The 116,355-nt window shown below is 40.7% G+C and overlaps 1 protein-coding gene across 6 annotated transcripts; it reads left to right on the top strand.

Annotated features, from left to right (window-relative positions):
- The first annotated feature begins 22,851 nt into the window (after positions 1 to 22,851).
- Positions 22,852 to 97,745, top strand: LOC134285493 (serine proteinase stubble). 6 transcript variants are annotated; one of them, XM_062846320.1, is made up of 5 exons: positions 22,852 to 23,065; positions 59,277 to 60,143; positions 96,708 to 96,870; positions 96,935 to 97,304; positions 97,392 to 97,745. In XM_062846320.1, exons 2-5 carry the CDS (start codon positions 59,912 to 59,914, stop codon positions 97,602 to 97,604), a joined length of 978 nt encoding a protein of 325 aa, XP_062702304.1. In that variant the 5' UTR covers positions 22,852 to 23,065; positions 59,277 to 59,911; the 3' UTR covers positions 97,605 to 97,745. The 6 variants fall into 6 exon arrangements, with proteins under 6 accessions (XP_062702304.1, XP_062702302.1, XP_062702299.1 ...); XM_062846318.1 differs by having other exon boundaries at positions 22,852 to 23,229; XM_062846315.1 differs by having other exon boundaries at positions 22,852 to 23,599.
- Positions 97,746 to 116,355: the final 18,610 nt, after the last annotated feature.

Raw genomic sequence — 116,355 nt, 5'->3', positions numbered from 1 at the left:
TATCTATCCTCCGAATCAACCTATGGGTCCAACTTTCTTTGGTGGAACTGCTCCACGCGTGCCGCCATTTGACCATAGAGGCCATCCTGGCAGTCCTGCGTATGCCTCTTGTGCCGCGCATTTCGTAGCACTCTATGTCCTTCCTGATAGAAATGCCGATAGGCACCATTCCAGTGATGATGCAGATCTGATCATAGAACACGGTACGGTTTGCGCTCGCAATTCTCAGGCACATCAGCCTTTAAGTAATTTCCAGCTACTGGTTTTTGTACTTAGCGCCGTGCCCCACGTCGGGCCGCCATACCTTAGCATGTACGTAGGGACACTAGCCAGAAGTTTGCGCTTACTGACATACACCGCAGAGCTATTAGACATCATCCAGGACAGTATCACTATAGCTGTGGAGGCTCTTTTGCAGGGGTAAGCAACATGGCAACCGAAGGTAAATAATGCCGTTTTTCATTATTATCCAGTTCCAACCTGGGTTGGAACTGGATCAGATCACAGTTTCAACCCCAACCCGACTTCGGTTTCGCTTGTACTAAACTTTGTTTGACGTTGTTTGTTTACACATTTTCCGCCAATCCAGTTCCAACCCAGGTTAAAAAAGAAAAACGGCATAAGTGTTTGACGGAGCGTTTAGAATCGCCTACACTTATCACCGCTTGCTACTCCGACTTCCGGTTGTTCACAACTATCACTTCAGTTTTGTGGTGAGCCAAATCCAGTTTCCAGGGCCTCATCAACGCCTCCACAATCTTGATCGAGTTGGTAGTAGTCAGCTCCACTTCTACGATCGACTCACCGTAGACTTCGAGCGTAATGTCGTCAGCAAAACCGACAATCTCCACCGGGAATTCTAACCTCAACACCTCGTTGGACATGACGTTCTATAATATCGGACCCAGGATGGAAGCTTGCGGTACTCCGGAGGTTATGAGAGGGCTTCCACTTCCGACCAACCTCTGTGTCGTAAAGTAGTGCTCGATCCTGGAACTTCCGAGAATCTTGTACAGGTACCCGGGAAAAATGGCCAGACGCGCATCGGCAATAGCTGGCCAACTGACGCTATTGAACGCGTTCCTGTCATACAGAGTGACTACTGCACAGTAACGAATCCCCCTTATCTTACGTTGGAGGGCCAACCGACACGATAGCGTCTACGGTCGACGTCCTCTTATGGCCGTACTGGCTACTCGAGAGACCATTTCACCCTCGATGTGCCTCAACATTCTATTGAGCATGATCTTTTCGAGCATCTTCCCCGCCGTGTCAATCGTCGCGACGGGTCTCTGGGTGGTTTGCCCGACTTTGGCAATAGAACCAGGCTCTGCCTCTCCTCATCGCCAGCCTCAGTTCGCCATGACGCGGAAGAAGCTCCTCGATGATCCCCTCCAACATCTCTGGAGATTACTCTGTAGGTCCCATTACACCTCTCGTCTTAGCCATCAAGTTCCTTTAGGCATCACCCCGAAGTGGAAGAGCTCGTCACGGCACTGCGCCAACAGTGCGATGTGCAGGTGGCCGCCGCAGCCGTCAAGCTACGGAAAGGGCCAGCAGGTACACAGATAGCTTTGGTTCTCGCTACCTGTGGCGGACGTCAAAAAGTCCGTTAAAGTAGGAAGAGTTATCCCTCTATGGTTGGCTTTTCGGTCCGGATAAATTATAAACGGGGTGATACTATTTCATCCGACGTTTCGACCCTTGGTTTGGGTCTTCTTCAGGGAGGTTATAGGGATACCGCTACGTTTGTATCGCCGGTTGCTTGGCGTAGGGCTGTCGGGTTTGGTAAAAGTAGGGAGCATGATGGTGGGTTGGTGTGTATGTCACCTGACATTCCACGAGCCACCAGAGGTTTGCTTTAGGTTTCTGGAACCAGGACACAAGTCGTGGGACTGCAAAGGCCCCGACAGGCGCAAACTGTGCAGGCGATGCGGCGCTGAAGGTCATAAGGTAGAAAGCTGCACGAGTCCGCCCATCTGCATGATCTGTACCGGGAAATCCTCGAACAACAGACATCCGATGGGTGATCCAAGGTGCCCGGCCTTCAAGAAAGCCGCAGTGAACAACAAATCACAGTGCAGGTAACGCAGCTGAACCTGAACCACTGTGATGCGGCTCAGCAGGCGGTTTCTGAGGGGGAGACGGGGACCCCTCCAACTAACACACTTGTCACGGAAGAGTCACGGCGGCGCAGGTTTTTTGCGCAGATGTCACTGTGACTTACTTCGAACAAAAAAATACTTACTTGCTAAAAGTAAGTTATGATGACTTCTGCGCAACAAAAACCTGCGCCGCCGTGACTCTTCCGTGACAAGTGTGTTACTTGGGCCATACCGAGTACACGCCGGCAACGGCAACTGGGTTGCGGATATGACCAGAAAAATGGCGGCGATATGGACGACGGGTAAATACCCCGTCCAGGAGTTGGTGTCTACTACCTATGTGGGCTTCGTGGTCGCCAAAGTAAACGGGGTCTTCTTCTGTAGCTGTTATCCTGAGCAGGATCTAGCACTAGAAACACTGGCCATCTTAGATGTCGACTTGGCTAATGTCGGTACCAAGAGTACCTTTAGTCGACACGGAGCGGAGTCAATTATTGATGTGACCTTTTGTAGTCCTGGCCTAACAAGTAGTTCGAACTGGAGAGTAGACGATAGCTACACTCACAGCGACCACCTGGCGGTTCGCTACAGTATCGACTACAACAACAGCAGACAGCGGATAGAAGAAGAGGCGGCTAGGCCATGGCCAAGCCCTCGCAGGTGGAAGACATCATGCTTCGACGAAGGGGTCTTTAGGGAAGCGCTCCGCCGTGAGCGAAACTTAATCGGTTTAGACGGCGACGAGCTGGTAGCGGTACTCTCACGTGCGTGTGATGTGACCATGCCTAGGTGAGTCCACCCTAGAAATGGGAGGCCACCAGCTTACTGGTGGACCGACGCGATTGCGGACCTACGCCGCGCCTGCCTACGGGCTAGGCGGCGGATGCAGCGAGCACGATCAGAGGAAGAGCGAAACGAACGGCGGGTTGTGTTCGCCGCTGCAAAAGCCGCGCTGAAGACCGAGATAAGAGCAAGCAAAAAGGCCTGCTTTTAGGGCCTCTGTCAGAGTGCCAATACGAACTCGTGGGGTGACGCCTGCAGGATCGTTATGGCCAAGACGAGAGGTGTGATGGCTCCTACAGAGCAATCTCCAGAGATGTTGGAGGGGATCATTGGAGGACTTTTTCCGCGTCATGATCCTAGTCCTTGGCCGCTGGCGATGAGGAGAGGGTCACCGATGTGGAACTTGCGGGGATAGCTAAGTCCCTTAGCGTAGGTAACGCCCCAGGTCCGGACGGAGTTCCGAACCTGGCCTTAAAAGAAGCTATTGCAGAGGCTCCCGAGATGTTCAGGTCTGCTATGCAGAAATGCCTGGACAAGGGAGTTTTCCCAGAAGCTTGGAAGAGGCAGAGCCTGGTACTATTGCCAAAGGCAGGGAAACCACCCGGAGACCCGTCGGCATATAGACCAATATGCTTGATTGACACGGCGGGGAAGGTGCTCGAAAAGATCATCCTCAATAGAATGTTGCGGTTCACCGAGGGCGAAAATGGTCTTTCGAGCAATCAGTACGGCTTCCGGAAGGGGAGGTCCACCGTAGACGCTATCTTGTCGGTTACAAAAACCGCCGAGAAAGCACTCGAGCCTAAGAGGAGGGGAATTCGCTTTTGCGCGGGAGTGACTCTGGATGTAAGGAATGCGTTTAATAGCGCCAGCTGGTCTGCTATTGCCGATGCGCTCTTGCGTCTGGGGATACCGGAGTACCTGTACAAGATTCTCGGAAGTTACTTTCAGAATCGTGTACTAGTCTACGACACGGAGGTGGGTCAGAGGTGCTTTCACATAACCTCAGGAGTCCCGCAAGGTTCCATCCTGGGTCCGGTGTTATGGAATGTCATGTACGACGAGGTGTTGAGGTTGGAGTACCCAGTGGGAGTGGTGATTGTCGGATTTGCCGACGACATTACGCTCGAAGTCTACGGTGAAACGATCGAGGAGGTAAAGTTGACTACCAACCACTCGATCAAGGTTGTGGAGGCGTGGATGCGATCCAGAAAACTGGAGCTGGCTCACCACAAGACAGAGGTGACGGTTGTTAACAACCTGAAGTCGGAGCAGCAGACGGAGATCAGTGTAGGAGAGTGCACTATCCTGTCAAAGCGCTCCGTCAAACACTTGGGCGTGATGATCGACGATAAGCTCACCTTTGGTAGCCACGTCGATTATGCCTGTAAAAGAGCCTCCACAGCTATTGCGGCACTATCCCGGATGATGTCCAATAGCTTTGCGGTGTACGCCAGTAAGCGCAAGCTTCTGGCTAGTGTTGCTACGTCCATACCCAAGTAACAATTATACTTTTGTGGCAATCCTGAAGTAATTTCTAAGATAGAATCATAAAACTTAGCAATAAAGCTCTTTGTTCTGCAAATCTGAGATAAAATAGGTATAAAGCATTCATAAGACTAATCTGGCCCACTCTACAGGAGATCTTCAAAGCTGCTTTTGAAGACTGCTTTGAAACTAGTTGTATTTATGTACATGCGCTGATGATTGATTATAAGAACTGCATGAAACTTTAACAAGAATATCTTGAGGCATGTTGATCTTTTAGCTGTCTTTCTCAAAAGTGTCAACAGTGCATAATAAATGAAATCTTTTACCTAAGCATTATGCAGATGCAAACAAGTTTTGTTTCATGGATAAAATATTAATTGAACTGCGAATTAATTTTCATCAAATTGAAATGGCTAAAACATTTAAATTGCCAGACAGATCATTGATGACAGGGAATCGAAATTTTCCGTGCCATACCCACTTTTTCGTTGATATGCCACCCAAAACATACGAAAATTACAAAGCGCCTCAAAAATAATATCAATCATTAATATACGAACACATAAATTTCCTCTAAAAACAAAAGGCTACGCCACTTTTTCAATTCTTTCTAAGCATGGCTGCCGTTCCAAGCGAACAAAACTCATGCAGCCGCCATCAATTGTTATTACCTTTAATCCAAACCCCCTCAAAACAATGATGGAACCAAGTCACCTTGCATGAACGCTACAGCCTTTATTGAAGATTGTTTTTACTAGTTATGATCTTAAGGCAGATTTGTTCGTCTTAAATGAAACTTATTCGTTATATACAAGAGTAACAGTCTTTGACAATTGTTTGTTTACGTTTTCGATGCTAGAAAGTTGTCTCTGTGCATTTCGCGGTGTTTTGCGTCAAGATGTGCCAATTCTATTTTGTTTCCCTGTTTTTTTGCTAAATAATGAAGTGCAACTCACTACATTTACACTATTTGGCATGAGCTTGAGCAGAGTCACAGTAAGTACCCATTTCATTTTCGATTCGCATAGCTATGGCCTGTGTGAGAAACTGGTTGAAGGCAGGACGGCAGCAGCCAGCTACTCGCATTTTTGATTGGCCGTAAAATCATTATTTCGTTGACATGATTACTTTTTAGCACAAGAATGGCTAAATTATCAGTGAGCAAACATGTTTATGTGTTGATATTTGCATAAGAACGCGGTTTTTCAACCAATTTGTTACATTCATTATTTGGATTGAAAAATAGTTTGTTGTCTTATCATTATTTCGCATAGTTCTTGTTCCAGAGTAATGGCTCTAGCTCAAGAATAGAAGGCTTCAAGAAGTTTTTAAAGGAGGATTAGCCAGATGAAATACACTTGAATAAACGAAGCATAAACTTTTAATAAAATGTGTTGATGTTATGTGCTGAAAATAACTTCAAATACGCCTTAAAACTTATTATAAGATTTAATGCTCTTGTAAATTCAGTTGCAATATGCGCGAATTTCAAAATTAACTTGAAGACAACTTAAAAACCGCAAACGAACGAAGATTGTTTTCTCTTGATAAAAACAACTATAAATGTTCCATGAATTGGTCATGCTGTGATAAAGCTCCCATAAAAATAATCAAATCTAAAAGGAATTGAAATTGTTACTTGGGATGGCGGCCCAGCAGCGTGGGGCACCGCGCTAAGTACTAAATGCTACCGACGGAAGCTGGAAAGTACTTACAGGCTTATGTGCCTGAGGGTTGCGAGCGCGTACCGTACCGTGTCACACGACGCTCTCTGCGTCATTACTGGTATGGTGCCTATCAGCATTCTTATCAGTGAGGACATGGAGTGCTTCGAAATGCGCGGCACAAGAGGCATACGCAGGACTGCCAGGATGGCCTCTATGGTCAAATGGCAGCGCGCGTGGGACCCATAGGTTTATACCGAGGGTAGATAGTTGGATTAATAGGCGCCATGGGGAAGTTACATTCCACCTGACACAGGTCCTTACAGGTCATGGTTGCTTCCGACAGTATCTACACCGTTTCGGGCATGCGGATTCTCCCGAATGCCCAGTGTGCAATGGTTTAGAGGAAACGGCGGAACACGTTTGGTTCGTGTGCCCGCGTTTTCGCACAATGCGTGACCGCATGCTTGCCACATGCGGGGAGGACACAAACCCGGACAACTTGGTCCAGAGGATGTGTAGGGATGAGTTTGGCTGGAACGCCGTTTCAACGACTATCACCCATATCGTCTGGGAGCCACAGAGGAGGTGTCGCGTGGACTCGGAGAGTGGCTAGTCTAGATGCAGTACAAGAGGTGATCCAGGGGTTCGGAGTCGGCTTCGTAGGTCATACTGGTGCCCTGCGGTCGAGATCGACCCTTATAGCGATTAAGTGGCCGCGGAGAGGAAGTCCCGGTAGCGGTGCTGTCGTGGCGTCGGTCTACTGGGTTGGATCCGAGCCCGCGGTTGGAAAGGGGTCCCCGGCAAGGGTCGGGGCAGGTGGAGACCCTGCTGTCAGCAACCTTCTGGTGCAGCTGATAGGGCCTGAAGGGTAGTGATACCCTTGCTTTCAGCAGGTCAGATCGGGTTGCACGTGGGCATCAGTTCTTGATGTCTGCAAAGCAGTTGGGCGCGGGCGGGATTAACCCTGCCCGCCTTCCGAGGACAAAGGGAGTGGCGAGGACCACTCGGAAAGTTGGCTAAGCGCCAGCATGTTACCGTGATGGACTCTCCAGAGCGAGTCATCGATGTTCGTTGCTGCTAGGCTACGCAGCTAACCTTGAGGGTGCGATGTGCACTAGCCCCTCTCTGAAGCAATACCTTCTTGGTGGTTCCGGAGAGACGTAGGGTTTGGCGACCATAGGAATGGTTTAGTGGGTACGAGGAGAGAGTAGTCCCGGCTTTTACTTTTGTTGTAGAAGACGGCCTTAGACCTACACTACCCTAACCTTCCTGTTAGGGTGTCTGTTGAGCAGATTATCCCCCTATGGTTTAGAAGGAAAAAAAAGGGCCTTTGCAGTCCCATGACTTGTGTCCTGGTTCCAGACTCCCAAAGCAAACCTCCGATGGCTCGTGGAATGCCAGATGACATACGCATCAGCCTACCTTAATCTTTCCTACTTTAACGGACTTTTCTACGTCTGCCACAGGTAGCTGAACCAAAGCTACATGTGTCCCTGCCGGCCCCCTCCGCAGCCTAACTGCGGCGGCGGCAACCTGCTCCTCGCACTGTTGTCGCAGTGCCGTGACGAGCTCTTCCATTTCGGTGACCTTGTCGAGGTTTTTCACCTCTTGTGTCGCTGCTCATCGCCTCAAAGATTTCCAAGTAATTAGACTGTTTGGTCTTGATGACGAGCGCGTCGCCTTTCGTGCGCCTAGCACCTACTCTTTTACGCCTTGGTTTGACGTCCCTGACTTCCTCAACCTGCGGCTTTATCTTCTTCTTCTTCCGCTCGACCTTCGTCCAAAAGGGGTCCTCCCCTTGGTTTTGCCCTACACTGTGGTTGCTGAGGGCCTAACAACGGTCGCAACTCCCTGTTGGCATCCTTCCGGATTGCCGACCTTCGGGGTTAGTATCCTTCACTCGTAACCTTTACTTTCACCGGTTCAGCAGCTGCAGTCTTCGCGAGTCTCACGTGACCCTGCTTGGCATCGTTCATCGACTTACAAAGTCGCAAAAGGGCCATTTTCAGGTCTTTACTTATGTTGGACTTCGTCGACGCAAAGTCGATGACCTTGCCAAGCTGCTGCTCAGCCACCTCGATTACGGGCAGTCCTTTTTTTTTGCTTGATGGCCCTCAGCAACCACACTCCGTCCATTATCACCACCGGCTGGCTTGCCGAGGAGTGAATCGGATCTCCCACGCTGGAGCTGCGTGCGCAGCTTCCCGCTCCCACCTCCTCACTTCTCTTCAAGGGCCTGCCATAAACTACGTTAACTCAAGGGTGGGGATTGGGGAAGAGGGGTCTGGCCAAAGTCAACAGTCCATACAAATTAAAAAAAAAAATGGACGGAAGCCTACGGTCTACGGAGACCTCGCCAACCTCGATTTGTATTGTTCGTGTTTAATCCCACGAGTTGCACGGGAAAAGAGGTCCACCACGCTAAAGCCCTGCATTAATGCGATAAGGGACGAAATACTGTAGAGCGGTGCCCAGGTACTCCACAGCCTCCGTTAATGATATAGCATATTTCTCACCCACTCGATCACTCATTCATCGGCACGGGTTGCTTGACACCTTGAATTGGGATTAGTAGTCCTATTCTTACCCGGCGACTACGCGGCTGACTCACAGAAGGTGAGGAGTAAGGCCTCTGGACTACTGTATTTGCTGCCCATGAAAAACAGGCCAGGTTTGAAATGTTCATGTCTGCTACAAAGTTAGTAGATGAAGGACAACCGTTTTCTTTTTTGTTTAACATTAAACCTTCCTGTTACGTCTTCAATCCCGAGCAGAGGAAAATATCAAAATAATAACAACGGTATCACAAAACCTGTTTTCATATCTCGGTTTGTTATTATTAACTTATTAAGTCCACCGTTCCATAACATGTTCTGTTGGGCAATCTTATTTTGTTATGATCGTGCTCTTGGTATATTTTCTTTAAATTACATTTCAATAACATGTTTTGTCGTAGCTCAAGTTCAGTTATTATTGTGTCATTGAGACTGTACAAATATTTGATCAATTACACTGTTCGACAAAAAAAAAACTTTTGCCGTGATCAGAGACCCCATCAGTAGGGCATAAAAGCGCATGAAAAATGTAGAAAAATGCCATTTTCAAATCTGTTGGAGCACCCCTAGAAACTTTTTGAGATGAGTTTGAATTTTATTCATTTTTAAAGGTTTGACACGAGCTTTAGAAATCATCATAAACACTTTTGAAATACAATATCTTTGAAATGCAATTTTGTGCACCGCTAAAATTTTCACAGATCTGAGTAGCAACTTTGATAAATAACTAGTCAAAATTTCAGCCTATTACGACATTCCATTTCATTGATACATATCCGGGAGGAATCAAATATGACTTATAAAATACAAATCCTTGAAGTTTTCTCTTAATTCAATCACAAAAAGCATGCCCCTATCCTTATCTAATCATGACAACATAACTATTTTACTTTGATTTGACTTCGAAATGCCACACCTATGATCTAAATAATTGAATTCAAATTTTCGAGAAGAAAATCCGGTCGATCTTTCAAATTACTAACGTGGTAAGCCTGTGTAAAAATAAAAATAAAATCTCATATATTTATATTTTGCGATCAGTACAAAAAAAATGTTTATTATATTCACTTAATGTTTCGAAGAACCTCCTAGCCATACCAAGGTGGTAAAATTGATAACTTTATTGAATAAAACTAACTTATTTCAATACAATGAATTGAAGCTGGCATTGCGCAGAAAACATGGTTTGAGTTCACAACTGTTCAAAACAATACAACCCTAAAAAAATGCAAACCAAAAATGAGAACACTCTCCATTTACTATTAGTAATCGTACAAGCACTGTTGCTTTCATCACATTTTAGTTAGTTTCCCAATACAGAATGTGTATGTTGGGGCATTACCATTGAAGACACTTTTATGAAATTAATTGAATTTGTCATGCAGTAAAATCTTAATTTCAAGCTCAATAATATCCTCCACGATTGTAAAATTGCTTTATAAGTTCCAGCAGCATAGGGTCTGGAACCATTTGGGCAGGATCACCTATTTTGGGCACTTGTGTCTATGACTCAGTCAATTTAGAACCGATTGACTTGATTTTTGAGACACGATCAGATACGCATATTATCTAGATGTGCAAGTGCAACAATTCAAGTCAATCGGTTTGGAATTGACTGAGTTATAGCAGCAAGTGCCTAAAATAGGTGCTCCTGCCTAAATGATCCTGGACCCTATTTGTTAATATAGTGTTAAATATTATCTATCCAGAAGCACTAAGGCGAGTTAATATAATTTATTTAATCCAAATACACTCTTAGAAAAAATCATGTAAATTTAAGTTCACTTGGATGCACATAAAAGGAGCGGCCCGTTTGACACAAATTTACGTCTTCTATCACAAATAAAATCGAGCTAGCAATCGCTAGAGCCGAAGCGAGAGATAAAACACATGTAAATAAAATAATGAACTGGATTCGAACTCTGATCCGCTGATTGAGAGGCACGTACTATACCTCTCGGCGAAATCATCAAGTTGCGAGACAAACGATGAATGTGAAACTGTTTCTACCTATCTGGTCAGATAGGTTTGCTGACATATTGTGCAACCAACTCGAACCATTCAGTCATGAAATGTTTACGTACGTTGATGGTTTACGTCACGTGTAAAATCCTAATTTTTTAAGAGTGTAGTCCAAATTAGTTTCAATGCAGAGGTCGTTGGAATTTGAATATATTTTCCGCATCGTATTTAATTTTTTAAGAACATGAAACTGCTTGATATCCACCAGGTCAAGCAATCTGGAATGGTTGCTAAGATACGCACTAAATCATTGAAAAGTATTCTCATCCATATGCGATATATGGATATTTAAATTTGGGCACGACTCGAAATTCGATCAAAACAAAATACTTCTTTGAATTAAGTAGACGAAGTGTATTTTGCCTGAATTGTGATCCTAATCCATCGCATTCAAAATCGCAGTTTATTGGTATTTAAACATGATTATGAAAGTAACATTTGATGTCAAATGTTACAATAAACTTTGTTCATTTTCATAAGCGACAATTTTTTTTTTTTTTTTGAAAACTGCAATTAGAACATTACATTTATTTGGAAAAGTTTTTCCTTAAAATACTCATGTTGCCCTCAATGAATTAATCTAACTTTCTTCCTGTGGATCCTTTGTAATCATATCCTAAAATTTCTCGTATAGCTTTCTAGAATCATACTTAGTTAAACCAGATGAGACTGAAAATTATATTACCACTAGAAAACGGACGTCACATCTAGTGACCTAGTGGAGAACTTGTAAAGAAACGTTTTCTCCTACTGGAGCAGAAATCCATCCAATATTCCGAGGCGTACGAAGTATCCGAAAGACTGACGCTTCACGGCATTAACGCATAGAAGTTTTTTAAATGGATATGAATATGGGCGTGCTGTATGGGATTAGATTAATAAAAATAACCTAAAAGATTTTCACTATATAAGTCAGAGTTAGGCCTTCGCGGATATGTATCAATGAAACGGAATGTCGTAATAGGTAGAAATTTTGACTAGTTATTTATCAAAGTTGCTTCTCAGACCTGTGAAAATTTCAGCGGTGCACAAAACTGCATTTTAAAGATAGTGTATTTCAAATGTGTTTATGATGATTTCTAAAGCTCTTGTCGAACCTTCAAAAATGAATAAAATTCAAGCTCATCTCAAAAAGTTTCTAGGGGTGCTCCAACAAATTTGAAAATGGCATTTTTCTACATTTTCCATGCGTTTTTATGCCCTACTAATGGGGTCTCTGATCACGGCAAAAGTTTTTTTTTGTCGGACAGTGTTATATTACAACATAACTGGCTTTGCAATCAAAACTACACCATTCGAGGTTTTCGTTGTTCACAGCATTCCGTGAGGAACCGTAAGAGAAAATATTATTTTGTCATCAGTTCCTCTTCATACTGACATTACGTTTTAACTGTGACAGAGCCAACTTGTCAGCCTCTTGTTTCAAAAGCACTTTGAAAAATATACCTGTTTTTTGTCCCAGTTTCAGTTAGGTATGAATACGAAAATAGAGAGTATAATAGAGTGTTAGCCATTTTATGAAACATTTTGGATCAACTGGTGGAATTCAAGGACGAAACACATTTTCGACAAAAATGGTAAAAAAATAAGTCATCAAGAACTCCATTGATTATTTTTAGATATTTTATTTTTATTGATTTCACTGCATCGAGCCCACTTAGATTCTCTTGAATAAATGTGTCAATCAATGAGGTAATAATGTAAATTAATCTTATAAACATTGAACCACCTAATAAAGGGTTTCAAAACGACGGTAGTTTTTCATCGTAAGTTGTTTGGAAAATAAACGAAAACTATTGTTTCTCTCTGTTTTCGATAATAAATCGCTTGCGACAACAATAGCGTCCCAATTATGAATGAAACATTTAACAATAGATCCTATTGTTGCGTATCCCATTGAATGCATATGGGATTTTGGAGGAGTTCCTATTCACAACAGAAAAAAAGGCAAATTTTGTTTTCAGATTGTTATAAATAACGTATTCATATCAAAATTTGTTATTAAAATATTTTCAAAATTCGCTGTTATTAAGTTGTTATTGAAATTTACAAAACATGTTATTAAACAAGTCTTCCAGGAACATTTTTTTGTTATAATTTTTGTTATTTTGCCGCTTATGACAGACAAGTTTATAACAGGATATGTTATATAAATAACATGAAAATAACTCTTTCCGCTACTCAGTTATTTTTCGAAAATAACAAATTTTATTATGCTGTTGCTATTCCCTTCTGCTCGGGATATGTTTTAATGAGCCAAAGTTCAAACATTGTTCTATCTAACCGCCAAAAATTTCATCACTCGACCACTGAAGCTTGACCACAACGCATTTGTGAACACATCATTTTAACCATCCATCGAATGCTTTTAACCCATTATGTTGGATTGCTCCGAAAGATTGTTCATTCACATTCATCGGGCCCTCAGCTCTTCCGAAAATTGAGAGTCGTCTATCGATCATTACGCTCTCTTCTCTCCATCAACATTCCGATAATCCTCGCTCATTTTCCAACCATCGATGAATGCTCCCTTATCTAACCACATTATCGCGTTTATCGTAACCGGCCCAAAACCGAGAAGACACTATAAGCAAGCATGCGCAGAAGAGCACCCAGCACCGATGCTCAGCTGCTTGCGCATCGATCGAATGAAAATGAAAGTGGTTTCCGCTTGCGCGTACCTCATGGCTCCAGTCGTTCGTTGGGTGGCAAGAAATTGAAAGTGTGAATAGGTGTAGGTAATCTTGGACCGCACGGGTACAGCAAGTCCCCATATAGTGCAGACTGTTTGATGGCCGTCTGATGATTGTTTTTGCACCAACGATTTGGTTTATGAAAAGACGAAAACAAAAACTTTCCTCCACTATTTCACATGTATGTATGTTAACGTATGCACGTATGTATGTTGAGGTGGATCATGGAGGCCGTTTTTTTAGATCAAGATTTTTTGGTTCTATTTCGGGTCCTGAATGACTGTGCGAAATTTTAGCGCGATCTGTTATACCTACAATATGCGAATCGCGATTGAAATTTAATATGGAAAAACTTACTTAAATTTTACTTATAAAATGTTAAAATTGCTCTGAAAGCGTGACCTGATGACGTCAAAGTAATGCCTCAGATGTCTTGAAAAACTTGCCTGGAGACCGCAAACCAACCCGAATCTTGTGACAAAAGCTAGAATCCTGACAATCAGCAGGTCTAAAGGTGCTTAACATTTACCATGTGAAGGAATGACATCAATATCGAAATCTTACTTTTTGGCAGAAGTTGACAACCTTACCTTACCAGTCAGACTAAGGCCTGAGTGTCCTCTACTGTACATAGGAGTCGTCTCCAGCCTACACGGTCCACCATGGCTGTGCGTCTCCAGTTCCGCACTCTGCGTAGGGCCCGCAGATCGTCCTCCACTTGGTCGACCCACCTAGCTCGTTGTGCACCACGTCTCTTTGTACCGGCCGGATGACTCTCAAGAACTATTTTAGTCTGAGTGCTATCCGACATCCTGATGACGTTCGCGGTGTGAAGATGGTGTGAAGATTGTTCTCTCTGCAGCTGATGCAGCTCGTGGTTCATTCGCCTTCTCCAAGTTCCGTCTTCCATCTGCACTCCGCCGTAGATGGTACGCAACACCTTCCGTTCGAACTCCAAGGGCGCGTTGGTCCTCTGCACGTAGGGTCCATGTTTCGTGCCCATAGAGGACTACCGGTCTAATCAGCGTTTTGTAGATAGTTAACTTCGTGTGACGGTGAACTTTGTTCGATCGTAGAGTTCTGCGGAGTCCAAAGTCAACTCGGTTCCCTGCCACAATGTGTCTCTGAATTTCTCTCAATGGAGGAATCCATGCAGGAATTCCAGGAAAAGTTCCGGGAAAAATTCCTTTAGGATTTTCTTTAGAAATCCTTAACGAAAATATTGGAGGGATTCTAGCAGAAATTCATAGAGAATTTGCTGGAGGAATTCCTGGATAAAATCCTGAAGGTATTTCTGGAGGATTCCATGGACGTATTCTTGGAGGAATTCCTGGAGGAGTTCCGTGAGAAATTGATTTAAGATTATTTGGGGGAATCCGAGGAGGAATTCCTGGAGGAAAACTCTTTAGGATTCCATGGAGTAATTCTTGCAGAAATTCCTAGAGGATTTTCTGGAGGAACTAAAATAGTTTTTAAGGAATTTTTGAAGAAAAATATGGATATGGGATTTATCCTTTCCTGAAGAAATTCATTGAGGATTTCCTGGAGAATTTCTTGTAGGAATCCATTGAGGAATCCCTGGAGGAATTTCTCGAGGAATTGCAGGAGGATTTCCTGGAAGAGTTCCGGGAGAAATTCCTTTAAAATTTTCTGGAAGAATCCCTGGAGGAATTCCTGTAGTATTTATTGGATAAATTTCTGGAAAAATATATGAGGCTTCCTGGAGGAATGTGTGAAGGAACTCCTCGAGAAATTTCTGATGGAATTCCTGGAGGAATTGTTGGAGGGTTTTTTTATGGGATTTCTGAAGAAATTCATATATGAACCCCTGGAAGACTTCCTGAAGAAGTTCCTGGATAAAAACCCTGGAGGAATTCCGGGAGAAATCCGTGGAGGATTCCGTGGAGAAATTCCTGGAGGGATTCTTGGAAAAGTTTCGGGAGACATTTCTTCAGGATTCTCTAGAGGAATTCTGGCAAAAATTCCAGGAGGATTTTTCGGAAAAATCCCTGGAAGAATTTTTGATGAATTTCTAAAGCAATTCATGGAGTCCTTGGAGGAATTTTTGAGGAATTCCAAGAGGAAATCCTGCAAGAGTTCCGTGAGATATTCCTTCAGAATTTTCTACAGGAATCCATGGCGCAATTCCTGGAGGAATCCCTGGAGGAAATATCGGAGGAATTCTGGCAGATATTCTTAAAAGAGTTTTCCTAGAAGAAATTTCAGAAGAAATCTTTGGAAGAATTCTTGGAGGATTTTTTTGAGAAATTTCTAGAGAAATATATGAGGCTTCCTAGAAAAATTTCCGGAGAAATGTCTGAAGGAACTCTTCGAGGAATTTCTAAAGAAATTCATTAATAAATCCCTGCAGGAATTTCTGAAGAAATTCCTGGAAAAAATCCAGGAGAAATTCTTGGAGGATTCGGTGGAGGATTCCCTGGAAGAATTTCTCGCGGAATTCCTCGAGGAATTCCTCGAAGAGTTCCGGGAGACATGCCTTTAGGATTTTTTTGAAGGAAGATTTTTGTTTAAAGAAAGAGGCTTCTTGGAGGAATTTTTGGTGGAATGTCTGAAGGAACTTATGGGAGAATTTCTAAAGGAATATCTGGCGGAATTTCTTCAGAATTTTCAGGAATTTTCGAAGAAAATCATTATTGAATCCCTGGAGGAATTCCAGAAAAAATTCCTGGCGAAAATCCTGGATAAATCCCTGGAGGGATCCGTTGAAGATTTCCTGGAGGAATTCCTCGAGGAATTCTTGGAAAAGTTCCGGGAGACATTCCTTTAGGATTCTCTGGAGGAATTCTGGCAACAAATCCTAGAGGATTTTCTGGAGGAATCCCTGGAGAAATTTCTGAAGGAAGTCCTGGAGAATTTCCTGGAGGAATCCATGGAGGAATTTCTCGAGAATTTGCTGGAAGAGTTCCGTGATAAATTACTCTAGGATTTTCTGGAAGAATCCGTGGGGCAATTCCTGGAGGAATCCCTGAACGAAATATTGGAGGAATTCTAGCGGACATTCCTAAAAGATTTTTCCTAGAAGAAATATCAGGAGGAATTTCTGGAGAAATAAATGAGGCTTCCTGGAGAAATTTCTGGAGAAATGTCTGAAGTAACTCCTCGAGGAATCTCTAAAGGAATACCTGGAGGAATTTCTTGAGGATTTTTTTTTGTGGAATTACTGGAGAATTTAATTAATGAATCATTGGAAAAATTGCTGAAGAAATATCAGAAGAGAATTCCAGAGAAATTCCTCGAGGAATTTTTGGTGGAATCCCTGGATAAATTCCGGGAGACATTCCTTTAGGATTCTCTGGAGGGATTCTGGCAAAAAATCCTAGAGGATTTTTTGGAGGAATCCCTGATGGAATTTCTGGAGGGTTTCTGGAGTTCTTCTACAATAAATTTCTTAGAAAATCCCTCGACGAATTTTCGGAGGAATTTTTGAGTAGTTTCTGAAGAAATTTATGGATGAATTGCTGGAGGAATTCCTGCAGAAATTCATGAAAAATGTCCTGGAGGAATCCATGAAGGAATGTCTCGAGAAATTCCTGGAAGAGCTCCGTGAGAAACTCTTTTAGGATTTTCTGGAGAAATCCATATGATGCAATTCCTGGAGGAATTCGGGCAGTCATTTCAAACATTTTTTTTTTCCTAGAAGATATTTCAGGGGGAATCCCTGGACTTGAGTAGTTACTGGAGGAATTCCTGGAGGAATTATTTGAGGAATTTTTGGAGAAATACATGAGGCTTCCTGGAGAAATATCTGGAGGTATGTCTGAAGGAACTACTCCAGGAATTAATGAATAAATGCTTAATATATATCAGGTTTCCCATAGAGATAAGGGTTGGCTAATTCGCGTTCAACTGCTGTTGACATGAAACCTTCCTCCACTTCAGTCATCCAAGATCTCATTCGAATATTTGCTACTACCACCAAGATCTGTGCTAGTGGCGGCTCCTCCATGTCGGCTAACGCCAGGCACTTCAACGCACACCACCAGACCCTCCTACTCGCTGGCGTCTCAAAGGGCAGACGCGCTATCGAGGCGCTGCCCACTTGTGCGCTACCGGTAATGTATAGGCGAACGACTTAAGCGCCATCCATTTTATGGGCTAATTGATTCGGCAGGTGAGTTGAGGAATTTCTGAGGAAATTCATTAATGGATCCCTGCAGGGATTCTTGAAGAAAATTCTGGAAAAAAAATCTGGACAATTTCCTGGAGGAGTTCGTGGAATATTCCCTGGGAGAATTTCTCGCGGAATTCCTCGAGAAATTCCTGGGGGAATTCCTGGAAGAGTTCAGGGAGAAATCCCTTCAAGATTTTCTGGAGGAATCTGTGGAGAAATTCCTGGAAGAAATCTCTGGAGGCATCTTGGGCGAATTGCTGGAGGAATGTCTGAAGGAACACCTCGAAAAATTCCTGAAGGAGTACCTGGAGGATTTCTTGAGGAAATTTTGATCTAATCTAATCTAATCTAATCTAACACATACGCAGCCAGTACAAGAAAGCATCCTGGAAAATAATCGGGTTAGATTACGCCCAATTATTTTTCTTGTCAATATTGATGCTTGCAGCATATTAAAGATATGACACAAGCGTCAAAGCGGCCAGACCTACTGCGTAACGTTTACCGCAAAGATGATTCTTTGAAATGATTCGACTTCCATAAACTTTCGTTTAACATCGATTCACTTCTCGAACCTACAGGAGAGGAAGGATGCGTGGACATACCGTACCAAACGCTCCGAGATTTGTGAAAAATATAGTTGAATAATGTATATTATAATATAATAAGAAGCATGAAACATTCTCACCAAGTTTATCGATGTATATTCACGTCACGATCTATTTTTGTTGCTCCAACGACGTCCAACGGCTTGATGATGATTATTTGATATTGCTCCAGATTTGTATGCAATCACAATTATTCTTGAATATCCGGTGGCAGCTTCGCATCAACTACCGAAATTGCTTCGGACAAGGGAGGCCAGTTTCTGCGCGACCCCGGTGGCAGAGCATGTACGACACAGACAACGCGGGAGGAGTGATTTTTTCCAAACCGAACACCGGACGACGCGGCTAGTTTCAGATCTGCAGAACTGCGGCTAGTTGCGCATCTGCGGAACTACACAAAGAATTCACATTTTCAGCACCCGTCATCATACGGCCCCCACGCATCGCACTTCATCACACCAAAATCGAAACCACACGTGAAACTTTATCAGGCTGATGCATAATTCTTTCTGATGACACGGACAATTCGCTTTCCGGCGGCTTGCATTCGATGCAACAACAATTCACTCGCGACGGAAGTCCGGGTGGCGAAGCACCAGTCAAACCATTAGCAAAATCACAAAAAACGGGAACTCGGAAAATTTTGCGACGAGCAAAACAAAACGCGACCGTCCTCGTCCACGTCTACTGTGATCTCCTCGAGGTTTAGGTACTAAACCGATGGCTTAAAACGCCACTCTTGGGATACGAGAGACCTGAGCGAGAGACCAATGGACAATTTCAAATTTGCTCGACTGCTTTTGAAACGGTTTGAAAAGAATCACGAAAGCACTAGAACATGGTCATTAGCGTGGTTCAAAAAATCGTTTTTGCTCCACACCGATTATTCGATTTGTAACCAGATTCTATGCCTTCTCCCAAAATTTGAGCTCATTTGGTTGAAAATTGAGAGTGCACAAGCCCTTCAAAGTTTGTATGAGAATTACTATGGGAAAAGGATGTTTTTCATTCAATCGACCGTAGTATTTTCCCAAGTGCCCTAGAGCGATAGTTGACCCTTGGTACTCCTAGTCTACTCTATCAGCTACAACTTTGCCGAAGACCGCATTCAAATCGGATGCCTCATTAATTAGTTATTGGTTTGTATCCAACTGGACAAGCTTTAGCAATGATCCTTCAGCTTACCAGCAGGCAACATTGCTGCATATGGCGCCAAAGATAGCACACCGAAATCATGGCTACTGTGTTTCACTGCAAAATGCAGTGATGCCCGACGATTAGTTTAACCATCATGAGTAAAGATTTCGATTCTGGATAAAAATCGGTAACTAATTAATGAAGCATGCGATTTGTATGCGGTCTTCGGCAAAGTTGTAGCTGATAGAGTAGCCTAGAAGTACCAAGGGTCAACTAACGCTCTAGGGCACTTGGGAAAATACTACGGTCGATTGAATGAAAAACATCGTTTTCCCATAGTAATTCTCATACAAACTTTAAAGGGCTTGTGCAGTCTCAATTTTCAACCAAATGAACTCAAATTTTGGGAGAAGGCATAGAATCTGGTTACGAATCGAATAAGCGGTGTGGAGCAAAAACGATTTTTTGAACCACGCTAATGGTCATTGGTCATGCCTACAATCTATCACATACCTGCACAGGTTTTTTATTCGTCGACTCGATGCTGTTGTTCGTCACGGCTTGATGATGGCGTGAATCTTGACGATGGTGTGGCTATGAGCACCTTGGCTGCGAAAGGAGCCACCCGCCTTCGCTACAGTATAGGCGCGCAGCAATTGAGTCAGTGCGGGTATGGCCGAAGCTAGAGCTGCGGAATGAGTGGCGGCTGGACGGAGGCCCACTTTTCCCAATGATCCAACTTCGCGTACTAAGATTCCTACTAGGCCGAACGGGGTTAAGATGACTGTTCGGGTCCCGGTTCTTCGCACGGTACTTGGCGCCGCGCGGAACATAAAATTAATTTGGAACTAAACCAACGCAACACTTCTGATTACCAGCCGTTGTGGAAGCGAAATGACCGAGCCTAATTTTCCCAACAGCCAAGAAACCTGCCCTAATAATAAACCTTTTATTTTCAATATTGCACCCGAAATTGAATTCAAAATGGCAACACAGAGTTCGCGCCTTCGGGAAGTCGATTTAGAACTCACGAATAAAACCTTACAAATGTTACGAATCACTACCAATATCCCATAATGGGTGACGTCAAGTACTACATTAACGTAGCTCAAACACAAACCTTTATCGGCTAGTTATTACAAACTTATGTCGAATTCGTTTTTGAACCTGGGTTGGAACTGGATCGGCGGAAAATGTGTAAACAAACAACGTCAAACAAACTTTAGTACAAGCGAAACCGAAGTCGGGTTGGGGTAACGAGCCTGGATAAAACAAAGAGGAGAAACGTCAAAATTGGAACAGTCGATTTAATGTCATCCCCATAGTTCCATTCGAGCAGAAGACCTGTCAAAACGACCAGGATTCGCCACTTTGGTATACTCGAGACACTTTAGGGTTGGGGTTGAAACTGTGATCTGATCCAGTTCCAACCCAGGTTGGAACTGAATCAAAAACGAAAACGACATTAGACTAAGGACTGTTCAATTTATAAAACGGACAACTTTACAAGGCTATAAAAAGAAAACGCGTAGTTCAAATTTAACCATTCTTGTTTCGTTGTTCAGTACCTCATCTTTCATTATAGTAATGATTTTTGAATCGAATAAAAATAGTTTTATTTCATAGAAAATCGGCCAGATGTTAAATGAGGTGAATTTTATGATTGCTGAAAATTGAAAATATATAGAAAATTACTGTTCACATATGGTATATCGTTTTCAATATCAGAAAAGCATGTGCCATGCTGCAGCAGCATGAGTAATAAACATTCTGGCGAAGTTCAAACTCAATTGGATAATTAGTTGTTGAAATATTAAAGTCTCAAGTGAGATTCGATTTTTTGATTAAAATTCAATTGTAAAGCAAAAAAGGCATAAACATATTCAATAAACAATTTTTTTATACATCCAGTCGAAAGTAGGAATAATGTGCTTTCGAATGCAGAAAACTGCTTCCTAATAGCATTGCTGGTTTGGTTACTATGTGCCATTACAGGCACAGCAATCAAAACAGTTTCGTTCTTTGAAGGTTCTTCCAAATAACAATGCAACCTAATGCAAATTGTACATAACAATTATGTTGGAAATAAAAATTTTAACATCCGATTGTTATTAAATAAGGTGTACAATAACATAGGACCAACTTTGTTGAAAATAAATAATACCAAGATTTGCTAGAGTCGAAAATCTGCATAAATGGAGCAAAAAGTATGCGTTTTTTTACTATGATCATCTTTATGGATTAAATTTTTGATGAAGAATGCAATTGAAATAATTTTTTCTTCTGCGTCATTCAGAAAGCAATATTCTTCTACTCTGGACAAATTTTCAGCCGAATCCTTTGTCCTATTGCATCACAGGACTTAAATAAATACTTTTTAATAATTTCTTTGTAAACAAGGCAATTTACTATATCAAGCTGGAGTCTGCTTGGTGCATTATTACTGACCAACTATTGAGCTTTACCTTTAGTAGAATAGTATGAGATTCCAATACATTAAAAACTTCATGAAACTATGCATGTTTTGTATTTGGAAAGTTATGTCGAATTTTGAGAAATGGGTTTTTATTGATGTTTTACGAAAACCGCTTCAGTTACACAATAAAGAACATTTTGCTTATTGTTATATTTTTCCTACATTTGAGAATAGCTATAGAAAGGTATGCAAAAAACTGATAATGTTTTTATTGAAAAATAAAAATGATATCGAACAAGCAAGTTGTCCGTTTTATAAATTGAACAGTCCTTAATACAGCCGTTCCATGCACAATTGACTATTGTTCTATGGCACCTGTTCGCAGGTTCATGTGACAATTGTGCGTATAACGACAGTACAAAGGTGGCAGATCTTACACCGCAACGCACCATAACTAGGCGATCTGCCCACGTTACGGGAAGGAGGATTTCTTGAGGAAACTTTGAAGAAATTAACTAATGAATCCTTGAAGAAATTCCTGGAAAAAATCCTGGAGAAATTCCTAGAAGAATTTATGGAAAAGTTCCGAGAGACTTCCCTTAAGGATTCGCGGGAGGAATTCTGACAGAAAATCCTAGAGGATGTTCTGCAGGAATTTCTGGAGGAATTTCCGAAGGAATTCCTGGAGGAATTTCTGGAGTTCGTCCTCTAGAAATTTATGGAGGAATTTTAGAAGGACTTTCTGAAGAAATTTCCTGGATCATTCTCTGAAGGAATCCATGGAAGACTCCCTGGGGGAATTTCTTGAGAAATTCCAGGAGGAATTCATGTAAAACATCCGTGGGGACTTCCATGTTCCAAGTTTCCAATCGTAGTTATTTTTTCGTCGCGTGGGTCTTTGCCGATTGTATCGAGTCGTATTTTCTCCTATGTTATTCGCAATGGAGATCTTACGGGTGGCTTATTGGGCCTACGCTATCACTCCTGTCTCGTTGGAGGGACATCGTGCCAATTCTGTTTAGCGTCCCCTGTTTAGCGTAGCCAGTTCTGGTAGCGTCAACACTTGGACGACTGGATATTGTGGCGTACTATTGTTGATTGTGTGTCGTCCTAATATGTAAACAAAAGTACATCCATCAACACCACTCCTACCGAACCGCACCATTCGAAACGCCACCGTGCGACGAGTGAATGAGTGAGAAGTTGATTGAGTTTTCGGCGTCGGGCTCGCCACCTCACGATGATGGAGTGGAAGACAGCCCACCCCGACGCAAACAATCCGGTCGGTCATGATAGGACGGAACTCTTTGGTCACGGGAGGCCCTCGGCCAGTCAGTGCATCCGATTTAGTCGCATTGTCAAGGTCTCACCGTTCGGAGACCTCGTGCTGGTCCGTGCGTGCATATTGGCGTCGTAGTGCGGATTGTTCCGAAAGCGAAGGGCTGATTCAATTACGGTAATCGGTTCCAGGCGAGCCCTCGTGAAGATTAGGGTTGATGACGACATGTGAGGGAGCAGTGTTGGTTCGACTTCATCATTACAGCAGGCGTGGAAAAGTGTGATCGTGTTTTCGTCGCCTACTTAGGCATGGTATACTACATTGGTTAGGGCGATTGGAAGGTGATTTCGTTCGATTTGCAAACCACCGAATCGAATAGCGGCGGCAGCTCTGGAAGTGTGACGGAACACCGTGGTCGCAGAGACAGAGACGTTGATTGTGAAAATTCGATTTTTTTGTACTTGTCAATTTACATAATATTTAGGTGGGTGCGCGCGCAACTCCGCGTGGATTGCGATAACAATGGCGGGTGGGAAATAAGTGAAATTTCACCCTTTGGTCGCGAGTCAAGTGAAGCGTGAAGAAACAGCCGATCTCAATGAACCGCCAAGTGACGGTAGAGGTGCTAACAAACGGTGTGGCTGAGGAAATTTTTGCGAAACAAATTTGGTGTTGGTGCAAAATGCAGTGACATTTGGAGATCGCGGTGAGGTGAGGAATTGATGAAATCGAGTGTTGTTTGTGCGCTGGATATTGTATCTAGAAAGAAATTTCTTGAATGCGCTCATATCTCGATGAAACTATATCATTTTTGCTCATTTAACCCCCATAATTTCACAAGACCGAAGTTTTTAGTTTTCAGAGTTATTTAAAAACTATCTACCTATTAAATTTGTCAAATATATGATTAGACTTTGATGTTGCCCAAGGGATACAAAGTTAACTACCGTCGTTGGGGGTGTCAATAGATCAGCGGGGCGAGATTGCGCCATTATCTGAAATATCTCATCAAATGTTGCGAATATCGAATCAAAGATGTGATGGTGTCATCCTCGTAGTTTCCAGTAGTTCCTATAAAAAAAATGTATTTCTAGAGTAATTTGTTGGTTTTTGATAAATCATCCTAAAAGCTTGAAAATAATGCCTTATTAAAATTCCACTTTTAAGGCTCTGTGAAAAATCACACTTATAAGTGGATTGATACTTTTTAGAATCTCAAACTCAAATTTATCATATGCTATATAATTGGTAAGTAGTATCAACTATGACCAGAACTTTTATTAACTTGCTTTGTCGTCATTGCGAAATAAATTCGGTTCCCTTGACTCATTGCCATCTCTTCGAAGGGTTAGTTTTTACACACCTGTAGTTTTAAAGAAAATTGGCGAACTCCAAATCGTTTTCATCATTTGTGCATGCATTACCAAAGATCATATCGTATTGGTCAAAGGGCTTCTTCTTGCAAAGAAGCAAAAGTTATTGAACAATGAATGTGGAAGTTTGTATTTTTTACCCGTTCCCAACCCCAACGACGGTTTTTATAATCTACTAACTACCAAAATATGTAAATTTTACATATTGTTAGTACGGTGCGTGTGCCAGTTATCGCGCTACCTAAAGAAAACAAAAATAAGAAGAAGACCAACAATTATCGTCGATATGTCACAAAATAGACGAAATTAAATAGCAGTATTTGAATTTTGTCGAGACTGAAAAAGCCATTTTCAAGTTAAGATATTTCAAAAGACTGATTAGTTCTCATATTTTACTCATATGTTATGGGATTAGCCTAAGCTGGTACACTATGGCCAAATAGGGTGTAAGAAAGAAGAAATTTTAAGGAAAGTCATTTATTTCTATCATCAAATTATCAACGTGAAGTTCTATCACGCCGAGGACCTGGGATCGAATTCCACTCCCGACATACTCACATAATGTGAGTTCTTCCATCGGAAGGGAAGTAAAGCGTGGGTCCCGAGATGTTACACAGTTACACAGCCTACACAATTAAAATAAAAATGTAAAATTAAGTTTATTTTCATGCACATAATTGAAGCACGAAAATAAACCCAATAATACACAGTATTTTAAATTCATACGAATTGAAAACCGTTGAAAACAAAGAATCGACGTGTAAATTTAAGCGTCGTTGAATTTTACTAAGATCAAACCAAGCGCCGCTTTTAATGACTTCGTTCCATTTCCGACTGTTCCTTTGGTTTGGATGCTTTCCTTGTTTCGCCGATGGTGCCAAATAATAAACATAAATCGAATCATGACAAAGATCATTACACCTGATTTATTTCTGGAAAAGTAATTTTGTCACTATAACACAATTTCTTTTTATTCATTGTATATTTTATGCTGTTTCTGACTGCGATCTCAATGTTTTGTGCTACTGAAGCGGTGGACGACGACAAGGATGGGAGTAATCAAATAGAGTGCGACCTGCTGGAAATAAATATGTACACGGGATCCTTATTAGCTTAGGATCGCAGCAATGAAGTTCGTTAAGCACATTCGACAAGAGCCACTCAAATTACACTTACCTGCAGATCAGCGGATGAAAAAATCCAAATATCGAAGCGGAGAAATACAATTTTATCAAAAATCTGAACCCGTTTTCCGACATGCAGTCCTTTTGCCGGCCATATTTTCTTCCTGTAGCAAACGTTTTCTATGGGTTTACACGTTGGTTGACATTTGTAACTTTATACAATGAAAAATAAACACAAATACATGCATTTTTGTGAATAGTGTTGAGTTTTCCATGTTTTTTCATGTTCCGACTATGTGCATTGATTTAAACTCAATTTTAAATCAAATTTGTGTTTCAATTAATGTAAATCCACATCCAGCATGATTTACATGCCGTTTTAATTTATAAAGTTTTTCCTGTGTAGGGTAAATCTCGTTAATACAGACAAAAAAAAAAGTGAAGTACGAATGAGTTCAATCATCTTTTCTGAACAAGATCCTTTGTTCATAATATTTTTCTTGTTGATTTGCATCGTCAAAGGTTGAAATTCAACAATGGCGAATTTTTGGTACTATAACCATTATTGGTACTGAGCCTATGAATTAGAAAGTCAAACTTGCAAGATCTATTAGTTTTGAATATGAACTACTACGTAAAGTGGAGAAAAGCCATAGCCACGATTGAAATAGCGTTCGTGAGAGAAGTTGTTAATTACTGAATTTTGAATTTTTGAATTTTGATAGTTCCGAAGATTCTGGAAGCAGTCACATGGGGATGTTAAAACTTTAAGGGTATATATATACCGTTCCAGAAGCAATTCCTACACATAGCGAGAAAATAATGATTTTTTAACAAAAAACTATTTTTATATTATTGTTTTTTTTTTTAATTTTCAGTAGGTATATTCTTTGATACATGTAACGAATTTATAAATTAAAACAAATTTTTATATTTATAATGTTCATTACAAAAAATCTACTTTTCAAATCTTTGCACAAACCACTTGTGAAAACATGTTTCTTAAGATACTTGATTGATGTTTTTTTTTTGAAAATAACGTTTTGCCCATGCTTATGGGCACTTCAAAATTTTGAGAAAACCTGAAAATTCAGCTTTTTTTATTTTTTAAGCAATAAGTCTATAGATTTTTTTTTTGCATTTTTCAAACATGTTCCTACAACCAAAGAAATATTTCACTCTACGCACAATGAAGCTTACGCATTGCTTTTACTTATACATAAATTTAATTGTAGTTTAAAACATGCCCTAGTATAATTTTTGCGACTTGTTTCGGCTATTGTAAAAATAAGTTTTTGGAAAACATAATTTTTGAATATGAATGGGGTTTTCAGGTCCGAAAGTTTATATTTGAAACTAAAGCTATTGATTGTCTGATGCATATGTATATTCACATTCATGAATATATATTTTAAAAATTTTATCTGCTGTAATTTTCTACAGAAGAAAAATTGTTAAATATGGTTTTTGAAAAATAGTGCAATTTGTGCAAAACGTTTTTAAGGTACCTGTAAGGAATGTTCCGCCACTTACAAACCAAGGATCAAATGTAACTTTTGATAGCCGTTATTTGACTCTAATATATTAGAGCAGGATATGTGTGAAAATGGAGTTTGTTCTTGAAAATGGCGGCATTGCAAAGTTGTGCTTATAATTTCTGGAACGGTCTGTATAGACGAAGCAGTTCAAATTCTTTCCTTTTCCTTGGACATAGGATATCACACATGATGATGTAGATATCCAGCGTTATTAAAGAATGTACACAGCAAAAAGTAGTTATCGAAAATGCCCTACACATTACTTATTCGAATATGTTTATATGAATAAGTACAAATGTGTTTGTGCAACGATAATTATATGGTTTGGCCATACTCGTTCACGTTGCAAAAAATGGCGGTCAAGAACGCGTACGCAAACTAATTTTACACAAAACAATAAGAAATTAATTCGGATATGCCACACGGCTATATTGTTTAGATGTTGAATATCGCAAAATTGAGGCTAGTGTTTCATACATACATCGTGGCAAAACCTAATATATGGCTCGTCACACTTTCACATACTGCTCCTCCTCCCTAAAATACTACGTCATTTATGGACGGTCCCTAATCGGCGAGATTCAGCTGTACATTACTAGGATCCACCGACAGGAGGAGAAAATTGGACAACGGTTCAACACACGCCGACTGGAAGAAGCTGTAGTGAAAAAGTCCTTAGTCGAGGAGCAAGAGAATCGTGCTGGATATTCCGGGAGGTGGAAGCGTAGAAGATCAATGGAGCGCCATCAAAAACGTCTTCATCGCCACCTGCGAGAACAATTTGAGTGAGCTACGCACCTGGAGAAGCCCGTCGCCGTCGGCGCTATTCGGCTCTCGAGAAGGAAGTGAAACGCTCATATAGACGGGACAAAAGAGCGTGGACAGATTTCCTAGCCGGCGAAGACGAGAAAGCCGCAAACAACGGCGACATCCGTCTACTTTACGATGTTTCACGTCGCCTTAGTGGGACAAGGAAGAATGCTTTCAAGGGCATTGTTGAAAGGCTTCTTAATAAAGGTACCCAAAAAGGGTGACCTGGCTGATGCGGGGCATCATGTTACTGTGTGTCGATCTCAAAGTCCTCTGCAAAGTAATCCTTAACCAGATACAGGAGAAGATTGACGCAACTCTCCGACGCCAGTAGACAAGATTCCGTGCCGGACGATCCTGTGTGGACCATATTGTCACGCTCCCTATTATCCAGCAGAGGCAGTCCCGGAGGCTCATGGTGGTGCAGCCTCAACAACGAAATAAGTAAGTAAGGTACCCCGGGGCAAGTGAGAATCGGGGGCAAGTGAGACCTATAGCTAGTATTTTTTTATTCTTTATTTTTAAGACTAACATTCTTCATGGAAAATATAGGTATCACACCTACGGATACTTTGGATACAAAAAAATGTTATTGTTTCAACCATAAAGATACCATATACGTTATTGTTGTTCATATGTAATTTTCAATTCACTAGGTAAGATTGACGTGCTCTACAACATTCGTCGTTTAAAAATAGATTTGTTATTCTACAAATACTTTTTTGGTTTCAGGATAGTATTTGGAGTTCATGCAAATGATTTCAAGCAAAAAACCTGTATTTTATTTTTATTTATTACCTTTAGTTTACTGCTCTCACTTGCCCCAGTGCATTTGGCTATCTGGGGCAAGTGGGACCTATGAGAATAAACAAAGACAATTTTATGGGTTCATCTCGCCTTGTCCAACCTAAGATGAAATTAGCACGAAGGTCAATAAAAATTGACGCGTTAAGTAATCTACTGTTGAATTATACTTTATTACCTCTATTTAGATGATGAAATTCTTGTTAAAAATGGTAAAACCTTGGGTAAAACAAAGAAAAAATCAAAAGCTAGTATTTTTTATGTTTTTTTTTAATATCTTCCATTTTTTCACTTAATGCTGCATAATGCATTCTTCTGAGAATTCGGGAACCGTCCATAACAAATTAAAATAGGGAAATGGCCTTTTCAAAATTCATGATTAAAAAAAACATTATTTAATGATCGTAAGATTATGTAAGAAAGAAGATATTTCTGAAAATCTCGAAACCCCAGATTTATTATTGGTGAGAATCATTAACTATATAATATAGAGACCAAGTTTCGAAATCTTTTGTCTCTTCACTTTACGGCGCTTTTTGTATAAAAAAAATCAATTTATTTTGCATGAGCTGCTAGAGTTGATTCAATTACCCCCAGCGATTTGTTATGCGTTACGTAATTTATGCATGATACCATAAACCTCTTCTTATTTTAATCTCTAAACATAGTCATTCATATAAGAGATTTATGATTTATATTACCTTATTTGTTGCAACTTATATTAAGCCCTTTGAACAAAAACTCTGAATAGGTCCCACTTGCCCCGTGAAACGCAGTAAATGAAGATCTGCTACACTTTTCATTATATGCACAATATATGGAATGTAAAAAATTTGAAACAGTTTTAATGCACGTTAATAAGTACAAATATACCAACACCGTCTTTTGGGTCCATTGGAATTATTAAAGAATTTGTGTTCTGAAACTTTTGGCATGACAAAACCAAATTAGCGTTTTTTTGGGTCCCACTTGCCCCGGGGTACCTTAAGTCAACAGAAATTTAACCTGGCCACAAGTCAAGGCGATGGCTGGCAATCGTCCAGGATGGAGATCTTTCACTTCGGCCCTCTGCCCCACCGTGGGTGCTCAGGACTGAAAGTAAGTAAGTAGTAATCCAGCGAGAAACTTTGGATGCATATCGAGAATACATCTGGAAGAAACCCTAGGGGGGAGTTTGGTATTCGAGCTGAAACACCCTGAAAACTCTTGCATAAATCATGGGAAGAACTCCGGTGGAAATCTCCAAAAGCAACTCTCAGAAATCCTGAAGGAACACCGAAACAATCTAGGAAGGAACTATTTATGGAAGCAAATATGTAAAAAACTTCTAGATGGAATATTGTGAGAACCTTAGGAAGTAAGAACTCGCGAGAAGTGAAATTTACTGGATAAAAAGTCTTGAGCACCCTTGAAATTTCTTCTTTATTTTTATTCTTTCTTATGAGTAGTCACTTTTCTATCTGTGTTTTATAAAAATATGATAAACAAACAAATATCGCGTAACTGAAAATGGTCAAATATTTTTCAGACTAACAAATTTCTGCTCCTTGATGGGCTTGGCTGTCTAGTGGCTACCGCTTCTGATTCATATGCAGAATGTCCTAGGTTCAATCCCTGGCCCGTCCCTTTCCTCCTCTCCTCTCTTCTTCTTGGCGTAACGTCCTCACTGGGACAAAGCCTGCTTCTCAGCTTAGTGTTCAATGAGCACTTCCACAGTTTTTAACTGAAAGCTTCCTCTGCCAATGACCATTTTGCATGTGTATATCGTGTGGCAGGCACGAAGATACTCTATGCCCAAGGAAGTCAAGGAAATTTCCTTTACGAAAAGATCCTGGACCGACCGGGAATCGAACCCGTCACCCTCAGCATGGTCATGCTGAATACCCGTGCGTTTACCGCCTCGGCTATATGGGCCCTGTATTCTCCGTCCCTTTCCTTCCACTTTATATCTTTCTATCCATTTTCTCTATACTATTCTCTTTATATATAAATACGTATATATATATATATATATATATATATATATATATATATATATATATATATATATATATATATATATATATATATATATATATATATATATATATATATATATATATATATATATATATATATATATATATATATATATATATATATATATATATATATGTTCATAGGCATCGCTAGCACCAGAAAAGATTGAAAAGCCGTTCCTCTTGCTTCCAACTTTCACAGCACAGACAGTGTCAATCTACAGATAACGCCTACAAGTTATGCATGCAAGCGAACTGTGCCGCTTTAGCTTCATAGTAATAATCACACCAATCTATCAACTAACGCCTGGCATTCACGCAGCAATGCGTGAACCCTCTTTCAATTATATCCCACCAACACTCCGACATCCGCATGAGTTTGTGCAGACGCAGAGGTATATTCGGTCTGATGCGGATACAAACAATTACATTCATCACTTCCTTCCCCTTCCCCACATTGACAGGCAATCTGAAGTGGCAGGCGCCATTGTCGCCTATAAACATAGAAGACCTCCAACGCTCATCATCATCACACACTGAAGATGCCTGCCAGTGCCCGGCAGATAATATCATTGATTCCTTTAGTGGGTGTAGCTGGTCTGGCGATACTAGAGTAGCATTTACGGGCGGTCAATCAAGCTAAAGCAAGCCTAAACTCAAATTTCTGCTCCTTTAGCGCAAAACCCAATCCTTATTTTTTAACCATCTTTTCAAAATGCTGAAAGGCTCTCTCTCTTTTCTTGGCATAACGTTTCAACTAGAATATAGCCTGCTCCTCAACATGTGTGCTATGCGCACTTCTACAGTTATTAACTGAGAGCTTCCTCTGCCAATATGGAAAAATGTAAAATTCGCTTCTTCTTTCCAGAGATGCCCCTAAGGACTTCTTCTGGAATACTTGCTGGAATTGCTGCCGAGATTCTTCCAGGTATTTCTTTAGTTTCTCCTGGGATTTCCCTAGAAATTCTTTCCTAAGATTCCACCTGAAATCCCCTTGGGATTCATCCAAAAATTGCTTTTGGAAATCCTTCGGGAATTCTTCATGGTATTTCTCCATAAATTGTTGCTGCGATCCCTCCAGGAACTTCTGCTGGGATTCTTCCTGGAAGTCATGATGTTGTTGGTGTTAGTTCCTCCAGGAATTATTCTGAAGACCTGTATAAGAAACCTTTGAAATATGTCTCTATGAATTTTACAGGCATTCCTCCTGTAATACCTCCAGGATGTTTTTGTTGAGATTCCTCCAGAAATTCTTACTGGTTTTGCTAGGAATTTCTACAGCAACTCCACTAGGGATTCACCCAGAGATTTATAAAGGCATTTTCCAATAACTGACGACGGGGAATTCATCCGGGAATTTATTCGGGAACCATTCTAGGGATTATTAATAAAAAAAATCTCAATGGGTGCCTTAAGTTATTTCTCCAGGAAATTCCTCTACAGACTTCTCCAGGATTATTCTCCTTTGTTATGCCTTCCGGAATATCCTTTCAGGAATTTCTCTAAGGATTTCTTCAAGAATTCTTCAAGAAATTCTTGCTGGGAATACTAGAATGCCGCAAGCGCAATTTCTGCTGGGATTCCTCCATGAAATATTCCAGATATTCTCCCAGAACTTTCTTCAGAAATTCCTCCGTGGATTTCTTTTCAGTAGACTGATCCTTTCAGAAAATGATCAAGGAATTTAACCGGAAGCTCCAGTATAAGTTTCTTAGAAACTACTTACGAAACTATCCTTCAGGAATTTCTGCATGGTTTCGTCCTCTAATTCCTCGGGTAATTTCTTCGGAAATTCCTCCAGAAACTTCCAGGATTTTTTTTAGAGGTTTCTCTCTGAATTATTCCGTAGAGATTCCTACAAAGATTTGTCCTTCATGAATTTCTGTAGCGATTTTGGGAAATATGGTGTTGTGGTAAGCGTGCATTTCCATTTCTGGCGTAATCACTCCCTGTGTTAAATGCAGTGGATGTTTTTGGCATAGAACGCTTTTGAAATTAAAACGAAAATGCAGCGGAAACGGAGCCCGTTTAGGCAGTATGAGTATGTTTCGACGACGGGAGACTAAGCGAGTGGTCTGAACGAGTTAACATTCGATATGGTTTGAAGAGCATTCTTAGTCTATTGGATGTTGCAATCAAAGCAAATAGAAAACCAGCTGAATAGTTGTATCTGATGAGTTCGTTCCTTGCGGTTCCCTTTTATTTTTGATCATGGCAAACATATACTTTGAGATTTCGGAAGGCGCAGCCTAAGGAAGCTTAATGCACTGGTTTTCGGGCAAATGTACGTGGGGTGGCCAGGTTGTTGTCATGAGATAACAATCATGTTGTATTACGACGGTCTCCAGTGAATTAAGTAGTATGATCCGGTATGACTCTGCCTGCAGACATAGGGAATCTTTGCACTGATGGTGAGTACCAACGCAACGGTACCAACACAATTATCATCATCAAAAAACATTTCTTGTACTGAAGCACTGAATATTTACTTGAAACATCGCCTTTTTCTATGCCCTCTGCTAAGTAAACAAACTACATAGGGTAAAAGCTTCAGTTTTGGCCAGTCCGGAGTTTTGGCCATAGTGCTGTATTGAGCCTGTTGCGATCTAAATCGGAGTAAAATTTATTTTTTATTAGTAGATTCTGATACAATATGATGATTACAGCTATGAAAACCACACATTTTGATTAAAAACTGGAAGAAAAAATTATATTTCCTTAAAAAATCAGCTCCCATATATGTATCTATTTTGGCCAGGGTGCTTCTAATTTGGCCACTCCCATAAGAAATACACGTGATTGGCCAAAATAGAAACCAAACTTAAGAATATGGCCAAAACTGCGGCTGTGCTTCTATTTTGGCCAGTGCCACTTTAAGTACAAAAATCATGTATTGGCATGATTTCTGCATTTTTCCTCCAAAATATAGATTGAAACCTTTCATTTGACACATTGGTTGTTTTCATAGGATTATTGGTTATTATTATAAAAATGATTTCCCTTAGACTGGCCAAAACCGGTGCCCGCACCCTCATTGTTTGGACATGTGTTCATAAATAGACAATTAATACAATTGCAATCCTGAAGAAAATGTGGAAAATTCTTACACCACTTACTTCAAAATCTCATCGGTTATCCACATGCAGTCAAGCGCCCTGGGGTGCATTATTGCAAGACCAAAAAAAAAAACATGATGCTGTGTAACTTTGTAACTCCCACCATGATCCCCTGCCTACCAAATACCGGCCCAGACCGGACCGAACGGGTACCGAGAGCCAAAGTCGCGCCGCCAGTTTCGATAGAGGCACTTTACAGTTCGCAGTCGCAGCGCGCAGCGTGGATTGTGACGGAAGCAGGCAAATGACAACAACCGAAAGTGTTGTGCTTCGTACTAGTGTGTAGAGAGCCAAAACGGCCGAGCCAACAACAACTGGAACAAGTTTTTTTTGTGAAAGGAAGATAAAAAGCGAAGAACCCAAAATTTTGGATGAAGCTGGTGTGGTGATGACCTAATTAGTGAAAGGTTTCTGGTTGTGTGTCACTGCTGAGAGGGAATGTTTCTGTTTTGCTTCGGTTACTCTTTCGGGTTGTGGTGAACTTAAGGTGAAGAAACAGGTGTTGTTTTTGGTGTGTGATGGGACGACACTAAAGGATGCCAGTGAAAGAGATTGCTGTAGCAAATGGTTTGTTTGTTCAATGGTGTTAATTTCAACAACTCACTGTGGTTATTTTCGTATATGTAAATGCTAGGTTAACCCACACTTACATGAAAAACAAAAAAAATGCTCTTAAATCAGTTGCTTCGGAATCCCAAAAGCTACGTTCAAATTTGAACGATATCGGCAGAGCCGTAGCGTGCGGTTGGCCAGGTTGGCCCAAGGCCAAGGGCGCCAGCCTCAGAGGGGCGCCGAAAGAACATAAAGCTTGAAGGAGACAAGAGAATGCTATTGTTTTATTGAATGTTATCATGATTTCATCATTAACAATATTTGAGATTGATCATAAGCTTTTACATTCTCCCGTATTCTTCAAAAAGTCTGATTTCTCTAGATAATTTATGTTTCCTGGGAATTTAGATACTTTTTTGTTTTGAGAAGCTATTTGCATTTTTTTTTATTGAGCAAAACATAATCAATAAGCTTTCGGCAGTTTAGTGAAAGTTTCTTTCTGTAAATTCCAAAATCAATTCGCACTGGGAAAGGTCTTCACACAGAGAGTTGTGGTTACGTTTGTGGTCTTGAGGTTACGTTCAAGGATTTTCTTCGCATTTACTGGAAGTATTTAAAATGAAAAAAAAATCAGACGAAGCTCTTTTAGTTCATACAACTGTTATTTAAAGTTAATGTTTGTTTGCGCTTAATCTCTTGCAAATCTTGCAGAATTTTTTACGTCGTTTTCACCCAAAAAAATACCATTGAGTTTTTTTATTCATATTCCTCCTATTAAAATTTTATATTCCAAAAATTACTTCATCAATTCAACCAAACATTCCTTCAGAATTTTTTGCTAGGTTCTTTATAATTCTACAATTCTTTACGAATTCCTCTAAAAAGCAGGGTTGTTACAACAGCGCGGATTTCGCGAATTTCGCGGATTTCGCGATTTTCGCGGATTTGGCGCGGATTTACCCATGGAATTTGGCCCTCGCGCGGATTTGGCGCGGATTTGTTTTTTTGTAGTGTGTATAGCGATATAATTGAAAGATTATCGACACTTGATAATAAAATTATGAAATGTGTTTGTATAAATTGCCAGGTTTGGATGTTCAAATGCATTTAGCACCACTGGTACATAGTCGATATATTTCAAAAATATGTTAAACTAGCTGTCTCCGGCAAACTTTGCCATGCCTACTGCGTTTTTTAACGTTTCAAGTCCAAGTCATAAAGCCGACGCGAATCGGACGTTTCGTTCACGAGTTATGCGTAGTCCTACGTATGCCATTGCATTTATACATACAGTGTCGGACAAAACAATAAGACCACCTGTCATTTTTTATACAAAATGGCCAAGTTTGACGATATAGTACTCGATTTTTAGTGAGCCGATTTGGTTGAAATTCTGGCAACCGACATGAATTTTCGGGAATTTTGATTTGTATTGAATTGATTGAGTTCTGTTCACTACAATAGGACCACTTTCAAGTTGCCTTTACCAAAGGATATATCAGAGTATCTGATGTTCGATGATTGATAGTACTATAATTAAGGATGTCATTTAAATTTGGGGACATTTTTATAGAATTGACCACAAATAATCATCATAAAAATCTGGTATTATTGTACATCTGTAACTTTGTAACTTCAAGTAGTGAACAGAACTCAATCAATTCAATACAAATCATAATTCCCGTAAATTCGTGTCGGTTGCCAAAATTTCAGCCAAATCGGCTAACTAAAAACCGTCAAACTTGGTCATCTATATCTATATATATAAAAATGCAGTGGCATACGTGGGACCGCGCATAACTTGCGAACGGAAGGTCAGATTTTGGTCGTCTTAGTTTTATTCTGTTAGTTTTCACCCAAGTAAGGTTTATGAGGCATAAAACATGAAAAAATTGATAGTTTTTATAAATCGATCTTCCATACCGGGGACCGGAGATTTGGTCTTGGCTAGAAACTTAAAACGTCAAAAAACACAGTAGGCAAGACGAAGTTTACCGGGTACAGCTAGTTTTGTATGAAATAGAACCGGTGGGCTTATTGTTTTGTCCGACACTGTATAAATTCTGACACCAAATTTTTATGATGGATATTTGTGGTCAATTTTTTAAAAAAAGTTCCCAAGTTTAAGTGGCATCCTTAATTTTAGTACTTATTTATCAATCATCAAGTATCAGATACTCTCATATATCATTTGATAATGGATATCTGAAAGTGGTTCTATTATTTAGTCGTTGCGTATATCTGTAATTTTTGATGTAGTGAGCAAGTAACTCCATGGCGACTGTCAAAATTTCAGCCAAATCGGTTCACTAGAAACCGAGCATAACATCGTCAAATTTGGCCATTTTGTATGAAAAAATGGCTGGTGGTCTTTTTGTTTTTTTTTTCGACACTGTACTGCCGTGAATCGCAAGTCAGTCCCATATGCATTTTGAGCAAAAATGATTTAATGGCCGTTTTCGATCTTTCTTCGGGTGATCTTTCAGCTGCGTGAATAAAAATATATAGTTTGTTCAGTAAAATTGAAAAACAACACCAAGTCAGATTGTCCCATAATGAAATGTAATCGCAAGTCAGTCCCATTACGAACTAGTGTATCCTTCAGTACAAAACCTAACACTGTTTTAGCAAGTTTTATTTTTTTCACTTTTACGTTTTCATGTTTGAAGCAATGTGTGAAAGTTTCACGATGTTCGCAGAAGTTTTCAATTTATGGCGATTTTTTTAAAGTTTTACATAGAAATCGAAATTGAAAACTTCAGAGTCCATTTTCTCAATGCCTACTTTTTAAAGATGGGACTGACTTGCGATTCACGGCTGTGTAGATGACAGTTAGGTCGAACAAAAAAAAAATACAAAGCAAGCGGAACTTTGTGACTGGTTTCTGTTTTCTCATCCTTCTTTGGGCGGATTTTGGAGCGGACGAATGTGCTTGAGAAGGCGCTGTGTGCTAGTGATGCATTTAGAGCAAGTTTTCATTTTGGTTTACTACATTTTTTTACGATATTCATCAGCTCTTCAAAATATTTTTCTGAAGAATTTGTGCAACAATTCTAGACTAACATTTGAAAAGGGCGGAACAACCATTGCAAATTCTCACTAGTTCCGTCCCTCCTAGGCGTATTTCAATATTTTTATGCAAACTTTTCCCGTTAACAGATAGAGGGGAGTCAGATCTATCTGTTACTGGTAAAAGATTTTATGAATAATGGGGGGTAAGCCTAGGAGGGACGGGAGAAGCAGAAATTTGAAATGGCTGTTACGCCCTTTTCAAATGTTGGTCTAGAATTCCTCCAATATTTCAATTACGGGTATGTTATGTATCTAAATTCAACTGTCAAAGAACACAAGTCTCTCAAAAACAATCGAATTTGTTTCCAGGAATTCCATTCATCAGAAACCGAAAGACTAGTTTCGAAAAAATCTGTTCGAATCACCGGTACAAATTTAAAAGTCACCTGCTATATATTTTTAAAAGAGATTTCTAGATAAATACCTAGTTTATCTCGAGAAAAATCAGTTGATGGGAATCCTAGAGAAATTTTTTTAAAAAGGCATATACATAAATCATTGCAAGAGTTGTTACTGAAAACTTTAGCGACAAATTTTGGGGAATCTCTGCAGGCATTCCTGGATATATTACTGCAGGAATTGTTGGAGAAACTCCTAATAAATCATGGAAAACCCAGTAAGAATTTCTGTGGACTCCAGCAAGTAAACTTTTTTCCACATTGTCCTTCTAAGATTTTCCCAGTGATTAATCATTGTAAGGGATGTTTTCCAGGTATTCCCCTGGGAAAATTCCTCACTGAAGATTCATTCAAGAATTGCTAAGGCATTACTCAAAAAAATCGAAGGGATCTTTTATAAGAATTCTTTATGAGGATACTCCCAAAATCAAATTCCCTAATTGGTTTTAATTTTTTTTCTAAAAAATTTGTATTCGGGTACTGTCTCCAAAAATGTTCATAAATACTTAAAGAAAGTCTCCATGTTCAGTTTATTTCAAAGATTTTTTTCCAGAAATATATTTATTTCAGTTCCCTTTTAAGTTTCTCCAGGTTTTTTTTTATTTTTTTCCCACGAATCCAGTTCCTAGTTCTGGGCATGTTTCTCCTGAGATTTTGTCTAACAAATTCTTATAAAAAATTGACTAAACAATATTTAAGGGATGTTTTTGGCAAAAAAAATCGGGAGTTTTGCAGAAATGTCTTCAATTTCAAGCAGAAAGATTACAATAATCGAGATGAGTTGCATTGATTTACAAATCAAAATTTCATTCATCAAGCACTCAACTAAACCATTCCAGTTTAATGGGTTTCTTCAATAACGTAAAGTAAAAAAAAAACACAAATTTATCATCACACTTTCGCAGATTTGCCGCGAATTTGATTCCAGAATCGCGCGGATTTGGCGCGGATTCAAATTTGGCTCGCGCGGATTTGGCGCGGATTTTTTTCCACCCTTCTCGTAACAACCCTGAAAAAGTTCTCAGAAACTCATTCAGGGATCCTTTAAAAATCAAATAAAATTTTTCTGCTGGTTTTTCTTCTCTTGAAATTTCTCAAAGGAATTTTTAAATTCCACCAGAAATTCTTTCAGGGAGGCTTTCACGCAGTTATCTAGGAGTTTATTCAGAAATTAGTCAAAGAATTTGTCCCGATATCTTTCAACGAAATTTATTGAATAATCTTCCACAATTTCTTCAGAATTCATTTAAGGATTAGGTACCTAGGAACTCTTCAATAGATTTTCTCAGTAAGTCCGCCATTAGTTCCTATGGAAAACTCTGCAGAGATTTCGTTAGAAATCCAAAGAATTCCTTCAGAAATTCTTCCAGGGATTTTTTTTAGAAAATCTTCCACGGCTTTCTTTAGAAATTCGGCTTTTCGAAGTTTTCTTCTGAAAGACATCTATAGATTTCTTTAAAAACAAGAAATCTATCACATCGCTTAGAAACTCTTCCGTTTCGAAATTGTTCCATGCTTACTAAGGATTGCTTCATATATTTCTGCTAGAATTTCGAGAAAAGGTTTCTTCGTTTCCTTATAAACTCTTCCAGAAAACCGTAAATTTGGAATTCATCCAGAAATTTCTCCAGATATTCCGTTAGATAATCTGCCTTTGATTCCATCCAAAATGTGTCTTATGGTTTCTTTTGAAAGCCTCCGAAACTTTCTCTAGAGATTTCTCCAAAAAAATACTTAAGAAACTTTTTCAGGGATACCTTTTAAAATTCTTCCAAATTCTTCCAGTTGTTCTTTACAAATTCTTACAGGCACCAGGCATTTCTTCATAAACTGTTCCACGAATTCCTGCAAGAGTATCTTCATGAATTCCATTAGAAATTCTTGCTGAAATTTCCCCATGATTTTCATCCAGTATTTCTCTAGATGTTTTTGTTGAAATTCCTTTAGAGATTCTTGCAAAATTTAATCCAACGATTTCCGCAGGAATTCTTCCAGAGAACAAAAACCTCTGTAGAGATTCCTTCAAGAATTCCTCCATACCCATGGTTTGTCCAATGATTACTGAAAATTTTCTTACAGATCTTCTGAGAAATATTTTGATTTAACTTCAGAAGAAACCTTTGGTATTTTTTTTTGGAAATAGTCATGTAAAACCAATTTTACTAATCGCCGAAAATTGGTAAAATAGTTCGTTTGAGGATTCCTAAAAACCCGTGAAACTCAATTGAGTACAAAACAAACAAAAATTTAAAAAATACTGTAAGATTTCTTGTAGAAAATGATGCATAATTTATTTATATTATGATTCTGAAATATTATTTCTAATTATTGAGCTGATCTTAGTGAGATTCTTAAAATGCAAAATGTGTTTGTACTTATACTTGCATAAGAGAATGAGATTTCGGATTATTTTTGGATGACTCCAATTGATATTATAAGAACATAAAAACAAAATCGAAGGGAATGTTTCTTCGAAACACCTAAATATAACTTTTGGAGAAAACTTGAATAAAAAGAAAAGCTACATATTTAAGCAAATTAACAATGTGTAACTGTCGTGGGGCGCCAACCTGGACGCTTGCCAAAGGCGCCATGGGGCCACGCTACGGCTCTGGATATCGGTTAACTCTAAGAGGACGCTCAACGAGCTCGAAGTATGTATGGGAAAACTTGGCTAAATGTATGCAGAAATCTCGAGTTTTCAATTTTTGTCGCTAGGTGGCGATGTAGGATTTCAATAATAAAAAACCTGCAGTATTCTTGAAGGTGATTATATGCCGAACAATTTTGTTGAAGAGCGCAAAGTGATCGAACGTATGTATTATGTAAAAAAGTTATACCTTAGGTAATGTGTGGCGAAACATTACTGTTGTTTTTAAGTACGTTTCAAGGAATAACATCTATATGAAATCCCAATGCTTCGCCTCACATTACCTGGGGTACGACTTTTTTCATGGGCGTCGGATCACTTTGCGATCTTCGACAAAGTTGTTCGGTATATTGTCACGTACAAGATAACCAAAGGTTTCGATCACTGAACGCCACCTAACGGCAAAAATTTAAAAAAAATAGTCTTACAGATTTTACTCAAATTTTGAATTACTGGGAGTCAAAAACATATGATTCAGGAGGTAAGTCTTAAAGTTTTCCGATTTTTTTTTTTGTTTTTCATATAAGTGTGAGCCTTTTTCATCCATGGCTTATCTTCTGGGTCAATGTGACCCCAGTCTACTTGGAATGACCGCAAATTAAAATAATTTTCGGGATTTGTTTTGTTACTTAATCTTTGTGAAATACAGTCAGGCCTTTTTTTACGCGGTTTTCATTTACGCGGCCGCGTAAATGAAAACTCCATACCAAAAAAAAAATCATCGTCTTATTTTTGTATGATTCGTCGAGAAATGGTGAGACTTTTTTTACGCGGTTTTTTGAATTTTGAACTGAGTTTTATTTTTACGCGGTACGTATCCCCCGCGTAAAAAAAAAAACCTGACTGTATATGTTGTAAGATCTTTACTTTGTAATCTCATTATCTCACAATATAATTTCTTTACGTTATTCAATCAGAGGCTTCACTAAACAGTCTGAACCAATCAACTAATAAAGAAATATTAAAGAAAAACAAATAAAAACAAATCATCAAGACAATTTTTGATTACAGGTCGGACTCGATTATCCGGGGATTCAATTAACCGGGGGCCCGATAATCCGGGTTCGATTATCCGGCAAAAATGGCTCGATTGTCCAGGGAAAATTTTATTTTTACTTTGTTTACAACATTTTAGATTACAATATTTTAAAAAAATTGATAAACATCAAATACAACAGTTGTAAACAAGATTTAGCCTATTTGAAAATTGTTTTTATATTTACACATTTTTCAGCATACATTTCATTTGTAAAAAATATGGTAATAATAATACCAGACAATGTGTTTAAGTACTACAACGTCATGCATGTTAGCTTCTATGTTTAATGAACAGTTTATCATTGAAGAACATCAAAAAGAAAAGAAAAAAGCATGGCTCGATTATCCGTGTGATTCAATTACCCGAGCTGAAATAATTTTGGAGTCACCCGGATAATCGAGTCCGACCTGTATTTCTTTTGCAATTTCAAGAAACATTTCAATAAGCTGATCATCATGGCTTATTCTACTATTCCCGTTAATGGCCCTTACTATTTGTATCTTTTGAAATTGTATCTGAACAAAATGGAATCATATATTTTTCAGCGATGATGACATTAACCCTTTGTTTCAAAAGCTGAATTAGGATATGGGCTACGTTTATGTGTATTTATTCAGTTTTGAATGTTATGTGTTTCGACATAATAATAGCATTGCATAAATAATCTGCTGGGATCCGTGAAGCTCTTGAAATCTCAAATGTCATTTAGGGACACTATACTGCCGTGAATCGCATATCAGTCCCATCTTTGCTGGATTTCCTATGCAAATGGGACATATATGCGATTCACGGCAGTATAAGTATATTCCAGATCAGCCACGTTTACTGGATCAACCTAATGTTTACTATATATTATTATGTACCTTTGGGACATTCAGGGTCGTCCAAACTGGCCTTAAGTTTAGTTCTTGACATTAACATTAGCTATTGCAACAATGAACTGTAACATTACACATCCAACTGTAATCCGTAAACCCCCTGGCATTTTCTGAGTCATTCCAAGATTGTTTTGAGATATTCCAGATCAACCAAACTACTTCGGAGACCACAACTTCAGGTCTACACTTGTGCTAATAACTTTTACCACTGCGTTACGTAGTGTTGCATAATCCACATGTATTTACCAAAGTAATTTGAGGAACAATAAGCGTTGATATATATTTTTGGATATTATGGGCCATTCTTACTATTATAGACCTTAGTTGATAAAAACAACCACTGCAACATGAGGTGCAGCGTTCGGAATTTTCGCTCATTCTCACGAAAATAGAATTATCCCTCACGCCAATTTTCAGCGAAAATCTGGCTTGAGAAATCTCCCACACAAAGAGGAGAGTGAAAATATATTTTCACTCATTCCCAAAGCGGCGAGAATTTCGTCGGCCGATCATGTTGTCTTGCCTTGATTCCTATGACGCCGACGACAATTTGTTTTATGTAGTAAATTTTCTACTTCCTCTGTGTGGTTGGCGTGGTGGTGTGGATAGAGTGCGCTGTCGCAGTTGTTTTCAGTAATGTTCCAGGTTCGAATCCCGTCGCGGGCACAACTTTTGTTAATCTGCTTTGAAAAGATTTTCATGAGAATGGCCCACTGCGCACGTATTTATGCTGGTCTGCTTACTCCCACACGAAATTTGACATTTGAGCGGTGTCGGCACCGCTCAAACATCAAATTTTCTGTACGAGTAAGCAGGCCAGCATAAATACGTGCAGTGGACAGTGAAAATTTAACAGAACGAAAAGAAGTTATCCGCAGGTTGCTGCGATTTTCAGTTACCTATCATGAATCGCTGCTCTCGAAAGAAGGAAGTGCTGGAGGGGAAAAGTGTTCCTCAAGAAAAATAGTGAAAATAAGCTCTCCCGCCGCCGTGTGAATAGCATATTTCATATCGCTGAAACGAAAATTACGAACTCTGATGAGGTGATATCGTTTTGATGTGATGTGATGTGATGGTTGGCCACCACCAGTGCGGGTCTTGCCATTTCGTACGGCAGGGTTAGGCAGTTTCAGTATGCTTAATGTCGAACGACACTCGCTTTAACCATCACTTCATACGACAAACGCAGTCCATCAAAACATATTCGATTCACGCAAAAGACACTCAAGCCAACCCTCGTTCAATGCAGAGTCAACCACATCCAACAGCAGCGATCGTCTCTAGCTTTCGAACCACACGATGAAACACTGAAGCGAGCTTTTGTTCTTCGCCTTACATTCATATTCATAGGGCGTGCTATGTTTGTGTTTGTTGCGCCATGCAATACAACTTAACAAATTGACCTTCATCCTGGCCCTTTCAGATGAGAGTCACCCAGAAGTGAGTGACATAGCTCTGCGTCGGAACGACTGTCGGCTGTAGCGTTGATGGAGGAAGAAGGGCAATGTTGATGTTGCGGCTTTTTTTTTGTGTTATGATGGTGATAATGCATAAGACTGCATTACATACTAAGATTTCCGTCTGGCGATTTATTCCCCAAGGGTGCGTCAATCACATTGCAGAGTGTTGGAGCTGATCTAACCACCAATGATGCAAATGATCACCTTAGGGGCTGTCCATTAATTACGTAAGGTAATTTTTGCGATTTTTCGACACCCCCTCCCCCCCTTGTAAGATTTTTTGTATGAGAACCTAAAAATTTTTGTATGGCGCGTAAGATTTTTCAAATCCCCCCTCCCCCCATAAACCCTTACGTAATTAATGGACAGCCCCTTACTAGTGCTCATCACAACTCATCAACTGTATATTTATCGCGTGCGATTGAACTGTGCAGCGATGACCAGCAGCAAAGAGGTGGCAAAACGAACATGATGTAAATCACAAACGATTTTGCACACATCTGACTGGGCCGTCACACGCTCGTCCGAACAGCTGAATCATACCGAATAGGTTGGTTTGCGAAGCTACGGCACGAACGCTCGACACGCACACAGAAGCAACATTCGCATGTACCGATACCATACTAATAAAGCTTCCAGCCAACGATGCTTCGCGATAAGCTGTCGAAAAGCATCGAAAGCGATGAAAAGAGATGCTTGGCAAGAACGCAACGGCTCAACGGCGAAAAGGAAGAGTCAACTATGCTGATCAGTGTTGAGTCCGTTCGTGTGCTACTCGTATGCGAGGTTGATTGAATAAAGCGAGGATGGGTGAAAACGTATTCGTTGTCGAAAGCAAATCGCATCATTTCGCGAATGTTTTCATCAAATAGCAAGCTTGCTAACCACAACCATCACAATCAAATAATTGGGATGCTTTATGGAGAATATCTCCGTTATTTGAGCCTGGTGACCACGACTCCCGCTTCCAGTCAGCAATATTTTTAATACCCTCCCAATTATCCTCCTCCCATAAATACATAGACACATGACAAATGAATAGATAGTCTTTCTATTGCCTTCCAATTGCTTCATGTCGTTAGTGCTAAAAAAATGTTTCGTTAACTAGTCTAACACACCCAGATCCGTGAACTTCTGTGATACTCAGAGCTATTCCAAAATACTTTTGAGATACATATTTAAGAATTACTAAACTTCTCTACAACTAAGAACCTCCAGCTAAGGTGAGGATACCCGAGCAGAAGGGCATACCTTGCAAATACCATGCGAAGAGCAACATGTGCTCTAATACCTAAAATTGTTATTGCTGCGTTATTCTACGAAATGTTATGAGAACATCACAATAACAGTTGGTGGTTATTGATCAGAGTTTGGTATTGATGTAGTATTTGTTGGTATAGCAGTGTAAATAACCGAAGAACAAGATTTGCTATTACATCATGAAGTCATCGAACAAATGAAACATTCAATAACATTAGTTTGTTATTCAATAACTTTGGAATAACAAATACAGCAATTGATTTTTTAGGTATGCATTCATTATTGAAATAACAAGACTTGTTATTTTCTAGGTGTTATTTATACAAAATTTTGGTATTCATTTTTGTTATTTTGCCTCTTATTACCACCTAATGAAGGGCATATCAAGGTATGGTAGTATTTAAGATAAATACCTTGATATGTTATTCACTTGTTATTTTCTTCTGCTCGGGTATGACGAAGCCACATCTTGAGCACAAATCTGAGGGCAAATGTGGGACGGTTGGTAATGTTGTGCAACTCAAAACAGGAGGAAAAGAAATAATAACTGCTGTAGACTCCATGTAATATATTGCAGGACAGTGTGTACGATTCTGAACGCCATAGTCTCCGATTGAATTCAGTGAGCTCTAGTAAGTATAATAGATTATACAACAACAACAGAACTCTATAAAGCCAAAAGCAAAACTTAGACTGCTGTAGATGCTAGATTTTGAACATCATAATAGTTTGGTTGACCCCAGCGGGCTGCAAAACGGTGAGTCGATAAGGAGAGCGCCCAACATAGCTCTGGTCCTCACAAGTTCCTACCTCATGCTTCCACGGGTCAAGCGATGACAAAGGGACTGTCCATTAACCACGTGGTCATAAGGGGGGGGGTTTCGGCCAATGACCATTTTGTATGGAAGGAAAAAAAATGTATGGACTAATGACCACGCGGGGGGGGGCTTGAGCAGTCCCAAAAAAATGACCACGTGGTTTATGGACAGCCCCAAAGACCGCCAGCTAAGAGTTGTGTGCTTAGCTGGTAGTGTAGCCTGGGCACTGTTGTCCTTCTGACTTCAGCTAGATTAAGGAGGTACGATTCGAGCGTCTGTTCACCAAGGAGGTGCGGCTCAAACGCGTCTGTTATGGAATCCAGCGGCTGAGTAAGAAACGCTGCACCACGCCCAGCTAGATCCAAGGTGGTAGCCCCATCAGTGTGGTCGTCCTAGTGTTGGTTGGGACGTTAAACAGAACTGGCACGATGGCCCTCCGGCGAGACAGGAGTGCTGGCGTAGGGCGTAGGCCCAATAAGCCACCCGTAAAAATTCCCATTGCGAATAACATAGGAGAAAATACAACTTGATACAATTGGCAAAAACCCACGCGACAAAAAAGGATTACGAATGGGAACGTGTAATATGGTCACTTGGTTTCGCAGGATGTGGCAGGATAATTTACGACGAACTACATCCCCGCACCTTCGATATCGTGGCGTTGCAGGAACTTTGTTGGACTGGACAGAAAGTGTGGAAAAGCGGGCATCGAGCGGCTACCTTCTACCAAAGCTGTGGCACCACCAATGAACTGGGAACAGGATTTATAGTGTTGGGCAAGATGCGACAACATGTGATCGAGTGGCAGCCGATCAACGCAAGGATGTGCATGTTGAGAGTTGAGGGCCGTTTCTTCAACTACAGCATAGGTAGTACATCGGCTACTGCACTAGACTTCGCGACTCAGAATCACAGAAACGACTGGTATGACGGCGAATGTGAGCAGTTGAAAATCGAGAAGAATGCAGCATGGGCGAGAATGCTGCAACACCGTACGAAAGCGAATGAGGCACGCTACAAACAGGCGCGGAATAGGCAGAAATCAGTATTCCGGATGAAGAAGCGCCAGCAGGAAGAACGAGATCGCGAAGCGATGGAAGAGCTGCACCGCGCTAAGGACACATGAAAGTTCTACGAGAAGCTGAACCGCTCGCGCAGAGGCTTTGTGCCACAAGCCGACATGTGCCGAGATAATCACGGGAATATTCTCACGAGCGAGCGTGAGGTGGTCGATAGGTGGCGGCAGCATTACGGTGAGCACCTCAATGGCGACGTTGCAAATACCGAAGATGGCGTGGTAACAGATCTAGGAGTATGTGCACAGGACGAAAGACTTCCGGCCCCTGACCTCCAAGAGATTGAGGAGGAGGTTGGCCGGTTGAAAAACAACAAAGCCGCTGGAGCAGATCAACTACCAAGCGAGCTTCTAAAATACGGTGGAGAAGCACTGGTGAGAGCACTACACTGGGTCATTATCAAGATTTGGGAGGAGGAAGTATTACCGGAGGAATGGATGGAAGGTACCGTGTGTCCCATCTACAAAAAGGACGACAAGTTGGATTGCGGGAACTACCGCTCGATCACACTACTGAGCGCTGCCTACAAGATACTCTCTCAAATTTTATGCCGCCGTCTATCACCGATTGCAAGAGAGTTCGTGGGGCAATATCAGGCTGGATTTATGGGCGAACGCGCTACAACGTACCAGATGTTTGTAACAAGTGTCAGTGTAACGTCCAGTATTGATGAGATTTGTCGCGTGTAATATTCGTCGTATTTTGGATTAAAAAAAAAGAAAACGTTTGTAGTTAGGTTAAGTGTAACGTCCCAAAAATCCCACGAACGCAGCCATCACTGCACTACTCTATACAAGGACGATGATAGTTCTGCTAGCCACCACCAGGCTGCACAGGACTTCACGAATGGGCGGCCATGGGGGTGGTGAAATGTGCGGCCCTGGGAGGCGAACTGGGTGGCCATCATGAGGAGGATGTACGGCGGGTCAATGGCCAAAGGTTCGGGGTCAACGAGCTTGAATCCAACAGATCATTAGCCTGGTGATCTTCAGAGCCAACAGTCGAAGTTTTGAAAAGTTGTTAGAAGCAGAAGTTATTTGGAGAAAAGTATAGTTAGAGAAGTGAAAAGAAGTTTTGGAAAGCACGGAAAAGTGGAAAGAAGGAGAAAAGGAAAAAGGAGAAATTAGAGTAATCTGGACATCCAGGTAAACCCCATAGAAATAACCCTGAACCTAGCCATCCGAACAGTGCCTAACCCGCCATTGTGACTCTCCCATTGTGCCTACAGGACCTCGCGGTTTTTATTTTAAAACCGAACTTTGCGGTATCTTTTGGAGCCACACCGCAGCGTAGACCCTACTCACCTTTTTGTAGTGCGTCCGCATCACCCCTGTACCCGATACAACCATCAAGCGCGCCGACGAACCCAGGCTTTTCCCAGTGACTCTACGGATCACTGAAGCCTCGAGTCCGTCAACACACTCGAGGGGCGCACGGGACAGGAGGAAGGTCCGCGAGAGGCTGCAGCCAAAGGAGAAGAAAGACGAATGAGAAGAAGTGCCCGCCCCCTAACCCGGATGGAGGAGTGAAGCCAGTGGACAGGCGAAAGGAGCGGAGCGAAGGCGTTGCAGTGCGCAGGGCCTCAAAGAAGTGAGAACGAAGTACGAATAAGGTAGGAGTAGAGAAGTGAAGTAAGAAAGAGAGAGGCGTCGTCCGGTGTTGAGGGCGGACGCCAGAAAGCTAGGAAGAGATAAGCTAGGAGGAAGAGAGAAAGTAGGACGTCAGGAAGTGAATAAAAGTGTACACGAGACCAAGAGAATAGAGGGAGTTTTCTTAATCGAACCTATAAGTGTTTTCTTTCGCGGAGTGTCACGAGCGTCTTGCCGACCCTGAGGGGGTTTCATCATTGCTGGGAGTAACACGGCCCTTGCTAAGTTACTTGTTCGCCATCCGCCAGGTGTTGCAGAAATGCCGCGAATACAACGTGCCCACACATCACTTGTTCATCGATTTCAAATCGGCGTACGATACAATCGATCGAGAACAGCTATATCAGATTATGCACGAATACGGATTCCCGGATAAACTGATACGGTTGATCAAGGCGACGATGGATCGAGTGATGTGCGTAGTTCGAGTATCAGAGACACTCTCCAGTCCCTTCGAATCTCGCAGAGGGTTACGGCAAGGTGATGGTCTTTCGTGCTTGCTGTTCAACATTGCTTTAGAGGGTGTAATTAGGAAAGCGGGGATAAACACGAGTGGAACGACTTTAGAATCTAAACTCAAGAACAGTTTGGATGACCAAGGATATCAAGAAAATATATTCCGCATCATATTCTACCCTTTTTATACTGTTGAGTACCTTAACCTCAGAAATACGTAGAAAAAACTCTATGATAACGCTTGGAAAAATTCCGGCTTCAAAGGGTTAAGGGATTTCAGAGGGAGTTCCAAGTGGATTCAAGGATTCAAGGAGGCTTTCGAGAGCACCAGAAGGACATCAAATCTGCCCTGATGCTACCATGAAATGATCCTGAAACTCACTCAAAGCTCTCTGAAACTCGCCCCAAATGCTCCCGAATATCCAATATTCACTCTGAAATCTCCCTTGAGCTCCCTGAATCCTTCTAAAACCTCTTAAAACGCCCCTGAAATCTCCTGAAATCTCTCTACAATCTTTTGACACGCTACTAATATCCTCTGGAATTCCCATGCTCCCAGAATTACCCCGATACGATTATGAGACCCATCGCTTAAAGATCCCAATAACCAAAGATAAAAAAAATGTCACGGAATTTTCGTTCCAGGATTTATTGTGTGAAATTGCATTATTATTTTCGCGCTTATCTTTTATTAGAGTTCGGCGGCGGTTATATGCCCGTAAGGCATAGCGCCGCAGTGACACTCGCAAGGCAAAACAAAAAAAAATATGTTCCCGCCCAAAACAAAAGTACGTGGGTTTCGGGAAGTGACAAATGTTTTGAATGTATTTGTGATGAACGGCAAGAGTAGCTCAGTAAAATGAGTGTGTTTGCTGCCAAACTTCATGTAGTAGAATAAAATACTTTTAGAACCTGAATCAAAGATTTGTAGAGGTCCCCCTGTACTGATTTTGCAGAAATTATTTTGGCAACATATAAAATTATACTATTGATATCCACAAAGTTGTTTTCAAAGTTATCAATTTGACACGGTTTACGGTACCTACTAAGTAATTATATATAGTGAGTTTATGAAGGGGCTAATCAATAGTTATTCTTGCTCCGCGTATTCAGTGCGGCATTAATCAGGTTCACTTTGATTCTCTACTGAATAATCAGAGCTTTCGTTGATTTTATTTCCCGGCATTTCATTCAGACCATGTGAAAATCCCAAATAGTCACAAGCGTGAATCAGAAATGACCTTTCCCATCTGGTTACCCATGGTAGTGAATCCCATGGAAGCGAACTCGCGAAAGCGACCGATTGTTGTCTGCCTTGACAGAAAAATTAGCAGTTTTTTGTGGGTTATTCGCGCGTGGCAACTCCCAACTCGTCTACACGGACTATTAGTATTATTGTGTCCTCCGTTGGTTGGTTGCTTTGGCTGCGCGGCCAACCTTCCCTACATGGCAAATCTTTTCGATGAGCTGATTTAATAACAATCGATAGATTCGTTGTTACGAAAGTGGAAATCCTTTCACCGCACCCAGTTGTTTTGTGCTAGCTTGATGGATGCGACGACGACGTTGTCGGGTCGTGACGGTATTCGAGATGCGCTTTGAGTTCGATTTGAATGTATAATTTTACGAGTTACGTTGAAAATCTCCATTCGATGTCAATCATATCTCATTCGTCCATGCACAGGGCTATAGTTTGTACGCACTTCCGTACCATGTTAGTATCTCTATCGCTGTCCATATGTTGTGAAGTAATTTCGCGCTTACAGCTAGCAATCAACATGTACAGCAAAGTCCACATGAATAGTATAACCACGGTCAACGTTGCCATTTATTTGCATACGAGTTTTTTTTATCGTAATGGATGGCGTTGTGGAGTAGCTGATGTAACGATTGCATCCATGTATTTCCTGCATAATTGCTTAAGTATAATATTCAGTTGAATTGAGTTATAACAAATTATTGGATCCTTGCGAATAGCACATATGCTTCCTGGCCTAGTGGCAACCAACAAATTAATACAATGACAGGCCAAGAAAGCCTTTCAATTATGAGCTGTGGAGTTCTTCAATAACATTTAGTTAAAGAGAGATGGACAATGTTCCAAAGGGAGCGTAAAGCTTGAAAGAAAAATAAAAGAATCATCATGCTCAATTGAACACGGATGAATAAGTGCTCCAAAAGCATGAAATCTTCATAAATAAACGTCTAAATCAATTTAAAGAAAACACTCTCAAAAGGAAGACAGCGGTGAATAAAAACATCAACCAAAACCAAACATCATTCATCACTTTTTGTGGTCTGTCCGCTCCGGCCACCAGCTGATTGGTCGTAACACTTCCCAACTGCTCAGCCGCAGTAACATCTATTCCCACAATCATAAAGCCGGTTGCTGTTGACGAGAGAGGCAATGCGGTCCGGAAGTTGGTTATCGCATTCGTGTGGCCATTTTTGAAGTCCAAGTTCTCCAATTATCCACTACACTTAACACGAAGCCCCTTTTGCATAACTGCGGTCCAGTAGCTGCCCAGTGTTCATATACCTACCTACTGCTACTGGAATTTGTCATGCGCTGACTAACTGGCTACCATTAGCTGAGGGGTCTGAAGCATACCACACCACACTCTTTCGCAACTCTAAACAAGCCCCATCTCGGACGCGATGGTAAAAGCCGATCTACTCACTTTACTACATCATTCATACCGCTTAATCGCGGCGCGCCGAACTTCACCTTTCCGACGACGTGTAGTACCGTGGGATCTGGCGGCTTGATGCAGGGCCGGCGCGACTGCTCTGTATGTGCCGACCAAATACAAAACCGGCAAACGTGAACGATGCGTTTTTCGAATGTATTGACAAGATATAAGGAAAAAGTCCAAAAAATGACGTCAAGAATCCCAACAAACATAATCGCTGTACAACGGCTGAACGGCTTTTAAGCTTGATTTGAAAAATTTTGGTTGGATAAGCTGTTATTCAGCTACCAATTTTTCTTGGTTTGTCATCGGTGATTCCAACGCGCAAGTTGGGAGCTGTTCCGTAGATCAAATTATGGCCATCTCAGACTCCGAAGCCCTCATAGGTAGTAGACACAACTCCTGGAAAAGATATTTACCCGTCGTCCATATCGCCGCCATCAAGGATGGGAAAAAATCATTCATTTATTGCCCAAGCGAGTATGGTACTGAATGATATGCGGAGGTTTAACGAAACTGTCAATGGCGTTCGAAGAAAAACAGCGTCTTCTCCCGCCATGTGCAACGAATGTGCCAGGTCGAAGGACAGAGTGACCGAAAGCAATTCGACATCAATTTGTAGCGCCGGTTACCGCCGCACTAAGGGGCGTTTGGCCAATCTAGCTGGCCAATATTATTTTCAGGGGATTTTCACATATCTAATTCGCAATTAACATTGAAACACTACATAAACGATATTTGAATGCAATTTGCATGATTCACACAGTTACAAATGCCCTTTTCAATTAAATAATTGATATATTAAAGGAAGTCTTCACTTTTTTATGAAATTGCCTACCTTTAGGCGTAAATCACGGTTTAGAGAAATTTATTTATCAAATAACTCCAAAAGTACATCACATATAAGAATTTTGACAACAAATTCGAATTTAGGGAAGCTGCATTTTACTTGTCAGGGTATTTTTTAAATAAACGAACATTGTTTATTGAAGACATTTCTCATTTAAAACACAAACAATATTGATAGATTCTTGCATTAGTTCAATATGTACTGAGTAAACCAATACTTGTTTTAATAATATGAAACGTGTAACTTTCACTTTTATGCAATGGTCGTTGGTAAAAGTTGATAGGTATGATCAATGTCACCTTATATTACGATTACTTTGATAACTCGTGAAGCATTGCATACTTTACGTAATAACTATCATTTCAACGATCAGTTCAGCAAAATGTATACGAGGATCAAAAATTATAAGTAAAGAACTCCATCTCAAAATTATTTCGATGGAAAAGAAGTTAACTTAGAGTTTTTAAGCCAAAAGTTAAATTCGTAGATGTGTTTTCCTTTTCTAACAGTTTCAACCTGTTCTACAATCCCATTTTAAACAATTTTTCGATTAATTGACATTTATTTTTGGTAAATCAAACAAAATAGAATCAAAATAGGCCCTTCAAACGCTTAACTGAATGGGTTCTGATGAAATAGAACTAAATTTGAAAAATCAGACGGCTATCCCCAAAGACTGTAATACGCCTTAAAGTATGCAATGACTCTGAAATTACAATTTCTTCAATAGCTTTCATTCAGAAAAACGTTGATTACTCAAAAGTACGCACTTTTACGCAGCTGGATTTTCTATTAGGCTCAAAAAGGATGTAAGTGCTTGTGTTATAGGAAGTCTCGACCCAGCAATCGCCAGCAATCAAAAACTGCAGATGTTTTTTTGCTTGTTTTCACATGAGGGAGCCCCAAAGTAAGAAACTATACAAATTTTGAAAACATGAATGGTTTTATCATCTCGTTGCAACAATTGTGGTATATTTTGTCTATTGAAACTGACTTTGCGGTTAAAAAACTGAAAACATATTCAAACAACCAGAGACAAACTTTACTCAAAAATTGTAAAATTCCTCAACCCTAGCTTTGACCTAAAGCAGACTTTGTATAGGTTTCTTGGATGGATATTCGAGTATAGGGCATTATTCCACAACTATCCATGTGTCATATTCAGTACACATTTTCACAATACGAGCGACTTTGAAAAATGACTTATGGCCGGCTAGATTGGCCAAACGCCCCTTAGTTCGCCGCTGTCAGGATAAGTCGATAAAATCTCTACTCCAAAATTTCTTTTTCCCCTTAAAAACCTATGTATAAAGTTGATATTCTTGAATTCTACGGATAGAAACCAAGCCCTGAGAGGGCTGAAGTGCAAATAGTTTTGAAATAACTGTAAATATTTTTCGTAAATAATGTTTTTTTAAATCCTTTCAATTAGTTTTTTTGCTCTTCTTCTTAGTGTTTGTCTTTTCCTTTGCTTTTTCTCAAATTAAATTGAATTACATAAATGAATTGTAACAAAGGTTCTGATAGTTCCGGTTGCTTTATACGGCCAAGAATAATGGCCATTGAGTGATGTCATTATAGGTAAACTGGAGGACGGCATCTGGCGGCGTCGCAGAAACTACGAATCGTACCAAGTATATAAAGATATTAATATATGTTACGGGGGTCTGCGCGTATTCATAAACGGATTTGTGTTCTACACCTGACGTTTCGGATACATGTATTGAGCCGTTTTCGAAGGATTACAAATGGACCATTTAGTACAGCATTCAAAAACATAGTTTACATAATCTTTCAGATAATCACTTCGATCAATCGTGAGTTAAAATGTGTTGAACATAGTCGCACGTCATCAATTCACTTTAACGAGATACAAGATTTTGTTCGGATACCAATATATGGAGGAAGACCTGTGCGCCGACTTTATAATGCTCGGCGGCGGCGTGTGGGCCATTTTTGGCCGGTGGCGGCGGCGTCGTGAATCGGCGTGACCAAAATTTGGTCATAATCTCAACATTGATAAAGCAAAGAAGTTGTCATTTGGATTTGAGATTTTTCGTTCGAGCTTTTTCATGACCATTGATGACATAAACTATTACGTTTGAATGAATGCCTTTTTTATTTCTATTCGGGCCCGTCATTGCTACCAGTGATTAGACCTATTGTGACATTACCTGTTTACTTAGTGTAGTGCATGCTGCATAACTCCATTGCAAACATATCGATTTTGCTACAAGTTTGTTGTTTTATTTTTTTTAGAACCTTCAGAAGCTACTTAATTTGATAACAAGGTCGCTTTATTTACGTTAAGGAATCCCCGAATGAGTTCAGGCAGGAATCTCAGAAGAAATTTCAGGAGGAGCCTTAAAGAAACTCCTGGAGGATTCCATGAAGAAAATTTTGGACTAATCTCTGCAGGAACTGCTGCATGAATCACTGGAGGAACTTCTGCAGGAATTTCTGGTAATACTGGTAATCTTAGAGAATTCCCTGCAGAAACTTCTGAAGAAATCCCTGATTGGAATTTTCGAAGAATTTAACAAGGAAATTAAGGAAGAATCCCAGAAGAAATACCATGAGGATTCTGAAATTATTTCAAGCAGAAATTCCAGGGGAATTACAGCAGGAATCCCCGAAAGAACTCCAGTGGAAATTTCGAAAGGAATTTGAGAAGGAATCCGCTAAGGATTTCTAGGAGGAATCCGCGAAAAAATCCCAAAAATTCAAGCAGAAATCCCCAATTAATTTCCAACAGAAATCCTCAAAAAGGATACCACTGATAATTTCCAAGGGAATTCAAAACATAATCCTTAAAGGATTTGTAGGAGGAACTAATGACAAATACCCAGGAAGAATCTCTGAAAGAATTCCAGGAGAAATCCCTGAAAGAGTTCTAGGAGGAATTATCGAGAGAATTCCACGATGAATCGTCGAAGGAATTCCTGGATGAATCCACAGGGAATTCCAGGAGGAATGTTTGAAGAAATTTCAAGAAAAATCACCAATGGAATTCCAAGAGGATATTCCGAAGAAATTCCAGCAGTAATCCCCGACAGAATATCAGGAGGAATCCCGGAAAGAATTTTAAGAGGAATCCTCGAAAGAAGTCAAGAAAAAAATTCCCCGAAGGAATTCCGGGAAGAATCCCTGAAGGAATTCCAAAAGGAATCACCGAAAGAGTTCTAGGAAAAATATCCAAAGAAATTCCAGGAGGAATCTTCGAAGCAATAACAGGAGAAATTCCTGCAGGAATCTCAGTGGGATTACCGAAGGAATTCCAGGAGGAATCTCCGAAACAAATTCAGGCGGAATCCTCAAAGGTTTTTCAAGAGGAAATCCCGAAGGGATTCCAAGATGAATGGCTATATGAAGTTCAGGAGGAATCTTCGGAGAAATCACTGAAGAAATTCAAGAAAAATATCCCGAAGGAATTGCAGGAGGAATGCTGGAGAAATTCTATGAGGAATTTCTGAAGGAGTTTCAGGAGGAATTCTAAGGAAAGAATTCTAAGAGGAATCACCAAAGGAATTCCAGGAGCAATCCACGACGGAATATCACGAGAAATCCTTGAAAGAATTTCAGAAGGATTCCTTGAAGTAATTCCAGGAGCGATCCTCAAAGGAATTCCAAAACGAATTTTGAAAGGCATCCCCAAAGGATTCCCCAAAGAACCATAGAAAAATATCCAGGAGGAATCCTCGAAGAAATTCCAGGAGAAATCCCCGAAAGAATTCCACGAGGATCTCCTATATCAATTTCTAAAGGAAATCCCCGAAGGAATTTTAGGAGGAATCCCCGAAGGCATTTCAAGAGGTATCACCGAAAGAATTTCAGGAGGAATCCTCGAAGGAATTCTACAAGGAATCCCTGAAATAATTCTAGGAGAAATACCTGCTGGAATTACAAGAGGAAATCACGAAAAGAATTCTAGAACAAATCCCAAAGGAATATCATGAATAATCCACAAAGAATTTCTATGAAGATTTCTAAGGGAATTCGAGAAAGAATCTCTAAAGGATTTGTACGAGGAATTAATGAAAAATTCAGAAGGAATCACAGAAGGAATTCCAGGGAGAATCCTGGAAAGAAGTCCAGAAGAGCCCCTGGAGGAAGTCCAGGAGGAATTCACGTAGAAATTTCTGCAGGAATTCCAGGGAGAATTCTTGAATTCCGGTAGGAATCTCCGAAGGATTTCCAGGCGGAATCTTCGAAGGATTTTCAGCGGAATCTCTCAAAGGGAATCTTTCCGGATAGGGGAAAGGATTTGCAGGAGGTATTCCTCAAGAATATCCCGGAGATATGCTTGATTGTAATCCCAAGGAAATTATTATAGGAACTCCTACAAGATTCCATGAAGGAAAACTTGAATGAGCTTCTGGAACTCTGATGTTACTCCTGAAGGCAACCGTGAGTCACCCTGGACAAATCTAAATCTCAATCTTCAATGTGAAAGAACCCCTGGAGCGATTCCTGGAAACTCAACAGGACAGGAACTTCTCGAGGAATCCCTGTAGGAATTTCTGTAGGAATTTCTGAAGGAACTCTCAGACTAATCTCTGAAGGACCTCTTATGGGAATCCTGAAAGATCTCTTGGATAATTTTTTTTATGTATCTCTAGGATGCATCCTCCTGAAAAAAAAACGCTGAAGGAAATCCTAGAGTTTTCCCTGAAGGTACTTCTGTCAAGATCTTCCTGAGATATCTTCTGAAAAAAAAAACAATGATGAAACTTTTGGAGGCATTCCTGAAGAGTTTTCTGGAAGAATCTCTTCGGGAGAGATGTGAATCATGAATAATGAAAAAAACTTTCGTTTTTAAATGGACACCCTGAAATTTCATATGAATTTTCTTCAGAAGTTCGTAACCCTCGAGTGATCTCGCTGCAGTATTTTGTACGTTGAAAAAATCTCGCTTTTTGTGCTCAACATTAACGTGGCGCAGGCGGTGGTGGCCAGCCGCGCGAGTTACGGAAGGGTAATAAGAGTTTTCTGCAGAGTTTGCCTAATACAATAGAAAAAATAGACAGCCCAAAGTTCCAATTACCAGACTTCAAATTGTTAGAATGTACTGTTTTCAATTTTAATATCATAAGAGCTTAACTTAAGTTATAATTGTTTTTAAAATATATTCTCTTAATAGTATTATTGTTTCCAAAATATGATCAATTTTTTGAATAATTTCATGGTAATCTCTGTAGCAGATGGAATGGTTTTGACAAGCACAGAGGAGTTTTGGAAGGCTTCGCAGGCTCCCAAGTTTTACATGAGTCTTAGAAGGCGGTTTCAAAGACGCTTCAAAGCATTTCAGGACGTTTCAATGCGTTTCAGGAAGGGCATTTGGGGGCTTCAATGGGTATTATGCGAGTTTCACGGGGGTTTCGAAGAAAGTTCAGATGCGCTCCAAAGCGTTTCAAAGAATTTCAATGCGTTTCAGGGCATTTCAGGTGGTTTCAAGAAGAATTCAGAGAGGTTTTAGAGAGTTTCCCAAGGACACACTTTAACGGGAGATTCAACAGGGCGTTTCAAAGCGTTTGATGAGGTTCCCGAGGGACTTCGTAGTCTCATCTGTTATCAGGAGGATATACTCCACTAAAATCGTATTTGATTCATGTAAAGTTAATCAATCAAGTCCAAATTTATACAAATAATAATCAACTAATTGTGAAACTAACAGTACAAATTTGGTGATTCTGTCGGGGTTATGACCAAGGATACGACTGAGGTTATGATGGTATGGTTCGGCCTCGCAATCCTAAGTGGAGTGGAAAACGCTAGTTTTTTCTCGATCCATTTGGGTCTCTTTTCAAGTGTTCAATCTGTATGGTTTTTGATCAAAAAGATTTTGCCAATAGTTTTTTTGCAATTTCTCATCGTAATAGGCTGTTTTACCTCACGTAAATCTGACAGGAAAAGGCCTAATTTCCCGCACCAAATAAACAGTGCTGTAATGGTTCATTACAGCACTGATTTGCGTTGCGTAACGAACCATTACAGCACTGATTTCAAGTTTCATCAACTTCTTAATGCTTTCTGGAAGCAGTTTTGAAAATTGTGACAACACTACACAGTATTACCTGCTATGATCAGATTTTCTTAAACATGGCTATGGAATTCAGTGTGCAATTTGATGGGAAAGTTTTGTTAAAACTAACCACAAGCGGTAATTTATGAAATTGCAAAAAACATTGTACGCAACTCGGTGCAGAACTCAATTTTTACAGCACTCGTCGTAATCATCCAACTCGGCCAGCCTCGTTGGATAAATGTACGACTCGTGCTGTAAATATCTTAATTCTGCACCTTGTTGCGTAAACTACTATTCTCAATCAAGATTCTAAAAAGGATTCTACCCAAGCAACACACTTGGTAATATAAGAGTTGCGGAAGCGCAAGTTTTGGTTAATTCTAACATTGTGTTATAATTACGTCACATCAACTTCCACACACCAAAACTTGCGCTGCTGCAAATCTTAGGCGTTGTCCATAAACTACGTAGACTCATGTTTCGTCATTCCAGACTCCCCTTGTAAACTTTTGTTCAGACAAAATTTTCTAAATTTGAATAGAGCGTAGACTTTGGCCAGACCCCCCGTCCCTCTCCTAAGAGTCTACGTAGTTTATGGACATGCCCTTATATGACACAATGTGTGTTGCCAGAATGCATGGTTGTTACACAAAGTGCGAAGCGCGACTTTTCGCGTTACAAAAATTTACGAGACTACTCAAAGGTTAATATTTATAATGTTTCTTTTAGATTCATCCAAAGCTTATCGGGATAACATTTTAGCTCAACGAACAAGACGACCCTGGATTAAGTGCTCCGTCTGCGTCTCCGACCCATAGATCGCTCACCGAAGATAACTGAAAGTGAAAGAGTTCCGAACAAGCCACCGCCGCAGCCGCGGAAAAAAACCTTCACTATAAGTTCAGGATCGGCTCGGGGGCAAAAACATGAGGTAGTAGTAGCTGCCATACCTAACCGTTAAGTAATGTTCCAGGGGAGGCTTCATCACAGAAGACCACAAAACCACGCGCCGCCGGTGGTGCCGTCAATGTGCTCGGAACAGAAGAAGAAAGTGAAATGAAGAGATTATGAGAGTACGAACACGATTAAAACATCTGGTTGGATTCCTGCATAGTTGAAGCGATTAACTGCATCTGGGGCCCCCCATTTGGTAGTGTGTGATCAAGCGACGAGCACAGCTGCAGTCGTCGGCGTCGTCTAATCCGAAAGGAAGTTCAACATTCGTGTGCGCGCGCGTGCCGGCGCTAAGTGTGTGAAGAAGCAAAACGAACGAAATTGCAGCAAAACAAGTGGAATAATTGAAACAAACAAATAAATAGCGCGCGCGAATAAGATAAGAGCAACAAACAAAGCAACAACAAAAAATGAAGTTCAATCCGACGGCTGTGATAGTGACCGTTGTTGGTGTTCTGCTGGCGGTGGCGGTGCGAAGATGTCGAGCAGCGACGGCCTGGTACAACAATCAGACCGAAGTGGACGACTACCGGGGCGGTCGGTTTTTGTTCGATGCACTCTTCGGGCTTGATACGGCTGGCTTTTCGCTCGGTGACGACGATGGACCGGAGGCGACCAACCAGGTCAGAGGCTGCGATTGCGGTAAGTTTTCAACAAATTCACAGATATGCTTCAAATTGAGAATACCAAATGTCACTGCATTACTAAATAAAAAAAAAAGTGTTGGAAGTTCACTTAATCATTTATTAAAGATTTAGATAAAGGTTTCTAAAACTTTACAGAGAAAACTAGTCTTGAGGACGCTCGGACAGTTCTCCTTGGGCTTCGCTTAAAATTCTGTAGCTGCACAAATTGGTGCAAGGATAGCAGATTAATTAAGGCATCTAGTGTTGAACCATGACTACTTCGAATAGCTCCTGTTACCATAAACCGGGGTCAAATTGATCAGCGGGGTGACATTGATCACTCGGGTACTACATTGTAATCTAATCCTAGGAACTCTTAAGCGTCGTAATGATCTTAAACTATTTACGTCATCTGATTCGTAGATGTCTAGAGGTGAGCGTAGACTTTTAATTTTGACGTAGGACTACGTCTCTGTTTTCTATAACCGGTGTCATTTCAAAATTTATGAAACCAAGAGCGTTACGTTTGAGTGAAAGATTTTAAACGCTCACAGTATCCTTCCCACTGAATGAAATGATAAACAAATCCCGTTATCCGAGAGATGAAACTCCCACGTTCAATTTGTAATATTCGGTGAACCTAAAAATCACTGATAAATAGTTGAAAAGTTGTTTTAAAGTTAGACATTGAAATCGCTGAAATCTATAAATATGGGTAGCGGACTAATTTTCTCGTTCAGTCTACCAACGCTCTCTGATTGGTGCGCATCGTGGGGGCAACTACCTACGATGCAGGAAGGAATGCGATCATGCGAGAGCTGTTCGTCAGTTCCATTTCGACCACCGTCGAGGTGACACCTCGAGCTGGGCAGCGGCACATCGACTCAGCGGCGACACTCGGCTATCGTACTGATAGCACCGGGAATCTCATTCACGGCAGCAAGCGGCGGGCCAGTTTTCGATGGCGTCTAGCGTTGAGCGCGGAGAAAATCAACACGAATTGCGTGGCATTGTAAATTCATCAAAATCGTCCATTATTCAAACGGTCCTTTTTAGGACCATCGAAAATGATTTCTCAAGAGTTAATTGGATAAATTTCCACCCTCGATCGAGAAGTGTAGTGCAAAGCAAGGACAGAGTATCGTTTTTCAGCAAGAGTGAAGCCGGTCATTAATCGCATCCACGGAGGCAAGCGGGGGGAGGGGGGGGCAGTTTTCGACGGCGTTCAGCATTTAGTGCGGAGAAAACAAACACGCATAGTGGCATAGTGAATTCGTTTAATTTTCTTCCTAGAATTATTCATTATCCAAACGGACGGTCCTTTTAAGGACCATCGAAAATGATTTTTCGAGAGCTGTGAATCGGATAATTTCATTCCAACGGACGGGAAAAGTGTAGTACAACCGTAAAAGTGAATTATTGAATGCTTGGTGACTCAGTCAGCAACAATTATGACGCCTAATTGTTCCACCCGGACTTTGGCAACGCATTATCATATCCGGACCATTTTGCTTGAAAAATGTATCAATTCTAACATTTTCCACATTAAAATGATCTAAATCATCTAATATTTTGGTTACATTATCCGTCCAATGGAAAATTTTCTCATTTCTCGGTTGATTAATCGTTTGATGCGTCTGGAGCAAGAGGGGCGGGTCATGCAAACGAAATTAACTGAAAAGCCAGCCGAATGGGAGGAGCTTCATATGCTAATCTAGGGGTATAAAAGCTGTGTCCTCTGTTTTCTGTCTTCATTTACGTTGGATCGGCCAAGGGGGTAGGATGTCATCTTTAGCAAGCAGCCGCACATCGACTGCGATGAATCTCGGTTGATAGCACCAGGAATCTAATCCACGGCAGCAAGCGGCGGGCGAGTTTTCGGCGGCGCCTAGTATTGAACGCGGAGAAATCCAACACGCATTGCGTGGCATGATGAATTCATCAAATTCGTCCATTATTCAAACGGTCCTTTTCAGGACCATCGAAAGTGATTCCTCAAGAGTTAATTGAAGAAATTTCAATCCTCGATAGAGAAAGGTGTACTTCGTTGCCAGCAAGAGTGAAGCCGGTCATTAATCTCATCCACGGCAGCAAGCGGCGGGGCAGTTTCAGGTGGCGTCCATCATTCAGCACTGAGAAAACCAACACACCTTGCGTGGCATGGTGAATTCATGCCACTTCTTTCCTAAAATCGTCAATTAATCATACGGTCTTTTACAGAAACACCAAAAATTATTCCTCAAGAGTTGTGAATCAGATAATTTCATTCCATCGAACGAGAAAAGTGTGGTTCAACCACATAATATATATAATATTATAATATTATTATTTTGGTTACTTCAGCCGTTCAATGAAAATTTTCTCATTTCTTGGTTGATTAATCGTTTGAAGCGTCTGTAGCATGCAAACGGAATAAACTGCAAAGCCAGCCAAATGGGAGGTGCTTCATCTGCTAATCTAGGGGTATAAAAGCATTGTTCTCTGTTTTCTTTCGTCATTTTCGTTGGATCAGTCAAGGAGATTGGAGGTGGAAGTCACCTCCAGCAAGGCAGCAGCACAACAACCCAGCGACTCTCGGCTATCGTGCTGATGATAGCACTTGGAATCGCATCCATGGCAGCGGAGCGGTGGGCCAATTTTTGACGGCGTTCAGCATTCTCCGCACTCCGTAGAGAAAACCAACACGCATTGCGTGGCATGGTGAATGAATCAAAATCGTCCATTATTCAAACCGGTCCTTTTCAGGACCATCGAAAATGATTCTTCAAGAGTTAATTGGATAATTTCCAACATCAATCGAGATGTAGTGCAACCAAAAAGCAAAAGACAGAGCATCGTTGCCAGCAATAGTGAAACTGGTCATTATTCTAATCCACGGCAGCAAGCGGCGGTCCAGTTTTCGGTGGCGTTTATCATTCAGCACGGAGAAAACCAACACGCATTGCGTGGCATGGTAAATTCATGCCATTTCGTTCCTAAACTCGTCAAATAATCAAACGGTCATGTTCAGGACCACCGTTAATTATTCCTTAAAAGTTTGTGAATCAGCTAATTTCATTCCATCGAACGAGAAAAGTGTAGTGCAACTGAAAAGTAAAAGATTGAATACTTGGTGGCCCAGCAATAATGATGAAGCCGGTCACTAATGGCCTAATGGTTCCACTCGGAATTTAACAACGCATTATTCTATCCGGACTATTTTGCGTGAAACATTGTTTAATTAAAATTAGTTTGAACATTTTTCGAATTAAACTGATCGAAATTATCCAATATTTTGGTTACTCTATCCGTTCAATGAAAATTTGCTCATTTCTCGGTTGATTAGTTGCTTGATGCATCTGGAGCATTCGGGGCGGGTCATGCAAACGAAATAACCTGGAAAGCCAGCCAAATGGGAGGAGCCTAATCTGCTAATCAAGGGGAATAAAAGCAGTGACCTCTGTTTTCTTCCGTCATTTTCGTTGGATCAGTCAAAGGGAGTGAATGTCACCTCCGCAGCTGCGCACCAATCCTGCGACGACTCTCGGCTATTTAGCTGATAGAACCAGGAATCTCATCCACGGCAGTAAGCGATGGCAGTTTTCGACGGCTTCCAGCATTCAGTGCGGATAATTTTCAATTGTCTTGCCGAAATCTTCTATTATTTAAATCGAAAATGATTCCTCCAGAATTATGAATCGGATAAATAAAAGCGACAGACTGAAAACTTAGCAACAGTATAGCCGGCCTCTAATTGTTCTAATTGTTCTAGTATCTTATTCGGACAAATTGTGCCTGAAACATTGTTGCGTTCTAATATTTATCGAATTAAAATGATCTTAACTTTTCAATACTTCGGTTAGTTCATCCGTTCGATTAGAAATTGTCTCAAAGAACGGTTGATTAGTCATTTAAAGCGTCTGACACAATGTGGGCGGGTCATGCAAACGGAATAAATTGGAAAGCCCGCCGAATGGGAGGAGCTTCATCTGCTAATCTAGGGGCATAACAGCTGTTTCCTCTGTTAACTTTCGTCATTTTCCTTGGATCAGTCAAGGAGAAGGGAGATGTCACCTCCCAGCTAGGCAGCTGCACACAAACTCAGCGATGACTCTCGGCTATCGTGGTGGCAGCACCAGAAATCTCATCCACGACAGCAAACGGCCGCATTCAGTATGGGTAAAATAAACTCGCATTGCGTGATGAATTCATGCAATAATTGTCTTGCCAAAATCTTCCGGTTTATAAACGGTCTTTTCCAGGATCAGCGAAAATGATTTCTCAAGAGTTATGTTTCGGTAATTAAAAGCGACAAACTGAAAGCTTGGTAGTTCAGCAATAGTGAAGTCGGCCACTAATATGTTCTTCCCAGATGAAAACAACGTATTATTGAATGAGTTTCACGTTAATCTTCAATTAAAAGGATCTATCTAACGCCGTTCAATTATCTAATAATTTTATCCGCTCGATGAAAATTCTCTCGTAGAAGAGTAAATTGATCATTTCTCTTCAAAACGAAATAACTCTTGAACTATTCAAAATCTTCCCAAGTAACCGAACCAGCTGAATAACAGCTTCTTGAGCTTAAGTTAGCTTAAGAGTGATTTGTTTTACTCTTATACAGCAAAAATGATTGTTGGGTTATGAATGCGTTCAGCGAAAGCGATCACACAACAACTTTACTCAACACATCAGTCCACCCATTTGTATTATCATAACAACAAACATTGTATTATGAGAATATAAAAGTCCTTCCAGCCTTTGTCCTACGTCAACATTGCGGTTATGTCTCAGACATTACCCACTCCTAGTTTTTTAGATAAAAGTTAGTTTTGCCTAATTTTTTCAAGGAATTTGCAATATATTTCTCATTTAGCTGAAATCATTGCTACTAAACAATCAATTGCTAATAGGACTTTACGTGAATCCTCTGTTCTAACATGTTTGTGGAGCCTTGGTTGGGATGTTGTGCAGTTAATCAGAACATAAATTAGTTATATAAAGTTCATTTTATGAAAAAAATAGTCATTTATTGTGGTAGAAATCACTTATTTCAAATGAAATTGCCTGCCTTTAGGCGTTTAAGGTGAAATTTCAAAATTTAAATTTGTATTTAAAGTATTAAATTCACTAGTTGTAAGATTTTAGACGCGTTATTCGGTTTTGAAAGAGCAAAATTAAGTGGTGAAGGAAATTTTCCTTTCCAACCGATGCTTAATTGTGTACTGATCAATTTCGCCCCAAAGTGGCATTTCCAAAGTTTTAATATTTGAACTTATTTAACTTAAAGTTAAAATTTGTTGAACAAAATTCTGTCACTTGGTTCCATGGCGATCCGCTGGGTACTGGTTTTTCAGTAATTCTTTTGGCAATATTTGAACAGGCACTGATGTTATCCGCAAAAGTTGTTTAAAAGTGATCAATTTGACCCCGGATTACGGTATTGACAATGATGCTAGACGTTGAAGTTTAGCCAGCACTCGTTGGGCTGTTTTGGTTTTGGTTTTAGGCCATCAGACTAGATTGGCATAGACTTTGGGTCTAACAACTGCAAGGTAGATCCAATGAGCTATCCTGGGTTTTAGCCCCCACTTTCCCCCGGTCACTCTCCGACAGGCCCAAAGAGCAGCTGTTGCCTTGTTGCAGCAACCTTTGGGAAAATCGGACAGCCAACCCTGGTGGTAATATTGCTCGTAGGTAGACTGGAAAATATAAGATTTGCTTCTGCAACCATGAGCTTCTATGAGAACTCCAGGTTAGGAGCGGCTCATAACAGCGTGTGAAGGACTCCAACCTCACTTGTGCACCATGGTCCTCCGGAAACCTAGAGGCTTGGTATCCGGCTCCGTGAGCTAGTCGTTAGACCACAAGCAGCGAAAAGAAAACAAGATAAGAATACTATCTGGATACAATGGCAAACAAACGAGACATCGAAAGTCAACGACGGCTGCCAAGCAAGACCATGGGAAACCCATAGAAACTGCGACAGCGGCAGAACCCGAAAATAGGCAAAAGTTCCAAAGTCCACCCAGATGGAAGCCTTCGCTTTCGCGAAGAGTGTGGCCGATTGTGACTGCTTTTGACAATAATTTGCAGAAGCGTGTGAGGCTGCCGTCAGGTGAGGAGCTACCGGCCGGCGCCCGAAAGGCTAGACGGTCGTTAGCCCCAAAGCCGGCAGTAATGCCGGTAAATCGGATCCCAGCCAGGCGTCCCAAAAGCTAGGAAGGGTGGGCTTGACAAGCCCAACCCGTTCCGGATTCAAGGGAACAGGGCTTGCAACCATTGTTAGGTCCTTACCAACCACAAGTTATTGCGTAAACAGAGGATGTAAATGATCAGGAGGAGAACGCCCCACAGTGGGATCATTCTGAAAAAAGACGATCAAAACCTCTAAGAGCCGTTAGATGACATTTTAGCATATAGGTGTCTTTGGAAGATATGTTCAGAAAAATCTTCTCTATTTTTATGCATATTCACTGTATGGTAAAACTGTAGGGTGAACCCGAGCAAAAAAATATTTTTTCAAAATATTTTTTTAGAGGGTAGATGTCTTCAGCAAAGTTGTAGAACAAGTAATTTCAAGTAACTTTGCCGAAGACATCATATAGCTCGGACTTCATTTTTAGGGAGAAAATATGAAAGTTTGAAAAACAACCTCAAAATCAGTTTTTTGAACTTTTCCGTGATTATATCGTAAAATTTCAACGTGATATGTTCTACATGTTTGTACACTGCAAATTTTGTTTGCCGGTATTCAGCAAATTTTGCTGATTTTTTTGTGCTGATTTCATTCAGCAATATGAATTTACTGAATATCAGCAATTATTTTTCAACTTGCTGAACCATCCAACAATTTTGAAAGTTGATCAGCAATGTTGTGCTGAAGTTCAGCAAAAAATTTGCTGAAATTCAGCAATTTATTTTGCTGATTTTTTTTTGTGCTGGAAGCGTTTCGAAAAATTTGGTGTGTAGGTACTACTGGAATACACTATCTTGCCGAAGACACCAACTCTGTAAAAAACTCCGGAAAATTGCTCCAGCAAACTAATTTTTTTGAAATTTTTTCATTATTTTCACTATTGAATATTTTTTGAATAGGCACTTTTTGGCAGCCGTGCTATCAAAATTTCAAGGCTTTATCATGTCCAGAATAGACCAAAAATGACTTAACAATCGGGTCTGATAAGGCACTTTGATTTCTGATGCTATTTTAATAGTCATTTTTCAAAGAAAATATTCACAAATTTCATACAAATCACTTATTACAAACTGAAAATTCTCGAAAACTTTTTGACATTAATATTTGTTAATCAAAATAGTATTCTTGTTGAAATAGTCTACATTTCTAACACTGTGGTTGACTTTACATTGGATACCCGACAAAAAATATCGCTTTTTAAATTTTTAGATGAGTTAAAAACTTACTATTGAATATTTTTTGAGTAGTCACTTTTTGGCAGCCGTGCTGTCAAAATTTCTATGGTTCATTATGTCCACAATAGACCAAAATTGACTTAACAATCGGGTCTGATAAGGCACTTTGATATCTGGAGCAATGTTAATAGTAATTTTCAATGAAAATATTCACAAATCTCATACAACTCTTTCAATATTTTTTTAGCTCATCCAAGTAGTAATTCTGAATTAAAAAAAAGTTAAATAAATGTAAACTATTTCAACTGTTAGTGTCATTTATTTTGAACTACAAATTTTGAAAGAGGGAAAAGCCTTTTTGAATGATTTCCTCATCTACGAAATCTTTATCAATACATCTACGACGAAGGAATTTTGAAAATCATGGACAGGAATCGACCAAACGGACGCAGTTCTTGAAAACTAAAAAAAATAAATTTTAAAGAGTATCAAACAGCATAACCAATTTCAATAAAATATCTGTGAAGAATTTTCATCATGACGTAAGATTTACAACCTAGAATATCTCTATCAGATACTGGCTTTTTTAACCGTAGTGTGGCCAGCAAAAAAAACACCCGTAGAAGGCCGGCAGGGTACCCGGGTACCCACGCAATGGAAATGATCATATCTCAGCGATTTTTCCACCGATTTTAAAAGTTTTTGCCTCATTCAACTCAGAAACTCATTATCTATCGAGATCGTATTTGGTTGGACCGGTCCGATCACCATAGGTACCGGAAAATCCGGATTTCCGGATCCGTGTTTTTATACAATAGAATATACGGGATTTTCGGTAGGTTAGTAGCAATTTCGGTACCAAGCATCGTAAAATTGCTTTGGCATATTGTATCTGACCGGCAGGGAATCATAAAACGTGTTGACTTTGAAACTGTGATTTCGGAACACGCTTCCCGTGAGGCCATGGTTGACCATAAACACTTTAAGGTATCCTAGCCTTAACTATGTGGGTTTCAATACGGTATAAGGACATGCTTCCAAAAATATGGATTTTCCGTAAACCACGGTGATTAGATCGGTCTAACCAAATATTTTCCCGATAAATGATGAGTTTCTGAATTGAATGAGCTAAAAATTTCCAAAATCGATGAGAAATTGACGGAGATATGATCATTTCAATTTCGTGGGTACCCGGGTACCCTGCCGGCCTTCCACGTAATAAAAAAATGCAGGAGCCCCTCCTCACTTTAAAATTTGGTCAACCCCAGTAATAGATGTATATTCACGAGTTCTAAGATCTAACAGAGTTCCAACATCCTAGTCTCAATAACCATTAAAATATCGAGATTTGAAATTGAAAAAGGTACCCGGGTACCTTGCCGGCCACATAAGTGTTAATGTGATGTAACAATGTTTCACTCGTTTTATTTTATTTTTTTTATTTTCAACACAAAACATGTAGAGGCATTCATTATATTTTCGCCTTTTTAGTTTTTTAACCAAAGTTATAATGTTAACACAGCAAATTAAAAAAAATGTTATCATTGTTTTAGTTGATTGATTAATGTATGTATTTTAACATAAACAAATGCATTGGGAATTACAATAAAAAATAGATAAAAACACAGTTTTTAATAGGTGTTAAAAACTCATCTAAAAATTTAAAAAGCGATATTTTTTGTCGTATATTCAATGTAAAGTCAACCACAGTGTAGGAAAGGTAGACTATTTCAACAAGAATACTATTTGGATTAACAAATATTAATGTCGAAAAGTTTTCGTGAGTTTTCAGTTTGTATTAATTGATTTGTATGAAATTTGTGAATATTTTCTTTAAAAAATTACTATTAAAATAGCATCAGAAATCAAAGTGCCTTATCAGACCCGATTGTTAAGTCACTTTTGGTCTATTCTGGACATGATAAAGCATTGGAATTTTGATAGCACGGCTGCCAAAAAGTGCCTATTCAAAAAATATTCAATAGTGAAAATAGTGAAAAAAATTCAAAAAAAAGTGGTTTACTGGAGCAATTTTCAATTTTACAGAGTTGGTGTATTCGGCAAGATAGTGTATTCCAGTAGTACCTACAAACTTGTCTCTATAATAAAGACAAATCAATCAATTATTTACCAAACTTTATTCTCACAGAACATTTTGTTTCCTTGAGGTCGTGCGTTTGGCCATTTCTTGTCCAGTTGCATACTTTAAAACTGGAGAAATCGTTGAAGTTTACCCTCAAATTCTTCGTAGAAATCAGCAGTTTCATAAGGAAACGAGGGAACAATATAAACTGAAACATTTTTTGTTTGAATGGATCAGAAAAGAACACTTGATCAAAAATATCTTCGATTTTGACTATAAATACATCACTCGGAAAAAGCTCGATTACTAACAAATTAGCAAATAAAAGCAGCTGGAGTCGAATTCAGTATTCAGCGGACACTATGAAGAAAACATGGTGAAAAATTCAGAGAGGTCTTTTGATGTCATTTTTTGTTTCATCAATTTGAATTTTGGGGTCGTTTTTCCTCTACGCCATATAGTACTTACATTATGACATTTTATTTTCACAAATATCAAAACATTTTGCTGTGTTAAACGAAAAAATGGATTCTACTGATGTGTTGTAGACCTTTCATTTTGATTTGCACTGAAAACTTAAGCGTTAATTAATGTTGAGCTAGGCCAAAGATCAATCTGTTTTATAAAATACGAGCTGTCCCGGCAAACATCGTACTGCCTGCCTACTGTGTTTTTGACATACAGCTCCATAGGAACGTCCCCGGCGAAGGCATCTGTATGGGAGCCCCCCGTTCCAGAGACCGGAAAGGTTCCGCACCAAGCTAAGAACCTTCCCCGGCCCCAAAAATACCTACATACAAAATTTCACACCGATCGGTTCAGTAGTTTCCGAATGCATAGCGGTCAGACAGACAGACAGACAGACAGACAGACAGACAGACAGATAGACAGACAGAAATTCATTTTTATATATATAGATTATTTTTCTATTGACAACGAAAACACTGTTTGGTAATCTAGGTTTTTTTGGTATAATAAACACGATCTTCAAGCTTATAATGGTCGAGCAACATACTTCAAGCATGTATGAACAGCATGGCGTACTAGATTGAACAAAATTTTGAAGTCGATTTTTCACTTTTGTCTATGGGGCGCAGCACTGTGCGGCACTGCGGCAACAGTGCGTGGTGCAGGTGGCCAATGCAGCCGTTTGCCTACGGAAGGGCCTGGTAGGGACAAAGGTAGTCTTGGTTCAGCTACTTGTGGCGGATGCAAATAAGTCCGTTAAACTAGAGGAGTTTAAACAGGGCTGCTCAGTATGCCAACTGACTCTACACGAGGAACCGGAGGCTTGCTGCAGGTGTCTGAAACCAAGGCACAAGTCATGGGACTGTGAAGGCCAGAACAGGAGCAAGCTGTGCACTGCAGACGATGCGGCGGCGAAGGCCATAAAGCACTAGGCTGCACGAATCCACCCACGTGTTTGATTTGCCCCGGGAAACCCACGAATTACAAGTACCCTACGGGAAAACCAAAGTGCCCGACCTTCAGAAGAGCCGTAGTTAACAAATCGCAGTGCAGGAACGCAGCTGAACCTGAACCACTGTGACGCAGCTCAGCAACTGCTTTGTCAGGCAGTTTCTGAGTGAGGAACGGATGAACGGATATCGCCATCATAGCGGACTTATACAGAGTACCCGCTGGCAACGGAAATTGGGGCGCGGATAGGTCCGGAAAAATCGCGGCGATCCGGACGACGAGAAAATACCCGTCCGTCCAGGAGTTGGTTTCTACTACCTATGAGGGCTCCGTAGTCGAGAAAGTAAACGGGGTTTTCTTTTGTAACTGTTATGCGCCTTCACGGTGGTCGATCGCGAAGTTTATGCAGATGCTGGGGCCGTGCTGACAGGGCAAAGGACGGTGCTAATAGCGGATGACTTCTATGCCTGGGCCATGGAATGAGGAGGCTGTTTTATTCACCAGTGGCATCAAATCCTTCTAGAAGCACTGGCCATGCTAGATGTTTATCTAGATAAAGTCGTAACCAAAAGTACCTTTAGTCGGAACGTTGCGCAGTAGATTATCTATGTAATTTTCTGTACTTCTGGCCCTTGTTCTGGCCTTACAGGTAGCTCAAATTGGAGGGTAGCTGATGACTACACTCACTGCGACCACCTGGCGGTTCGCTACAGTATCGACTACAACAATAGCAGCCAGCGGATAGAGGAAGAGGCGGTTAGGCCACGGCCTAGCCTTCGTAGGTGGAAGACATCACCTGCTGGCAGTCTCCAGAGATGTTGGAGGGGATAACCAAAAGACTCTTTCGGTGTCATGATCCTAGCCCTTGGCCTTTTCTCGTAGGACTACCAAGTTGGGCTGGCGATGAGGAGAGGTTCACCGTTGCGGAGTTTCCCTTAGCGTTCGGAATGAGTTCCAAACCTGGCCTCAAAGGGAGTTTACAGAGGCTGCCAAGATATTCAGGTCTGCTGTGCAGAAATGCCTGAACGATGGAGTTTTACCAAATGTTTAGAAGCGACAAAGCCTGGTTGTATTGCCAAAGGCGAGGAAACCACTCGAAGACCCGACTGTATATAGACCAATATGCATGATCGGCCTGTGGGGAGGGTGCTTGAAAAGATCATCTTCAACAGAATGTTGAGGCCCACAGAGTGTGTAAAAGGTCTCTCGAGTAACCAGTTCAGCTTCCGGACGGAGAAGTTGACCGTAGACGCTATCATGTCGGATACATATACCGCCGAGATAGAGCTCCAGCGAGAGGATTCGTTTAAATCTGGAATTCAAGAACGTGTTCAATAGCGCGCAACTGTACAAGATTCTCAGAAGTTACTTCCAGAATCGAGTACCAGTTTACGATACAGAGGTGGATCGGAAGTGCTTTCACATAACCTCAGGAGTCCCGCAAGGTTCTATCTTGATTATGGAATGTCATGAACGACGACATGTTGAGGTTAAAGATACCGACGGGATTAACAATCGTCGGCTTCTCTAACTACATTACGCTGGAAAGTACTTTTAGGCTAATGTACTTGGTAGTCGCGAGCGCGTACGGTACCTTGTCATACGATGAGCTCTATGTTTCACTGGTATGGTACCTATCAGCATCCTTATCGGGCAGGACATAAAGAGCTTCTAAATTCGCGGTACAAGGAGCATACGCCAGAACTTCCAGGTTGGCTTCCATGATCAAATGCCAGCGCACGTGGGATGGTTCCACCAAAGGAAGGTGGAGAAGTAGCATTGTACCTGCCTCGTGTAGTGTGGGTTTGTGCAGATATAAACGATCCCGGACCGTTTTGCCCAGAGAATGTGTAAAGACGAGCTTGGCTGGAATGCTGGTTCATTAACTATGGGAAAAAATATCTCTGCTCGGAGTGGATGAATTTGAATGAAATTTTGACACAAACTGCAAAAAAACTCTACAGTTTCAGATAAGGAGGGGGTCATTCGCCGCACGATGCTGGAAATCAGTGTATCGGACCCGTTTTACCCCACTCTCTCTCTTTTTCACCTTTTTGAAAAAATCCTGGAGTGCAAAATAAATGATTTATTTGATTCGTGTTTGTGTTAAAACTTCTGTAGTATCGAATGGAGCTTGTTTGGCTCACCGCACGGCCTTAAAAATTGAAATATCTTCAAATAACCCCGATATCCCCTATTTCTTTAAAATTTCACATGCATCTTCGCCCGGAGTGGAATGCAATCGACAAGAGAAGGAGCAATCTTATGTCAAATTTCCGCTACTATGGAAGTTTCTACACAAATACGAGTTAAATAAGTCATTTATTGTGCACGCCAGTCAAGAATAGATGAGGATTTTCTCAAAAAGGTGTGAAAAAGAGAGTGCGGGGTAAAACGAGCTCAAAACACTGATTTCAAGCATCGTGCGGCGAATGACAACCTCCTTTTCTGAAACTATAGAGTTTTTTTTGCTGTTTGTGTCAAAAATTCATTTGAATCCATCCACTCCGAGCAAAGATATTGAATTTATTCGCGTTTTATACCTATTTTTCCCACTGTGCATCGTCTTGGAGCAACAGAGGATGTGGTGCGTGGACTCGATGAGTGGATAGTTCAGACACTAAACAAAAGGTGTTCCAAAGCTTCGGAGTCGTCATACCGGTAGGTCATACCGGTCGAATGTTCCAAGGCTTCGAAGTCGGCTCCGTAGGTCATACCGGTCGATCTCGACCCTTATGGCGAGTAAGTGGTCGTGTGGAGATCATCCTGGTAGCGTTGCTATCGTGGCGAAGGTCTACTGGGTACTATTGTTGGTTATATCTTGTCTTAATTGTAATGTTGAGCAAATAAATGCATGTATGTAGTTGGGAGTAGGCTTGATGTCAACCCTGCACATCTTTTGAGGACAAAGGGAGTGGTAAGGTCACCTTGGAAGCTGGCAAAGCGCCAGCACGTTACCTTGGTGTCAGCCACAAAGAGCGTGTCATCGATGCTCGTTGCTGCATGTCTTAACAACCAACACGCCTTTTTGGTGGTCCTGGAGAGACGTAGGATTTGGCGGCAATAAGAATGTGCTTAATGGCTCGGGAGTGTAGTCCCGTCTCCTCTTTTGCCTGTACGAGGGGTCTCCAGCTCCACACTGCCTGGACCTAGGCCGTTCGTGTGTCTGTTGAGAAGATTATGGCACCATTGCTCGGAAAAGAAAGAAAATACACAAAGGCACCAGTCGAGATGAGGAAAACCTCAACTTTCCAGCCTTTTCTGAGCACGGTCCTGAGAAGTGATTAAACGTTAAAGAGTATAAATATATTTTTTGTTTACAAACAGAAGTTATAGTTATAGTAAGCCACTCTTATCCTGCATAACAGACTAACAGAAGAAGTTTATGACCAAAGTGTAACGTCATTTAGAACCCTATATGTGTTTTTCGTTTCATTCATAAGTTACTGTCTGTTTCTGTTATACATATACTAGTGTTCGTCATGAATGTACAAAACTGACAGCATATGAAGTTTAGCCAAAGCACAAACATAACAATGCGCCATCTTGTATTTGAGTTGAGTAACTAGGCGACATTTCATTATTTCAAATCTATTGCGTCTTAGAGAAATAATCAGAACCTCTCTCGTCGCTGTAACTAAATTGCGCCAGAGTTGCATATGAAAATTCCCAAATTAGTCAACCAAAAGAAACAATAGAATGCACGACTTTTTGTATGCATTCGGGTGGGAAATTGCGTTCATCTTAATGTGCTCAACCCTATTTTGAATCTGGATCGCGATTATACTTGAGAATAGTGGAGTGCTTTGTGGAGTGCAGATCGACATTTGTCGGAGTGCTTTGAAAGTTAATCAAAGTTACATTAAATCAATTTGAATTAGTTTTTCATTGTTCAAACTAAACTCGAAAATATTTGAATTGATCGAGAATTTAGAATCGGTGAAAAAAGTGCCTGATTAATTGAGTTTTGGCTAATACAAATTCAGGCCCTCCTTGCCCAACCAACGTGGGCGGCTAGTCTGGGGTGGACAATCATCCCTCAGATCCAGCGAGGACTACCACCGACCATCACCGATAGGCTGTGAGTTTTGACCCACCAAACCGTCACCGCCACTGCTGTGCAACATTGGCTACCACGGTAGCATTTTTCGGGTGACGACGACTCGTCCGCCAATAAGACGTGCGGCGTGAGCTGACATCCCAATTGGAAGCTCAACACTCCACTGCAAGGGGACGCCTATACCCCGGAACCGACGCCGACGCGCGAGTCGTATGGTGGAACCGGCCGTTGGTGTAAGTTTGGACCAGTCGGTGAGTACTGAAGTGCGCAACAACCAATCGTATGACCACGTGGGACGACCGCCGAGGGATCGTCGCATAAAGAGGTCAGATCTGACAAAACGAAACGAAAATTTGCTCTTGAAGTTTCTTTCGAAAACGTGACGTCACAGTTAGGAGTTAGGTTTGCCTTAATTTGCAGTTGAATTAAATAGTTTAATTAAAGGCAATCGATTTGAACTCGATGAATTTGAATATATATATATTTTTTAAATTAACTTCGTTTAAATTGAATCTGAATAAAACTTACTTCTAGATTAGTTAGGGTACTCCATTTTTTTTAATACGTCACAAATTTGTTGAATTTCTAGATTTAAGGTTGGTGTTGGGTTCTTTTAGTGATAAGCATTTCCCCCATTGGCTAATTTAGGAATATTTGATTCGGTTTCGGTAAGTTTTTTTTGAGAATTTGAGTTGGTTCTGATTAGTTGTCTGACGTTTGGGTTGTTGAGTGCGGCTTCGTTTCTTAAGAACTAGGTTAACCTGCCCTGAGAGGGAGGTCTCCTTGCCGGGTAATTGAGAAGAGTGAACGGTCCTTCTACTTGGAAGGTGGCGCTTAAGCCGTTTGCTTAGCGTAACGGGACGGAACGTTACATTTTGGCGCCCAACGTGGGGCCTGGCTTTAAAAGCTTGGCATTGCTGATTAGAATCTTTGGAAGTTGGCAATTGGAAAATTTATTAGAATATTTTTGAATTTGATTGGTTTTTGGATCTGAACTGAGCTTAGAATAACAAATTTTAATTTTTTGGATTGCAAAGGCAATCGTCTATCGGTTTAGGTTTACAAATTGTTGAATTTCGGTTCGGTTATATGAATTCGGTCATTTATGTTTGAATTCGGTATTTTTCGGTTACATTTTTGAATATCGCGGTTTTTAAAAGTAAATTAGTATATTCTTACAACTGTCAAAATCTTTTTGAGTTTGAGATTAGTGAATTCCAACAAAGTTTATCTTTTTAATAGTTTTAATAAGTGAATTGAAGTGATTGAATTGAATAAAGAGTGAATTTGATCAAAATGGATAATTATTATATGAATGCTGATGATTTGAGTGAAGAAGTTGTTTATGAATTAAAACTACGGAATTCGGCCGTCGGTAGTAGTGCTGATAACCGCCGGGTGCTTCGCTACCTGATCCGTCGGGAAGAGCAGCAGGATTATCCGACGTCGAACACCATCAACGACGAATATGTGACCGTTGCGGCGGCCGTGAAGGAGATTGAAGACGCCTTGTTGTCTAGTAGACCAATCGGGTGTCGATCTAGGCTGATCCACCACTACCGTCGTCTCCGTAGGTGCCACGCGACTACCACGTCGGGAGAGCAAACCCGACAGGCTCTGATGAAATTCGTTTTCGGGATGGCTGGACGCTATTTCCAACTCGATTTGACCCGGCTGGGAGTTGTTTCTGCGGAAGGAGCTCCGCCTGTTCTGGAAGTGAATACGGAAGTTAGAAATTCGGCTGCTACAGTTACAGGACAAAGGACACCAGTGATCTCACCACTTGCTGACTCTGAAGGCCTTCAAGAAGGTGGAGCTGTCGGTGGCGATTCTGGTGCAGATGAGACTGAAGAGCAGCGCCGTGAGCCAGAGAGGGTGTTGAATCCGTTTATGTCCGGAAATCGGTATTCCTTGGATAGCCGTTTTCCAGCTCCGGGAAACTTGCAGATGGAACTGCAGCAGGCTTCGTTAGGCAGAATGTCCGCTGAAGGAAATCTGTTGCCATTCCGTAATGTTCGATTCCGTCCGGATGAGCATTTATCGATTTTAAACGAGGACCGTCCAGCTTCGTCATCAAATGACCCGGTAGCCGCTGAAGGATCCGTTTCACCACGGAACTTGCTTGGAAATAGAAATCCCCCTGGGGGAGTCGTTCCGAAACCTCCTCGTGAATCCCGGATGGATTTTTGGTCGATGGGGCCTCCGTTGCCCTATGGAGAGTCGTCCATGAATCCGAACCAAGGTCAACAGCATCCGCAGGCAAGACCGCAGGCAGAGGAAAGGGTTCGCCAACAATACCCTGCTGGAAACTCGGGACCGGAACCGCGCACTTCAGTGTCTGATCCACCTACAAGTACAAGCGCAAATCAACGACCTAATTCGAGGGAATACGTACACGTTTCAGAAATTGAGCAAATTGTACAGACGTACGTGAGGAATCGGCTTGATGAACGAGTGAATCGTCCACCAGTACCCAATCTCCCGATTCATAATCTGACAGATCAGTTTGAGCACCTTGGAATTCGGTCCACAGGCGAACGCCACGAAGGAATACCCAGGTTGTCACCCCCACTGCAGTTGCGAAGCAATCCAGGAACTCGGGATACTACACGAAATGTACCGGTTACTCCTCTACAAGAATTAGGCGCGGAAAGGAATTCCATGCCATATCTTTCCCAACTTAACTCGACGCAAATGCCACCGTTCACTGGAGATGCAGAAAGTCCGATTCGTTTTCCGCCGTCTTTCGCAAGGGCAAATCTTGGAGCAAATAACGGGGCAGCGAATCAGAGAAGACTGCCGCACCAGACTTGTAATATTATTGAGAAGTGGCCAAAGTTTGCAGGAGACACAAATCCAGTTCCGGTTATCGACTTTTTGAAGCAGATTGATCTACTTTGTCGTTCCTACCAAGTGAGCAAGGACGAGCTCCGGACACACGCTCATCTTTTGTTCCGTGACGATGCGTATGTCTGGTATACGGCATATGAATCAAAATTCACCTCATGGGATACGTTGCTATATTATTTGCAGATGCGGTATGATAATCCCAACCGCGACAGGTTCATCAGGGAAGAAATGCGGAACAGGAAGCAACGCCCCAACGAACTTTTCAGCGCGTTCTTGACAGACATCGAAACAATGGCTCAGCGTTTGATCAAACCAATGACCGAGGCGGAGAAATTCGACTTGGTTATTGAGAATATGAAACTGTCCTACAAACGAAGACTGGCTCTGGAGAAGATTTACTCTGTTGAACATCTCGCGCAACTCTGTTACAAATTCGATACCTTGGAAGGAAATTTGTACGGCCAACGATCCCAAATGAAGCCACATCTGGTTAACGAAGTTGTTCTTGAGGACGAGGATGATTTTGTTGTACATGTGGAGGACGATGAAAAAGAAATCTCCATTCTGCAAGCGAAAAATGGAGTTTCATCCAAAGATCGCCGACTGATGTCTGAAAATGCTCGAGGTTCAACTAACATTGATCAACGTCAACCTTTATGTTGGAATTGCAGAAAGGTAGGCCATATCTGGAAAGAGTGCGATCGGAAGAAGACGATCTTCTGCCACATTTGCGGACATCAAGACACTACGGCCTTCCGGTGTCCTCAACAGCACAACATTCGTCCAGCATCGGAAGGAAAATCAAAAAACGAGTAGGAATGGAGAGATGCGGAGATCCCTCTCTTGTTCCAGATACCCAAGAGATCTCCAATCGCAAATTTGAGTACTTCAACAACACGTATACTATCCATACCCAGTTTAACCGTTGTCCGACACTGCGTGTCAATGTTTTAGGCGTGGAAGTAGAAGGCCTGGTTGACACGGGAGCAAGTGTAACAATTATTAGTTCTCAGAAACTGATAGAGCGTCTCGGACTCAAGATTCAGCCTTGTCGTCTCAAAGTTTTTACCGCTGATCGGACTTCGTACAGTTGCCTTGGATATGTCAATCTCCCGTTCGAGGTCCAGAAAGTCACCAAGGTCATACCAACAGTTATTGTACCAGAAGTATGCAAAACTTTGATTCTCGGTATAGATTTCCTGAAAGCGTTCAACTTCCAGTTGACCATGCACCCAAATCAAAGATCTGTGGACCCTGAACAACCGTCTGAGAATAACAGTTTGCTCTTAGCGGAAGGATATTTCAGCGAAGACGAACGCAAAGTTTGCTTCCATTTAGTTCCGGACTTAGAATCAGGCCAATCTACAGACCTGAAGGAAGAAGATGAAACCTTAGAAATGCCGACTGTAGAACTACCGTCAAATCCGATTTCCAACGGAAACTCCTGTTTCAAGCTATCCAAGAGCTTCCCGCTACACAAGAAGGTCAGTTGGGAAGAACGAGTCTTCTCAAACACTCGATTGAGCTAGTTCTAGGTGCAACCCCGAAGAAAATACCGCTGTATAAGTGGTCTCCTACAGTTGAACGAGTGATCGACGAAGAAATCGAGCGACTTCGTAAACTAGATGTTATCGAAGAGTGTTTGTCGTCCGCCGATTTCCTCAATCCGTTGTTGCCGATTAGGAAACCCAACGGAAAATGGAGAATATGTCTGGATTCCCGGAGGCTAAACTCGGTTACGAAGAAAGACGAATTTCCCATTCCAAATATGTCGCAGATCCTACATCGTATCAGTAAAGCACGATACTTCTCAGTTATTGACCTGACGGAGTCGTACTACCAGGTTGAGCTGGACGAAAACGCCAAATAAGACTGCCTTTAGGACCAACAAAGGGCTTTTCCGGTTTAAAGTCATGCCCTTCGGCTTAATCAACGCACCGGCAACAATGTCTAGGCTCATGACGCAGGTCCTTGGTCATGATTTAGAGCCATTTGTATACGTATATTTGGACGACATCATTATTACTGCCGATACTTTCGAAGAACATGTACGCCTGATCAAATGTGTCGCTGAGAGATTGCGTAAAGCAGGATTGACAATAAATCTCACAAAATCTAAGTTTTGTCAGACAAGCATTAGATATTTAGGCTATGTGATTTCGGAAGCGGGACTATCAACAGATGTTGCGAAGATACAACCAATACTCGACTATCCAGCGCCCAGATCGGTTAAAGACGTTCGTCGCCTCTTAGGGCTTGCAGGCTTTTATCAGAAGTTTATCTGCAAATATTCCGAAATCACGACCCCGTTGACGAACCTGCTGAAGAAGGGACGTAAAAAGTTCGAATGGACTGCGGAGGCCGATGAAGCTCTCCAAAAACTCAAAGATGCTCTCATATCTGCTCCCGCCTTAGCCAACCCGGACTTCTCGGAGCAGTTTATCATCGAGACGGACAGCTCCGACTTAGCAGTTGGTGCCGTTTTGGTGCAAATACAGAAAGGTGAGAGGAAATGCATCGCTTACTTTTCCAAAAAGTTATCTAGCACGCAACGCCGGTACAGTGCCACCGAAAGGGAATGCCTGGCCGTGCTGCTAAGTATTGAGCAATTTCGACATTTCGTTGAAGGAAGTCGCTTTGTTGTGCAGACGGATGCAATGAGCCTTACCTTCCTACAGACCATGTCAATTGAGTCTCGGAGTCCTCGTATCGCTCGTTGGGCTTTGAAACTATCAAAGTACGACATCGAGCTGCGTTATAAGAAGGGCAGTGAAAACATTCCAGCTGATTGTCTCAGCAGAAGCATCTACACCGTGGACATTCATCTATCAGATCCGTATATCGATGGACTGAAGTATCAGATAGAACACCATCCACAGAAGTACCCTGACTTCAAAATGCTCAACGGAATCGTCTTCAAATTCGTCACCAACTCCACTCTGATGGAAGACCCTGCGCATCGCTGGAAACAAGTAGTTCCTGGACCGGATCGCCGAAACATCATCAAAGACGTTCACAGCGAGGCCCATTTAGGTTTCCTGAAAACTCTCACCAAGATCAGGGAACGGTACTACTGGCCGCGTATGGCTAGCGACATAAAACGGTACTGCTTCAGCTGCGAAGTGTGTAAGGAGTCCAAAGTACCCAATCAGAATGTACAACCCCCCTGTGGAAAACCAAAAGTGTGTTCGAGACCATGGGAGATGATCTCCATCGATTTCCTTGGTCCATACCCTCGGTCACGCAAAGGAAACGTGTGGATACTTGTCATCTGCGATTTCTTTTCGAAATTCGTTCTGGCACAGTGTATGAAAACCGCGACCGCCTCTGCAGCAGGCACCGAAATTATCTGATAGAAGGTGATACTATCAATTATCTGATAGACCACTGATACTATCAATTTGAGCTACTGATACTATCAGTTCTTTTCTATCAGTGATAGTATCACTGATAGAACGGGTTCTATCAGGGATAGAAAAAAAAGAGATAGTATCTCTATCAGTAAAAATAGTGATAGAGATACTATCAGTAAAACTTCTATCAATTGATAGAGATAGAAGTTCCATCTCTATCAATTGATAGACTGATAGAAAGAAAATTGTTGGACAATGAGCAAGACGCATCATAAGCTGTCATAAAATATTAAGTTATGTTCTGAATAGACATTACGAAACCCATGCAATATGGGTATTTTCGGAACGGGCTCGAAGAGTAGATGTCGAAAATCGATGTCCGCCGCCATTTTGAAATTCAAGATGGCGGCCATCGGATTTCAAAAATTGTTGTAAACCCATGCAATATGGGTATTTTCGGAACGGGCTCGAAGAGTAGATGTCGAAAATCGATGTCCGCCGCCATTTTGAAATTCAAGATGGCGGCCATCGGATTTCAAAAATTGTTGTAAACCCATGCAATATGGGTATTTTCGGAATGGGCTCGAAGAGTAGAAGCCAAAAAAACGATGTCCGCCGCCATTTTGAAATCCAAGATGGTGGCCATCGGATTTTGAAAATTGTTGTAAACCCATGCAATATGGGTATTTTCGGAACGGGCTCGAAGAGTAGAAGTCGAAAATCGGTGTCCGCCGCCATTTTGAAATTCAAGATGGCGGCCATCGGATTTCAAAAATTGTTGTAAACCCATGCCATATGGGTATTTTCGGAACGGGCTCGAAGAGTAGAAGTCGAAAATCGATGTACGCCGCCATTTTGAAATCCAAGATGGCGGTCATCGGATTTCAAAAATGATTGTAAACCCATGCAATATGGGTATTTTCGGAACGAGCTCGAAGAGTAGAAGTCGAAAATCGGTGTCCGCCGCCATTTCGAAATTCAAGATGGCGGCCATCGGATTTCAAAAATTGTTGTAAACCCATGCAATATGGGTATTTTCGGAACGGGCTCGAAGAGTAGAAGCCAAAAAAACGATGTCCGCCGCCATTTTGAAATTCAAGATGGTGGCCATCGGATTTTGAAAATTGTTGTAAACCCATGCAATATGGGTATTTTCGGAACGGGCTCGAAGAGTAGAAGTCGAAAATCGGTGTCCGCCGCCATTTTGAAATCCAAGATGGCGGCCATCGGATTTCAAAAATTGTTGTAAACCCATGCCATATGGGTATTTTCGGAACGGGCTCGAAGAGTAGAAGTCGAAAATCGATGTACGCCGCCATTTTGAAATCCAAGATGGCGGCCATCGGATTTCAAAAATGGTTGTAAACCCATGCAATATGGGTATTTTCGGAACGGGCTCGAAGAGTAGAAGTCGAAAATCGGTGTCCGCCGCCATTTTGAAATTCAAGATGGCGGCCATCGGATTTCAAAAATTGTTGTAAACCCATGCCATATGGGTATTTTCGGAACGGGCTCGAAGAGTAGAAGTCGAAAATCGATGTACGCCGCCATTTTGAAATCCAAGATGGCGGTCATCGGATTTCAAAAATGATTGTAAACCCATGCAATATGGGTATTTTCGGAACGAGCTCGAAGAGTAGAAGTCGAAAATCGGTGTCCGCCGCCATTTCGAAATTCAAGATGGCGGCCATCGGATTTCAAAAATTGTTGTAAACCCATGCAATATGGGTATTTTCGGAACGGGCTCGAAGAGTAGAAGCCAAAAAAACGATGTCCGCCGCCATTTTGAAATTCAAGATGGTGGCCATCGGATTTTGAAAATTGTTGTAAACCCATGCAATATGGGTATTTTCGGAACGGGCTCGAAGAGTAGAAGTCGAAAATCGGTGTCCGCCGCCATTTTGAAATCCAAGAAGGCGGCCATCGGATTTCAAAAAATGTTGTAAACCCATGCAATATGGGTATATTCGGAATGGGCTCGAAGAGTAGAAGCCAAAAATCGATGTCCGCCGCCATTTTGAAATCCAAGATGGCGGCCATCGGATTTCCAAAAATAATGTAAACCCATGCAATATGGGTATTTTCGAAACGGGCTCGAAGAGTGGAAGTCAAAAATCGATGTCCGCCGCCATTTTCAAAACCAAGATGGTGGCCATCGGATTTCAAAAAATATTGTAAACCCATGCAATATGGGTATTTTCGGAACGGGCTCGAAGAGTAGAAGTCGAAAATTGATGTACGCCGCCATTTTGAAATCCAAGATGGCTGCCATCGGATTTCAAAAATGGTTGTAAACCCATGCAATATGGGTATTTTTGGAACGGGCTCGAAGAGTAGATGTCGAAAATCGGTGTCCGCCGCCATTTTGAAATCCAAGATGGCGGCCATCGGATTTCGAAAAATGTTGTAAACCCATGCAATATGGGTATATTCGGAATGGGCTCGAAGAGTAGAAGCCAAAAATCGATGTCCGCCGCCATTTTGAAACCCAAGATGGCGACCATCGGATTTCCAAAAATATTGTAAACCCATGCAATATGGGTATTTTCGGAACGGGCTTGAAGAGTGGAAGTCAAAAATCGATGTCCGCCGCCATTTTGGAATCCAAGATGGTGGCCATCGGATTTTGAAAATTGTTGTAAACCCATGCAATATGGGTATTTTCGGAACGGGCTCGAAGAGTAGAAGTCGAAAATCGGTGTACGCCGCCATTTTGAAATCCAAGATGGCGGCCATCGGATTTCAAAAATGGTTGTAAACCCATGCAATATGGGTATTTTCGGAACGGGCTCGAAGAGTAGAAGTCGAAAATCGGTGTCCGCCGCCATTTTGAAATCCAAGATGGCGGCCATCGGATTTCGAAAAATGTTGTAAACCCATGCAATATGGGTATATTCGGAATGGGCTCGAAGAGTAGAAGCCAAAAATCGATGTCCGCCGCCATTTTGAAACCCAAGATGGCGACCATCGGATTTCCAAAAATATTGTAAACCCATGCAATATGGGTATTTTCGGAACGGGCTTGAAGAGTGGAAGTCAAAAATCGATGTCCGCCGCCATTTTGGAATCCAAGATGGTGGCCATCGGATTTTGAAAATTGTTGTAAACCCATGCAATATGGGTATTTTCGGAACGGGCTCGAAGAGTAGAAGTCGAAAATCGGTGTACGCCGCCATTTTGAAATCCAAGATGGCGGCCATCGGATTTCAAAAATGGTTGTAAACCCATGCAATATGGGTATATTCGGAATGGGCTCGAAGAGTAGAAGCCAAAAATCGATGTCCGCCGCCATTTTGAAACCCAAGATGGCGACCATCGGATTTCCAAAAATATTGTAAACCCATGCAATATGGGTATTTTCGGAACGGGCTTGAAGAGTGGAAGTCAAAAATCGATGTCCGCCGCCATTTTGGAATCCAAGATGGTGGCCATCGGATTTTGAAAATTGTTGTAAACCCATGCAATATGGGTATTTTCGGAACGGGCTCGAAGAGTAGAAGTCGAAAATCGATGTACGCCGCCATTTTGAAATCCAAGATGGCGGCCATCGGATTTCAAAAATGGTTGTAAACCCATGCAATATGGGTATTTTCGGAACGGGCTCGAAGAGTAGAAGTCGAAAATCGGTGTCCGCCGCCATTTTGAAATCCAAGATGGCGGCCATCGGATTTCAAAAATTGTTGTAAACCCATGCCATATGGGTATTTTCGGAACGGGCTCGAAGAGTAGAAGTCGAAAATCGATGTACGCCGCCATTTTGAAATCCAAGATGGCGGTCATCGGATTTCAAAAATGATTGTAAACCCATGCAATATGGGTATTTTCGGAACGAGCTCGAAGAGTAGAAGTCGAAAATCGGTGTCCGCCGCCATTTCGAAATTCAAGATGGCGGCCATCGGATTTCAAAAATTGTTGTAAACCCATGCAATATGGGTATTTTCGGAACGGGCTCGAAGAGTAGAAGCCAAAAAAACGATGTCCGCCGCCATTTTGAAATTCAAGATGGTGGCCATCGGATTTTGAAAATTGTTGTAAACCCATGCAATATGGGTATTTTCGGAACGGGCTCGAAGAGTAGAAGTCGAAAATCGGTGTCCGCCGCCATTTTGAAATCCAAGATGGCGGCCATCGGATTTCAAAAATTGTTGTAAACCCATGCCATATGGGTATTTTCGGAACGGGCTCGAAGAGTAGAAGTCGAAAATCGATGTACGCCGCCATTTTGAAATCCAAGATGGCGGCCATCGGATTTCAAAAATGGTTGTAAACCCATGCAATATGGGTATTTTCGGAACGGGCTCGAAGAGTAGAAGTCGAAAATCGATGTACGCCGCCATTTTGAAATCCAAGATGGCGGCCATCGGATTTCAAAAATGGTTGTAAACCCATGCAATATGGGTATTTTCGGAACGGGCTCGAAGAGTAGAAGTCGAAAATCGGTGTCCGCCGCCATTTTGAAATCCAAGATGGCGGCCATAGGATTTCAAAAATGGTTGTAAACCCATGCAATATGGGTATTTTCGGAATGGGCTCGAAGAGTAGAAGCCAAAAAAACGATGTCCGCCGCCATTTTGAAATCCAAGATGGTGGCCATCGGATTTTGAAAATTGTTGTAAACCCATGCAATATGGGTATTTTTCGAACGGGCTCGAAGAGTAGATGTCGAAAATCGGTGTCCGCCGCCATTTTGAAATCCAAGAAGGCGGCCATCGGATTTCAAAAAATGTTGTAAACCCATGCAATATGGGTATATTCGGAATGGGCTCGAAGAGTAGAAGCCAAAAATCGATGTCCGCCGCCATTTTGAAATCCAAGATGGCGGCCATCGGATTTCCAAAAATAATGTAAACCCATGCAATATGGGTATTTTCGAAACGGGCTCGAAGAGTGGAAGTCAAAAATCGATGTCCGCCGCCATTTTCAAAACCAAGATGGTGGCCATCGGATTTCAAAAAATATTGTAAACCCATGCAATATGGGTATTTTCGGAACGGGCTCGAAGAGTAGAAGTCGAAAATTGATGTACGCCGCCATTTTGAAATCCAAGATGGCTGCCATCGGATTTCAAAAATGGTTGTAAACCCATGCAATATGGGTATTTTTGGAACGGGCTCGAAGAGTAGATGTCGAAAATCGGTGTCCGCCGCCATTTTGAAATCCAAGATGGCGGCCATCGGATTTCGAAAAATGTTGTAAACCCATGCAATATGGGTATATTCGGAATGGGCTCGAAGAGTAGAAGCCAAAAATCGATGTCCGCCGCCATTTTGAAACCCAAGATGGCGACCATCGGATTTCCAAAAATATTGTAAACCCATGCAATATGGGTATTTTCGGAACGGGCTTGAAGAGTGGAAGTCAAAAATCGATGTCCGCCGCCATTTTGGAATCCAAGATGGTGGCCATCGGATTTCAAAAAATATTGTAAACCCATGCAATATGGGTATTTTCGGAATGGGCTCGAAGAGTAGAAGCCGAAAATCAATGTTGCGTTGGATCTTCTTCGCGGGCATTCATTTTTGTATCTTCGCGATCCATTATTCGCAAGCATTCGTATCGGAATAGTAATGAATCACGTCTCGATAGCTTGAGTGAAAATAGTGGAATGACATTTATTACTAATTCTAAAGCTCATGGCTTGTTACCAGGGTCGTGCAATTTCGAAAGGAAAACATGACGTACGACGACTGTAGCAAATCGTTTCCCATGCGAACGGACTGCTGTGATGCTTCATCTCTCACCCAGCAACACACTCGTTCGTTGCTGCTACAGAAACAAGTGTGTATGAAACATGGGATGATACACTTGGATTTTCGTTTCATTTATGAGTCATTGAAATACTTCAACATGCTAAAACACTATTCAAACCACATTTTTAAATAGTGGTGCACGCCAATAGAATGATAATTATGTTTTATGAAAGAGGATAACAAATTCGACCACTTAAATCCAATTAACCGGCGCCCGTAACCATTGAGAGACTAGCGCGCACCAGTGAGACACTAATGCTCTGACGGGTGAAGCACAAGCAATGCGACCGGGTGGGAGACTACCGAGTGCTACGATGAGTGGAAAAGTTTTTTTTAACGACCGAGTCATTACAAAAATGTATGAAACACTTGAAGTGACTCATTCAAATGTTGCATGAAAGTGTATCATTGAAACGAAATTGTACGCCCCTGCTTGTTACAACTAATCGCGGATTACTTTGATCCCAATAGAACTTTGGGAGATGGCTTAGCAGTCTTGGAGGAAATTGAAAACTAGTTGCTTAAATCTTTCCCGACGTTTCGATCCGTTTGGGATCTTTTTCATTTCAAGGGTTCGATTTGCTACTGTTTTTTCGTCAAGATTGGTTTTGTATAACGTGAAAATGTCATTTGAAAAAATGGTCTGTTTTTCGACTTGATCCGACTAAGTTTGACGGTTTGTGCGTCGGATAATCTGCAATATTCTGCGCTGGTCAAATTCGGGCACAATGTTTTGCTGTCTCCCACCATTGCTTTTCCCAATACTCCTCCCTAATCCTCGATTCCTATTTGCTCCTTCATCATCTTCAAATTCGTGTGCGCCAAAGGTTTGGTAAAACCGTGGCTACCTGTTGCTTGGTGTTGATGTACTTCAGGTCGATCGCTCCGTTGTCCAGCGAATCATGCACGAAATGATATCGAATATCCACGTGCTTGGTGCGCGGATTGTACGACCCGTTCTTGGCAACGCAGATCGCAGATTGATTGTCGCACAAGATATCGACCTTCCGCTTGCCGAAAATCTGCTCCAGCATGTTCTGCATGTTCTGCCACCACAACGCCTCTTGAATGGTCCGGGACATCGCCATGTACTCGGCCTCGCATGACGATAACGCAACCGTCGGCTGACGGTTGATCACTTTTGCAGACCACATGCGACTCCCATTCGTTCATGGTACTCACTCCTCCATTCGTTCACTTCGTTGCGAGTGCATTTTGACAGTTGCGTTGCGGATAATCTGGTTGGGAAAGACCTGGCATCAGGCATTAAAATTCTACGCCTAAATCCGGATTTTCCGAAATCCTCGGTGACCGCACCGGTTTCCCCTCTCAGTAGAAGGTGATTTTTTGAATCCAATTAGCCCAAGATTTCGAGAATCGGCGACAAAATGGTAAAAATATTAGCATTTTTGTTTAGCAGGTACCAGGGTAGCATGTTAGCTAGGATGCCGTGCAGCGGGTGCAGTTCACGAAGCTAATCGAGGCGAATGGTTTTCTGATCTTCGCGAAGAGCACGCATGCTGCATCGAAGCAATCATGTCTTCGGGCGATGAAGTTTTTTTTTCAGTCGTAACGAGCGACGACGAAACTTTGTTGATGACGAATAAAACTCAAAGATTGGCAACTATGTTCACTCACAGTTCACATATACATGGCGAAGCAATATTCATCGCCCTTCGCATGTTTCATCAGTGTTCAGCAACATTGCCAAAAATCGATGTCCGCCGCCATTTTGATATCCAAGATGGCGGCCATCGGATTTCCAAAATTGTTGTAAACCCATGCAATATGGGTATTTTCGGAATGGGCTCGAAGAGTAGAAGTCATAAATCGATGTCCGCCGCCATTTTGAAGTACAAGATGGCTGCCATCGGATATTGAAAATCGATAGAAACCCATGCAATATGGGTATTTTTGGAACGGGCTCAAAGAGTAGATGTCGAAAATCGATGTCCGCCGCCATTTTGAAATCCAAGATGGCGGCCATCGGATTTCAAAAATTGTTGTAAATCCATGCAATATGGGTATTTTCGGAACGGGCTCGAAGAGTAGAAGTCGAAAATCGATGTACGCCGCCATTTTGAAATCCAAGATGGCGGCCATCGGATTTCCAAAATTGTTGTGAACCCATGCAATATGGGTATTTTCGGAACGGGCTCGAAGAGTAGAAGTCATAAATCGATGTCCACCGCCATTTTGAAATCCAAGATGGCGGCCATCGGGTTCTGAAAATCGATAGAAACCCATCCAATATGGGTATTTTTGGAACGGGCTCGAAGAGTAGATGTTGAAAATCGGTGTCCGCCGCCATTTTGAAATCCAAGATGGCTGCCATCGGATTTTGAAAATCGATAGAAACCCATGCAATATAGGTATTTTCGGAACGGGCTCGAAGAGTATCTGTCACCTTGTGCGACAAGAAGTATAAACAAACGTTTTTTGTCTCGTTTTTCTCACGTTTACCATACGACTTCCACCAGGCGTCAGCACTGCAACGCCGTCAAGGCCTACACGGAAAAATACAACTACCCAAAAAATAAGTTTTAAAAACCCAAAATTGGCTAAACAGCTTATAGTTTTTACTCAAAGTTTGCTCGCTCTCACCACCTCATTGTTGTCAAACACAAAGGGAGAAGCATCGACCCATCCAGTGCACTTCCATGGAAGAAGCCAAATTTGACTCATTTGAAGTTTATACAAATTTGAGTTATCTGAAGCTTCCGTTGGGTCTTGAATTTCAAAATGGCGGCGGATATCGATTTATGACTTCTACTTTTCGAGCCCATTCCGAAAATACCCATATTGCATGGGTTTACAACAATTTTTGAAATCCGATGGCCGCCATCTTGGATTTCAATTTGGCGGCGGACATTGATTTTTGGCTTCTACTCTTCGAGCCCGTTCCGAAAATACCTATATTGCATGGGTTTCTATCGATTTTCAAAATCCGATGGCAGCCATCTTGGATTTCAAAATGGCGGCGGACATCGATTTTCGACATCTATTCTTCTAGCCCGTTCCAAAAATACCCATATTGCATGGGTTTCTATCGATTTTCAAAACCCGATGGCAGCCATCTTGGATTTCAAAATGGCGGCGGACATCGATTTATGACTTCTACTCTTCGAGCCCATTCCGAAAATACCCATATTGCATGGGTTCACAACAATTTTTGAAATCCGATGGCCGGCATCTTGGATTTCAAAATGGCGGCGTACATCGATTTTCGACTTCTACTCTTCGAGCCCGTTCCGAAAATACCCATATTGCATGGATTTACAACAATTTTTGAAATCCGATGGCCACCATCTTGGATTTCAAAATGGCGGCGGACACCGATTTTCGACATCTACTCTTCGAGCCCGTTCCAAAAATCCCCATATTGCATGGGTTTCTATCGATTTTCAAAATCCGATGGCAGCCATCTTGGATTTCAAAATGGCGGCGGACATCGATTTATGACTTCTATTCTTCGAGCCCATTCCGAAAATACCCATATTGCATGGGTTTACAACAACTTTTGAAATCTGATGGCCGCCATCTTGGATTTCAAAATGGCGGCGGATATCGATTTATGACTTCTACTCTTCGAGCCCATTCCGAAAATACCCATATTGCATGGGTTTACAACAATTTTGGAAATCCGATGGCCGCCATCTTGGATTTCAAAATGGCGGCGGACATTGATTTTTGACTTCTACTCTTCGAGCCCGTTCCGAAAATACCAATATTGCATGGGTTTCTATCGATTTTCAAAATCCGATGGCAGCCACCTTGGATTTCAAAATGGCAGCGGACACCGATTTTCGACATCTACTCTTCGAGCCCGTTTCAAAAATACCCATATTGCATGGGTTTCTATCGATTTTCAAAATCCGATGGCAGCCATCTTGGATTTCAAAATGGCGGCGGACATCGATTTATGACTTTTACTCTTCGAGCCCATTCCGAAAATACCCATATTGCATGGGTTCACAACAATTTTGGAAATCCGATGGCCGCCATCTTGGATTTCAAAATGGCGGCGTACATCGATTTTCGACTTCTACTCTTCGAGCCCGTTCCGAAAATACCCATATTGCATGGATTTACAACAATTTTTGAAATCCGATGGCCGCCATCTTGAATTTCAAAATGGCGGCGTACATCGATTTTCGACTTCTACTCTTCGAGCCCGTTCCGAAAATACCCATATTGCATGGATTTACAACAATTTTTGAAATCCGATGGCCGCCATCTTGGATTTCAAAATGGCGGCGGACACCGATTTTCGACATCTACTTTTCGAGCCCGTTCCAAAAATCCCCATAATGCATGGGTTTCTATCGATTTTCAAAATCCGATGGCAGCCATCTTGGATTTCAAAATGGCGGCGGACATCGATTTATGACTTCTACTCTTCGAGCCCATTCCGAAAATACCCATATTGCTTGGGTTTACAACAATTTTTGAAATCTGATGGCCGCCATCTTGGATTTCAAAATGGCGGCGGATATCGATTTATGACTTCTACTCTTCGAGCCCATTCCGAAAATACCCATATTGCAGGGTTTATAACAATTTTGGAAATCCGATGGCCGCCATCTTGGATTTCAAAATGGCGGCGGACATTGATTTTTGGCTTCTACTCTTCGAGCCCGTTCCGAAAATACCAATATTGCATGGGTTTCTATCGATTTCCAAAATCCGATGGCAGCCACCTTGGATTTCAAAATGGCAGCGGACACCGATTTTCGACATCTACTCTTCGAGCCCGTTTCAAAAATACCCATATTGCATGGGTTTCTATCGATTTTCAAAATCCGATGGCAGCCATCTTGGATTTCAAAATGGCGGCGGACATCGATTTATGACTTCTACTCTTCGAGCCCATTCCGAAAATACCCATATTGCATGGGTTCACAATAATTTTGGAAATCCGATGGCCGCCATCTTGGATTTCAAAATGGCGGCGTACATCGATTTTCGACTTCTACTCTTCGAGCCCGTTCCGAAAATACCCATATTGCATGGATTTACAACAATTTTTGAAATCCGATGGCCGCCATATTGGATTTCAAAATGGCGGCGGACATCGATTTTCGACATCTACTCTTCGAGCCCGTTCCAAAAATACCCATTTTGCATGGGTTTCTATCGATTTTCAAAATCCGATGGCAGCCATCTTGGATTTCAAAATGGCGGCGGACATCGATTTATGACTTCTACTCTTCGAGCCCATTCCGAAAATACCCATATTGCATGGGTTCACAATAATTTTGGAAATCCGATGGCCGCCATCTTGGATTTCAAAATGGCGGCGTACATCGATTTTCGACTTCTACTCTTCGAGCCCGTTCCGAAAATACCCATATTGCATGGGTTTACAACAATTTTTGAAATCCGATGGCCGCCATCTTGAATTTCAAAATGGCGGCGGAACTCGTTTTTTGTTGTCCGGAAGATAAAAATTGTTGATTAAAACCAATATTTCATTTTAGGTTAATATTTTTTTATTCATTTTTTTCCCACTATGCGGAAGATTTATGTTCCGGTTTTGCTATCAATGATAGGATAGATAGAGATAATGATAGAATTTTTCTGATAGTATCTTTTTTCTAAAGATAGATGATAGAGATAGACCACGTCTATCCTTGATAGTAAAAATGCTGATAGTATCAGTAACCTTCTATCAGCTGATAGAGATAATTATTTTATCTTCTATCCATCAGTTTAAAAAAATTGATAGTATCTCTATCAGTGCCCCTACTGATAGTATCAGTTGATACTATCAAAAAATAGGAGTGATAATGATAATTGATAGAGATAATTTTGGTGCCTGCTCTGCAGTATGCACTGTAATGGAGAATTTAGTATTCAATCTGTTCGGCGCACCATCAATATGCATGACGGACAACGCGAAGGTGTTTGTATCGGACCCGTTTAAAAAGTTGCTGAAGGAATATGGAGTGACCCAATGGAACTTAGCGGTCTACCATCCAGCTCCCAATCCAGCCGAGAGAGTCAATCGAGTGATAGTCACAGCGATACGCTGTGCGCTGAATAAGCAAGCTGATCACAAAAACTGGGATGACTCGGTTCAAACCATAGCGCGAGCCATCCGAACTAGCGTCCACGAAAGCACCGGACATACCCCCTACTTCGTTAACTTTGGTCGAGACATGATCAGTCACGGTCAAGAGTACGAGCACCTTCAAGAACTTGGAATGGGACAAGACTACGATGACGCAAAACGGAAAGAAGATCTCACTAAACTCTACGAACTTGTCCGCGCCAACCTATACAGCGCGTACAAGAAGTATTCTCTACCTTACAATCTTCGGTCAAATCAGAAACATACGTTCAAGAAAGGGGATATGGTCTATAAGCGTAATGTTCACCTGTCTGATAAGAGTGCCAATTTTGTCGGTAAATTCGGAGCAAAGTTCTCGAAGGCACGAGTCAAGGAAGTGCTCGAAACCAACACATACATTTTGGAAACAGAGGATGGACACCGCATACCTGGCACTTTCCACGGTTCGTTCCTTAAACGTGCTTAAACCCAAAAAGTCAAGCTATGACTGTACTATGGTCGCATAGTGCATATACCAGTTCAAAACAACCAAAATACACTTCGGTGGTGCAACGAAAAGGTCCGATCTGAGATGTCCTAGTGTTTCCTCGATCGTCGACAAATCTTCATCCGTAGTAAATAAGTATGAGCTATGACTGTGTCTTCGCCGGAGACACAGAAACAACACTTCATTCACCAAAACACTCTTTGAGGTGCTACGGACCTCCAACGTTCGAGATGTCACATCAGCTGTTTCCTCACGTTGTCGAGTATCAAATTTTTCCCTAGAATTTAGTTCTCTGATGCAGTTATCTTCATTGATAACTCTTGCACATAAGGGGACAGATTCTTATTGGAAATTTCAACATCCAACTTGCATCTTGTGCTTTCCCACAGGATGAGCAAGACAAACATGTTGTTTCCATCAGCACTGAAAATGATCAAACCACTTGAGAGTCAATCACTTTACTCAATTGCGGGTAACAGAACCACGTACCCTCTTCAATTCCCGTATCTTTTAGCCTAAAATTGTATTAAAGTCGTTTTTTAAATAGTAAATTAAAGCATAAATTAGCTTTCGAATACACATGTCCATTCGTTTTTTGTTTTGTTTTGTGAATTTTGACAGTTGTACATTGTCTCGTTATTGGTAACCGTGTTTCGAGAATGTAGTAGTAGTAGTGTTAATTCGTTTCGTATATGCTGTAAGTTTAGTCAATAGGGTTGTAAAACCTATAATATGCAATGATAATTGCAGTTTCGTTTAGTTTGTTTGGTTTAATTTAATCAGATTAGCTCTGATGTTTATCGGTACACAAAATCGGTTCGAGTAATTTTCAAGAATGTTGAAGTAATTCGGATCGGTTCTCGGAAATTGTTCTCAGTCAATACTGAGGTAATCGGTTAAATAAGAATAAATTTGATTCAGATTTTGTCTGGAGTAATCGGAAAAGTTTCGTTTAGATAGGATAACACTTAGTTTCAGATTTTTCTGAAGTATTGGGTTAACTTAGGTCAGAAATAGTTCGCAGATTAGCAATAATATTCAGATCCTTGGTAAAGTTGTTTGTTTGATAATTTGAAGATACAGCCTTCTTTTCTTATAAAAATTTTGAAAATTATAAAAATTTCAAAATTTTTATTTATTTAGTGGGGGCGATAATGTAACGTCATTTAGAACCCTATATGTGTTTTTCGTTTCATTCATAAGTTACTGTCTGTTTCTGTTATACATATACTAGTGTTCGTCATGAATGTACAAAACTGACAGCATATGAAGTTTAGCCAAAGCACAAACCTAACAATGCGCCATCTTGTATTTGAGTTGAGTAACTAGGCGACATTTCATTATTTCAAATCTATTGCGTCTTAGAGAAATAATCAGAACCTCTCTCGTCGCTGTAACTAAATTGCGCCAGAGTTGCATATGAAAATTCCCAAATTAGTCAACCAAAAGAAACAATAGAATGCACGACTTTTTGTATGCATTCGGATGGGAAATTGCGTTCATCTTAATGTGCTCAACCCTATTTTGAATCTGGATCGCGATTATACTTGAGAATAGTGGAGTGCTTTGTGGAGTGCAGATCGACATTTGTCGGAGTGCTTTGAAAGTTAATCAAAGTTACATTAAATCAATTTGAATTAGTTTTTCATTGTTCAAACTAAACTCGAAAATATTTGAATTGATCGAGAATTTAGAATCGGTGAAAAAAGTGCCTGATTAATTGAGTTTTGGCTAATACAAATTCAGGCCCTCCTTGCCCAACCAACGTGGGCGGCTAGTCTGGGGTGGACAATCATCCCTCAGATCCAGCGAGGACTACCACCGACCATCACCGATAGGCTGTGAGTTTTGACCCACCAAACCGTCACCGCCACTGCTGTGCAACATTGGCTACCACGGTAGCATTTTTCGGGTGACGACGACTCGTCCGCCAATAAGACGTGCGGCGTGAGCTGACATCCCAATTGGAAGCTCAACACTCCACTGCAAGGGGACGCCTATACCCCGGAACCGACGCCGACGCGCGAGTCGTATGGTGGAACCGGCCGTTGGTGTAAGTTTGGACCAGTCGGTGAGTACTGAAGTGCGCAACAACCAATCGTATGACCACGTGGGACGACCGCCGAGGGATCGTCGCATAAAGAGGTCAGATCTGACAAAACGAAACGAAAATTTGCTCTTGAAGTTTCTTTCGAAAACGTGACGTCACAGTTAGGAGTTAGGTTTGCCTTAATTTGCAGTTGAATTAAATAGTTTAATTAAAGGCAATCGATTTGAACTCGATGAATTTGAATATATATATATATTTTTTAAATTAACTTCGTTTAAATTGAATCTGAATAAAACTTACTTCTAGATTAGTTAGGGTACTCCATTTTTTTTAATACGTCACAAATTTGTTGAATTTCTAGATTTAAGGTTGGTGTTGGGTTCTTTTAGTGATAAGCATTTCCCCCATTGGCTAATTTAGGAATATTTGATTCGGTTTCGGTAAGTTTTTTTGAGAATTTGAGTTGGTTCTGATTAGTTGTCTGACGTTTGGGTTGTTGAGTGCGGCTTCGTTTCTTAAGAACTAGGTTGACCTGCCCTGAGAGGGAGGTCTCCTTGCCGGGTAATTGAGAAGAGTGAACGGTCCTTCTACTTGGAAGGGGGCGCTTAAGCCGTTTGCTTAGCGTAACGGGACGGAACGTTACAAAAGTTCCAAAGTTGGAGCAGGCCTGGTGTGATTGATAAAGCCGTGAAAATGCGAGTTCTTTCTTCGTATAAGTGAAGCTGTTAGACAAGTTAGTGAAGCCCCGGACTGATAATTAAAAAAAAAACTATGTTCTCTCCTGCGTTGGTTACTCGATCTTCCCTCAGCTTGCTCGAAGCCCAGCCGGCACCACGACGAAGTAGGGCTAAAAACTGAAACAAAATTTGAAAAATGAAAAAAAAAAAAGCCATTCATGCATTTAGAATTATAGTAACTCAGTGACTATTTTGATTTCAGCGTGTAATGCGATCACGATGCTTCTTGCGATGCTTGCCCACAACCGATCTAGTGGTACGCTGCTTGCATACCACCCAGGCGCAAGGTTGCCCTGATCATTAGCTCGACTTGTGTGTAGCTCAATTCTCACATTTAATTTCTCTCTTTCTTCCGTCATCCACAGAGTGCGGCACTGCCAATCAAGAGACTCGCATCGTGGGAGGACGGCCAACCGGCGTGAACCAATACCCCTGGCTTGCTCGGCTGGTTTATGATGGCCAGTTCCACTGCGGCGCTTCCCTGCTGACTCGAGATTACGTGCTCACAGCTGCCCATTGCGTTCGAAGGTATTTCTGGTTAAAACTATTGATCTTGTTAGTTAATCGCTCACTTTAATTTTATCTTTTGCAGATTAAAACGAAACAAGATTCGCGTCATCCTGGGCGATCACGATCAGTTCCTAACGACAGAGACGGAGGCAATCCAACGGGCAGTGACGGCCATCATCCGGCACAGGAGTTTCGATCAGAACTCGTACAACCATGACATCGCACTGCTGAAGTTGAGAAAGCCAGTGGAATTGAGTAAAACAATTAAACCGGTGTGTCTTCCCAAGGATCGCAGTGAACCTGCTGGATTAACCGGAACCGTCGTGGGATGGGGACGCACGTCAGAAGGCGGAACACTGCCTGGAATCGTTCAGCACGTGGATGTACCCATTCTGACGCTGGATCAGTGCCGAAGTATGAAGTACCGAGCTTCACGAATTACATCAAATATGGTGAGTAATGAAGGCATCTCTAGGACTATTTCGTCTGATAAGAATTGTCACAACTTTCAAGTATGTAACTAAAACATTTACTTCCAGTTATGTGCCGGCAAGGGAAAGCAAGATTCCTGCCAAGGTGATTCTGGTGGACCGTTGCTGGTGCGACATGGCGAAAAACACGAAATCGTTGGCATTGTTTCGTGGGGTGTTGGATGTGGACGAGCGGGCTATCCAGGAGTTTACACCAGGGTTGCACGGTATTTGCCCTGGATCCGGGCCAACATGGATGATACTTGTTTGTGTACGAAATAAAACTCGATCGAATGGGTTCTTGCGACTACTGCTTCTAATTTTACTAGAAATCATCGATTGTTGAGAGAGAGATCAACAAACGCTGATGTAACAAATGGTGCGTATCGAAGGATGTAAATAAATAGAACGAAATGACGAGGATGTGGTGGGTTCAAATGAATGGAAAGAAACTGCTTTTAGACTACTTTCTTTTGGTCCTGAGCAACCCATGGTGGTGCACAGAGTCAGATTGAAAGATCTCTATTCTGGGCGATTGCCCGCCATCGCCTCGACCTGTGGCCAGGTCAAATGTCTGTCGATTTCCTTTATTTCCTTGTTGAGGCTGCGCCACCATGAGCCTCTTGGTCTGTGTCTGTGTTCCAATCTACCCAAGAATCTAACGCTTGTTTGCAGATTTCGTTCCCGCGCCTGCGTAATGTGTGACCGACCCACGTCCACTTTCGCTCCCGAATTTCTGTCGCTATCGGCTTTTGATGACATTATTGACGATGGAGCTCCACGTTTGAGATCCAATTGTGAGGCCACCATACACGAATTATATAGGGGAGACTGGGGAGACTTGATCCCTTTTTCTTAATTTACATGAAACTTTAAGAAAAAACACAAAACTAGATCCGATTTTCGTTAAAAATGGCAGGTAAACATCTATTGCAAGTTAATACACAACAGAAGGCCTTTAAATTATTGTTAAAGTTTTCAAAACTGTGTTTTTATGGAGGCATGTCTTATGATGTATTTTTCAAAAATGGGTGACACTTGATCCCCCTTTGAGCACATGGTTTATTTAAAGGGAAAATAATTCCAGAGTCTTCCTTTTCATTTTCTTTTCGAGTTTTCTTGTATTTTCGATGAACATGGAGTGTTTGAAATTGTAAGATTTCCTTAAACTTTTAAGGATATGCCGTATTTTCAAAATGGGGAGACTTGATCCCCATTTTCTTGGTTTGTACTAAAGTTATAATTATCTGACACATTTTATCGTTGAATAGACTAGAATTCCAAGTAAATAGAGGCTTCCGAATAGAATTTTATTTTTCACATGTATAATGTGTGTGTAATCCTCGAGGGATCAAGTCTCCCCATGTCACTGTTGTGTATACTAAGCCGAATTCATTAAAATATGTTAACAACAGCCTTATTTGGATAAATAAGTTTGAAAGTATTTTATTAAAACTATGTGCTGTGAAATTTTGACAAGATTTGGTTCAATTTTCACAAAGTTATTGAGATATTTCGGAATCGAAGAAAAGATTTCTGAAGAACTGCAAACAAACCATCAGCCGTTAAAAAATAATGCAATGTACAATCGAAATCACTTGTAGCCAAAACATAGTCTTTTGTCCAGGAGTAGTTTTGGAAAAAATATGCTAGAAGAAAAATGTTTTTGATTCCGAGAAAATATGGGGGGAACAAGTCTCCCCAGGGATCAAGTCTCCTCAGTCTCCCCTACCGCAGGCATCTATGTATTGACGAAGACCTGCAGCCGTTGAGTGTTCTCCACTGATACACATCAAGTTTCATTGGCATACAGCAGCACGGATTTCACGTTCGAGTTGAAAATTCGGATTTTGGAGCGTCGACTACCCTGACTGTTTTTCCATAAATTTCTTAAACTTGCAAAGGCAACCGTTACCTTCTTGATCTGTGCACCTATGTCGATCTTGGAGCCACCATCGACAACCCATAGGCTGCCAAGATATTAGAAGCTTTCAACATTCCCCGACTAGCAAATTATATCAAGTTTATATCATACTGTGTTATGATTAGGCTGACCATCCGTCCCGTATTTAACCTTTCAGTACTCGCGCCAATTTTTGTAACGCGAGCAGTCGCGCGTTGTACTTTGTACAACACCCATACATTCTGAAATATCTAAGGATCCCGATTGTTTAGAGGAGGACTGTCTTTGGCAAAGTTGTTGAAAATTTCATGGGCTACTTGATGCTGACAAAGTTGATTCGTAATACGTCCACTAGGCGGCGCTAGTGAGCAATATCATGTTATATCTTATATCTCAGGATCCTGATGTCTTAGAAAGATGGTGTCTTCGGCAAAGTTGTTTGGTAAGTCAACGGCTTACAGATTATTGGCCGTTTTCCACCACTAGGCGGCGCTAGTGAGCAAATAAACTTTGTATTCTATGTATCTCGGGATACTGATAACTTAGAAAGATGGTGTCTTTGACAAAGTTGTTTGGTATGTCAAGTACTTATGGATGATTCTCAGTTTAATTTGAAATTTCATCACTTGGCGGCGCTAGTGACAACGTAAATATTATATATTATGTATTTCTGGACCCTTATTACTTAGAAAGATAGTGTCTTCGGCAAAGATGTTTGGTATATCAAGGGCTTATAGATAAGTGACAGTTGCGCTAGTGAGCATGTAAATTTTCAATCTCATGTAGCTCAGGATCCCGATTAAAAAGGCACGGGACACCGTCTTCAGCCAGAGGCTGTACAGACTGAACAGAACTTAACACTAGACCATGGACCACGACATACATTACATGCATTACGGCCACGAAGTTCCACTTTACTCAGAAAGATGGTGTCTTCGGCAAAGTTGTTTGGTAGATCAAAGACCAAATGGAGGAAAAGTTACCTCTTTTGCCGACCTTCTAAAAGATCGAAAACTTACAGATAGTTGTCCGTTTGAATTGTAATTTCACCACTAGATGACGCTAGTGAACATAAAAAATGGATATGCAATAATTCTCAGGATCCTGGTTACTAGAAGAGAGATGGTGGTTTCGGCAAAGTAGTCAAATAGGTTAAGTGCATTTGGTTGATGGGTCGTTGAAATCAATATTTCGCCAGTAAGTGGTGCTAATTGTAGTATAGTGTACCAATTGAAGTTAGAGTAGGCTGTGCCTGAGATTGACAGGCCTGATGATGAGAATAAAGATTATTGTTGTTTGGCACTCCAAAGAGTATAGTTGCATTACTACATTGGCGACGAGGATTATCTGGATTGCATGCAGAGATTCGAGGAGAAGAAGAAATTGGTCAGTAATGAACAAGCACCGTTAACCGGACACCACTCCCAGAAGCCCAGACGAGGAAAGGTCGTTAAATTATCGACAAGAGAGGAGTCATTGTGAAGTTGAGAAGCAGATATTAAACTGGCGTGTGGATAAGTCGATCGTTTCCGGAGGTTTTAATTGGATTGAATATTAAGAGGTATGATGCACATCTTCGCTGTTTCCAGGTAAGATGGAATTAATGTATCAGTGCCTCGAGTGTTCGCACTGTTGTATTTTGTACAACACGTTGGAAAATCTCGCTTTTGTACTCAGAATTAGCGTGGTGCTGGCGGTGATGGCCAACGGCGCGAGTGACGGAAGGTTAAAGTCTTGGTGATTTTCCGTGTTGATGATATTGTAGATTTGCGATAAGTTAGACTATTATTTGAATCTCGTTCTTTGTGTATTTCATGAATATTCTTAAATTCTGTTTGAAAATGTGGACAAACACAAGTAAAAAAAAAATATGGTATCAATAGGATTTCCCATTGTTTCGATAAAACTGATTTTGAAAGACTATCACAGGGGTAGATGTGACAGTGTACTTACGGTATTTTAATAATTGCTTAAAAGTAAGTGGCCTACAGATCATAAAGGAATCGTAATCAAAATAGTGTAGAGAAAAGACGGAATCCGATATTGCTCTAAATGCATTTCATCAATATAAGGCTGTATTCAGTGATTGGAAAATGAAGGGAAAGTTCCCTAATAACATGCAACTATTAAACAACCTATAAAAAAAAAGAAAAAAAAATAGGTTGATTCGACCCGCACAAGTTAAGCAGTGTGAAAATAGAAGAACAATTGCAAACTAACTTTAAAGTATGTGATTGATCTGAAACAATCGTAATGAAAATAAATTGTCATGAATACTTAAATGGTTAACTATTATCGCGTGTTTTAAAAATGTACAACTGATTATTTATCACTGAAAATATTCAAACGAGTGCATTGTTGTTACATCCAGGAAGGCGGACAGAAGCTGATTCTAGTCCGTGCACCTGAAAAGCGCAGGGAAAGTTGATTTCCAGTCCGCAAACCAAAAACCAGGATAACGAAGGGAGCCAAAAATTCCAGCCCGTACACCTGGTATTCTTGCGTAGGGAATGTAGAATTCCAGTCCGCAGTTGAAACCCAGGATAACGAAGGGAATGGAAAATGGTACTCAGGCGAAGGGAATGTAGAATTGGGATGCTAACAAAAGGCTGAATTTCAAAAGGCTGAATGCACAAAAGGCTGAACACGAAAGGCTGAAAGTAACATAAGGCTGAATTTTAAAAGGCTGAATGCACAAAAGGCTGAAATTGCAAAAATGCAGGAAATGAGTTATAGTACTTCTTCTTCTTTTTTTTCTGGCGTAACGTCCCAACTGAGACAAAGCCTTCTTTCAGCTTATATACGCATTTCAACAGTTATTAATTGAGAGCCTTCTCTGCCAATGACCACTTTGCATTGGTACATATATCGTGTGACAGACAGGAAGATACTTTATGCCCGCGGTTGTCAAGGAATTTTCCATTACAAAAAGTTTCTGGCCCGAGGGAGAATCGAACCCATCACCCTCAGCATGACTACTCGTTCGCTAACCAGATCGGCTACATACAGGGTGTTAGGTTCCTGAGTGCAAACTTTTTAAAGGGTGATAGAGGACCATAAATGGTGAAAAAAATTGTTCTACGAATATGGTAAAATCTCAACCGTTACGTAGTTATTGAACTCTCCATGTTTTTGACTCTTATTGCCTTAACTGGCTATAACTTTAAAATGGTCAAACTTATCGCAGTTTTTTTTACTCTTATTCGAAAGATTATTGAATTTTCTATTAAATGGCATCTTTGAACCGATTGGTTTAGTTAAAAAACTAAGTTTTCTTGAGCAAATACCCTAAAAGTTGTGTGTTTTAATTTGTTTTTGTCAATTATCTTTGAAAAATTCGTAATAATTTAAAATTCTTTCTTTGGCAAAGTTGTGGTCCTTGTCCCACTCTACAATTCGTTCATTGACATCAAACTTCTATCTCTCATAGTTTTCTTGCAATTTTGATTTAAACCGCGCATTTCAGATCATAAATTTGCAATCGTCATGATAAGCACTTTTTTGCGCACTGTGCCGCACATTTAAATCAAAATTGCAAGAAAACGAAAAGAGTTAGAACTTTGGCGTCAAAGAAAGAATTGTCGATTGGAACAAGGGCTTCAACTTTGCCAAAGAAAGAATTTTAATTTATTACGCATGTTTTAACCCTCTAATACCCAAATTTTTGATTTTGATCTAAATATCATTTTTCGTCATCTAAAATCGATTTAAACATGTTTTGGAAGATGATTCTTTTTAATTCTCGATTTCATGAATTTCAGTTTTTGATTTTTCTAATTTTTATTTTTGAACATTCCCACACTTTTATATTTTTCCTGGAAGCCTATTTGGGGTACAGATTTTTTGAGATGAAAACATTTTGAGATTTTATGATTATTGTTAAAATATTCTTATTTGAAATTTTTTTCATAGAAAATTTTATTTTCCGTGTAATTTTAAGGAAAATAATTTTAGAGTGCATTCGATTACCTTAAATTATTAAACTAGGATAGAATGATTTGGGAAAAATTTAAAACATGCAAATTGTAGCGATTCAAAGCAAAATAAACAATGACTTCTGAAAGGTGACTAAAACATCAATTTTTCAATGATTTTTAAAAAATGTAAGTATGCTTCAAAATACACCAAAAATTATTTTGAGATATACAAAACAGTCCTTAATATCAGCCAAAAATATAAAAATTTTGAATTTCCACGAAACAAAAAATACAAAAATGCTCAAACTATACCCCGTCTAAAGGCGGGATTGGGTATTAGAGGGTTAATAATAATTGACATAAACAAATAAAAACACACGATTTTTAGCTATTTTGCCCCAGAAAACTTAGTTATTTAAGTGAACCAATCGATTCAAAGATACCATTTGATAGAAAAATCAATAATCTTTCGAATAAGAGTAAAAAAACTGCGATAAGTTTGACCATTTTAAAGTTACAGCCAGTTAAGGCAATAAGAGTCAAAAACATGGGGAGTTCAATAGCTACGTAACGGTTGAGATTTGACCATATGCGTAGAACAATTTTTTTACCATTTATGGTCCTCTATCACCCTTTAAAAAGTTTGCACTCAGCAACCTAACACCCTGTATATGAGTCCTCGTCATAGAATGTGCTTAGTGAAGAGTGCATACCAACTAACACAAAAAATGACTGATGGTATTTCAATTGGAGATTTTTCCTTCTTTGAGCATGAGCTATTCTTTCGAGTCATGCTGTTATGGAGATTGGTTGCCATTACAGCTGCCAACAATGTGATCAGAGATTTTTCCTTCTTTTAAATATATGCTATTCTTCGGAGAAATACTGTCATAGTTATGCAGGCGATCAATAATGCATACTTTAGCGCGGAAAAACAGTCCTAACGCTTTCCGATTTCGAACATAGTAACGGAAGTATGTTCGTCCAATGAACCATCATGCATGTGCGTCAAATATAAAACTCAAGCAAAACCAATGCAAGTGTCAGGGCTGAGGGGTCGGCCAACTAGCAAATTATTATAAAGATCATTATATCAGTGTACGATATGAATAATTAGAGTGTTATGTCTGTTTGTCTGTGATGTTAGTGTTGCCTTTAGGCTCGCCGTTTGAAAACTAGTCGAATCATTATTTCAGCCTTATGTTATTTCAGCCTTTTGACAATTTCAGCCTTTTGTGATTCAGCCTTTAGTAATTCAGCCTTTTGTTATTTCAGCCTTTCGTGTTTCAGCCTTTTGTACGTAACCCGTAGAATTCCAGTCCGCAAATAAAACCCAGAATAACGAAGGGAACCAAGAATTCCAGTCCGTACATCTGGAACACAAGCGAAGAGAATGCCGAACTCTAGTCCGCATTGAAAGAAAAGTCAAGAGACCAGATATGAATAACATGTACGGTTGGTCCATTTCTACTTTGAAATAGCATTTTTAAACATCTTTATTTTTTTAAATTGCTTTGTAATGTCTGAACCTAATTCGTTGGGTGAAGCAATGATTTGTACATTTAACGGTTCCAGTTTCTGTCGGACTTTAAATATGGTAAATTATTTCCAAATTATCAAACGTTAATATACATTTGTTCAAATATATTGAGATTCTCATATCATGTTGGATAACTACATGTTTAAATAATGTCATAACGAATCAAAAGCATCTGACATTTGATTTTAAAAATGTTGCGGAGAATATACGGTTGTATAAAAAACAAGAAATACTTGGATGCTACTGAAAACAGCACGATTTAAATATAAGTTTGATCAATATTAGGACAGATAAAGCTCTTGTCGGTCGGTTTTGATTTAAACCTTAATTTTTACAACCAATTCGATGTTTATTTTAAATAATAAAACAGTGATTCTAGGAAATACATGAAAAAAAGTTTTGAGAGGATATAATATAATTCAGGCCATTTTATGGAACCATAGAAATTATCAGAACCATAGATAAATCCTCAGTAAGAAACAAACAAGAGGTATCGAGCTTGAATATGGGGGGTTAATTTGTACATGTACATCCGAACCTAATTGGATGTAAACATTGAATGAAGAGGATTATAAATTCTAGTCCATTCATGATAAGCGTGCGGTCTATTTAAAAATGCCTGTCTACATGAAGAAATTATAGGAGGTTTATGAAACTTCAGTCTAATTTCTTGAAAGAAACGTAGGGAACTTTAAGAAAGTTCTAGTCCGTTTCTGTATCCAAATATGGGAATTCTATTCCAGCCTATATGGAGATAAATACTCAAGACCAAATGTAGAAGAATAATCTTAGTCCACTTGGCTCATATCCAGTCTACCATGAGATGCAGGAAATTGAATTCAGTCCATCTATGGTAAAGGGATAAGCAAAGGAAACTAAATGTCTCAGTCTGCACAACAAAAGACCAGATGTAGGAGATCTATCTCAGTCCATTTGGCAGTCCAGTCTACCATGAGATGTAGGAAGTAGAACTTCAGTCCATCTATGGTAAAGGGATACGCAAAGGAAATATAATGTTTTTGCAGTCGGAAAAAAGCCGGGTGTAGAGGATTCGTCCTATCAATCCGGTCTCCTACGAGATAAAGGCAGCTTGAATTCAATTTGGTTTAATGGTGAAGGGAAATGAAAGAGTTAATAAATTTTCAAATACTTAACATTAATATAAATTCAATTTAGGTACACTAACCATCCTTACAACTTTTGGTCGCAGCAGCCAATAAAAAAATACATTTGTGAAATAACGGACTATGAAGTGGTCATTCAATGAACAAGGGTAAAAAAAAATCTTTCGCGAAAAGGAAGAGAGACACTATTATGAATATCTAAGTATAAATAAATAGCTCTATATTTGATTATAATAATTTGAAATATATTTCCAACCATATACAGATAAACAAGGAGACTATTGGAGAATATTGGATGACGTTACTCGAGGACGGTATGTTGGATTACACCACTTATGGACGGCCAATTGGATCAAACAATTTCCATTGAAGATGTGAACATCAGACCATTCAAGGTTTATGTTTTATATATAAAGAAGAAGAAATCTCAAGTCACTATGAGTAGATTTTAAGAATTATAAACAGTTAAATATTTGCTTAAATATTGGAAAAAAGGAGAGATGTAGTATAGTGTACCAATTGAAGTTAGAGTAGGCTGTCCCTGAGATTGACAGGCCTGATGATGAGAATAAAGATTATTGTTGTTTGGCACTCCAAAGAGTATAGTTGCATTACTACACTAATGAGTATGCAAATTTAATATCTTATATATCTCTGAGTCTGATTACCTGGGAAGTTGATATCTTTGGCAAGGTTGGTTGGTAGATCAAGGGCTTTCAGTTGATTGACCATTTGATTCGTGCTTCTGCCACCAGAAGACGCTAGTTGTAAATTTGCAAAAGCACGAACGTGTTATTATTCATCTAGAAAAAAAATCAACGAGCTGTAAATCGAATGTTTTCAAAATTTGAAAATTACACAACTAGTTGATTATAATTTGTTTAAATTTGCACTTGAATGATTAATTTTACATGAAGTTAAAGCGCTTAGTAAAATATTTAATATCTGACCGTCGTATTTCAACATACTCTATCTTAAGGTTGTCAATGTCACGGGATAAGTACATCCATCCTTTATCCACTAAACATCAATGTCGAAGACATCATCTTTCTAAGTGATCAGGATTTTGAGATATATGAGGTACAAAATGGGAATGCTCACTAGTGCCACCTGGATATGAAATTGCACGTCATATTTGTGTTCATCAGTTAGCACGGTGTGTCTGGTAGAACAAAATTAATTTAAAAAAATCGGTATCGCTAAAATACCCACCAAACGAAAGCTAAAGGTCCCCTCTTTCATTTGAGACTAAAATGAGAAAGTTCTATCGGCGGATCCAGAACAATTTTTTTTTTCAAATATTAATAGCTTCGAGATTTCTTTTTTTATCTTTTCAATTTTGAGTTTAGCCAAATGGGCATGTATGAGGTCGCCCATTAGTAACGTGTCTTTTTGAAAGAGTAAACGGGTCAAATGAATATTTAAAATTTCCCTTACAAAATCTTGCTTAGACATAAAGTCCAAAAAAAAAAAATTAAGGCAGTTGAAATAGAATTTCAGCAGTATTTAGGCATATGTACAAGTAAAATTCGCCTTCTATACATGTGGAAGTAGTTATTGCGGCTGCAATTTTCTTAGTTTTTATTGACAGTGTCTCATGATTTAAAAGTTTTACGATCGAAGTAGGCCGATAAATGTAAACAAAAATGTAAACATACATCAAAGTAGCTCGGATCACGGGGTACAACATTTGGAAGGTAATGTATTTCGGAAAACTGGAAGTTTTTTGATGGTGCAATTTAAATCGTTCAAAAGCATGAATAAAACGATTTAGAGCTCTACACCAATTTTATGAACGCGAAGGAACGATAATAATGACGTTACATGTTTACGTTAAAAATTGATGATTACTTACATTAATGGTCTGTCTTGTATTCTTGTATGCCGTGGCTAAGGTAGAATTACCATATGCCGGTATTTTTCAATTTGTGCACCTTTATGGTATCAAAGACTTAAACATTTTTAGTTAATTCGGACTATTGCAGTTTGGTATAGCTCCTTACATTTTAAGAATCAACTATGACAAGAAACCCCTGAGTGACGAAGAAAATGGAACAAAGGAATATGTATTGTGTTTGAGGATTTTTTTTTGCCACAATCATCATCGAAAACAGTTTATATTCTAGAAATGTTTAGTGAAATTGTCTTGTAACGAGTAAATCGACATAAAAATCATTGGTAACCGAATATCTTTGTAAACAGGTAGCCTTACTCAACTGACAAAATTAGAATGATTAATGCTACATGTCTAACGTTTGCACAATATATATGTACTAGGGACAATGTGCTAATCTATCGGTTATCAATAGTTTGATTCTCTCCTAGCATCGTGGCATTATAGAAGATTTAGCAACTTTTCATTGAATTCTACAGCTTTATTGACATAAACACATGTTTTACATTAAAGTGCATATGTCTGAGCACTCACATAACAATCAGTACGGATTGAAAATGTCTTAACTTGATCTTGTTTCTACTTGCAGGTCGTTGATATTATAACAACTTTTTTTGAAAGATATCAGAGATAGCAGCTACCCCACAAAAAAGTTAGGAATTGCTCATTTAAATTTATCTCATTCAATGGTTCGAATATACCCATTAGATTTACTCTCTGTGAGTTTAAATATTACTTGAAACCTTCTACTTGGAGTTGCAGACCTTGTTTGTGAAATTTGTAGAGCTGCAAGAACTACAATTTCTTATAAAGGGCAAACGTGGCAGATCTAGCGCTACTACCGATGACGCAAAAATAAATTTCTCGTTGCAGTTGTGTTCTAGATGCTACATGGAGATGATCAAAGGCAAGCAACTTGTTTGCACATCGAAACTTGTTGAACATCATTCAGACTTCTCATAATGTTGCTGCGGTTGCTGAATATTTGCGGGCAAAACCCAGAGATCAGGCTGATCAGATGAAGCTCTCAAATATTCATGAACTGCCATCCAGATGGAAACCGGCGTCAACAAGTGACCAAGAAAGTGAACCGATGATTTGTTTTTGATAACGAAAAGGGCCCATAAAGCCACAGCTGTAAAGGCGTGGGTATCCAGCATAACCATGCTGAGGATGAAGGGTTCGATTCCCTGTCAGTCCAGGAGATTTTCGTGAAGAAAATTTCCTCGACTTCCCTGAGCATACAGTATTTACGTGCAAGTCATACACTATACACATATAAATAGTAATTGGCAAAAGAAGTTTTTAATGAAAAACTGTGGAAGTGCTTGTACTTAGGAGATATAATAAGAAAATTTCAAACAAGTCGAACAATTTAATTTATTCTTATATCTCCTAGAGTGCTCATAGAACAAGCTGAGAAGCAGGCTTTGTTCCTGCAGGGACGTTACGCCAAGAAGAAGAAGAAGGAGAAGAAGAAAGAAAACATGTGTCTTGAGTACCAGACGCACATTGAAGTTGAGAAGCTGTTTGAGAAGAATATATGACGAAGTCACACCCCGAAATTTCAAGAGCGCAAATCTGAAGAACCCAATGACGGTATGAGCTGAAAAGTTGGTCGATTGGTGACCTGCTGGTACCAGTCAAATACGAGACACTGAAGACGTATACGTATCTGTCATAGGATGCAAACAATTGGAATTCAAAGGAACGGCATTTAACTCGATTTTTTACTCACTGTTCTAGTACTTTCACCAAACTGCTCATAAACACAAAACTGCCAACTGCTGGATTTCCCATTCACGTGACACTATTATGCTTTTATGGATAGAATAATAAACAGAATATAAAATATATTTCGACGGAAAGTCATGCTTGCAATGGAAAAACAGTGTTTTGTCATTAATGTGTTCTTCGAAAAAAAATGAAAAATACCATATTTTTTCAAAAAAAAAAAAAATTGTTCTAGACCCGCCGATAGAACTTTCTCATTTAAGTCTCAAATGAAAGGGAGGACCCTTAGCTTTCGTTTGGTGGGTGTCTTAGCGATACCGATTTTATTAAATTAATATTGTCCAACAGACACACCGTGGTTAGTGTTTGATCTATTAAACAACTTTTCAGAAGACACCATCTTTCTAAGTAATCAGGGTCCTGAGACACATGAGTTATAAAATTTGAATACCCACTACACAGCGCAACATTTTTTTGTCTCAAGAGCAAACTTATGTGTCTCCGAAGGATTTTGGGCCGCTGAATCCGAATCCGGGCTCAGATTAGCTCCAACACGTCAAAATTTTGAGCTATACCTCAATTTATAGGGCAAAATATGCGATTTTGGGCTTTTTTGACTGCAAGCCATTAAGCTTGGAAATATTTTTTTTAACCTTCCGTCAATCGCGCTGTTGTACTTTGTACAACACATGAGAATTATCGACTATTACTTTGAAACCATCTTTTCTATCGATGTCAACTCCAAATGTATTCTACAGGAATCTTATTTGGAATGTTATAAGACCTTTTTTGTAAAACAGTATAACTCCTTATAATGCGGAAAATTGAAACTCGCAATATGAAGAACGTACTATATTTAAGATAAGATAGACAGTCGAATGTGAATTAGTGTATTTCAAAATCTAAATGATCTAGAAATATGGTGTCTTCGGCAAAGTTACTTGGGATATCAAGGGCCTTCGCGAGGTGATCTGAGAAATTCAGTTTTCAACCGATAGGCGGCGCTAGTGAGCATGTATATTTTATATCCCATATAACTCAGGATCCTGAGTACTTAGAAAGATGGTGTCTTCGGCAAAGTTGTTTGGTTGGTTGAACACTAACTGATGGAGAGCCGTTTGGTTTGAAACTCCACATCTAGGTGGCGCTAGTGGGCATTGAAATTTTATAACTCATACATCTCAGGACCCTGATTACTTAGAAAGATGGTGTCTTCTGCAAAGTTGTTTAGTAGATCAAACACTAACTGATGAAGACAAGTATGATGTGGAATTCCACATCCAGGTGGCGCAAGTGAGTACTCTAATATCATAACTCATATATCTCGAGATCCTGATTACTTAGAAAGATGATGTCTTCAGCAAAGTTGTTTAGTAGATCGAACACTAACTGACGGAGAGCCGTATGATTTGAAACTCCACATCTAGGTGGCGATAGCACAGCGTAACAAAAATTACCTTTTTGTCTGTCTCAAGAGCAAACTTATGTGTCTCCGAAGGATTTTGGGCCGCTGAATCCGAATCCGGGCTCAGATTTGCTCCAACACGTCACAATTTTGAGCTATACTTCAATTTATGGGGCAAAATATGCGATTTTTGGCTATTTTGACTGCAAACCATTAAGCAAGGAAATTTTTTTTTAAAGCAATCAAAAGGTTTATTGGTCAATTAACATCTAAATCAACGACTCATGCAAAATATTTCGTTTTACCAAATCGAATTTGATAGTTTTAAGCGATTTATGTTAGGTACGATATTTCCCATACAAGTCACCCTCCAAAAGTTGCATGCAAGTTTTCATACTAACATAAAATGCTTAAATCTATCAATTTTGATTAGGTAAAACGAAATATTTTGCATGAGTCGTTAACTTAGATGTTAATTGACCAATGAACCTTTTGATTGCTTTAAAAAAAAATTTCCTTGCTTAATGGTTTGCAGTCAAAATAGCCAAAAATCGCATATTTTGCCCCATAAATTGAAGTATAGCTCAAAATTGTGACGTGTTGGAGCAAATCTGAGCCCGGATTCGGATTCAGCGGCCCAAAATCCTTCGGAGACACATAAGTTTGCTCTTGAGACAGACAAAAAGGTAATTTTTGTTACGCTGTGCTATCGCCACCTAGATGTGGAGTTTCAAATCATACGGCTCTCCATCAGTTAGTGTTCGATCTACTAAACAACTTTGCTGAAGACATCATCTTTCTAAGTAATCAGGATCTCGAGATATATGAGTTGAAATATTAGAGTACTCACTTGCGCCACCTGGATGTGGAATTCCACATCATACTTGTCTTCATCAGTTAGTGTTTGATCTACTAAACAACTTTGCAGAAGACACCATCTTTCTAAGTAATCAGGGTCCTGAGATGTATGAGTTATAAAATTTCAATGCCCACTAGCGCCACCTAGATGTGGAGTTTCAAACCAAACGGCTCTCCATCAGTTAGTGTTCAACCAACCAAACAACTTTGCCGAAGACACCATCTTTCTAAGTACTCAGGATCCTGAGTTATATGGGATATAAAATATACATGCTCACTAGCGCCGCCTATCGGTTGAAAACTGAATTTCTCAGATCACCTCGCGAAGGCCCTTGATATCCCAAGTAACTTTGCCGAAGACACCATATTTCTAGATCATTTAGATTTTGAAATACACTAATTCACATTCGACTGTCTATCTTATCTTAAATATAGTACGTTCTTCATATTGCGAGTTTCAATTTTCCGCATTATAAGGAGTTATACTGTTTTACAAAAAAGGTCTTATAACATTCCAAATAAGATTCCTGTAGAATACATTTGGGGTTGACATCGATAGAAAAGATGGTTTCAAAGTAATAGTCGATAATTCTCATGTGTTGTACAAAGTACAACAGCGCGATTGACGGAAGGTTAACGGGACAACCAAATTTTCAAACACTCGTCATTGGTGCATAACCTTCGCGTACCCAACGTCAATTTTGGATGATTTTCGAATCTAGAATCAGCTATCAAAAATGCATTTCCCAACCGATTTTTTTGAAGTCAATTGCATTCGATCCAGATTTGTCCACATTTTCAAGGACCACAATACGGAACCGGTTCACCCTTCCGTTCCGGAGTTATTCCAGATTCCGTTGGGGTCATGACCGGCCGGAAAATGACACATGAATGCATTTTACTCTGCATCTATTGTTATTTTGGAAATTTGCACATATTATACGCCAGGAATACAGAAACTATATAACTGCAAGGAACCATTGACTTGAAATGAGGCAATCAAGCAGTCTCGTGAACCGGATATGTCCTGGGTGCCCCCAGGGAAGTGGCCAAAGTGGCCATTCTAGCAACATTGTCAGAATCAATCGTGCGGCACATCAAACTTCATGATTTGTCGAAACATGAAGGAAAATAGTCCCTCCAGGCTCCCAAGACCCCTCGGAAACGGCCTGGCCATACCCGGAATGTTCCGGGTGCCCCCAGGGATGTGACCAAAGTGTCCATTCCCACAATGTTATCAAAATCAACCGTGCGACACCTCTAACTTCATGATTCGTTGAAGCATAAAGGAAAATAGTCCTTCTAGGCCCTTATGCCCCTTGGGACCGGTCTGGCCATACCCGGAATGTTCCGGATGCCCTCAGGGAAGTGGTCATTTCTCAAACATAGTCAAAATCAACCGTGCGGCACTTCTAACTCCATAATATGTTGGAACATAAAGGAAAATAGTCCTTTTATGCCCTTATGGCCCCTTGAGACCAGTCTGGCCATACCCGGAATGTTCCGGATGTCCCCAGGGAAGTGGTCATTTCTCAAACATAGTCAAAATCAACCGTGCGACACCTCCATCTTCATGATTCGTTGAAGCATAAAGGAAAATGGTCCTTCTAGGCCCTTATGGCCCTTGGGACCGGTCTGGCCATACTCGGAATGTTCTGGATGCCCTCAGGGAAGTGTTCATTTCTCAAACATAGTCAAAATCAACCGTGCGGCACCTCTAACTCCGGAATGTGTTGGAACATAAAGGAAAATATTCCTTCTAGGCCTTTATGGCCCCTTGGGACCGGTTTGGCCATACCCGGAATGTTCCGGATGCCCTCAGGGAAGTGGTCATTTCTCAAACATATTCATAATCAGCCGTGTGACACCTCAAACTTCATGATTTGTCGAAACATGAAGGATAACAGTTTTTTTAGGCTCCCATGACCCCTTAGACTGGTTCTGGCCACACTCGAGATGCTCCGGATGCCCCCAGGAAAGTGGTCAAAATTGCCTTTTCCACAACGTTGGTCAAATCAATCGTGCGGCACCTCAAACTTCATGATTTATAAAAACGTGGAGGAAAATGGTCCTTCTAGGCTCTTATGACCCCTCGGGTACGAGCTGGCCATACCCGGAATGTTCCGGGTGTCCCCAGGAACGTGACAAAAGTGGAAACTTCCACAACGTCAAAATCAACCGTGTGACACCTCAAATTCCATGGTTTGTCGAAACATGAAGGATAACAGTCCTTTTAGGCTTCCATTACCCCTTAGAATGGTTCTGGCCACACCCGAAACGTTCTGAATGCCCCCAGGAAAGTGGTCATTTATACAACGTTGGTCAAATCAATCGTGCAACACCTCGAACTACATGATTTGTTGAACCACAAAAAAATAGTCCTTCCAGTATCTTCTTACCTCTCGGGAATGGCCTGGCCATGGTATGTTCCGGATGCCCCCAGGTAAGTGACCAAGTGCCCGTTTCCACAAAGTTGTCAAAATCGAACGTGCAACACCTCTAACTTCATGATTTGTTGATACAAAGAGGAGTATAGTCCTTCTAGGCCATTATGGACCCTTGGGATCGGTCTGGCCACACCTGGAATGTACCGGATGGCCCCAGTGATGGGGTGATTTCGCAAATGTTGCCAAAATCAGCCGTGCGATACATCAAACTTCATGATTCGTCGAAACATGAAGGATGACAGTCCTTTTAGGCTCCCATAACCCCTTAGGATGGTCCTGGAATGACCACACCCGAAATGTTCCAGATGCCTCCAGGAAAGTGGTCAATATTGCCATTTCCACAACGTTGATCAATCGTGCGACATCTCAAACGTCATGATTTATCGAAACATGGAGGAAAAGAGCCATTCTAGGTTCCCAAGGCCCCTTGGAAACAACTTCGCCACACCGGATATGTCCCGGAAGTCCTCCGGGAGGCTGTTATTATTATTATTAATATTTATTAAAGACACTTTACCACTTATGTGGCATTCGTGTCTGGCGAGAGGCTGTGGAAACCAATAGTGTGATACCTTGAACTTAACGATTTGTCAAAGCATAAAAGAAAATAGTGAGTCTTGATCCTTTGATTGTTATAAATGCTCAGTGTGCCCCGCGAGGAAATGGTCGAGAATAGAATTACCCTAGGCATTACTACAACGTTGTCGAAATCAACTATTTGACACCAATCGGGCCTCACAGACTTCGTTTCGGATTTACCACGGAAACTACTGTAAAGGTTCCATTACACATGACAAATATTTGGCCAAACAAGCTCGACAAAAGGCCAACACAACGTGAATCCTGATGAATGCCGGACTACAATGACAAATATTCGGCATTACGACAAACAGTCTAATGGCGCCTTAATTTTCAGGACAAGGCTGAAAAATCGACGCCAAAGCCGAATGTGGATCTGCTTTATAATAAGTTGAATGGTGGTGTCGCATGTAAACGCAGAACAGACAGGTGAATCATTGACATTTGCAGCCACCATGCATATTTTCTGCTCACATCAGCAACCCTAGTTACTACCGCAACGATAAAACCAGAAAACGTAAATTTCTGGACTAGCTTGCAAAGGAGTTGGCCCTTGAATACGCAAAACAACGACAAAAAGCGTTCGGTTTGTCAAGTAATGTATACGATAAAATTTCCACATATCTGAAAAGTTATGAGGAAATATATGGTAACTATCTTCCGTTGACAAGGACTTGTTTTGTGCGTTCGAGTAAGGGTAACTAATCCAATTGTTGTATAGCGCATTTAGTTCAGCACTAGACTATCACACTAGTTTTCACGAGTGCGAAAACGCAAATAAAAGTACGCGATTGTATCAATATAAATGTTGTTTTTCTGATGCCGAGCCAAGGTAGTGACAATTCACACTAAATGTTCCCCATGTTTCAAGGCTATTTGTAGAGAACATGGAACAAGCAGATGCATGCAAACATTTTGTTGCAAATGCTGGGCTAGCGAAGAAAAATGCACATGCAAACGATTGAAAAACAAATATTTCAAACTTTAACGTTATTTATAAAGTTATTTAATTTACCCTGCATCCTGAATAATATACCCAAAGTTGGGACCATGTGAGTTCAAATACAACATTCTATTCATGTCTCAAAAATCTAATATCTCAATTTCATGCTTGATTCTCTCAACATTGTAATCATCACCATTTCTGTAAATTCTTCGAAACATGTTCTATGTAACCAGATTGATCCCGAATACTCATAGCTCTTAATCGTCTTTAAACTATTTTGTTATTCGAGAAAAACCCAAAGCACTGTGAAGATGACATCTCGAACATTTCGAAACATCTCGAACATTCATCGAATTATGAAGTTAGAAGTCACACGGTTGATTTTGATAACATTGTTGAAATGGCAGATTTGGTCAGCTCCCTGACAGCCATGGTAGGAAGCAGAGAAGAATGGAAGTATAATTTTTCTGCACGTTTCGAAAAATCTTAAAGTTTGAGGTGTCACACGATTGATTTGACCACCGTTGTGGCAGTGGTCATTTTGAACACTTTGCTGGGGACATCCAGAATATTTCGGGTGTAGCCAGGACGTCATGGGAGCCTAAAAGGACTGGTTTCTCTCATGTTTTGACAAATCATGAAATTTGAGGTGTCGTACGACTGGTTTTGACAATACATATTTGAGA

This window comes from Aedes albopictus, chromosome 1, assembly GCF_035046485.1.
Source record: "Aedes albopictus strain Foshan chromosome 1, AalbF5, whole genome shotgun sequence".
Classification (NCBI taxonomy): Eukaryota; Metazoa; Arthropoda; class Insecta; order Diptera; family Culicidae; genus Aedes; species Aedes albopictus.
The sequence above is the reverse complement of the archived record's forward strand: the minus strand, read 5'-3'. Positions and strand labels throughout refer to the sequence as shown.

Excerpts from the sequence above, each read along its gene's own strand:
- LOC134285493 (XM_062846320.1), top strand. The coding sequence starts at position 59,912 with ATGAAGTTCAATCCGACGGCTGTGATAGTGACCGTTGTTGGTGTTCTG. Across the intron at positions 60,144-96,707 it reads GGTCAGAGGCTGCGATTGCG|AGTGCGGCACTGCCAATCAA; the intron begins GTAAGTTTTCAA and ends CGTCATCCACAG. Across the intron at positions 97,305-97,391 it reads CACGAATTACATCAAATATG|TTATGTGCCGGCAAGGGAAA; the intron begins GTGAGTAATGAA and ends ATTTACTTCCAG.